The sequence below is a fragment of the Sus scrofa genome, chromosome 13 (genome assembly GCF_000003025.6).
Source record: "Sus scrofa isolate TJ Tabasco breed Duroc chromosome 13, Sscrofa11.1, whole genome shotgun sequence".
Taxonomy (NCBI): domain Eukaryota; kingdom Metazoa; phylum Chordata; class Mammalia; order Artiodactyla; family Suidae; genus Sus; species Sus scrofa.
This window is the reverse complement of record NC_010455.5, coordinates 147,324,341-147,460,693: the sequence shown is the minus strand read 5'-3', so window position 1 is coordinate 147,460,693 and position 136,353 is coordinate 147,324,341. Positions and strand designations below refer to the sequence as shown.

At 39.3% G+C, this 136,353-nt stretch overlaps 1 protein-coding gene, 1 long non-coding RNA gene and 1 pseudogene across 2 annotated transcripts; all 3 read right to left on the bottom strand.

Moving 5' to 3' along the window:
* LOC102163705 lies at nucleotides 17,106-42,808 on the bottom strand. The gene is made up of 3 exons (XR_307178.3): nucleotides 42,686-42,808; nucleotides 26,460-26,755; nucleotides 17,106-19,959 (listed from the first exon to the last, which is right to left on the bottom strand). It is a non-coding gene; the product is annotated as an uncharacterized LOC102163705 (long non-coding RNA).
* On the bottom strand, nucleotides 70,707-82,378 carry LOC100736570 (annotated as a pseudogene).
* On the bottom strand, nucleotides 83,953-112,053 carry BTLA (B and T lymphocyte associated). Its single transcript, XM_021069825.1, is given in 9 exon segments — nucleotides 83,953-85,916; nucleotides 85,919-85,952; nucleotides 85,955-85,997; nucleotides 85,999-86,102; nucleotides 89,126-89,172; nucleotides 92,260-92,295; nucleotides 98,774-99,025; nucleotides 108,703-108,826; nucleotides 111,985-112,053. Coding segments are annotated over 9 exon segments (822 nt in total). The 3' UTR covers nucleotides 83,953-85,803.

Below are 136,353 nucleotides of genomic sequence, written 5' to 3'. Positions count from 1 at the left end.
AAAAAAAAAAAAAAGGGAGTTGTGTTTTTCTGGAAGTAACTTTCACTTTCTAGTCCAACAGCAGAAAGTCACTGAAGCCCAGCCACTCAGATAATGCACTTCAGGTACCAAATGGTGCTGGATCTGGTGTTGCTGTTTAGGTTTGTGTCCAGTAATTCCCTTGACTTGTATTGTATGCACATTGGTTCTCTTCTTATAAATCAAAGGCAATACTGTAAATATCTCACGTAAAAATAAGTCAGATGGTGCCTTTAATTACATGCTCTTAAGTACTGTGTTGATTAATAATACACCAGGTGTTTCTTAGTTCAGAAATATCAGGGAGCACTAAAATTTCAGCAACAGTGCCCAGTCAGATGAAAATACACTGTTACCTTCAGGGGCAGGTAGCACTCACTGGGCTAGACCAGTGTGTGTGTGAAATATAGCCTAAAAATAGCTTAGAATTTTATTCCCCCTTTTTACTTGTCCCTGTGTGTGTCCGAGAGATGAAGCCAATTCTGCAGTTGCCTGTGCATGGCTGGAACCACGTGGAGAAAGGAAATGCTTCTCTCTACTTGACCATAGAGCTAATTTTAATTTACAAATACCTTGGAAAGAGTGTATTCCTTGAGGGAACTCTAGGCCTACCAGGCTGTATTGCTTTGACTGGGTCCTATCTCCAAAATGTCATCAGAAGTCATCACCTTGTATAAAAAAGGTGACTGAACTTATGCCCCTGGGTAAACTGATACTTCCTGATGTATATCAAGAGGCATGGGAAAGAGACTAAGTATTAGAAGAAATTTCAGAGATAAGGAAACAGGCCTCAGAAAGCCAAGTGACTCATTCAAATCACACAGACCTCACAGCTTTACCAGGTCACACAACCGAGAACCAGGCAGCAGGAATTCCCAGCATAGCTACACACAAAACACTCTTATTTACCCTGATGGAATCTGGTTAGCAATACTGGCTCAGCCAAGAAAAACCATTTCCTAACTTTAAATATAGTTGCAGACCCACAGAGCTTACTGGAACCCAAAACTTTCCTGAACGGCTGGCACCTCCCTCTGAGTAAGATTCCAAGCTGTTTCCATCACTGGTTTTTGATGTACCTCCAGCTTCTTTGACAGTGAACAGGTTAACATCTAGTTTGATAGATAATATGTCGTTTGGAACTGATGCTTAAAATCTGGAAAATTCTTTCCCTTGGTTAGAAGAGTTTTGTTTTTTTTTTCAGCAAAGGTATATTTTTGAGGGGAATTCTGACGAGAGAAAGAGAGAGAGAGAAAGCAAACAAGTACTTTCTTGGATAGAGAAGGGAAAGTTTCCTGATATATCAGGTTAAAAATGAAAACAAAAAGACTCAAGAACCACTTTTTGAACTAACTTTTCTAAAGCCAGACTTAAATGAATTTCTGCTAATTCTCATCAAGTTCTAAAAGAAAAGCAGATCAGAGAGAACTTTTCAAAAGTGATAAAAAGATGAAAAAAAACAAACAAACAAGTGATTTCACATGTTTGGGGCTCATGTTTGTCTTGTTTTTTTGAACAAAGAGATGATATCATTAGATGAAGTTTGTGATAATTGGCTTTAAGACCAATTAAGTATGTAATAATTTTCTGGCCATACAGTTGTTAGAGACTCTGCATGTATCTTTACTATTTTACACAAGTGTATCTGCTACTTGTGTTTGATGATTAGAATAGCAGCATGAATCTTACAATGGGTAGCATTTATCAAGCACCTTTTCAACCACCCAACTGTACTGGGTCCTGAAAGATAGTTGCAGAGGGAGCCATGGAAAAAATTCTTCCTCCGGAGAAATTTAGCACTTAAAGACAGACAAAATAAATCTACCTGCATGTATTTAAAAACAACTTGTGGGAGTTCCCTTCATGGCGCAGTGGTTAACGAATCTGACTAGGAACCATGAGGTTGCAGGTTCAATCCCTGGCCTTGCTCAGTGGGTTAAGGATCCGGCGTTGCCATGAGCTGTGGTGTAGGTTGCAGATGGGGCTCAGATCCTGCATTGCTGTGGCTCTGGCATAGGCCGGCGGCTACAGCTCCGATTAGACCCCTAGCCTGGGAACCTCCATATGCCACGGGAGAGGCCCTAGAAAAGGAAAAAAGGCAAAAAAAAATAAAAATTAAAAAAAAAAATAAAACAACTTGTGAAAATTCATGTAGTAATGTCATGAATGGGAAATAAAATTTACAAATGGGTTTATTATAATTCAGTTTGTACTTTGATTCCACATCATTACGTATGTAAGGATATGATATGTTGGTTGTGGATGATGGGGAATAAGATTGGCCATATATTGATACTGCTGAAATCGAGATTCTTTATACTCTTCTCTTTATTTTTTCATTTGTTTGAAAAGCTTATAAATCAAAGTTTAAAAAAAGAACTGTTCCAACTTTGCTACTAATAGGCTACTTGACTTTCCTCTGAGTAAAACCACTATTATCTCCTTTGTTTTCACAATCTTCATCAGATTTCAAAAAAAAAAGAAAGAAAAATCTTCATTTGATTTCCAGATAAAATCTTTCCCCGATCAACAACCTTGGATTCCATTACTGCAGACCTTTATCAATGGAAATATCATCCCAAATGCTCTGCGTTCAATCTTGCATCAAAGCCCAGGCATTGAAATGATTTATATAATCACTCTTGACCAAGGTCATAGTAGGAAAGGATTGGCAGAAAGATCAGGCACTGACAGTTTGGGTAATCAGCCAGGATTTACTTTTAAATTTAAAAGAAAATCATCTTGATCAAGATACATGGCAGGGAGTTCCTGCTGCAACACAGTGGGATTGGTAGTGTTTTGGGGGTGCTGGGACATAGGTTTGATCCCCAGCCTGGCATGATGGGTTAAGGATCTGGCATTGTAGCAGCTTCAGCTTAGGTCAAAACTTCAGCTCTGATCTGATCTCTGGCCCAGAAACTCCATATGCAGCAGAGGTGGCCAAAAATGAAAAAAAAAAAAAAAAAAAAAAGATATATGGCAGGGAGTTTTGCAATAGTTTCTTTGACAAATTTAGATGATTGTCCTGGCCTCCAGTGCTTTTTATCAAAGGGCATACTTATTGTTGCACGTGATAGAGTTGGAGTGATACTGACTTCACATCTTCTGGTCCTGTTTGGGTCTTCCTCTATGATTAGAGTGTTCCTGTTCTTAGTTTAAAGTAGATACAAGCTAGAGGCCACCCCCCTAGGCCAAGTATCTCTTCATTTCTGGATTTATACTATACACAGTATTATTAGAAAATTTTAACACATGTTTATCATCCTCAGATATTCCAAGCTGTTATAACTAGCTCTGGGCACATTTCTTTTTTTTTTTTCTTTTTTCTTTTTTACAGCTGCACCTGTGGCATATGGAAGTTCCCGAGCTGGGGTGGAACTGGAGCTGCAGCTGCCGGCCTACACCACAGCCATAGCAACTTGGGTTCTGAGCTGCATTTACAACCTACACCACAGCTTGCAGAAATGCTGGATCCTTAATCCACTGAGGGAAGTCAGGGATCTAACCTCATGGATACTAGTCTGGTTCTTTACCACTGAGCCACAATGGGAACTCCCCACACTTTCAAAATTGGTGCTGAGGAACCAGACCCAGGAGTGATGCCTTTCTACTCACCCTTGGGCTCACTTCAAAGTGATCTTTAGGAGTAATTGGCTAAGGACGACATAACCTTAGTCCCTCACATATTCACATACACCTTCTGCTCTTTTTGATTCATGTTGCAAGAAGCACCTGTGGGCATTGTTAATGTATTTTCTGAGAAGTAATGCTGAGTTCAAAGTACATTATACTGATTAGCACTCTAAGTAAAAAAAAACAATACTAGAAAAACCTATTTCCCAAAGGAATTGACACACTCCCTCCTTTCTGATTTTAATACATAGGTGACTTATTTTCTCTCTTGCCATGACTATCAGGAAGGCAAAGTCCAATGAAGAAATTTCTTTCTGGAGCTTTATATAAAAAAACACTCAAAAAACAATAAAAAATTGGCATAAGATCTAAATAGATGTTTCTCCACAGAGGACAGACAGTCAAAAAACACATGAAAAGATGCTCAACATCACTAGTAGAGAAATGCAAGTCAAAACTACAATGAGGTATCACCTCATACCAGTCAGGATGACCATTATCAACAAGTCTACAAACAATAAATGTTGGAGAGGGTGTGGAGAAAAGGGAACCCTCCCGCACTGTTGGAATGAAAACTGGTGCAACCACTATGGAGAACAGTATGAAGATTCCTTTAAAAACTAAATATAGAAGTATAATACGACCCAGCAATCCCACTCCTGGGCATATGACCAGAGAAAACCATAATCTGAAAAGATACATGAACCCTAATGTTCATTACAGCACCATTTACAACAGCTAAGACATGGAATTTACCTAAATGTCCACCGACAGAGGAATGGATAAAGAAGATGTACAACATATATACAATGGAATATTTTTCAGCCTTAAAAAGAATGAAGTAATGCCATTTTTAGCAACATGTATGGATTTAGAGATTATCATACTAAGTGAAGCAAGCCAAACAGAGAGAGATAAATAGCATATGATACCACTTATATGTGGAATCTAATAAAAATGATGCAAAAGAACTTGTTTATAAAACAGAAACAAACTCACAAATTTCAAAACCAATCTTATGGATACAACAGGTGAAACTGTTGGGGAGAGGGAGGAATACGTACACCCACTACTGTATAATAGATGATTAATGAGAACCTACTCTATAGCAAAGGAAAATCTACTCAGTAGTTTGTAATAACCTATATAGGAAAAAAGAATGGATATAGTTACATGTATGACTGATTCACTTTGCAAAATACCTGAAACTAATACAACATCGTTGTCAACTATACTCCAGTAAAATTAAATTTAAAAAATAAGAAGTTTCTGATTATGAAAATAAATACATGTTCATTATAGAAAAATTATAAAGCACAGAAGAGTAAGAACAGGGGAAGGAGAGAGATTAAAAAATTAACCCATTATTACACCATCCAGAAGAGCCAGAGCCCCTGTTAACATTTTAGGAGCCAAATATGACATTCAATCAATGGAACTGCATTTACTATTATGGTTGATATGAATACTCTATTTCACTTGGTTGATTTTCCCAATTTACAACTTATATACATATATATATATATATATACACACACATATACTGCTTCAAGTCACTTTAAGGAAGACAGGGGGGCAAATAAAAATTAAACCTTAAACTAATATTGTGGTTATATCTTGCCAAGTCTAGGTTTCCTAACATAATACTTACCCAACTATGGGATTATAAATATTAAATCAGATGAGCCACAGGTAACACATTAAAAACTTCAAAGTAGGAGTTCCCGTCCTGGCTCAGTAGTTAACAAATCCAACTAGGAACCATGAGGTTGCAGGTTCGCTCCCTGGCCCCACTTAGTGGGTTAAGGATCTGGCATTGCCGTGAGCTGTGGTGTAGGTCGCAGATGCGGCTCAGATCTGGCGTTGCTATGGCTATGGCTTAGGCTAGCAGCTACAGCTCCAATTAGACGGCTAGCCTGGGAACCTCCATATGCCGTGGGTGTCGCCCTAGAATAGACAAAAAGACAAAAAAAAAGTAATATAAAATAATAATAATAGCAATATAAAAATATAATATAAAAAAGTAATATAAAATAATAATAATAGCAATAACAACAACTGACATTTATTAATTTGATATTTTGATATTATTTGATATTTTGCAAGGCATAGTGCTAATTGCTGTTCTTACACTATGTCATTTAATATTCACAACAACTCTATGAAAGGATACCTTTATTCTATTTGACAACAACAACAACAAAACAACAAGGACTTCAACTACATCAAAAATCTTGGAGGCTTGGGAAGGCTAAGTAATTTTGCCAGTTATAAACTGGAACAACTACATATGACTAGGTGAAAAGAATTTTGATGTGATATCAATTTTTGAAGTGGTTTTGATACAAACTTCTTAGAGAATTTCTCCAGGAATGAATACTTAAAACCCAGCCTTTGGTGTTATTAAACAGTCCACTTCAGTTTTCTGAAAGATAATGGGGTCTACGTCTTAGATCGTAGAAGCTGATAATGTAGTCTTATTTGGCAAATAGGTCTGTGCAGGTATAATTTAACATAAGGACCTTGAGATGAGGTCACCCCAGATTATTTTGGCATACCCTAAACCTGATGAAAAGTGTCTTTATAAGGGACATAGAGGGGAGGAGAAAGCAGTGTGATCATGGAAGCAGAGATCAGAGTAACGTGGCAATAAGCCAAGGAGCCTGGAGCCCCTCAAAGCTAGAATAGGCAAAGAGCAGACTGCCCACAAAGCCTCTGGAAGGAGTGTAGCCGTGTGGGCAATGCTGATTTTGCTCCTCTAGCCTCCAGAACTGTGAGAGAATACATTTCTCTTGTTTTAAGCCAACAAATGTGTGGTTATTTGTTATGACAGCTCCAGGAAAATAATACAAAGATCCAGAGAACAGAACTAGAACCACGGGGAGAAAATAAAAGGATGAACTTTCTAACTACTGGAATTGCTCAAGAGTATGAAGGACAGAATTATTCAATTTTTGGCTTCTGACCACTGGAGTAGTAGTTCAGTGGTTGAAAGGTTGGGAGCGGGAGAATTCACTGGAATTGACAGTCGGATCTGCATATCTGACTACAGTTTTCTGGTATCTTGTCTCAGGAATCCCCAGCTTTTATCTAGATCATTGTCCATTATCTCTATTTCAGTTAAGAATAATACGGTTAAATCCAAACAGGAAGATTAGTTTCCAGGGCAGGAGGAAGCCGATGTCGACCATGCCTAGAAAACAGATTGGGAATACCCGGCAGAGCTGCATTTTTGTGCAACCACTTCCCTGAAGTTGATTCATCTGACACCTTCTACACTTGTAGAGAAACAGACCTTCTTACAGGCAAATATGCCTTCATTATATTATTGCAATCTCTTTCTTTGAGCCACTAGCCTACCTGGGGACACAAAACTCACATAATTGCAGTTGAATTTAAAGGTAACTAAATAATTGTCCCTGTCTCTGAGATAGTAAAGAATTAATACTTTAGGGAGCTCACTAGTAGCTTAGAGGGTTAAGGATCTGGAATTGTCGCTGCTCTGACTCTGGTCACTGCTGTGCTACAGGTTCAATCCCTGGCCCAAAAAATTTCACATTCTGCTGATGTGACCAAAAAAAAAAAAAAAAAAAGAATTAATACTTTAAATCCAATTAGGTTATCTGATTAGATAGTTTTTAGGAAGCCACAGATAGGAGTTCTTAACCTGGGCTCCAGGGGTATGTGATGGTATTACTCTTTCATCCTCTTAAAATTTTAAGCAAATTTTTGCTTTCTGGAAGGACTTTAGCAATCTCCATATCACTAAGTTCAATGAATATTTTTTTACCTCTTCTTAAGCATCTCACACTAGACTCCCTTCTTTAAACTCCCATTATCATCTGTGATACTATGTGCTCTTGATTTTCTTTTTATCTTTCTCCTGTACCTAACCTTTACATTTTGCCATACTTGAAAGCTTAGATATAGAACCTCTCATTTTCTCACTCTGTACTATTTCCCTGTATGATGTTATCCATGTCCATGGCTTCAACTATGATCCATGCACCCACAACTCCAAAAGTACTGCTTTTAATCCAAACCTCCCCTCCGAGCATTATATACGTGTGTGTAACTGTCTACCAAAACATCTCTACTTTATAAGAAAATCGAATTGAACAGGTCCACAGCTGAACTCTAGTCTTTTGCAGTCCTAGAGCTCATCCTCCTCCAGATTTTCCTATCACAACAGATAGTATCATCCATCCAGGCATATCGACCATGATCTGACAGGCATACCTGACACTTCTCTCTTCACTTGCCCTCATATCCATTTACTCAAAGTCCAACTACTGTTACATCATGAAAGTTAAATATACATCTCTGAATCCCACTACTACTACCTTTATTCTAGACATCATCATCACTTGTCTGAAATATTGCTAATCCATTCTCTGAAAATGGACCCAAGTAATCTTTCTAGATTCTGATTATGACAGCCCCTGATTTATATATCCTAATGGCTTTCCATTGCTGTTAGAATACAATTTGAGGCCTATAATATGATTGGCACTCTGGTCCTTAGGTACATTACCAGCTTCATATTGTAATGTTTTCATTGACTCTATGCATAGTGGCCAAATTAGCTGTACCAGATATCTAATGCCATGACTGTGTTGCAAACCACCATCAAATGGCAGGGGCCTGTGACCATCATATATCACTCATGGACTCATTGTGGTTGGCTAGACAGTTCTACAGATCTTGGCTAACCTGGTTCACAGGGGTTAATTAGCAGTCACTCAGGAACACTTGGTTTCACTCCCTATGTCTCCCATCCTCCAGCAGGCAATCCTGGGCATGTTCCTGTAGCAATTAGAGAAGGTATAAAAGAAAGCAAATGGAAGCACACAGGCCTAGGTTTGGAACTGATACATGTCACTTCCACCACATTCTATTAATCAAAGCAGATTCAAAGAGTGTTGAAATCGATGGTATATTTTTTTTTAGTAAAAGGAACTTCAAACCTATAAAGCAGAGGAGGAGATAAAGGGTAAAGACTCAGGACCGTCATCATGATCTTTCATTTCTTTTTTTTTTCTTTTTGGTCATGCCCATGGCATGTGGAAGGGATCAAACCTGCTCCACGGCCGTAACCAAGCCACAACAGTGACAATGCCAGATCCTTAATCCACTGAGCTGCAACAGAACTCATCTTTCATTTCTTGAATATGTTTTTTTTTTCTGTTTTGTCTCAGGGTCTTGATATATGATCTTTGATCTGCCTGCCAACTTTTCCCTACCTTAACATCAACACTCCAATTGACTGGCTAAATTCTACTGCAACTTGGAGTTCCTATTGTGGCTCAGTAGGTTAAGAACCCAACATATTGGCTGTAAGGATGTGGGTTTGATCCCTGGCCTCACTCCTTGTGCTAAGGATCTAGCATGGCTGCAAGCTGAGGTGTAGGTTGCAGATACAGCTCAGATCTGGTGTTGCTGTGGCTGTAGCTTCGGCCTCAGCTGCAGCTCAGATTCAGCCCCTAGCCCAGGAACTTTCATATGCTGCAGGTGGGGCCATGACAAATAAAAAATAAATTCTACTGCAACTTTAGCTATCAGCTGATAAAATTTCCTAACAAAACCTTCCAGAACTGCCCCCTCCAAACTAGTTCAGATAGCCACACCTCTTCACTGTGCCTCATATGTCTTCTCCTTGAACCAGTATCTCAACAAAAATGAATAATTAATTGTATAACTTGCTATTGAATGTCTGACTACCCTTCTAGAACATAAGCTCCATGGGAGAAAGAAAGGATATCTGCCCTGTTTAACCTTATGCCTCCAGCAACAAACATAGTGCCCTGCACAGACTGAGTGCCTTGTAAATATTTTTCAAATATGCGATTGAATGCTGACATCTGAGAAGAAATTCCTTGGGTTTTATTAGAATCTCAGTCTGGAAGTGAAGTGGTCCTGTTATTGATGGCTTTGGTCTCCAGGCGCTTTAGTAGGAAGTGCAGCCTAGCAGCCGTTTCAAGGAAGGAACAGAAAGGCAGGGAGTAAAAATTAGTTGAGCACAGTGTTATCTGATTTGGGGTTCATAGCAACCCTGTGAGGTTACGGGGCGGGGGGGTAGTCACTTAAAATAAAAAGAACCTCAAACGGGTTTGTGATCCTCTAGAAAGTGAAGAACCACTATTGAAGATGATGTGATAAAGAGTATGAACAGAGATATTTGGGGCATGGAGGCTGAGGGCATGGGGAAGATAGGGCCTGAGTTGAGTGCTCTGCTGACACTCAGAGACCAGCATATGGAGTGTGAATATCTAGGGTCTTCTGGAGACTTTGGGAGTGAAGTGTTGGTCATAAAAAGGAAACTTCCTCTACTTCATGTTTTTGCTTCCCTCCTGGTCCCTCTTTGAGCCACTTTGACAGAATTATTCTGAGATTAATTTCTTTGGAGTTGCCACCACCATGAAGAGATTATACAAATTACAGAAGATAATGCAAAATATAACAGGTATTATTTGAGGGGGGTGAGTGTTTCATTCTATATTTGCCTACAGGGTTCAAAGACTTTATCCCTTTATAAAAACATTATTTCTTTCTAAGATACCTAAAGTCATTTTCCTTGTACCACTGGACTAGACTCTGGTGTGGGGAGGTTGTTTTTATTTCCTTGTTCCCACCTCTAGGCCATTTTCCTTTCTGATTCCATGAAAAGTCCTCTTGTTAAGTCTCAAATCATCAGATAACTTATTATTAACCTCTCTGCTTTTTTATAGTCATTACATTTCCCAATTCACTACCCTTCATTCCTTGAAGATTTTTTTTTTTTCTTTTTACAGCCACACCTGCAGCATATGGAAGTTCCCGGGCCAGGGGCCAAATAAGTGCTATAGCAAGCAGCCTATGCCACAGCCACAGCAACAATGGATCCGAGCCACATCTGCAACCTATGCTGCAGCCTGTGGCAATGCTGGGTCCTTAACCCTCTGAGCGAGGCCAAGAATCAAGCCCACATCCTCCTGGACACTATGTTGGGTTCTTAACTCATTGAGCCACAATGGGAGCTCCATTATTCCTTGAAGATTTTAGTTCTTGGCTGTCCCTAGTTTCTAAAACTACTTCTATGCTCAACATCGCTGATTATAAGAGAAATGCAAATCAAAACTACCATGAGATACCACCTCACACCAGTCAGAATGGCCATCATTAATAAATCCACAAATAACAAGTGCTGGAGGGGCTGTGGAGAAAAGGGAACCCTCCTGCACTGTTGGTGGGAATGTAAACTGGTACAGCCACTATGGAGAACAGTTTGGAGATACCTTAGAAATCTATACATAGAACTTCCATATGACCCTGCAATCCCACTCTTGGGCATCTATCCGGACAAAGCTCTACTTAAAAGAGACACATGCACCCGCATGTTCATTGCAGCACTATTCACAATAGCCAGGACATGGAAACAATCCAAATGTCCATCGACAGAGGATTGGATTCGGAAGATGTGGTATATATACACGATGGAATACTACTCAGCCATAAAAAAGGATGACATCATGCCATTTGCAGCAACATGGATGGAACTAGAGAATCTCATACTGAGTGAAATGAGCCAGAAAGACAAAGACAAATACCATATGACATCACTTATAACTGGAATCTAATATCCAGCACAAATGAACATCTCCTCAGAAAAGAAAATCAATCATGGACTTGGAGAAGAGACTTGTGGTTGCCTGATGGGAGGGGGAGGGAGTGGGAGGGATCGGGAGCTTGGGCTTATCAGTCACAACGTAGAATAGATTTACAAGGAGATCCCGCTGAATAGCATTGAGAACTATGTCTAGATACTCATGTTGCAACAGAAGAAATGGTGGGGGAAAAACTGTAATTGTAATGTATACATGTAAGGATAACCTGACCCCCTTGCTGTACAGTGGGAAAATAAAATTAAAAAAAAAAAAAAAAAAAAAAAAAAAAAAAAGGTGGGGGAGAAGAAATTGAATGCGTGATCCAAACAAGGGAGTTATTTGCCCGGCTGTAAGGCTTCTCTGCGGACAGAACCACTATCTGATTCAGGCCTTAGCCAAGTAGTGTTCAGTCTGGAAAAGGAACAAATAAATCTATCTTCCTTCCTAAAAAAAAAAAAAAAAAAAAAAAAAAAAAAAAAAAAAAAAAAAAAAATAAAACTACTTCTGTCATAGTCATTGGTTATTTCAGTATGTACACAGATGATTCTTTCATTCCCTGGCCTCTTACCTTCCACTAGCCTAGCTCCCACCCTACTTCAGGCACTCACTCCTCTGACCATATCCTAATCTTTGTTATTACAAAACTACTACCCTTCATCATCTCCTCCTTACATGTCACACTTCCTGCTGCCATAAGACAACCTCTTATTTTTCCTGTTTTCTTCCTCAGGTACTCCAACTCCAGCTATCCTTTATCCGTAGTTTTCTTTATCCTTTACCTGTAGTTCTCAACAGAGAACTATTTTGAGCCTCTAATTTAATATGACTCATGACCTTATAAAAAGAATACCATGTGAAGAGACAGAGACACAGGAAGAACACCTTGTGGAGACGAAGGACCAGAGGGATGCGTCTGTAAGTGATGGAATGCCAAAGATAGCTAGCAAACCACCAGAAGCTAGGAAGAGAAAAGGCAAGAAAAGATTCTTCCCTACAGGTATCAGTGAGAGCATGGCCTTGCTGACACCTTGATTTTGGACTTCTAGCCTCCAGAACTGTGACAGAATAAGCATTTGTTTTGTGGCTTCTTGTTACAGCAGTTGTAGGAAGCTAGTACGCATTGTTTCATTGAACTTCATTCCATTCCATGCATTTGTTTGTTTTTATTGGCCAAACCTGTGGCATATGGAAATTCCCAAGCTAGGGATTAAACTGGAATTGCAGTTGCCAGCCTACACCACAGCCATAGCAGCACCAGATCCAAGTGGCCTCTGCTGTAACTGGCAGCAATGCTGGATCCTTAACCCACTGATCAAGGCCAGGGATTGAACATGAATTCTCATGGACACTATGTTGTGTTCTTAACCCATGGGGCTACAACAGGAACTCCTGACATAGCGGTACTCTTAAAAAGTGGCTTTCCCTGTAAACCTGAGCTGAATCTTCTTGGGAAGTGCTTTGTTTTAGTTTACTTCTTCCAAGTTTTAATTCCTGGACCAATGACTAATAACCAGAAATCTACAGCGTTGGTATCAAATCTCTGACTGAGGACTCTGAGCAAATAATGTTTAGCTACTACCGTGGGCCTGAAATAATGATTCTATTCTACTTAGTTAAGTAAATGACTTTGCAAACCTGAGACTGTACAAAAAATAAACACATAGATGATGAAAAACTAAATATGATACTATAAATTTTGCAAAAATTTCTTTTAATGCAAACATATCAAATTTAAAAATATCACTTTAGGAAGTCCCCAGTGTGGTCAGCAGTAAAGAGCTGGACTAGTATCCATGAGGATTCAGGTTCAATCCCTGGCCTTGCTCAGGTGGTCAAGGATCTGGCATTGCCATGAGCTGTGGTGTAGGTCACAGACATGGCTCAGATCTGGCATGACTGTGGCTGTGGTGTAGGCCAGCAGCCATAGCTCCCATTCGACCCCTAAGTCTGGGAACTTCTATATGCCACAGGTGTGGCCCTGAAAAGCAAAAAATAAAAACATCATTTTACTGCTTTGTATATGCTTTATATTAAAGATGTTTAAGAGATGCTAACATAGTAGACAAATGATTTTTACTGAAACATTTAGGGGATTTTACCCATTTATGTTTGCAGTCAATTTTCAATACTTAAGATAATCTGACTTATTAATTTATGAGTTTAGGTTTTAAGATGTTGAAATTCTCATGAGAATCATATGTAAATGTACAGCCTCCCTTGAACAATGCGGGAGTTAGGGGCGCTGACCCCCAAGCCCACCACTTTTTATCTGCCATTCTGTATCCATGAATTCAACCATACATAGTACTGTAGTATGTATTTACTGAAAAAAATCCATATGTAAGTGGATCTGTGCAGTTCAAGTATGGGTTGTTCAAGGATCAACTGTTTATGTTTTTATTATTATTTGATTTATAGTTGTATATGTGTTTAGAAAGGTTTTGTTTATGGGGTTTGTATGTCTTCTTTTTTAGCTGCTTATGATTCTTAAGGAAATCCATCATTTGACATGAGACTATGGTGGAAATATTTACAGGACTGTAAGTCACCAGGTCTGTAAAATGTCTTCAAATATATAGCAATGTCAAATTATTGGATTTATACATCCATTTGTTGAATTATATATGCTTAAAGTATAAAGTGTTGTTTACATGTAGTGTCTGAAGAACTATGCACGTTTTTTTGTAAATGAAAAGTGTACTAAGCTAACCTAACGTTAAAGCACACTTTGCTTAATTCTAACCTAAAAATTCTTAATTTACTAGATTTTTGCAATTGTACTTAATAGTTTAGGAAAAGCAAGTTTTTCAGTTTATAACTGTAGTAGATGGAACGTTAGTGGTAACACAGGCTACTGTAAGTATTGTTTTCTGCACACAAAGCCTCTATGAGAATTAAAAAAAAAAAAAAAAAAAAAAAAAAAAAGAAAGAAGGCCTGACTGATGTCAGCCTAGGATGGATCAAAAAAAAAGATCTTTTTGGATGAAAGTGACTCTGAGGCCAAACATAAGGAATCTAGAAGAGAGACAAACTAGAAGGAGCCTGAGCAGGAGAGAGAAAGGACAGTGTGCAGTAGAACATCAGAAAGAATGAATTAGGAATCCCTAGGAAGGTAGATGTCAAAAGCCCTTAAATGGAAAACTATGGAAAAGGCAGCTTAAAAAAAAAAAAAAAAAAACCCTCTTCCAAGTGCCTCCCACTTCCAAAGCACACACACATACTTGGTATAGTAAAAATGAATCTGAACAGCTTCTTCCAGAACTCTTTACCCTGAAGAGGTTTTGGTGGGCAGTGCCAGCTGGGAACAAGGCTTTGATTTGTTCTCTCTTCCCTCAGCAGAGCCTGTTGCCAACTTTGTGACTCAGGAAACAGAGGTCAATTGTTTCTTCCTCCCCTTCCCTCTCTCTTTCACCTAAATACACTTTCCTGGCAGGCAGCTTCCACGTCAGACTTCCCCACCCCTTGTAGTCAAAGGATCTCTGCGCTGAGATCAAAACCTGGGTGTGAATGGGAGGAAGCGGAAAGGAAAGCAAATCAGGAGAAAACAAGTTTGGATGGAATAAAATGTAAACCAGGTAGACCTCCACCCTGCTGCTGGCACTTCCCCAAACTCCTCCTGCCCTCCTCCTCTCCTACAGCGCGCCTTCGGCAGATTCACCAGGATTAAACCGGACAGAGCCTGGCTGCTGGCAGGCATCCGCTGGTTTTCAGATCAGGGTTTTTGTCTGTATTAGGTCTTTCCTTTATCTTAAATACATACGTTGTCTGTCTTGTCCACACCTATATTTCCAGTGTCCAGAAAAGTATCTTCACAGAAGAACCACTCTAAGAGCACGTGAGGACAACCTGAATGGAAAACAGGAAGTATGAGAATGACCTTTCAATGACTTCGTCAGCAATTTCCGCTTTAGTTCACCAAGGGGCAGAGGATCCCCTTGAGGTCTTGCTTTCAGTCTTCCATACAAATAAAGTCTTGCTATTGTTCTTAGGGGCTCAAAAGAGAGAAACAGGTAGGTTTCTGGAAAACTCATAAAGCAAAGACTTTCAGAGGCACACGTATGTTCGGTCCTTTTTTTCTCATACTGGTATCCTAGATCCTGCCCAACTCCACAGAATGAGAGACCAGAATATGAGTGTGCCAGGCTGGTATGCAAGGGCTTTGGATCGATGCTGTCTTTTCTGTTTACTAGCTCCGTGACCTCGAGCAACTCATTGATCTCTATATCTTTTTCCTTATAAGAAAAGGAATTAAAGATAATTCGTGACTCATAAGGTTGTGGTGAGGAACAACAAAGGTAATGTTTGCAAAGATTTAGTAAAGTTCCTCAGGAAGTCTGTTCTCAAATCTATGTTTACTGTGGTTTTTAACAATGATATTATTAGTTATCAAATGAAGGATGGTCTCGGCAGGTTTCCAGCCGCGTTTCCGATGACTGAAAGTTTCTATAAGCCGTTTCAGGCTCTACAAATGTTTAATGTTATTTTTTTAGTAGATTTGACTTTTTAGTTATTGTTTTTTTAATTTTTTTGATAGACTTTAGTTTTAGGTTCACTATAATATTGAGCAGAATGTATGAGTTTTCCCATGTACTCCTTGCCCGCCCCCCAGATACAGCCTCCCCAACTATCAACATCCTGCACCAGAGTGGAACACTCATAACCAAAGAACCCACACTGAAATATCATTATCACCCAAAATCTATACTATGCATTATGGTTCACTCTTGGTATTGTACATTCTATGGGTTTCAACAAATGTATAATGATATGTATCCACTATCATAGTATCATATAGAATAGTTTCACAACCTAAAATCATATGTACTCTGTCAGTTCATTCTTTCTCTCGCCCCAGCCACTGGAAATCACTGGTTCTTTATTCTCTTCATAGATTTTCTTTTTCTGGAATGTCATATTGTTGGAATCATACAGTATGTTGCTTTTGCATATTGATTTCTTTTACTTGGTAACATACATTTAAGTTTCTTCTGTCTTTTCATGGCTTGTAGCTCATTTCTTTCTAGCATTATATAATATTCCATTGTCTGGGTGGACTACAGTTTGTCTGGGTGGACCAGGGATCGAACCTGCGCCACAGCAGTGACCCAAACTGCTGCAGTGACAACGCCAGATCCTTAACGTACTGTGCCTCAAGAGAATTCCAAGAATATGCTTAGTTTTGCAAGGAACTGCCTGTCTTCCAAGAGTTTGCATCATGATGCAGCAGAAATGAACCTGACTAGGAACCACAGAGTTACAGGTTCAATCCCTGGCCTTGCTCAGTGGGTTAAGGATCTGGTGTTGCCATGAGCTGTGGTGTAGGTGGCAGACATGGCTTGGATTCTGCATGGCTATGGCTGTGGTGTAGGCAGGCAGCTGTAGCTCTGATTAGACCCCTAGCCTGGTAACATCCATATGCCACAGGTGTGGCCCTAAAAAAAAAGAGAAAGAAACTGCCTGTCTTCCAAAGTGGCTGTAGCATTTTATATTCGCATCAGAAGTGAATGAGAGTTCCTTGCTCTGTGTCCTTGCTGGCATTTTTTATTGCTGGGAGTGTTTAGATTCTGGCCATTTTAATAAGTGTATAGTGGTATCTCATTTTTTATACAGGTTCTTATTTGCCACCTGTGTATTTTTTCTTTGGTGAGTTGTCTGTCCAGGTCTTTGACCATTTAAAAAACAGGGTTGTTTAGAGCCTGTTGAGTTTTTAAGAGTTCTGTTTATATTTTGGGTAGCAATCCTTTAGCAGATACGCATTTGCAAATATTTTTATCAGTCTGCAGCTTATCTTCTCATTCTCTTGACTCTGTCCTAGGAGGCATAAGTTTTGTTTTTTTTTTTATTAAATGAAGACCAATTATTTCTTGGTGTATTATGTCTTTGGTGTTATATCTAAAAATCATCAGGTTTCCTCCAGGTTGCTGACATTTTTTGCCTATTTTGTCTTCCTGGGCTTTCATAGTTTTGCATTTTGTATTTAGGTTCAAGATCCATTTTGAGCTTAATTCTCTGAGGAGATAAAGTCTGTCTCTATTCTTTGCTCTATTGCATTGTCTTTGCTCTTTGTTGAAGATAAAGTTGACTATATTTATGGGGGTCTATTTTGGGGATCTCTATACTGTTCCATTGATATGTTTGTCTGTTCTTTCACCAATACCCCCCCTGTATTGAATACTGCAGCTTTATAGTAAGTCAGTCTTGAAGTTGGGTAGTGTTGGTCTTCTGATTTTGTTCTTCTCCTTCTCTATTGTCTTGGATATTCTGGGTCTTTTGCCAATGCATATATAAACTTCAGCATCTGTTTCATGATATCCACAAAATAACAATGGAATTTTGATTGGGATTGTGTTGAATCTATAGATCAAGTTGAGAAGCACTCACATTTTGACAATAATGGGTCTATCCATGCACATGGAATATCTCTCCATTTATTTAGCTTTTTGATTTCTTTCCTCAGAGTTTTGTAGTTTTCCTCATATATATCTTGTTAGATTTATATCTAAGTATCCATCTTGTGGAGCAGTAATATAAACGGCCTTGTCTTTTTCATTTCAAATTCCACTGTTCTTTGCTGCTACGTAAGAAAGTGATTGACTTCTGTATATTAATCTTGACTCCTGCAACTTTGTTATAATCACTTCTTATTTCCAATATTTTTGTTAATTCTAGCAAACTGGACACATATGTCATCTACTAACAAAGACAATTTTATTTCTTCCCTCTTAGTCTATATTTCTTTTCTTTCTTTCTCTCGCTCTTTCTTTCTTCGTCAGCAATTTCCGCTTTAGTTCACCAAGGGGCAGAGGATCCCCTTGAGGTCTTGCCAAAATGTTCCCTCTCACCTCTCTTTTTCAAGATTTTACTGGAAATCCTAGCTAATGAAATAAAAGAAAGAGGGAAGAAAGAAAGAAAGAAAGAAGAAAGAAAGAAAGAAAGAAAGAAAGAAAGAAAGAAAGAAAGAAAGAAGAAATCCCAGTACTGAATTCAGTGGCAGATATGAGTCAGCTTAAAGTGGCTTCCACATTCACTTCCACAGAGTCATTTTAGTGTCTTGGGTCCTAAGGGGCATTATGTGTATATATATATAAAATATGTATTTTATCATATGCTCAGACTTCTTTACAAAATTTTATTATGAACAAAAAAACAGAGAAATGAGCTGCTTAGTAAAATCCTATCAAATGCCAGCAGAATAGGCTCCATGACCAGTTTAACTTCAGCTTAAATTCCTCCCCAAACTTACAGATTGGCAGGGGACGGGATAATGAGTTTTGTTTTTTTTAACTCATAAAATTTGTCTCTCTTTATTTTAAACTACAATTTATTAAGAAAGGGCTTTATAAGGAATAAAGGTTAATATAATAAACATATAATGCACCCCCACAAAGTTTAAGGAATAGATCATTGTTAATTACCAATAGTGTTTAAAGTCTTAGGAGGGCATTTATTTATTTCTATGCATTTATTTACATATTTATTTTTCTATATTATTAGAGTTCTGTTTTTTCTTGACACTTTTTGGAAATAAAATTCAATGTGGGAACCAGATGCTTATTTTTAGGGTGTGTGCCATCAAATGTTGTACTTACTGCCAAACCAGAACACTTGTAATATGTGCAGTAATGGTTTTGATTCCTTTACTCATCTATTCAATAAATATTTATTGAGCTTCTGTTATATGAGGGGTGTTTGTGTTTTACTTGACATTTAATTATGGTGTTCTTAGTTTTAAGTGAAATGATTCCAGTAGCTTATTCCTTGTGCCATATTGTCTGTCTTGGGTTTCTTTCAACCTCATCTTTGATGGAAGTTTGGTGCAACTCTGTTCTTCTCTGAGGTAGATGGAGCCTCCTTGTTTTTGCCTAAACCTTCGTATCTTTTATGCTTACTGTCTTCTCTGGATTTTCTTTTATTTTCTTTCTTTTCTTTTTTTTTAGTTTTTTTTTTAGGGGTGCACCTGTGGCATATGGAAGTTCCCAGGCTAGAGGTCCAATCAGAGCTGCAGCTGCTGGCCTATGCTGCAGCCACAGCAACACTAGATGTGAACCATGTCTCTGACCTACACCACAGCTCATGGAAATGCCAGGTCCTTAGCCCACTGAGCCGGGGGCAGAATCAAACCCACGCCCTCATGGATACTAGCTGGGTTCCTTACTGCTGAGCCACAATGGGAACTTCTGCTCAGGATTTTCAAGGGCAGTTCTGTGTTCAAGTTTTTGTCTTAATTTTTGGCTCATAAAGTTAGGTGTAAATAGCTTCTTTGCACTTGTCTTTGTTGAGAACATATACTATATATTTATCACATGAGGGAAAATATTCTATAAATATGTGTTGATTGATAAATATGTTTTAAATGGAGACAGAATTTATCAGAGGGGAAAATATATTGCACTTATTTTCAGCTATATTGGAGAATTTTTAAAGGGAAAATAAGACCCTTATCACATCAGACTTTTACTTCTGCCCATCTTCGACTCAGAAGTCTCTGTTACAGTCTTTCACATTGCTGTATTTGTGCTTATACACACACTTTTATGACTAAGGCAAACTGTCTTTCCACTTCTACTCCACTTATGTAAATCCTTCCCACCCCTCAAAGGCAATTCTCCAAGGAAATTTCCATAGGACCAGTCTTGATGCTTTCCTTGACTAGACATGGAAAGACCTGGGAATAAAAAGAGAAAAATTTAGACTGTTTTTTTCTGGACTTTTGTTCCTATTGCTTCCCAACCTCTTCAAAAGAAAAATGAGGGGATCAGGGCAAGGGGACCACTTTCTCCCATAGTCTTTCAATAAGACAAGTGTATCTCTTATACTAAATATAACAGACTGAAATGTTTAAATAAGCAACCCTAAGTATTGCATAATAGAATTTAGAATTTTGTGCCCCCAAACAATGTGATTTTACATTTTCCAAAGTCATATATAAAAGGAAAAGTAAAAGGTTCTGTGTGTATACATATACATATACATATATATATATATAAAATCAATCATTTCTAACCTCACTTTCCTAACTTAGCTGCACATTTGGAAATTAATCAAATACTGCCCCATGAGATAATTTATATCATGTAAGTTAATGTCTGTAGAGTTGTTCAATAGTTTATTGGTTTAGAAACTTCATAAGGGTTCCAAGAACCAAGAAGATTCTCCAGAAAACTTGGAAGGAGGAGAGGAATTATTTGAGGGTTACTTGAGGTATAAAGGCACTGGAATTGAGATTCCTAAGTGAAAAAGAAAGGAGTAGGAGCAAAGTTTATTGATGCCTCTACAGTGAGAGTATAACCTCAGATGCCTGCAGGAGTCAGAGGAGATAAGTGAAAATACTAGTTTAACAAGAGCGGGGAGTTGTAAGGTCTGTGTAAAACTTGAACTCAAGCACTAGATAGTAGGAAATAGAATGGCTGGGAAGGGAGGGAAGTGCCTCTGTGGCAATAAGATAATAGTTTGTGATTGATTGAAAATTATTATTTTTTTTTAAGTGAAGCCCTGATGTATTGTTTAAATGTCCCAAAATGTCCTTTGAGCCCAGGGTAATTTTTCCCCAAGTTCCTCACTGAGTATTCAACCTGACTTAGACCTGACTTGAAACCTCCATTCCTTCCATCTCACTTGGAATCAGGATCTCAACTGAAGAGGAAAGGAATTAGAACAAAAGTCATGTCCCTGGACTATGTTAAAGTAATCTAATCCCTATTCTGGGTGCTTTGATAAAATGCCTCATGCTCTGTCTTTGTAGGCCCAACCAAGCTAGCCGTTGCTTTTCTCCTCACCATGGTCTTGGCCTCTTGACCTTGCATCTGATTTTTCTCCCATGACAAACACTCACCCTTTTAATGAATTCTTTGTTTGGACTACTAGACTTAAAACTTCACTTTCCCCAAGATTCTGTTTTGCTTTCCCTTTGCCCTACAATGTTTTCCTTTGTGAAGCTTCATGTTCTTAGCAAACTCCATGCCAGCCTTCAGAAACCCAGGCAAGAACAAAGCACTCACGTCCCTACATGCTAAGGAAAAGAACTCAAATGTGGATAATGTTGTAAGAAAACTAAAGAAAAAGAGAGAAAAGTTAACCCAAGAAGAACAAGAGCTCTCTCCATAGGAGTAGCAAGTGAGACCAATAGCTTTCCCCATTTTGGCAATGATGAATGCCAGTGGGACTGGTTTTTGCAAGAGTTAGGCTCAGCTGCTTTCCAGTTAGCGACAAAGTTCCTATACCCCCACTGCAAATGGTACTTGAACTTCTCACTGAATGAGGCCATGCGGAAGGAAAGAGGATAAGCATATCTCTAGGACAAGAAAGCTCAAATGCCTGCCACTGCGGAACATAAAGACTCTAGCTCTTCGCTGAAAAATAGAAAGGAAATGGGGGAGGGGCAACTCCTGAAATCGTTAGTGGAGGGAAACCACTGTTAAGAATTACTGAGGTCTTTGTTGTCCTTCCTCTAATGGTCTGCCCCATGGGGCAGAAAAGTTACAGATGTTGCCTCAACAAAACCCTCTGAACGGAAAAGAGTAATGCAGCTCTTCTAGACTTGGAGCCAGAAGACCCAAATTCACATTCAGTGACAATTGTCATGTGCTATCTCCCACAAGTCAGTTAGTTAGCCCTCTAAATCTTGGTTTCCCCATTAAAAGAGAGAGAGAGAGATTCATCTCATATTATTGTTGAGAGAAATATGAGGTATTATATAAAAAGGAATTATTAAACACTAAAGTGCCCTATTACTTTAAAGTTGCATCATGTCTTTTAATATTTTCGGACTTATGGTGTTCATAGTATTTGTGATTTAAATGATACAGGCTAAAAAGAAAATTTGGATTTTTAGTCCAAAAAAGTGTGAGTATTAAAAAAAGATCTCCAGCAGGATAGAGACAATAGTATGATAATATGATGAATTTTGGAGTCAAACCTCAGTGAAAATCCAGGGTCTGCAATGTATTAACTACATAATCATAATTTGTCACTTTTCATGCCCATATCTCCTCACCTGTGAATAATTCTTGACATTGTTTTCAGGATTAAATGAGAGCACAGCAGAACATAAGATTAGATTTCTTTCTCTTTACATAGATGAGAAGCAATAATGGAGAAGTTCTGACTGCCCGGGCATGAAGAAAAGGGGAGCTGAGGACACAGAAACTGCTTGGTCATGTATAATAATATTTCTGGCATTAAAAAAAAAAAAGAATGAAATTGGGCAAAGACTGGAAGTAAATTCTCAAATGATCTCTCCTAAAGTGCTAATCAATCAAATTTTTGGACAAGATAGAGAGGACAGGAGTTCCCATTGTGGCCCAATAGGATGGGCATTATCTCTGGAATGTTGGGATGCAGCTTCAGTCCCCAGCCTGGCACAGTGGGTTAAGGATCTGGCATTGCCACAATGCAACCGTGACCCACATCTGATGGTGGCAAAAAAGAAAAAAAAATGATTGAGAGGACACACAAAAGGAGAAAAACAAAACTATGAGTTTTAATGACAAAGGTGGAAGAATATCTCACTTTATGTAAACTTTTCCCCTTTTCTCATCTCTGCACATATGTTTTACTTATTTACATATGTGCAATGAAACAATTCTAATCAATAATGATGACATCAGTAAATAATGAAGAATGATTTCTCTTACCCAAGAGAGAATATCTGCCTTAAATTTTGTTCCTTTGTTCTGATTGGTCACTCACTCTCACCTGGTATGTTAATACATACTTATTGCAAGAGAACAACAGCAGGGACTGTATATAAATAACCTCTATTCTTTAGTGATACCTCAACCTGGACTTAAAAGCGACAGACACCTGTTAGAGTCTGGTAAAGTTAAATGAATAGATATTTTCAAGAGAAACTCTAGATAAGATTAGGCAAAATAAGTCTGGGTCTTTAGTGGTCTATCGTAAACAAATTTCAGCAGGTATGTTTTACAGCAATCACCCTTGTTATTCAGAATTCCATCTACTTCAGCTTACTTCCTCTTTCAGGATAACAGCCCAGAGAGATCATTATTTCTGAAATAATGCAAGACCCAAAAGACAATAATTCTTTCCCACATGATTAATGATATTTTTATATCTAACCACTTTCATAAATTTTATTATGTTTATTGCCATTTTACATATTAGGAAACTGAGGTTCAGAGATGTGATAGAATGAACTCAAAGTCTCATGGCTAGTTAGTGACAAAGCCATGACTCAAATTCCCTTCTCCCAACGCCCAAATGGTACCCTTTCCAGTGTTTCTTATCTGAAGGAATGTCAGATAAGTGAAAAAAATTAAATCACATTTTTCTTTCCCTTGAGTATGGGGGAGACATCCTGACTCATTGGCTGAGTTGATAGAATAGAAAGTGACTTTAGTCCAAGACAAATGACCAACCCAGGGGCCCAAACAGAAAAGACCTTCATCCTAGACTTCTTTCTATTGCTTTATCCTTGCTCATTTATTTGTCATTTATTTCAAAGATTAATAAATGGTAAGAAACTATAATAGAAAGTTCATATAGGAAAATATTTATAAAACATGTGCCAAATATGATCAAAGAAGAGTAGACTATAGTTCTGTCTCTTACTTCATTTATTTAATGTTTTAAACTTTTGTCAAATTTACTTGACACTTGAAAACAAATAGTTGAGAGTCTTATTTATCTCACTTGTATATAGTTTACTAGAAATTATGCCCTCAAATATAGACATGAGCTGTTTTTCATTCTGTAAACCACCAACACTTAGAACAGAGCCTGGCACACACGGGATTCCTAATAACTATTTACTGAATGAATGAAATTACAAACTGTGCAGTGGTGATGGGAGGCTGAGAAGGAGTAATGAAAGAAAAGAGGAAAAGACTGCCTATCATGGATATGACCTTCTTTCTTTTATCTGCCTGGATGTTGGCAACAAAAAATTACCCAGTTTTGGCAACGATAGAAACCTGATTAGGAAATTTTCTGTTATTTCAAAAATAGAACGCTTCATTTCCAAAGAAAGCAGAGAAAAAGTTTACCGTAGTTTCCTGGTGTATTCGAATGCTATTATAATGGAACTCATGAAGACGTTTCTGCCGTACAGCAAAACAAAAACAGCAAGGAAATGATCTACTTCACACTGTTCTTGAGTTATTCCAGTGCTTCTCAAACTCTTATGTGTGTATGAATTACCGGGAGAACTCACGAAAACATAGTGCTTATAGATTTAATGCAATGAGTCTGCAGCTGGCCTGAGATTCTGTGTGGCTAACAGCTCCCACATATTGCCAAAACTGCTCATCCCTAAGTCACAGTCTGAGTAGTGTGTGTTTTGTTTACTTTGGTGGGGGGATTCCCATATTTTCTTTCTTCTTCACTAAAAGCTTATCATCTCAATATTAATATATACTCAACATTAAACATAAAGGTCTGTGATATCCTTTAGGTGAAACTGGATTGATCCTTCCTCTTTCTTGTATCACTGGTTGTACTTAGGTTACCACCTCTTATTAGTCAATCTAATTATTACGAGTTTTTCATCATTAAGAAATTCAAATTAATCAGGTTAGGAAATCTCTGACATCCCACCTGAGTATGACTGATCGCCCTGTTATAAGTACATTATTGTTAACAGGCTGTGCAGCCATCAGAAATTTGCCTTTAAAAAAATTCCCTTTCAGTTTGTTATTATTACCTGAGGCTATGCACTGGGCCACACCTCCCTGAAACTTAAAACTAAGCAACTGTTTTCAATCATGGTCTCTGTAGATTATGAAGTGTTTCAAAAACAATTTTTACAGTGAATTTGAATATCATAAAGTAGTGACATTGGTAAAAAAATTTACGTTATTTGAAAATTACAGTCCAACTGAGCTGTCAGTAGTTCTCAGACTTGAGAAACATGCAAAATTATCTGGAAGACTTCTTACACCATAGATACGGGCCCTCACCCTTAGTTTCTACTTCATTAAGTCTGGGTGGGGACTTGTTTAGCAGGATTCCCCACCTCTTCCCACTAAATGCCAGTAGCAACCCCACTTCCTGCTGTTGCAACAATCAGACCTGTCTCCAGACATTAACAAATGCTCCCTGAAGACAAATCCACCTTGGCTGAGAACCAGTGTTCTGTGCCATGTCATTCCCGTTAATTTGTGCTTTAATATATGTTAATGTAATATTTATGTTTATTTTTATTTTATTTATTTATTTATTTTTGTCTTTTTGTATTTTCTAGGGCCGCACCTGTAGCATATGGAGGTTCCCAGGCTAGGGGTCTAATTGGAACTATAGCCGCCAGCCTACGCCAGAGCCACAACAACGCAGGATCTGAGCCACGTCTGCAACCTACACCACAGCTCCAGCAACGCCAGATCCTTAACCCACTGAGCAAGGCCAGGGATTGAACCTGCAACCTCATGGTTCCTAGTTGGATTTGTTAACCACTGAGCCACGACGGGAACTCCTAATTTGTGTTTTTATTAAGTGAAAGACTAAGGATGTGCCAACTCTGGTGTAATGGCATGGCTGGTGGGAAATGTTCCCACGGGTGTTTCAAGGGGCAACTGGTTGACAACTGTTGTGCTAAAGGAACAAAAGAAACTGGATAATTGAAAAGGCAATCAGGAGTTCCTGTTGTGGCTCAGCAGGTTAAGAACCCCACTAGTACCCATGAGGATGTAGGTTTGATCCCTGGCCTTGATCAGTGGGTTAAGGATCTGGCATTGCCATGATCTGAGGCGTAGGTCAGAGATGTGACTCTCATCTGGTACTGTTGTGACTGTGTTGTAAGCTGGTGGCTATAGGTCTGATTCAACCCCTTAGCCTGGGAACCTCCATATCCCATATCCCACAGGCATGGCCCTAAAAAGGAAAAAAAAAAAAAAAAAAAGAAGAAAAAGAAAGAAAGAAAGAAGGAAAAAAGAAAAAGCAATCAAAGACTAAAATTGTTGGAGTTCTCTTGTGGCTCAGTGGGTTACAGACCCAGTGTTTTCATTACAGGGGCTCAGGGAAGCTGCCTTGGTGCTGGATTCAATCCCAGGCTTGGGAACTTCTGCAAGCCCCGAGTGCAGCCAAACAAAACAAAACTAAAACTATCTTTGTGGACTTATCCCTCAACAGGCAAAAAAATCCCAAAACCTCCCAAAATTTTGTCTCCTCAAGTCTTTCTTTAGCCATACTCTGTTCTTGTAGAAGCCTCACCTTTTTCTAGCTCCTTTCCCATTCTCACTCCAAAGACTGTCCCAGCCATGAAGTCACCACCCAGAGATTTTCCCTGCTACTGGTATTATAGACCATGAGGAACTTGATCCCTTTCCTGAATGCAGAGGTGTGTTCCCGGAATCTGATACTGTGAACTTGAGTACATTTCTGTTCAGTGTCACAGTCCTGTTGACAGGCAAATCACTGCTGTTGCAGAACTTCAGGCATAGTGAAGGTTAAATTGGTTATTATCAATGCTTGAGGACATTATTGTCCTACTAACATTGCTCCAAGACCTAAAAAAAAAAAAAAAAAAAACGCAAAATGGACATTTGGAACACAATCCATTCTTGGGGCAGAGGCTATCTCTAGATATCAAGTAGGTTTTCTAGGAAAAACACATACATGTAATTTATACAAGATCACATCTTCTCTTCCTTTCCTCTTTCTCTGTCTCTCTCCCTCTCTCTCTCTGAACTGCAGTTTTTCTCTGTGTTTGGACAATGTTGGGTTTTTTTTTTTTCTAAATTTTCCTTTGGATCCTACATTGAAAGTCTATTTTTGTATCCAACACATATTATGCAATCTTTGTGATTTAATTAGAATTGTGTGTTTTTTTCCATTTAATTCATTGAGTTAATCTTCTGAGGAAAAATAGGATAAGAGACTCATGGAAAATCCAATGAATAATGATGCTATTGATGTTAACAAAGGGCAATTGCTTCCTGTTAAAATTCAAATCTCATATTGACCCGGAATTCTTACTAAGAGAAATTTCTCAATACTTATTTTTGTTCATTTACTGAAAGAAGTCCATCAACATTGAATTCAGATTTACCCTGAAACAGGAAAAATCATTTTGATTTAGAAACTGATTCAGAGACATAAACCGAATTCCAGAAGTCTCGAATACTGAAGACTAATAGAGGGCTGAAGAAGAGAAGAGGGTGGATTATCTTCAGGCAAATCCTCTACTCCCTTCTTTCCATCCCCATCCCTACTGCCCTCACTGCAAACCCTGCCAGGTCCTCTTGAGTATGCAGTCCCCTAGCCCTCTCTTCCATCTTTCTTTTGATCTGCCTGCCCCATCTCCCCTAAAGAAAAATGACTGAATATGGCCCAGGTAAGATGCCATATGAAGTGGGGGGAATCTCTCCTCTAAGCAAGGGGTGGGTTTAGAACACAGGCAGGACAAGGCTGAAAGGAAGAGAAGTAAAAATTCCTGCAGTACAGGGCCAAAGCTGAGGAGAGCACAGGATGGTAATACTGATGCTTGGAGGGACCAGCTCCATGAGAGGCAAATCTCAGAAGATGCTGACAGCTATTATATGCAAAAAAAAAAAAAAAGGGGGGGGATCTACGATTCGTTGACGACACTGTAAGACATCTGCAGAAAACATCTGCAGAGGGACAGGTAATAAATTAATTCCTTTTGTCCATATTTGAATTGCTTGATAAACCCTTGCCTGAAGCTCACATTATCACTGTAATTTTTTATTATGAGAGCCAGTGATTTTTTTTTATGACTTAGCCCATTTGAAATGTTTCCTGTCCTCTCCCAGCCTCTATAGTCTCCTCTTACCCTCTGAATGAGATTTCTGGGCACATGGGCTTATTTCAGCAACTTGACCACATCTAGGTCTACCAGAGATCTTCCTACGTATTGTTCATTATGCTTGAAACATTCTTAACCCCTGTGCCATTATCAGTTTATTGCCTCTCAGCTCCAAATTCACCTCATTGCCGGATATGTAAAAAAGGATCTGGGCTGCCCCTTCAACTATTTGCCTTTTGGCAGCCGACCCAATGTTAAGCCTTATCAGTTGAGGGCATTAGAGAGATACTGTAAGAACAAAGGGTTTCCTTCCTTGTTACAGTGGCTCTTTTGTCAGGCTCCTGCAGAGCATGATATTTTTTCTTCAGTGCTTGGCCCATATAGTTTTCACCAGTCCTAGGTGTCTGCATGGCACAGCTTTCTCCAGCATTTAGCCACATGTTTTCTTCCGTTCTTGACTAGAGCGGTGGCTCAGATAATGTGGGCCTCTTTTTCAGCTCAGGTCACTGTTCTCTGTGCTCTCTCTCAATCGCATGTTACACATGCTGGCCCCGAGGTGCCCTATCCTGAGCTGGCCATGGGAATCTAGTGGATTCATGTAGAGGGAATCCTCTCCACTTCACTGGTACCCCCACTCCTCCTGTGCATCCCATCCTTTCCCCACAGCTTCCTACAAGTTGGCCTGCCCACCTCCTGCCAAGATGGGCCAGACCCAGGCAATCTGGCAATCTGGCAAACTTCCCCACCCTCCAGCGTACCACAACCACATTGCCTTCAACCATCTCTTTCAACGAGAGCTGAGCCTTCCTTGTCGGTTTGTCCTTCATTAGGTATGCTACCCAGCCCTGAGTTTCTTTTTAGGGTTCTCTTTCCATTTATGTAGTTATCTTAGCTTGATAACTTTTATATTAAAGTTCCCCTGTTTCAGTTACTCTCTCCTGGTGGGACTCAGATGACACACCCCCTATTCCTTGTGCTGCTCATATTCCAGATCTCATTTTCTCTAGCCAACGTCCTCTAACCTCCAGACTAGGTTAGATCCCCACAATAACTAGTTCTCACTACATATCATACTTTCTCTTTTGTTTGTAATGTCTATGACCACAGTTAGAGATTGTATGGTTATTTGCATAATAGCTTTATTACTATCATGGAAGGTCAATAAAGACAGAAAAAATATCTTTCTTGTATTTCTAGCATCTAACGCAATGCCTGGGACAACATAGCAGGCTTTCAGAATACTGATTTTTATTTATTTACTTATTTATTTAGTCTTTTTAGGGCCACATCTGTGGAATATGGAAGTTCCCGGGCTAGGCATCGAATCAGAGCTGTAGCTGCCAGCCTATGCCACAGCAACAGCAACATGGGATCCAAGCTGCATCTGTGACCTACACCATAGCTCACAGGAATGCTGGATCCTTAACCCACTGAACAAGGCCAGGTCACCTGCATCCTCATAGATGTTAGTCAGATTCGTTTCTGCAGAGCCAAGACAGGAACCCTGATTTTTTTAAAAATATATATATATATCATATGTGTATGTGAATTTTATTAATGAAAAAATCAGTAGCTATGAATGGGATAGACAGAGAATATAAATTTAAGCACATATCACTCTTTTTTAGAGAAGTTCATCTTGTAGGGCTAAAAATGTTTTAGGTGTTTGATAAACACTTTATTAGCTGATGGGAGGAAAATATGTTTCCTCCTACATTTGGACAGCACTCCCTTGTACCATGACAGAAAAGTGCTTCAGAAAGTGATTTACATTCTATCAACCTCCTTGGGCTAATGAGTAAAGAGGGTCTCTTCTTTCCTGTCAGACTTTTGGGAAAGTGGAACATAGCCAGATTACATGAATCTGGGAAAACTTTTGGAGAGGGCTTAGAGTTCAGAGTTAACAAGTTCAAAATGCATAATTTTAATTGATCACTTGCTCACCCCCAGGTATTGCAATTCACAATGCTAACAACTGTAAAATTAAATAAATTCTGTTGCTACTTAGTCAAGAGATAGCTCGCTTAAGAGGCAGCCCAGTCATGGATCAATACAGGAAAGCATTTACTTTTATGGGATTTTTATTTCGGGCTCATACTGGAAGCCAGGGTTTTCTTTATCTGTTAATGGCTTTTTAATATGAGTGGTCTTTCCTGATCAGCAGTTTATGGGCATCTTTTCAAACATCAATTTGATGTTTCCTGAAGAATGACTGCTTCTTTCTATGAATCTCCCAAAGTAAGTTTGGGACTATACTGAGACCATACTGTATAGCAGGACATCCATAATAGGCATTTGTTGGTCTTGCCACCCAAAGTCAAAGTCAAAGTCACAGGATCCTGATTTGATTCGGGGAGTCACCCTTTCCCATATGCTTCCGTCCATATGTGTGGAGTGAAGTTGACTTCACAATTGGCTCTGGGAATGCCCTTGTGGCCAAGTTCTAATTCAGACAATACATTTATGTATCACAGTTGGGTCTGGTCACAATTTGATTCACAAATGTGCATAGGGTCTAAGTCTGAACAAATGCAGTTCTGAGGCTTCTCTCTGAGCTTCCTGAGACATGGACTTTGTCTTTCCTGTTGCACTTGGAATTTCAAGCATATACATTCTGGAGCTGCTGCAGATAGAGCCTGACTGGGGATTGATCCAAAATAGAGGTGAGTAGAACCAGAAGATAGGCAAAGACAATCAAGTTCTGACAGTTTTAATATTAGCTTCTCATCAAGTTTCTCCAAAATTGAGATATTCTGGACTTTGCAGTTATGGGGGCTAATAAATTCACTTATTGATTAATCAATTAACCATGTTAAATGTATCCTTCAATCTTGGTGAAGATCTGTCCGGCTCTTTTCAGATGAAAACTGATGAGCATGAATAGATGAGAGACAGAAAATAAATTTTAGTCACATAGAATGAAAAATAAATAGTGATCTGGTATTAAGATATGCTTATAGCAATCATTTTTTAGTACTTAAAATAGGTTTTGCAAGATTTGAGAGACAGTAGAGATATCAAAATATAGGATGTCCATAAAGTCTTCAAGTAGGTGAATATAATAGATTGTTCATTGATATTACAACACAACAGGGCAATTATGGACACATTTATTTGACCCATGCCACTCTTAAAATCTACCCTGTTTCTTTAAGACTAATCAACAGACAATAGTATTGAATAATACACGTGTCTTAGTCCTTTTGTAATGTTACAACAAAAATACTATAGAGTGGGCGACTTAAACAACATTTGTTTTGTACTGTTATGAAGACTGGAAGTCCAAGTTTAAAGTACTTGCAGATTTGGTGTCTGGCTTCCTGGTTCACACATGGCTGTCTTCTTGCTATGTCTTCACATGTCTTCATGTAGTGGAAGGGATAAGGGGGATATCTTTAGTCTCTTTTATAAGGGTGCTCATCCCATTTCATGAGTGTTTCACCTTCAAGACCTAAGCACCTTTCAAAGGTCACACTTCTTAAGACCATCACATTGGGAATTAGGTTTCAACATATGAGTTTGAGGAGGAACAAACATTCAGCCTACAGCATCATGGATATGTGTCTGTCAAGAAAATGATGTATAAAATATTGTTTAGGTGAATTAAAAAGTAGGAGACAGAAAGAAAAAGAGAAATAGAGGGCTAGAGATAGAGAAAGAGAAGGAAAGTGGGAAGGAACAAGGAAGGAAGGAAGGGAGGAAGGAAGGAAGAAAAGAAAATTTAATTTACTCCTCAAATACTTTCTGAGTACCTATTTGTACCAATGTCCTGGGAACATGAAGTCAAAAAACACAATCAAAAACAAACAGCAATTTCTACCTTTGAGAAGCAGAGTGTGGTTTAAAATACAAGCATAAAAACAAGAAGAAGACAAAAAATAATCTATATATAGTAGGTTAAGTTAGTAAAATACAGAAGTGAAGCCTGTCTAGAAAAGACTTCATAGAGGTGGTGACTTTCAAGCTGGAATTAATCATCGAGTAGGAGTTTCCGAGGCAGAAAATGTACCAGTCCACTCACCAGCACAGGGACACAGCTGTAGGGCCCCATGCAGGGCAGACAGAGGAGGCTTCTAACGAAGCAGAAAACAGACCTAATGTCTCTAGGGGATGGAAGACAACAAGATGTTCCAGAAGAGGTAGAGCCAGCCAAGTCCCATCCCTTTCTCAAACTCACAAATCAGATCTGATATATCTCCATGAGAAGGAGCAGAGGCCAGAACACTTAAAACATGAGTAATGGTTTTAGTTCTCTTCAAACTTAATAATTAAGCCTATGGGCAACCAGGGGTATTTCCTTTCTTGGGGAAGAAAATCAGAAATTTATAAGGATGATCTTGTTTCTTCCTTCATGATATTGCTTTCCCCAAATACTAGCCACACTTTAAAATGACGGAAAATAGAAGTTCCTGTTGTGGCACAGCAGAAATGAATCCGACTAGTAACTATGAGGTTGCAGGTTCGATTGCTGGCCTTGCTCAGTGGTTTAAAATCCGGCATTGCCTTGAGCTGTTGTGTAGCTCGCAGACATGGCTTGGATCCAGCGTTGCTGTGGCTGTGGTGTAGGCTGGCAGCTGTAGCTCCGATTCAACCCCTAGCCCAGGTACTTCCATATGCCGCAGGTGCTGCCCTAAAAAGCAAAAAAAAAAAAAAAAAAAAAAAAAAAAAAAGAAGAAGAAAAAAAATAAGAGGAAAAATGAAGAAGTAGTTAACTTAGATATTGAATATTATTGAGGTCTTGATGGCCATGCTCACTACTGGGCAATAATCCAAGAATTTATCAATGACAAAACAAATGTTTTTGTTCTTATTTATCCAAATTTGTCTATCTCTCTATTGAATCCAGACTTGGGAGCTGAAAACGGGGAGCAGTTTATTATCTCCCTAAAATCTCAATAAGAGGATTTTAAAGAGGGAATTGACATAAGATAGTTTACATTTTTTTTTATTTTTTGTGGGTTTTTAAAATTTTATTTCTTTATTTATTTTTAGGGCCACACCCACAGCATACGGAAGTTCCCAGGCCAGGGGTCAAATAGGAGCTGTTGCTGCTAGTCTACACCACAGCCCCAGCAACTCGGGATTCAAGCCACATCTATGACCTATGCCACAGCTCATAGCAATGCCCGATCCTTAACCCACTGAGGGAGGCCAGGGATTGAACCCACATCCTCATGGACACTAGTTTGACATTTCTGCTGAGCCATGACAAGAACTCCATGTTATGTTTTTGAAAAGATAATTCTGGCTGCTGAGTGAAAAATGTATCTTAGGTAGTCAAGGGGGGAAGGTAGGAGGGATGGGAAAGTGCTTACCACAACAGGAAGAAATTATAGTGGGTTTGATGGGGCTGGTAGTAAAAGATATGGTGATGAATGGGAAGAATAAGGATACATTTTAGAGAAAGCACTAGCTGATGGGTTGAAGGAATAGAAAGAATGAGAGATTCATGGGCGATTCTTTGGTTTTTGACACACCTAAATGGATAGGGTGTCATTTGCTTAAAACAAAAAGCAAAAGCAGGCTTCAAAGAAGAAGGAAATTAAGAGTTTTGTGTTACACATGTCAAGCTTAAGATTTATAGTAGATACCTAAGTGAAGTTATCAGTTACAAAGTTCGACCTGTGAACCTGAAGTTTAGATAAGGACTAGAAATAGAAGCTGGGGGATATTTCTATTGGCCTGTGAATTATTGACATATGGAGGGTATGCCTTTAGGATAATTCATAAACTATAAATATAATTCTTAAAATGTAGGAATAATGTACACATACCATACTTGAAGTCATTTCATGTGAATTCAAATGAAAAGATATTTTAGGAGTTTCAGTCATGGCTCAGTGGAAACAAATCTGCCTAGGATCCATGAGAACACAAGTTTGATCCCTGGCCTCACTCATTGGGTCAGGGATCTGGCATTGCTGTGCATTGCTGTGAGCTATGGTGTAGACTGGCAGCTACAACTCCAATTTGACCCCTAGCCTGGGAACCTCCATATGCAGTAGGTGTAGCCCTAAAAAGGAAAAAAAAAAGATATTTTAGACATTGATTCTTTAGAACAAGTTATCTCTCAACCGGCTATTTAGGGCATTTTGGACAATATAATGACAACATGAGAAGTACTTGATCACTGCAATTTAGGATGAAATTAAAGGCAAGGTATATTGATAATTTTGACAGAAGGAAACACATACACATACATGTATGATATGAACATTAGTCTTGGCTTCACTTTCAGTGATACTCATCTGTCCCTAGCCCAGAGAGTCCACATGTCCCCAGGGCTCCAGCTGAGACAGCATCTTTTCCTGGAAAGGAACCATCCTCACCTCTTACTCTTGAGATGAGCTGTGCTATCTGTATTCCTGTTTCTAATTTAGCACTTAAACCACTATCACTAAAGGCTAAAACTACTAAGGGTGATTTCTATTGTTGACCTAAAACAAATAGACTGCTAGTTATTTTCACAGCAAGAATGGGTTTAATGGGGATCAGCAAAGAACTGTAATTCAGGATCTACAACCACAGCAAGTCAAGTGCAAGTTCCTACACAGCAAGGGAAGAGCTCTTTCATAGGGAAAAAAAGGAATTGGGGAGGGCTGAAATAAACAGAGTCCATGGCTTTTCATTGGTTGAGTTATTGCCAAGAAAGAACTTGTGAGGGCTTCTACTTCCTATTTCTTTTATATAATTGGGATTTCTGTTATTCAGTTTTTATACTATTTAAGAATAAATAAAAACGACTTGCCAAAATCCATGTTGTCTATATGTCTTCAAATCTCATGAGCCTGTGGGTATAAATAATGTAATATTAACATTGATGATCCAAATTTTGCCAGCTTGTCTCCTAACCAACTCAGGACCTTGGTCAGGACCTGCCTCCTTGTGTCTCCATCAAAATATCTCCTGAAGCATCTCTAGGAATTTTCTCAGATGTGCTCAGGAGCACTTGTCCTTTGAGACTGATATTTGATGCCCAAGACTCACTTGTGAGAGGTATACTTCCCATGACCATTTTTGCCAACCCCCAATGTGAGAACAGCACCTGCCTTCCTTGAATGCTATTACCCTAATCCTAACCCTAACCCTGAAAAGCTTTGGTTTATTAAACTAATTCCTGCACCTTTCAGTTTGTCTGCAATGCCTGAGGTGCTTGTAGAAACAGGTAAATATTTCAAACATTTCTGACTAGAACTTCCAAAAATATAATGATTTCATGGCTTGGGATCTAACTATAGAGGCTTCTATATGTCTTGCAGCACAGTGGCATTTTTCTCTGACACTATCATTCACACAGAGGAATGCAAAATAGGGCATTTATGTTCATGATACAGAAAAATATCATAATAGAAACACTCATACATAGATTCAGTCTTCCATTTTTCTCTTATCCCTCTTCTACCCTCTCTTCTTTCCCTCATGACTCAAAGGATGCCCCTCCTCCTTTTGTAGTTCACTCCTACTTTCCATTACCCAGGACTTCACACCACTCACTATTTCTTCTTCTGGGTTTTACACCAGTCTCTCTAATGGCTTCTTTTCAACTTCTAGACATGTTTAAGTCTGCCTATAAAACTATAAATGTGAGTGATGTCAGCATCATCATGGCATAAGATATTTTCTTTTCATTTTCCTTCTAAATAACTAATTAGGCATCCATCCACAAACAAAAGTACCTCTGTGGAAGTTGTGGATCCAGCATCACAAGCCAAGATTTTCTACCACTTATGCATTTGGTAATAAGCAGACAGACTTCAGTACAGTCTATGCAACTACCAGAAGCCAGCAAAACTTCCCCAACCCCTCTTGGCCCTAAGCAGGGAAAACCTGGAGAGTACTGACATGGCAGATACCCACAGACAAGAAAGAGTTTGTAGAAATCCAGTCTTCCCAAGGGGAAATTACGGCATATGACTGGAGCAAAATTAGAATATGTTTGGAGGTATTGGATGGGTAAGAGCAACATTGCCGGTGCCATTCCTCCTCCTACAGAGCATAAGAATAAACTAGCTTGTGATGACTTCCCAAAGAGAGAAAAGAAGGGTGGTGAGTGAGTATCCCAGCTGTGTAGGACACTGCTGGAGGAGCCCATTTCTCTCCAGCAGCACAAAAGTGTTGAGATGGGACATCTATAACTGGGGGCAGGGGGTAGTTGAATAAAGAGGCAGATAAGAATATCAAAGGGCATTAAAGAGTTATGGTTCCTGCTGACTGTGCTCAGAACTTCAGCAGGAAATTCACCCATGAGCCTTTGGAAGAACTTCACCCAAGAATCCTCCCCCCTCACCCCAACACACACACACAGGCCTGTGGACACTGCAAATGCCCCAAGTTCCAAATCCATACTTCCTCTATTCTGTAGCCAGTTCTTCTGCATACTACTGAGTGTGGCACAAAACAAGTCTTAGCAAATTTAATAAGACTAAAATACTACCAAGGGAGTTCAAACCATGGCTCAGCAGAAATGGATCCTACAAGTAATGAGGATGCAGATTCTATCCCTGGTCTCCTCAGTGGTTTAAGGATCCAGAGTTGCAGTAAGCTGTGGTGTAGGTCACAGATGCAGCTTGGATCTATTATTGCTGTGGTATAGGCTGGCGGCTATGGTTCCAATGCAACCCTTAGCCTGGGAACCTCCATATGCTGCAGATGTGGCCCTAAAAAAGACCAAAAAAAAAAAAAAAAGAGAGAGAGAAAGAGAAATAAAAAATAAAATAAGAAATAAAAAAATCATGAAACATATGTAAATGGAAACGCAACATACCAAAACCTATGGAATGCAACAGAAGCAGTTCTGAGAGGGAAGTTTATAGCAATAAATGCATATAATAAGAAAATTAAAAGATCTCAATAGCTCTGATTCGACCTCTAGCCTGAGAACTTCCATATGCTGCATGTGTGGACCTAGAAAAAAAAAAAAAAAAAGAAAGAAAAATTCTCAATAAACAACCTAATTTTACACCTCCTGGAACCAGAAAATGAAGAACAAACTAAGCTCAAGTTAGCAGAAGAATGAAATAACAAAGATCAGAGTAGAAATGAATAAAACAGAGACCAGAAAACCAAAAGAAATGACCAATGAAAATAAGAAATGGTTTTTTTGAAGGTAAACGTAATTGAAAAACATTTGTCTAGACTAGGAAAATAAATTTCAAGTCAATAAAATTATAAATGAAAGAGGATACATTACAATTGACATTACACAAATACATAGGATCCTAAGAGATTACCATGAATGATTTTTTGCCAATGAATTGGACAACTTAGAAAAAATGCATAAAGATCTAAATATATAAAGCCTACCAAGATTAAATCATGTGGAAATAGAATAATTGAAGAGATAAATTATTAGTAAGGAGATTGAAGTAGAAATCAAAAACTTCTAAACACAGAAAAGCCCAGGACTGGATGTCTTCTCTGATAAATTCTACTAAATATTTAAAGAAGAATGATGCCAATCCTCCTCAAACTTTTCCAGAAACTTAAAGAGATGGTACTTTTCTATGAAGCTAGTATTACCCTCATAGCAAAGCTAAATTAAGGACACTAAAAATAAAGAAAACTATAGACCAATATTCCTGATGAATATAGATATAAAAATTCTCAACAAAATATTAGCAAACTGGGAGTTCCCTTATGGTGAAAAGGGTTAAGGATCCAGCATTGTCACTGCAGTGGCTCAGGTAACTGCTGTGGCGTGGGTTTGATTCCTGGTTGAGGAAATTCTATGTGCCATGGGCATTGCCAAAAAATTAGCAAACTGAATTCAACAACACATTAAAAGGATCATACATCAGGACCAAGTGGTATTTATCCCTGAGATGCAAGGATGCTTCAAATACATAGATCAATAAGTGTGATATAAAACATCAAGAGATTGAAAGATTAAAAAAAATCATATGATCATTTCAACAGATATAGAAAAATATTTGACAAAATATAGCAACCTTTCATTATAAAAACCCTTGACAAATTGGGTGTAGAGAGAATATACGTTAAAAATATAAGGGTCATATACTACAATCCATAGCTAATATCATATTCAAGAGACTGAAAGCTTTTCCTTTAAGATCAAGAACAACACAAAGGTGCCCATTGTCAACATAGTTCTAGGAGACCTAGCTAGAGCAATGGGATAAGACAAAGAAATAAAAGCCATCCAAATTGGAAAGGAAGAAGTAAAGCTATCATTATTTGCAGATGATATGATCTTAGGAATAGAAAACCCTAAAGATTCAAACAAGAAATGCTGGAACTATTCAACAAATTCAGTAAAGTTGCAGGATATAAACTCGACATACAGAAATCAGTTTTTTTCTATATACTAACAACAAAATATCTGAAAAAGAAATAAAACTGTCCCACTCAATATAGCATCAAAAAGAATAAAATATTTAAGAATAACATTTACCACATGACTGAAAGATCTGTATAATTAAAATAATTTATTTGACAAAAGGAGTTGAAGAAGACATAAACAAATGAAAAGATATCTCATGTTTGTGGATCAGAAGGATGAGTATTGTTAAATGTCTACCCAAAGCCATCCGTAAAGTAAATGCATTTCCTTTCAAAATTCCAATGGATTTTTCTCAGAAATAGAAAAAAATCCAAAAATTTACATGGAACCACAAAAGACCCTGCATAACCAAAGCAATACTAAGAAAGAAAGAAAAAGCTGGAAGCATCATGTTTCTTGATTTCAAACTATATTATAGCTCTTCCTTTACTTACAATGAGGTTATATTCTGACAAAAAAATCATAAGTTGAAAATATTTTAAAAATGTATTCAATACACTTAACCTACCCACCATTATTCCTCAACCTACCTCAATGTTATACCATACATCACAGCCTACCTTAAAACACTAAGAACACTTACTTTAGCTTACAGGTGGGCAAAATCATCTAACAACACAGAGCTTATTTTATAATAAAGTCTTGAATATCTCATGTAATTTATTGAATACTATTCTAAAATGAAAAACAAAATGAAAAATCTGTGGAGGTTCCTCAAAAAGTTAAAATAGAACCACCATATTATTCAGCAAACCCATTTCTGGGTGTATATCTAAAGGAAATGAAAACAGGATATTGAAAAGATATCTATACGCCCATGTTAATTGCAACATTATTTACAGTAGCCAAGGCATGGAAATAACCTAAGTGTCCGTCAACAGGTAAATGGATAAAGAAGGTGTGATATATATAACTCATGTATACATATATGATTATATAGTGTATAACGGAATATTATACAGCCATGAGAAAGAAGGAAATCCTGCTATCTACTACAATATGGATGAACCATGAGGGCGTTATGCTTAGTGAGGTGAGTCAGATTAAGACAAACACTGTATTATATCACTTATAAGTGGAATTTAAAAAGTTGAACTCTTCATGTCGCAACAGAAGAAAGGGTGGGGGAAAAAACTGTAATTGCAATGTATACATCTAAGGATAACCTGACCCCCTTGCTGTACAGTGGGAAAATAAAAAAAAAAAAAAAAAAAAAAAAGTTGAACTCATAGAAACAGTAGAATTGTAGTTACCAGGCAGTGAGAGGTTAGGGAACTTGGAAGATGTTAAAAGGTACAAATTTGCAACTAGAAGATGAATAAGTTTTAGAGATCTAATGTATAGCGTAATGATTAGAGTCAATAATACTGTATTATATACTTAGATTGCTAAAAGACTGGATCTTAAATGTTTTAACTACAAAAAAGAAATAATTATGTGATGTGACAGAAGCATTAGCAAAGCAAAAGTGGACATTGTTTTGCAATATATAAATGTATCAAATCAATACATTCATATATAATATGTAAATTTTATCTCAATTTTAAAAACTATAAATGCTGGCATTCCCATCGTGGCGCAGCGCAAACGAATCCAACTAGGAATCATGAGGCTGTGGATTCAATCCCTGGCCTCTCTCAGTGGGTTAAGGATCCGCATTACCCTGACCTATAGTATAGGTTGCAGATGGGGCTCAGATCTGGCATTGCTGTGGCTGTGGTGTAGGCTGGCAGCTGTAGCTCTGACTTGACCCATAGCCTGGGAACTTCCATATACCACCTGTGTGGCCCTCAAAAGACAAAAAATAATAATAATAAATAAATGAATAGAAACTATAAATGTTAAATATATTTAATTCTATCTAAATTAATACCAGATAAAATTTAATAAAACGATTATTTGAAACACTAAAACTACATTAAATAAATTTAACTTTATTATGAAAACATAATACTTAAATATTTGATCATCTACAAAAAGAGTTGATCCCATGACAATGAATCTCATGTCAGCCACATGGAGTGATTTTTTTTTTTTTTTTGGTAAAAAAAATTTTCCAACTGTTAGAAAACTTTTTCTGCTTCTATACTACTTGTAATAAATAACAAAGAGATATTTATAAGCTGATCTTAAATATTTTTCTCAGACTCATTCATCTTTAAATTATTCCATCCAAGTTTGAGGTTTTGGAAAGCTTTTATTTCTTTTAGTTATTGCATTGAGGGCAAGCTATATAGTGTTGCTGTTACTCTTGTTTTCAGAGAGTGTGTGTAGGCTCAGATATAATTAATTAAATACAGTTTTTAAAATACAGTTTTCTTGGTATTAGTACCACCTCCAGCTTTTTCTTCTTCAGGATTGCCTCAGCCACACCTAAGCCTTTGCATTTCCATATAAAATTTAGGTTCAGCTTGTCAGTTTCTGCAAAAAGCAAGCAAACAACCTGCCAGCATTAGATTGAGATTGGTTTGATAGTTTAAATTAGGAACATGGAAAAAAATTTTGTGATCATTAAAATTACACATATAAAAAATTTAGAAAAATGTAATTGTAATGTACACATGTAAGGATAACCTGACCCCCTTGCTGTACAGTGGGAAAATTAAAAAAAAAATGTAGGAAAAAAATTTAGGAAAACTCGAGAAAAACTCGCTTTATAATATTAATAGCAACTCATATTGTGATAATATCTTACTTCAACAAATTGTCATGATAATATATCAGATATGTAAATTCACCCTTACTATCTGATCTCTGAGGAAATGAAAGCTCAGAGATATGATTTAAATTATGCATAGTTGCACAGTGAGTGGAAAATTGGAAAACACACTACAAGTCTGCAGTGCTATGAAAAAAAGTCAAAATTTCAGTTACCTACATTTTAAAAACATCAAAATTTTGGAACAGAAATCTTTCTAAAAATGAATCAAACTTATTTTGCCCTCTTCTCAACCTACAGAACACAATTTTACATTTTAATTTTAATTTATCATCAGACTAATGAGTATTAGTGATTGCCTTAAACTGTAATATAGTGTTATCCTAGTGCTCTACCTAAGATCATTTTCTGTATCATTAAATGGTCTGAAAATAACACACCTTTTCTTTTTGTAGCTGCTTTTTTGGGCATTTCTGACTTAAGTATGTTAACTTGACCCAACTCTTTCTCCTTGCTTCTGTTTTAAGTTTGAATTCATAAACCATGTAATTCCAGCATTTTAATCTAGTCTGCAAGCCTCTCTGGTCTGAGATAGCCTCCCTGGAAGTATAATTAGAGGCTCTCATCCCCTGAAGGTAATTTCTTACATAATAGCAAGGAAAGGGATGAAAAGAAGAGAGTCTCTGATGACACAGTTGGGGAGGGGAACCAATTTGCAGATTCACAATGCCAAACAGTATAGAAGAAAATCTTTATATTGATAAATCACATATTCAATGAAACATTTATATCATGGTGATAAAGTCATGCTTTTTAAAATAGTATATATTAAGCAGGTGTCTCTAAACATGATACTTTGCCCCTCTTTTGAAGTCATCAATATCCATGTACATGTGCATTATCCATGTACAATTTTTTTTGGTCTTTTTGCCATTTCTTGGGCCACTCCTGCAGCATATGGAGGTTCCCAGGCTAGGGGTTGAATCGGAGCTGTAGCCACCGGCCTACGCCAGAGCCACAGCAAGGGCAGGATCTGAGCCACGTCTGCGACCTACACCACAGCTCACAGCAACGCTGGATCCTTAAACCACTGAGCAAGGCCAGGGATAGAACCCGCAACCTCATGGTTCTAAGTCGGATTCGTTAACCACTGAGCCACAACAGGAACTCCTCCGTGTACAATCGTATTGATATTTTCCCAAGTGTTACGGTTTCAGAGAAACTTAATTACAGACTTCTACATCAACACAAAAGACTTTCCACACATGCTTATCTCTTCTGCCCCCTGAAAATCCCACAGAAATGATAACAAAATAGCTCAAAACATTATAGATATGCAACCAAAAGAAGGAGAAAGGGTGAGCTTGTGTTAAAAGCCAGGATGTTTTAACAAAATTATGAAAGATGAAAAATGAATGTAGGAGCAAAAAACAATGCAGGATGGAGAAAGTGTGTCAGAAGAGAGATGCTCCTGAAGAGAGGAGTGCAATGAATCCTGAGGCAGAACTCTGGACAGACTTGCAGTCCAGACACAGAAGTTGTCTAATTGAAACTCTAAATCCAGGCTAATTACCTCATACTACGTTCTCTAATTTTGCCAACCACATGCAGACTTCATGAGCAGCCAGTCATTTGCACCCTAGGTGACAGAAAAGAAACACACACACACAAGGAATACTTCCACAAGGAAATAATAAATTTTCTGAGATTACCTAAGGCAGAGTATTTGGACATCAGTTCCTCCAGAGCAAAGACCTCTCCGTGGGGCACTGAGCGTCCAGAAACATCATTGGCCTGCTTTCTTTTTGTTTCCACAACACAGACTCAGTTGATAAGCTCCACCTACATTCCCAGAGCAGCCAAGAGTCCTGAATTTCTGCCAACTATTTCAGGAAGTTGGAACATGAAAGAAAAATCAAGATAAAAACAAAGGTAAACAAACTCTAATAGTTTAACTTAGAAAGAAGAGAAATGATTTAGGGAACAAAGGAAATTTAAAATCAGGCAAAAGTTGAGTTAGTGTATGTAGAGATATTTGAGACATTATTATTTACATAAAAGAAGCATAGGGAGACCGTGAAAAAAGAAAAACCAATTATCCTGAAAGACCTCTTGGAAATTAAAAGTATGATTAGCCAGCAAAACAAAAAGTCAATGAAAAGATTGGAGATCTCTGAAGAGAAGAAAAAAGGAGGTGAAAAGTCTTAGGGAAACAGGAAAAAAAAAAGAATAAATTCTGGAGATCCAACAGCAGTCTAAAGGAGATTTAAAAATGATGAATTAAGAGAAAGAAATTATCAAGAGGAAATCAACAAAAAATACAGGAGATAATCTCTCACACATGAAAGATGACACAGAAAGGTACCACTGAATGCCATGGAAAATGAATGGATTAAAAACCCATCCATATTCCCATAGAAGTTCAAAATACCAGAGGGAGAAGGGGAGAAAAATAATACAAGATTACCTAGCAATGATTAAGAATCAGAGAGCATCACCTTCCTCATGGATCTCCAGGAAGTTCCCAAGATAGTGCTGGCTTTCAGAATATAATGCAGGTAGAGCTGAGGAAAACAAGAAATAAATGAATAAAATTCAGAAATAAACCATCCGAGACTTCCATGAAGTCAATGACAGTAATTTCTAAATTTATTATAGTCGACTAAAATATAGATAACACACTTTTTATTCCTTTTTTAATATTTTCAGATGCTCCTAAGTTGGCCTCTTATAACCTCTGACAAACCCACTGGTTAGAGGAGTTCTCTTGTGGTGCAGCAGGTTAAGGACCCAGTGTTTTCACTATAGTGGCTTGGGTTGCTCCTGTGGCTTGGGTTCATTCCCTGGCCTGAGAATTTCTATATGCTGCAGGCTCAGCCAAAACAAAACCAAATAACCCTCTAGTAGAGAAAAACAGCTAAGATTACCTTTTTCTTTCTTTCTTTTTTCTTCTTTTTTTTTTTTTTTAGGGCTGCACCTGCAGAATATGGAGGTTCCCAGGCTAGGGGTAAAACTGGAGTTGGAGCTTCCAGTCTACTCCACAGCCACAGCAATGCAGGATCCTGAACCCACTGAGTGAGGCGAGGGATCAAACCCTCATCCTCATGGATATTAGTCGGGTTCATTACTGCTGAGCCATCATGGGAACTCCCAAGATTACTTTTTCAGGAGTTCCCTTGTGGCACAGCAGGTTAAGGATCCAGTGTGGTCACTCTGGCAGCATGGGTCACTGCTGTAATGCAGGTTCAACCCCTTGTCCAGGAATTTCCACATGCCTTGGGTGTGGCCCCCCAAAAAAGATTAACTTTTTCACTAAATCTCATAATTTAAGCATCTATAAAAAAAGATGAGATAGTGTTAGGGGAACTACTACACAATTTTAAGCTTTTGAGATCTTTCATTAGTTTGAAAAAGAATAGATTTATTTTCCTAGTATCAATTTTTCATCCTTCCCCTTCTCTATACTTTTTCTTTTCATTCCTTCCACAACTTTGCAAGAGTCATTCAAATTCTTATCCACATTAATGAATTATGCTGGTAAGAACAACATAGTAAATGATAGAAGTATTTATTTCTGCGATGGCCATGGTATCTCTCAACCCTTGCTGGCCTCAGCCAGTAAAAATTCTTCTCAGTTCAATTGAGTTTCCATGGACATCCTACTTATGTGAGTTAGGGTTTTAACTCCTGTAGAAAGGATATACTAAGTATGTTGGAGCCACATGGTTTCCATGCATTTTGCAGGTGGTCCTTGTGTGCGGAGGACAAAAGACAGATGCTTGGACAGTTAAGGGAAAATTACTTGGATTAAACCTGGAAACTTCCATGAGAACATTCTTTCTTTCTTTCTTTCTTTTCTTTCTTTCTTTCTTTCTTTCTTTCTTTCTTTCTTTCTTTCTTTCTTTCTTTCTTTCTTTCTTTCTTTCTTTTTCTTTCTTCCTTCCTTCCTTCCTTCCTTCCTTTCTTTCTTTCTTTCTTTCTTTCTTTCTTTCTTTCTTTCTTTCTTTCTCTCTTTCTTTTCTTTCTCTCTTTCTTTTCTTTCTTTTTTTTTTGTCTTTTTAGGGACACAACCATGACATATGGACGTTCCCAGGCTAGCGGTCAAATTGGAGCTGCAGCTGCAGGCCTACACCACAGCCACAGCAATGCCAGATCCAAACTGAGTCTGCAACCTACACCACAGCTCACAGCAATGTCATATCCTTAACCCACTGAGCAAAGCCAGGGATCAAACCTACATCCTCATGGATACTAGTCAGGTTTTTTACCACTGCACCACCACGGGAACTCTGAGAACACTTTTCTTATAAATGGCCCGATGTCCCATAACAAAGAATAACTGAGCCACCCAAATATACCTAATACAAATCTACAACCACTTTTGGCAGGGGGTGGGGCGGGGGGAGCAGGGATTGGGCCATGCCCACAGCAAGTGGAAATTCCTGGGCCAGGGATCAAACCTGAGCCACAGCAGCAAACTATGACAATGCCAGATCCTTAACCTGCTGCACTACAAGAGAACTTTACAATCACCTTTTGAGAATCCACTGTGGTAGAAAGTAGAAATAGTGAGATGAAAGAGATGTGGTTACTGCCCCCAAAAGACCCTCTGTCATGAATCTCCTTGGTGCTCTGTATTCATTTGCTTTACTCCTGCAAAAATATTTGTTGAATTTATTGAGTTGGCAGGGCCTATGCTAAGTACTATGACAACAAAGAACAGGGTACTCTTTATCCTTCACAATCTTGTGGTATATACCAAAACCATCCAAAGCAAACCAAACCAAATCAAATACTTTCTCAGCCCCTTCCTCTATTAGGAGGAATAGAGGCCTAAATTCCACCAGCCCCTTGTTCTTCAGTAGCTTTCAATTGGGCTTGCAGATCAACCAATTATTTAAAGACTTTTAAAAAATATATTCATATATGTGTGTCTATGTACACACATATGCATATACTACGTTCAGACTTGCTATCACCACTTTTTTTCTAAAAGCAAAACAAACCAACTGTTTACAAAATTATTTAAGGACATTGCCAAAGATCCACACTAAGCAGCAGAGCTTTCATGTGTGCATTGGGTCCTTGCCCTTTTCAAGATAAATTGTTTTTCTCCTACTTTCTTTTCCCCTGCCAAAAGAATGAGCCTTTCTTTCCACTCCTTGCATGATTTACTGTATATTAATTAGCCTAAGCTACTCCTGAGGATTCTTAGAATTCTGAACTTTCACAATATGCATTATTTTAAGATGATTGAAGAAAAACATGGTCTGATTTAGCAGTTTTATACACCTTTCAAGTAGTGTCAGTTGATGTTGGCAGTTGTGTTTTACATGGTGTTTGTGGCCTTGGCTGACAGTGAAACTGTTCTGTGAGGTTTGCTTATCAATTAACTGACTTAGTGATCAAACTGTGCAGTACTTTGTGCATTCTGGATTTTAAAGGTTTTTTATTATGCATTATATCAAATTTACCTATTATTTAATATGGAGTAGGTTGATACCTCTGGGATAAAAACTATCACCTATGGAAATCTTTTTTTTAATTTTTTTTTTTTTTTGTTTTTTTTTTTTCTTTTTTTGTCTTTCTGTCTTTTGTTGTTGTTGTTGTTGCTATTTCCTGGGCCGCTCCCGCGGCATATGGAGGCTCCCAGGCTAGGGGTCGAATCGGAGCTGTAGCCACCGGCCTACACCAGAGCCACAGCAACGCGGGATCCGAGCCGCGTCTGCAACCTACACCACAGCTCACGGCAATGCCGGATCGTCAACCCACTGAGCAAGGGCAGGGACCGAACCCGCAACCTCATGGTTCCTAGTCGGATTCGTTAACCACTGCGCCACGATGGGAACTCCTTTTAATTTTATTTTACATTATTATTATTATTTTTATTTGTCTTTTGGGGCTGCACCCATGGCATATGGAAGTTCCCAGGCTAGGGGTTGAATTGGAGCTGCAGCTGCAGGCCTACGCCACAGCCACAGCATTGCCACATCCGAGCCACATCTGCAACCTACACCACAGCTCACAGCAATGCCAGATCCTTAACCCACTGAGTGAGACCATGGATTGAACCCACAACCTCATGGGTACTAGTCAGGTTCGTTACCATGAAGCCAAAATGGAAACACCCTGGAAATCTTTTTAAATGTTCAGACAAATGTATGTATAAATCTATATCTGTATGAACCATGTAATTTGTAGAATATATACATGCATACACATATATATGTTATCCTTCTGTGCAGAAAGAGAGTTAGGAGCAAATGTGAATAGATAGCCTAAAAATGGCTCCCAAAGGTATCAGGTACTAATCTCCAGACCCTGTAAATACTACTTTATTTAGAAAAAAGGAGTTCCCATTGTGGCTCAGTGGTTAACGAACCCAACAAATATCCATGAGGTCTCGGGTTTGATCCCTGGCCTTGCTCAGTGGGTTAAGGATCCAGCGTTGCCATGAGCTGTTGTGTAGGTTGCAGATGCAGCTCGGATCGTGCATTACTGTGGCTGTGGTGCAGGCTTGCAGCTACAGCTCCAATTCAACCCCTATCATGGGAACCTCCGTATGTCACAAGTGTGGCCCTAAAAAGACAAAAAAAAAAAAAAAAAAAAAGGGAAAAGGATCTTTATATGTGTGATAAGGTTAAGGGTCTTGAGATGGGGATATTATTCTGGGTGATCTAGGTGGACCCTAAATGCAATCCCATGTATCCTTATAAGAAGGAGGTAGAAGGAGATCTGACATAGACAGAAGAGGAAGGGGCCATGTAAATCATGGAAGCAGAGATTAAAGTGATGTAGCCGCAAGCCAAGGGTTGCCAGGAGCCAACAAAATCTGGAAGAGGCGAGAACCAGATTGCTCCTAGAGCTTCCAGAGGAAGCACAGCTTTTCTCATACCTTGATACTGACCCACTAAAGTTGATTTCAGACTCATGACTTCCAAAACTGTAAGAAAAGACATTCCTATCTCTTTAAGCTACCAAGTTGTGGTCATTTGTTACAACAACAATGGCAAAAATATAAATACCCATCAAAAAAAAAAAAAACATATAGTATGTGTTTAAGTATGTGCACCATCACTGAACTTGAAAAGAAGACAAAGGAACCATCTCTAAGAGAAAAATAACTGGGAGGATTCACTAAAAGACAAAAATTATATAGATTGAACTGATTAAAAGCCACAACCTCAAACATGCTTAAATAAGCTACTGAAAATATGGAATGGATACCAGGAAACTCCATACCCAGAGAATGATGTGTGTCAAAGGCAGTAAATGAGGTGGCCCTTAGAAGCAGGAGAGCTGATCAACTCTGCCCTGCTGACTCATTCCTTTTAAGGAGTGACTGCTTAAAAGGGAAGGCACGGGAATGATTCAGTTAGAGAGGACCAACAATAAACAATGTCCATGGAACTTCGGTGCCTGGGAGAAATGCTGAGCACCTACACTCAGAAAGCATAGACACTGAGGTACCATTCTGTTAGTATTCCATGCTTTCCCCGAACTTTCTGCATAACAGTGTCTTGACAGGGTGCTTAAACATGTACCACCAGATAATCAAAAATAAAATTCCACTACAAGAAGAATAAACAATCTGGAATAACAAGATATTTGAGGAAGCCAAAACATAAGACAGAGTAAGGTCAGTGGATGAAAGAACAAACGATGGAAAATTAGAGCTAATAGAGCAAGCTAAATAGAGCTCTTTAAAAAAAAAAAAAAAGCATAATTAGTATGCTTAAAAGAAGAAAATCTAACACAGTTATAAAAATGATCAACCTCCCTCATAGAATCCAGGCCTGCCCCACCACCAGGAGCAGGAGAGTAGATTAGAATGAGCCTGTCCACAGCCAGGCAGATCCAAAGTGAGAACCAATTCAGAAGTAAAAATTCATTTTTCCTTTTTCAAAAACAGAAGAATCAGATATTAGGTTCCCATTAGACAATCAATCTGTCCAGGAGTTCCCTTGTGCTCAGCAGTTAATGAACCCGACTAGCATCCATAAGGACATGGATTCAATCCATGGCCTCGCTCACTGGGTTAAGGATCTGGCATTGCAGTGAGCTGTAGCATAGGTCTCAGATATGGCTCAGATCTTGTGTCGCTGTGGCTGTGATATAGGCCAGCGGCTACATCGTCGATTGGACCCCTAGCCTGGGAACCTCCATATGCTGAGGGTGTGGCCCTAAAAAGACAAAAACAAACAAACAAAACAAAACAAAACAAAACAAAGCCAGTCTGTTCAGAATAATCTCTTGCAATGGTGTGTATGCAAATGATGTTTTACAACTTACAAAAAAAAAAAAAAAAAAGAATTTTTTTCCAAAATTATCTCATTTGACTCCTATAGGATTTTTCTGGGATGTAGTAAGTTGGAGGCTCAAAACAGGAATTTCATAAGTGAATGTGAGCCTTGAAATTCTAAGATCTGCCCATAGCTTCTTTCCATGGCACAACAGTTATAAAATTTGGAATTAAATAAATGTCACAGTTGTCATATTTCAGAGACATTTTAGTTTAGGACAAGAGAGTCCAAAATTAAAAGAGGCATAAAAAGCAGACGATGCAAAATATGTGGAATTAGACAGACACAAAAAAACCAAATCAATCATCTCCATACTTGAAATTCTTCTCTTCCTCTAGCATCAATACTCACCCTGGCCAGATCCTGAAAGTAATTTCTCCCTCTTCCTAATTTCTCCCATCTAGTGACCATGTCATACCTCCATTTTATCTTGCGTATATTACCTCCTCCTTGGTGCCTGACCCATAGGTTTGGTTTCAACCTTCATCCCCTTTCCTCTCCCTAAAGCCTACTAACTAATTTCCCTTGCTCTAGAACCCTACCTTTTTTTGCCCAGATTCCACTCTATAGATATAACAACGATTCAAAAATAGAAATCTGGGAGTTCCCATCATGGCTCAGTGGTAACGAACCCGACTAGTATCCACGAGGACTTGGGTTCAATCCCTGGCCTCTCTCAGTGGGTTAAGGATCCAACATTGCTATGAGCTGTGGTGTAGGCCAGTAACTATAGCTCTGATTCAACCTCTAGCCTGGGAACTTCCATATGCTGCGGGTGCAGCCCTAAAAAGCAAAATAAATAAATAAATAAATAAATAAATAAATAAAATAAAATAAAATAAAATAAAATAAAATCCGACCTTCACTCTGTTCACCCCCAGTGGAAGATGCTGCTGATGAGGTAAACCCAGAGCCATCTTCAACTCCCATTTCCCTCAACACTCCCAATTGAAGAGGCAGTTGTGTTCCCCCAGGTCTTTCACACTAAGTAATAGCCACAGTGCTTATTTGTGCCACCAGCTATGAGGAACTCTGCTGAGTGGCTTCCAGGAAAGTTTTACTTAATAAAAGAGATCTATGCATTATATCCTCCCAACACCAGCCAGTGCTGGCTCTGAGAGATATAGTTAAGAGTATTATTTTCTTGCTCTGAAATGCGCTAATGGAAATAGCACGACTGCATGATTTCCTGGTATCTACACATTTGACTGCCTTCACTCATTTCCTCAACCCTATCCCCTTCCACCTGGCAGCCACCAATCTGTTCTTGGTTTCTATGAGTTCACTTTTTTGTTTGTTTGCTTGTTTGTTTTTAGGTTCCACATGTAAGTGAGATCATATAGCAGTTATCTTTCTTTGTCTGACTTATTTTACTTAACACGGTGCCCTAAAGTTTCATCCATGTTGTTGCAAATGGCAATATTTCCATCTTTTATGGCTGAAGAATATCCCATCATATAGGCATACCACACTTTTGTCCATTCATCCAATGGTGGAAACTTAGGTTGTTTTGCGTCTTGCTATTGTAAATAATGCTTCAATGAACATGGAGTCAGAGGTAATCTCTTCAAAATACCTATTTGATTTCTGGTTTAGTGCCAGACCAAGGGAGGGGAGATGTGGTCAGAGTGTAACCACTTCTCTTACCCTTGTAATGTGGCCCTTCTAGGTCTCTGTGATTTAGGGGGGTGGGTTTGTTTATTTGTTTTTTGTTATTGTTTTTTTTTTTTCCATATGCACGGCATATGGAATTCCCCAGGCCAGGGATCGAACCTGCACCACCATAGAGACAACGCTGGATCCTTAACCCACTGTGCCTCAGCAGGAACTCCTCTTGGTGTCTTGTGTATAGAGAACTGCTCTTGGTTTTCTTATAAGGAAGAATGAAGTTGGGAAAAACTTATGTCACCAATTTTTTAACATCTGTTCCCAACATCATGGTATTTAAAAGGTAAAGAAATATAAGACTAGTCCTGCTGCTTGGAAATGAAATCATATTTATAGTTAGCCCAAATTTTGTTATGTAGGATGAAGTTATAATCTACCCAAAAGTACCTTGGGGAATACACACTGTCAAAATTAATAGCATTGACATTGTGTCTTATTTATTGATATCACCTTTCTTGGGAACATGTACACTTAAACCCAGGCCTGATATCACCAGATAAGCGAAATAGAAAAATTCTGTGAGATGGGAAATTTTTTTCCCATATTCCGTTGATTGCAAAAGAAAATCACATGGTCAAGTCCAACGTCAATGGATTAAATGTCCTCCTTCCGTATAAGTTAGGGGAAGGCATGAATATTTGCTGAACAATATAATCTACCACATCAAGCAAAACTATTATTGAAGTGTGATTTATAAAATGTTATAATTACATTCTCCCGTACTCATCACTTCCATCTCCAGATCTTAGAAATAGTGCCAGTGGAGCCCTTACTTTACATCCCCTCATATTCATTCATTTGAATAATCCAACAGGGACAAGGGTTTCAAATTCCATTCCAATTTTGCAATGAAACCACTGCTCTAAGAATGAAAAGAAATATCATATAGCCATGAAATATTATTTTTCTTTGTTCATTTCTGTACATTGGTAGAAGAAATATATGTAACTTAATCAAAAGAAATGTATCCAGCCGAGCCAAATCTATGGATAATTTCCTCTTATAGACCTTTAATTTTCTCCAAAGTTGCTTCTATTACAAGATAAGCAAACCCATTGCAGTATAGTCTCAATCCCATTTGAAACCCAGTTGTAGCTCCCTGGATCTACCAGCAATGATAGAATGCAATCCATTTTCCAGCTATGCACACACCCTTAACCTCAAGCAATCTTACCTGAGCCATTTCAAAGAATTTCTTTTTTGGACAAAGTTTCTAACCACTTGAGTCAGCAAGTACAAAAGTACTCTGTAAACCCATCATCACATGACCTGAGCTCCTTTATGACCATTCATTTCAGGGTAACTTCTAGCTAGTGATGTGATTAAGGCAACCATTTTAGTCTCCCAGTGCCCTTCTGAGCAAGCAACTGGGGTTTTTCAATTACCATAGTGACTCACTTTATTTTTTTCCTCTAAATTTCTAGAGGGAATTCAAAAATTAATTTCCTCACACAGGGATTTTCCTTATGTTCATTCATGTAGGTCTTATATACCTTGACAATAGAGCAAGGCCACTATCTTCAGCCAGAGTTTGTAATTATCCAACAATTGCCTAGGATTGGAGCTTTACTCCACTTCTAATGTTTGATAGACAACCCCCGGCTCTGTCCATTGTGCAGATTTGTGTTGCCTTCTTCCCTCGGGGGTTACCCTCTTCACATTTCTGCTGATTTCCACAGCAACATGGCTCCCAACCCAGGAATGCCAATCAATGTGCAGTGAACAAGGCCAGTGAACAAGACTTTGCCTCAACTAGGAGAAAAATCCTAAGGTTCAGACAAGTATGGGGCTGGGGAGGTCCTCAGAGCCCCTATCGTTGTTCCTATAAGCAATAATAAACACCCTCTTCTATGAGCTGAACACTCCCAGACACTCCCTCTCAGCATGCTCTTAAGTATATCACTTCCACTTTATGATTCAGGCTGCTGGGTTTGTTCCCTCCTGGTCAGTCTCTCCACATCATCCATGATATGATCCAAATTATTGGCCTCAAATGAGTTGATGACTGTCTATGGTAAAGACAGTTTTAAAAAAGGCCAAGTAATAAGCTATCATTTGTTTTTCAAAAGGCCAGTTTTTGAATCTAAAACTTGAGAGGTATCCATTAAGTAGTGCATTTGATTTCTGCCAAAAGCTCTAACTGTGTATAAATTGTGGTTATAAAGGTCTCCAATATCATCTGAAAGGTTCATAAGTATTGCTTCATAAGAATTGAATGAGGCTCTCTATGCTGCTGCCCTCTGTAAAATTTTAAACACCTGTTTTCTGTTCAGAAACTCAGGAAATTCAGATTTCTTTTGGTGATTTGTTAATTAGGTCTAATAAGTTTTCTAGCTGAGGAATATGATTTTTGCCCAAACCTGAGTAGCCATTCCTTCTTGCCTCTGATATTCTTGCTTATGAATGTTGTCTCTGAGTGACAATTTATTTCTCACAGTTTGAAGAATAGTTGCTAGTTGCTCCAGGCCACATAATTCTCATTGGACTGAGCTTTGAATTTTAGCATCAGCTATCAACCACAATTTAGTTGTTATAAAGGTGACCATAGACTGTAGGGCCTCCTGAGCATCCTCTAAGGAGGCAATTCTCACAATTTCAGGAGGATGGTGGCCTAAATTGCCAATGATTACCAAGTCTAATCTCATTTTATTAGATTATGACGATATGTAAGCACATTCAAGTATTTCTATGCCAAACCGAAAACACATACTGGGTTTCACATGCATGAGAATGCCATGGTGTTTGGTTGAATCTGAAATTGAGATTGAAAAGAAATCATTAGCAAGACCTAAAATGGCAAACCAATCTCCTTTAGCCTTTCTACAGAGTCGTTACCATATATCAGATATTGCTAAAGCTATCAGACAATCTGGCTTTTTAAAATCCTCCACAGCCTACAATTAACCCCCAGGAATAACCTGCCTCATTCACTGGAGCTAGAGAAGACTGTTATTGGAGCTAGTAGAAATCAAAACTCCCTCCTCCATCATTTTCTTTATCAGAGACATTATCTCTTAATGCTTTCTGGAATTCTGTGTTGCTTAATGCTTACTAGGAATGAGTAATTGCAGGTTCACATGCAGCAAGACCAACTAAAACTGGGCAAATTTGAGGGCATCATGAGGGTACCACTTTTCATAATGTCCGAGTCAAATACTCAGGTTATGGTGATAACTACCGAATAATCTCTCTAGTCATGCTTTTCCAATAAGTAAATTTCCCCGTATATTAGTTTCCTCTCTCTATGTATCTTTCCACCCTTCCAGTTTTGCCTTCAGGCCTTTTGCTGCACCTTTTCTGTCTCCTGCGATTTTCAGGGAATTAGTGCTGCCTACCATCTTCTTTCTTAAGGGTCCACCAGTAAAAAGAGAATATGGATTTATATGTCTACTTCCTTCCTAAACTACAATCATGAGTTGTTCTTCCCCTTCATCCTGCTCCTCTATAAAAATAAATAAAACACATAGCCATCAATTATGACATTAACCGGGTTAGGCTGGATCTTCTAGGAATAGAGCCTAAGAAAAGAACTCTTTTTTTTTTTTTTTTTTTTTTTTTTTTTTTTTTTTTTTAAGAGCAGCACCCATGGCATATGGAAATTCCCAGGCTAGGGGTCGAATCAGAATTACAGCTGCTCACCTATGCCACAGCTATAGCAGCATGGGATCTAAGCCATGTCTTTGACCTACATCACAGCTCACGGCAACATTGGATCCTTAACACAACGAGTGAGACCAGGGATCAAACCCACATCCTCATCGATCCTAGTCGGGTTTGTTAACCACTGAGACACGAAGGGAACTACAAGAAAGGGATTCTTATCACAAGATTTATTGAGGAAGTACTCTTCAGAATGAATTTCTAAGAGGAGTGTGGAGCAGAAGAGGGAAGTAGAAAGGGGTAAACAGGACTTCAGGTGGCTGAATCTCCGGAGTTGATGGTGCACAGAACATAAACTGCACCACAGAGTTGTTCCCTTTTGAAGTAAGGGGCTATTCTATCAGACCTGGTATCAACTAGCCAGTCATTGAATGCAGGCTGTGGTGGAGGCGTTGGTAATCTCCCCAACAGGTGATAAAGCCTTGTATAAGCCCCTGCGTCCCTGTGTGTTGAAGTAAAAGACTTTTCCTTTCGCCTCCTAGGCCTCCCCTCAGTCTCAAAAGGCTGACTCAAGAGTTAATGATTAGGAAATTTTGTTACAGCTACAAAATAAAACTAGTGAAAAGAGTCTCCATTATGTTATGCCCCGCCTTGGCCCACTAACTTAACTAATATTTACTTTCTAGTTAGAGTTATATTGCACCTAGCACTTTCTTTTGTAATTGGAACACTCCCTAACACCCCTTCCTTCTAAGCAATTTTCCTTCCTGAAAAAATGTCAAGGAATAATAACCTCGAAAACCACCAGAAACCATTGCTGACATTGGACTTGGTGACTCTGAAATGATCTACACAGCGAAAATAATGTAGACACCTTAATCAATAACCCTGTCTTGGAGTTCCCTTCATGGCTCAGCACTTAATGAACCCAAATAGGATCCATGAGGATGCCGGTTCAATCCCTCAGTGGGTTAAGGAACTGGCATTGCCTTGAGCTGTGGTGTAGGTTGTAGACTCAGCTTGGATCTGTAGCGTAGGCCTGCAGCTGTAACTCAGATTTGACCCCTGGCCTGGGAACTTCCATAAGCCATGGGTGCGGCCCTAAAAAGTGAATAAATAAACAAATAACCCTGTCTTTCGAGCTAAACCTATAAAACCCCTTGCTATCCCTTCTCAAATCAGGACAGAGTTTTGAGGCATAGCCTGATGTGGCCTCCTTTGCCTGGCAAAGCAATAAAGAGGGTAATTCTCCAAGCAAGTGGCTGGGTAGGTAGGCAGCTGTGAGCCATTAACTGTCCACACCCATAACAGCCTGTACTGTAACTGCTGGGAAAGGCAACTTGGGTGGGGCAGCAATAGCATCTCTATTCCATCTATTTCTCAAACACATAATTGGCTTGAGAACTCTAAAAAAGCGTTAAAGAGGAAACTGAAAATAATTTATAAATATTGTTGATGAAGTGACGAGTGTATAACATGGGAGAAGTTGGATTCACACAGATTTAGTAAGGGCAAGTGTGGGAGCTCACCAGTTAAAGCAGAATTTTTAAAGTTCTGGCAGCAAAACAAGAGTTCCCATCGTGGCGCAGCAGGAAGGAATCTGACTTGGAACCATGAGTTTGCAGGTTTGATCTCTGGCCTCACTCAGTGGTTTAAGGATCTGGCATTTCTGTGAGCTGTGGTATAGGTCATAGATGTGGCTCGATCCCACATTGCTATGGCTGTGGTGTAGGCCAGCAGCTGTAGCTGTGATTCGACCCCTGGCCCGGAAACCTCCATATGCCATGGATGCAGCACTAAAAAGCAAAAAAAAAAAAAAAAAAAAAAAAGTTCTGGTGGAAAAAAAAAAAAAAAGTCGCAAGAAACTTGTATTGTTTGAGTGTTTTAGCAGCCATTCCTTTTGAACAATTGTTCCAAAGCCCTAATCAGAGATAACCTTGGAATAAAACCTTTGGCGGCATTTCTTTATTTCCACATTAAGATGAAAGAATTCATCTCCAATAAATACATTTGCTATATATTATGAGTGCTTCCATCACTCTACCTCTAGCACTATAATGCTAATTTGTCACCATATCTCTCCTCCTCTCTTGGAATCTAACCTCCTTAAAACTAGGTGGCCCATCTTAACATCGTCCAAGTTTAAAGTCGGTATTATTTTGTTGCATAAATGAAGAGATGAATAGTGGAGATGTTTGAAGGATCCTAGTTCCATTGGCAAAGAGTCATCATTACTTTGGGGATGTGTGGGATCCCAGGACATGCTTAGTTTTCTCAGAGAGTGATTTCTTCTCTTCCAGAAACTATCCATCATAATTCATGGAGGCAGTTTCTGTTTTCAAGTTTATTTGGCTTATGTCATTTTCCACTCCCTCAAGATTATCAGAGCAAGGTTGAGTTCTAACTATAGCTTAATTCTCAAATGAAAAGGGAAATATGTAAAGCCAGGAAATAAGTCAATGGGACTTAGCCCAGGCAAAAATAAATTCTTTGGACATATAAAAATATTTAATTTTTTCCTTCATGAAAAAAAATAGGAAATGAAAATAAGATTATTTATATAATTATGATAGACTAGCATTATAGTTGAATAGGCCTAAAAAATCAAGGATTTTAAACTTCCAGCTTAAGATATTAAAAAGCAATATTGAGTGGGGTTTGCTTTTTGGTTTTTTTTTTTTTTAGGGCTGCACCAGAGGCATATGGAGGTTCCCAGGCTAGGGGTCGAATCAGAACTTCAGCTGCTGGCCTACGCCACAGTCACAGAAACTTGGGATCCGAGCCACATCTACAACCTACAGCACAGCTCAGAGCAATGCCAGATCCTTAACCCAATGAGCAAGGCCAGGGATCAAACCCAAAACGTCATGGTTCCTAGTCTGATTCGTTTCTGCTGCGCCATGACAGCAACTCTTTGTTGTTGTTGTTGTTTTAAAACAACCAACTATATTTTTCCTCAAGTGAAGCAGAAACTTAATTAAAGGGGAAAAGTAATTTATTTTTGGAAATTTGCCTGTATTAGTCAGGGATCTCTAGAGAAACAGACCTATATGAGGAATACATAGATATATATCTCCTATTGGTTCTGTTAGAGAGAGACACACACACACACAGAATTGGCTCACACAGTTGGGGAGGCTGACAAGTCCAAAATCTCCAGAATTGGCTCACACAGTTGGGGAGGCTGACAAGTCCAAAATCTCCAGGGTGAGCTGCCAACCTAGGGAAGAGTTGGCATTGCAGTTTTGTCCAAAGCCATCTGGTATTGGAATCCCTCTTCTGGGGAGGTCAGTCTTTTTTTATTAGGGTCTTCAACTGAATGAATGAGGCCCACTCTCACATTATGGAGGGCAATCTAATTAACTCAAAGTCTACTGATTAAATATTAATCTTATCTAGAAAAGACCTTCACAGAAACTTTTTTTTTCTTTTTATGGCTGTACCTGAGGCATATGGAAGTTCCCTGGCCAGGGGTCAAATCAGAGCTATAGCTGCTGGCCTATGCCACAACAACAGCAATGCCAGATCCAAGCTGCATCTTTGACCTACATTGCAGCTTGTGGCAATGCCAAATCCTTAAGGCACTGAGGCCAGGGTTTCAACCTCCATCCTCACAGAGACAATTTGTCCTTAACCTGCTGAGCCACAATAGGAACTCTAGAAAGTTTTAAATTAATATTTGATCAAACACCTGAGTATCATTGCCTAGACAAATTGATATATGAGATTAAAATTAATCATTATATTGCCCCAATCCTTTACCAACCTGTCACTTATGGGTTGGTTTTTTTTTTTTTGCATTTTATATTTCACTGTATAATTTCTTCTAATTTGAGTCACTCTCCTAGCATCTAGACTTACTAATTCTCAGGTTCTTTTTGTCTCAGTGCAAAGGAATTCAGTAAGAGGAAAAGTGATAGGCAAGAAATAGATTTTTTTAAGATAGGACACTAGTGGCTAAGGGGGGAGGAAAGGGGAAATATCAAGATATAAGTCATGGAGTTCCCGTCTTGGCGCAGTGGTTAATGAATCCAACTAGGAACCATGACGTTGCAGGTTTGATCCCTGGCCTCGCTTAGTGGGTTAAGGATCCAGCACTGCCACGAGCTGTGGTGTACCTTGCAGAAGTGGCTCGGTTCCTGCATTGCTGCGGCTGTGGTGTAGGCTGGTGACTACAGCTCTGATTAGACCCCTAGCCTGGGAATCTCCATATGCCATGAGAGCAGCCCTAGAATGAGTTTAATTAGAGAAGTGAGAAAATGCAAAAGCAAAGAAAAACAGTCAACAAGAAAAAATAATAATAGTTTTGAAACTGAGCAGGACCCTGTAGGACTCCTGGCCACAAGGCTTTCAGTGTCTCCCATTTCTTGTTTTTAGTGAATAAACTTCAGCCTCCAGGACCTTCCCTGAGTTCCAAAGGGCAGGTTCAAAAAGTTGAGGGGAGATGCAGAGATCAGGGAGGAACAGACAAGAAGCAATAGTGCAGCCTTGGCACAGGGTCAAGTTTCCTCTTCAAGGAATATATAACAATATCTTTGAGTTTTTCTGAAAAACTAAAACTCCCAACAAATGAAAACCAGAGAGGGGGACCACTAGAACCACTCCTGGGGCCACTAAACTCCAAATTTGATGAATGAAAGCTTACATCTACCCTGATCCTTACCTGTGGCCCTATTTTCTACTCCAAACCTGTAAAACCATTTCCTATTCTCTCCTGAAGGAAGGGCACAGTCTTTAGGGCATTAGCTTGCTGTGGCCTCCTTTGCCTGACAAAGCAATAAAGCTATTTTTTTTCTTTCCCTCCAAACTCTTTCTTCACATATCTATTCAGCACTGGTGTGGACAGAGGCCAAGTTTTGACAACAAATTTGGCCATTAAACAAAGTCAAGACTTTCAGTTCCCCCTCAAGACCTATAGATAATATTCTGAGCTATAGATAATATCTTTTGTGTTCTGTGCATGCAGGTGAGAAAAAGACTTTCCCACCATAACAAGGTGAAGAGAAAGAAAAGTTTATTGAGATGAGATGCTGCTAGTACAGCAGGATGACTTCATGATGATCGGGGAGAGCTGGCCCAAGGCAGAGAGAGGAGTTTAAGATGAGAGCTGCTGATGGCACAGCAGATAACTTCCTGATGATCTAGGAGAGCCAACCCAGGTGCATGGTTGTGTCTGTTTTTTTAGCCCAGGGAGAAGAGGCACCTTGATACACCTGCTGACCTGTTGATTGGTTGGGGAAGAGGAGTCTTACTGTTTTGTTGGAAGCATATAAGGCCCCTCTAGGTGCAGGATGAGGAGTGGGATACATACCTTTCCTAGTAGGGGTAGGAAGGAGTAGGATATCTTACTCAAGGTGGGAGAGGGAACTTTACACAGGAGATGGGTGGGGTGATGATAAGGGTCTGGTAATTCTTGTCATGGCCAGAGGCTTTGAGTTCTATCTCCTCAAAGAGACCTTGAAGTCCCACAATATCCTTGAGCTGTATTTATGATACCAAAACCCCTATAGGTGGAATAAGTTAACTTAGATCCTAGACCAGTTGGAACCAGGCAGTTGATGATGTTAACTCCTGATGACCTCATCAGAAGAATGTCCACATACCCTCATAACCATCTCCATCACCCTGTCGATAAAATCCTTTCCTGAAAGCCATCTGAGAGTTCAGGCCTTTTCAACATTGACCACTCATGCTTCTTGCTTGGCCTTGTAATAAACACTGAACTTTCCTTCACCGCAACCAGTGTCAGTAGATAGGTTTTATTGCATGTGGGTTGAGAGGACCTAAGTTTGGTTTGGTAATAAATCCACATTAAATTCATACTGTAAAGATGATGCTGTTAAAGATAAATAAGGCCAGACACTAGTTAAAGTGGTGAAGATAGATTTTATTCAATAACTACTGTGATAGGGAAGAGGATTCAGCATCAACTAAACTTCACTGAAACAAAGGGCTGGAGACAAGTTTAAGGTATGAGGAAAGGCTCTGAAGGATATTAAGTGAGGTTGGTCCTTGCAACCTGGCCCTCTGGGTCTGTTAATTGGTGCTTACACAAAGGAGAAACAAACTTCTATCTTTGAGACAAGAGGCAGAGGTTAAAGGCAGGGCCAGGTCACCATCAAAATCAGACACTAGACAGGGACTGAGAATAAGAGTGAGTTCTCTACTTGAATGTTTGCATTTCAAATAGATGGTTCTCAGGTCTTTGACAAAAATAGTTTTAAAGATAAATTAACATATATAAAGGTCAGAGAAAGAATTTAGAATTTCAAGTTTTCTAAAGCAATTGCTCTGAGAAGAGGTTCAGAGGCATATCTACTTACCACCAAGGTTAGCGTGGCACACAGAGTAAATTCTGGCAGCATTGAGCTTTTTCAGGGTGGCTGGTGTGAGGCTAAGGACATGGCCTTAAGATGCAGGAGCCATGCTACAGTTTGACCAATCTCTTAGATCAGAGGCTTGGGCAGAGTTGCTGTATGCCCAAAGTTCTGCAGTTCTCAGTTAAGACAAAAGGAAGAGTCAAAATTATGTTCATAGTGAGAGCAGCTTCTCAGAAAGATATTTTGCTCTATGATGAAAATGTCCACTAAAGCTGTTTTTATTACTGTAACTAGTAAGATTACTCTTCTTTCCATGTATGCATGATTCAAAGTATAAAAGTTTATCCAACAATTTAACAATGACAAACAGCCAAAATACAGTGATGTCTTGTGAGTGTGACAGTCAGCTGTTTTTAATGCCTGGGAAAATAAAGTTGGGGTTACTGATAACAATACCTTCCCCAAACTTTATTGAGGCATAATTGACAAACAAATTTTTTTCTTTTTCTTTTTAGGGCTGCACCTGTGGCATATGGAGGGTCCCAGGCTAGGGGTCGAATTGGAGCTGTAGCTTCCAACCTACACCACAGCCATAGCAACACCAGATCCAAGCTGCACCCGCAATCTTCACCACAGTTCACAGCAATGCCAGATCCTTAACCCACTGAGCAAGATCAGGGATCAAACCTTCATCCTCATAGATGCTAGACAGAGTTGTTTCCACTGAGCCATGATACGAACTCCTGAAAAACAAAATTGTATGAATTTAAGGGATATAATGTGTTAATTTGGCATATGTATAATTTATGAAAGAATTATCACAATCAAGTTAATTAAAACAACCGTTATCTTGTGTGGATACTGTGTGCGTGTGTGATCAGAACACTTGGAATTTATTCTCTCAGCAAATTTCAAGTATACAATGCAGTATTATTAACTCTAGTTATAAAACTAAACAGGGCCCTGTGGTGCTCCTGGGCACAACAATACTTTCTCTGTCCCCCATTTCTTGTTTTTAGCAAATAGGTCTCATTCAGCCTCCTTGACCTTCCCTGAGTTCCAAAGGGCAAGTTCAAACAGCTGCTGATCAGGGAAAGGAGGGGATGCAGAGACAAGTGAAGAAAAGTCCAGAAACAGTAGTGCAGCCTTAGGGCAGAGTCCTGGTTCCTCCTCAAGAGATACACATAGCAACATCTCTGACCCCCAACAAATGAAAGATGTTAACTACTTGATAAAGCATTCTTTATTCCAGAAAGGAAGACCACCAGAACCAGTTCCAGGGCCACTCAACACCAACTCTGAGGAAGAATGAAAACTTGCATCTACTCTGATCCTTATCTGTGACCCCATTTTCCACTTCAAAGCTGTAAGATCACCTCCTATTCTCTCAAAGGATGGCACAGTCTATAGGGCATTAGCTTTGCCTGGCAAAGCAATAAAGCTTTTTTTCCCCTTTCATCCAGAACTGTCTCTGCTTTTCTATTTGGCACTGTGGACAGAGGCTGAGTTTCAGCAACAGTCACCATTCTGTACCTCAGAGTCCCAGAACTTATTCATCTTATAAGTGAAATTTTGTATCCTTTCATCAATAGCTCTCCAGGTCCCCCCCCCTCACCCTTTGCCCCTAGCAACTACCATGCTACTCTCTGTTTCTAAGAGTTCTACTTTTTAGATTCCTCATAAAAGTGATTTCACACTGTACTTGTCTTTCTCTATCTGGCTTCTTTCACTTAGCATAATGCCTTCTAGGCTCACTCATGTTGTTTGGTATATTTTATACATATAATGTTTTCTTTATCTATTCACCTATTTATGTACACTTAAATTGTTTCTATCTCTTGGTTATTATGGATAATACTGTAGTGAATGTGGGAGTGCAGTTATCTATTTGAGACACTGACTTTGTTTCCTTCAATTATGTACCCAGAAGTGGACTTACTGAATCATTATCTCTCTTTGATTGCACCTGGACAAATATTTGAAAGTTAGTAGACATATTACAATGAGGATAATGATCAAAATGCACCCTTATAATACTGCCCAAAAGAGTCCTCCTATTTTTTTTTTTCCTTGTCTGTACCAGAGGCACATGGAAATTCTCAGGCCAGGGATTGAATCCTGGCCTCAGCTGCTACCTGTGTGATGGCTGTGGCAATCCCACTGATCTAGGGATTGAACCCACACCTCTGCAGCAATCCAAGCCACTGCAGTTGATCCTTTGATCAACTGCACCACAGCAGGAACTCCAAGTCCTCCTATTTTAGATAGCAACCAGGAAAATAAGTTTGGGAGTGTACATAATCCAGTAACAAAATAGCCTTTTGAATTATTCTGTATTTTGATTTTAACTCTTCCAGAAATATTAATAACAAGAGCTATACATATGCCTTCTCTCCCTCTCTCCATCTGTCTCTCTGTCTCTCTCTCTGTTAAAATTTTATTTAAAGTAATTTATCTCTCTTTCTTTTTTAGGTCTACATCTGCAGCATATGGAAATTCCCAGGCTAGGGGTTGAGAATCAGAGCTGCAGCTGCCAGCCTATGCCACAGCCACAGCAATGTCAATCAGAGCCGCATCTGTGACCTACACTGCAGCTGCGGCCACACTGGATCCTTAAACCACTGAGCAAGGTCGGGGATCTAACTCGCATCCTCATGGACACAGGGTTTCTCAACCCTCTGATCCACAGCAGGAAATCCTAAAGTAATTTTATTGTCTAGTATAGTGTGAGCTGTCTCATCTGCAGCTACTATTCCTAAAGTCAGAAAAGATTTCATATTTACAAGAGGAAAACTTGAAGCCATGAGGTTGTAGTTGGCAGCTGCTATCAGATACTGTTTGGGAATGGCTGTTGATGTCATTAAGTCTGATATGGATTAGAAAATCCAAGATTTTAGTAATACAAAAGTATATCTAAAACAATGTTTACAATGGCCACCTAGCTCTATTTTAGATATTTGAACAATAGTTACTCCATTCTGTTTTTAAATGTATTTTTTCATTTAATGGTTAGAGCAGCTGTACAATGTATGTTTAATGGGCCAAAAATAGGCTGCTTTAGTTAGCCTAAAGTATAAGCCAGAATGATTTCCCCATACCTCAATATGTGAAAATTTCCTACATTGTTTTCTCCCTTTGATTACAAATCTTTGATTGCATAAAGCATAATCAATATATTTGCCATCATTGCTAAATTCAGACTAACTTGTTTCCAAAATAAGCCTGGTTAATTGACCACATAGGCTCTTTTAACTTGGCTATGCTGGAACTTTTCAAAGGACTCTCAGACTGAACTTTTAGAAGGCCTCTCAAGACCAGGAAAGTCATGCCAAGCACATGTCACAGATTCCATATGCAACATCTATAGATTTGGGTGAATTCCTCTCTTCTCGAGGTCCCCAAATAACTTGAAATTCTTGCATCGATCAGGAGGGGACCTTCTTTATTTACCTGAAAATACTGCTGAAAACATAAGAGTTTTCATTTTTTGGAGGGGTCAGAGAGAAAAGATAAATATTTCAATTCTACTTACAAAAGTATAATTTACCAAGTTGTTATAAATCATAATCAGCTTAAGGGGAAAGGTTTCCTTATATCTGGAAAATACAGATTTAAATCCAGTAATATGTTATGGAAAGTGCATAAAATTATAACCATATTTATCATTTCACTCAGTCCCGTGTAATCTTTTTTGTTAACAGTTTTATGAAACCATCAGTGTTTCCACTGGAATTTTTAAATTTCTTACCCAGTTCAGCTGTCTGATCTGAAAGTTATCGGAAACCTGTACTTGTTGAAAAGTCCTTTTTATGCCTCTTCTGGAAGATGAAGCCTTTGTTGCAAAAGCATCAGAGCGAAACGCTAACAGTCTCTGAATGACAGAGCACTTCTAAAGGCACAGCTACAGATATGATTACAACGTATGTCATAAATGAACTTAACCAGGTTACTGTGACAAATAACATTTCAAGATAATAACTAGAAATATAACTAATTACATAGTACCAGGAAATATTCAAGCTTCAGGAACCTATGTAATTTTTAGAACATTTATACTAATGGTGTTTACCTATACAGTATAACCTAAGAATGTTTACAATTATTATTTGATAATACTTTCTATGTAATTTAACCTACCAAATAATCCTAGTTAGTTGAACATTTTTTCTGAAATGCCCCAGGGGCTCTCTGAAACATCCCAAATTTAGCTGGATGTCAAAAGAATTTTAATTAGAATTTGATAATTGGGAAGCTAGTCAAAAATATCAAAAAGTGGTCACAGTGAAACAACACTTATTCACTTAACCAAAGTGATAAAAGATTTCAAAAACAAATACAGATTACTTAAAGGCAAAGAAACTCACACAACCTGTTGTCAGAAGCAACATCCCAAGAAAACTTTATTCTCTTAACAGAGAGAGAAAACCAAACTCGGTCTTGTACCAGATTATGGTTAGTAAAAAAATTCAATTAATTAAATTCAATCTAATCTTAGTCAATCTTGCCCAAACACAAAATTCTTTTCTTAAATTTCCTTTTCTACAAATCACCCATCACTTTCTGAATCCATCTTAGTTTGTCCCATTTATTTCCTCATCCAGAAACAACCCACTCTAGGACAAAATTACTCTCTTTCTTTTCCCCTTAAACAAATATATTTCCATTCTTTATACTTTCTATCATTGACAACATATATCCTACTTTCTTTACACACTGAAATGCTTTCCTTATTATTTTCATAGCTTTAAATATATATATTATAATTTTTAACCCTTAAAAATCTTAATCTCCAGCATAAGAACCAAGTAATTGATGGTTTGTTATACCAGTATTTCCTGATTAATAAACTTAATAACATATTCCATAACTTCTAAAAACATACATTTTCTCAGAGCATAATTTCTCTTTTTAATGTGGTACAGGACATGTGTCTAATAAACCCAAACGTTTTTAATTTTTGTTTCATAAGAAGGAAAAAGAAAGTAGACTTGTCTAGCAGCAAATGTTTTAGCATTTTATTTTCAAAATGATTCAGACATACATGAATTCTTATCATTTATCCTAATTTAAACTCTAAATTTTCAAGTTACCAAAATCTGGAAAAAGCTATTTTTAAGTCAATATTTCTAAAACATAATTATTCCTAAAAAGTTCATTCAAAAGGTTTTATCCCATTTATCTTGTGAACTGAAGATTGGCACTTGCCATCAGCCTCTACGTGGAGTAAACCATGAGCTGCCCCTGCTACGGACCCCACAGCACCCCCTGAGTGGAGCTCAGGTGGAGACCAGGAGAGAGGCACTCTGTGCTCTGGGAAAACTGGAAGAACAGGTCTTCAGATAGTCAGATACTTTTAGAAGAATATTTTATGAGCCCATTTCTTGCATCTCCTCATATCTAGAAAAACACTAAAATCTGTCAATGTTGACTAATATCTGTGACTAGTGGTGACCTTCATGAGACCAGCAGCAAACCTCTGAAAAATATGTGCATGGCTGCAGACACATCCCCCTTCATCTTTATGACTTTTCTTTCTTTCTTTTTTTTTTTTTTTTTGGTCTTTTTATCTTTTTAGGGCTGCACCAGTATCATATGGAGGTTTCCAGGCTGGGGATTCAATCGAAGCTGTAGCCACCAGTCTAAGCAAGAGCCACAGCAATGTGGGATCTGAGCCTCATCTGTGACCTACACCATAGCTCACTGCAATGCCTGATCCTTCACCCACTGAGAGAGGCCAGGGATTGAACCCCGACCTCATAGATGCTAGTTAGGTTCACTAACCACTGAGCCACGATGGGAACTCCTATGACTTATATCTTGGTATTCCCTCTTTCCTCCCCTCTTAGTTCTGAAATACTGCCTCCTGGGCTGTAGTTAATGGGCAAGACGACTTTAAGAACAGCCAATCTCAAGAGCGGCCAGTGAGCCCTCAGGGAAGTCAGGGAAGAAACAAAGAAAACCAGCCCACGGCTGGGGTGCATATAAAAGGAATAATTCCAGTAAGCCCAGACCTTTACTTCTTCCCATAGAAACAGGTTTTCTGTAAAACCTATTATCTGTAAATCTTTTGTTCCTACTACCTTCCCTTTGTTGCAAAAATTCATATATCCTAGCATCCTCCCTTGCCCCTCAGAGGGGTTTCTCAGGGCTACCTGAGATGCTGCCTCCCAGGTTTAAGTCCTAATTTCACCCTAAATAAAACTTAACTCTCAACTTTCAGGTTGTATTTTTTTAATTAATTTATTTATTTATTTTATGTCTTTTTAGGGCATATGGAGTTTTCCAGGCCAGGGATCAAATCAGAGTTGTGGTCATTGTTCTACACTACAGCCACAACACCACCAAATCTGAGCAGCATCTGCAACCTACACCACAGCTCACAGCCAACACCGGATCCTTAATCCATTGAGCAAGGCCAGGTATTGAACCCTCAACTTCATGGTTCCTAGTTGGATTCGTTTCTGCTGCACCACTACGGGAACTCCATCTCTCTTTTCAATTAGAAACAACATGCAAACGGAAAGATAGAGAATCTTTACTAGTCCTGGCAATTTACCCAGCAAATGCGAAACCAAAAATAACAGTTGGAATAAGTTAAATTTACTTATTTCACTTAAGTTAAAAAAAAAAAAAAGCTTCTCCCCCCTTTTCTACTTTTGGTTTAAAGTTCTGCTAATTAACTGAAGGTCATGGTCTCAGGCAATGTCGGCTGTGTTTGCATTTCAAGGACATGATAGGAGTTCCTGTTGTGGCACAGCGGAAATGAACCTGACTAGTATCTAAAAGGATGCGGTTCCATCCTTGGCCTCCCACAGTGGGTCAGGGATCCAGAGTTGCCCATGAGCTGTGGCATAGGCTGACAGCTGTAGCTCTGATTAGACTCTAGGCTGGAAACTTCCACATGCTGGGGGTGCAGCCCTAAAAAAAGCAAAATAAATAAATACATTTTTTTTTAAAGGGACATGATAAAGAGTTGTAACTTCCAATTTTTTTTCTAGGAATATTTTTGTTGTCTCAGGGTCAGAATTCTGAAAAAAAAATTTATTAAGCCAGCTGTCTCTAACTGCATATGCAAAAAAAAAAAAAAAAATTGGAATTTCAAGAGTTTCATCTGAGCCAATTTACTGTGGGGTCTAAAGAATATTGTGGCCACACAGTGCTAAAAAAATAATTTTTTGGAATTTCTGCTGTGGCACAGTAGGTTAAGAATCTGGCTGCAGCACCCTGGGTTACTGCAGAGGTGTGATTTTGACCCCCAGCCCAGCACAGTAGGCTAAAGTATCTGGTGTAGGTCACAGATCTGGCTTGGACTCAATCTCTGGCCCAGGAACTTGCACATGCCACAGGTGCAGCCATTCAAACAAACAAACAAACAAACTTTTTTTAATCTTTTTTTTTTCCTCAGTCATAGGCTCATAGCTATAATGAGAACATTTTTTTCAGAATGTGCCCCAGAGGGCATGTTTTCTATCCTTTAAAAACAAAAAGGACAAAATACAAATGGCACCCACAAAAGTGAATGCTAGCATCCTAGAAACAAAGAACTTGTTAATAAATAGGATAAAAACCCAACAACTATTCCTGTCTCCAACAGGGTACCCCACACCAATGCTAAACAAATGGGCTTATTCTGGGGAGGAAAAGCCGAGGGTGGAGAGAGTCTTTTGTTGTTCATACCAAAGCAATTTACGTTCCTCCACTGAGACTGTCAACTCCCAAATATCTGTTGTGTTCATGAGCAGAGACAGACAAAAACCAGAGCCTTGTTTCCTTCACAGAATTGAAAGCACCATGGTCCAGCTACACCTGGTCAGTGGCCAGTCCTCTGGGCTGTCCCTGAGGCGTAGGTGCCCAGGCAGCTGCTGTATTGGATCCAAGAGCCACCACTGGCCAGAAGCTGGTATGCCATCCTATTTGGAGTGACAAAATCATTACTGAACTAAACTTGGGTCTGCTCCCTGTGTGCAGCAAAGCCAATCTGCTGACAACAGGTTGTGGTGGAGGAAAGTACAGCATTTACTGCAGGACACCAAGCAAGGACTTCAAGCAGCTAGTGCTTAAAAGACCTAAACTTCCCAACACCTTTCAGGGAAAGGTTTTTTTGTTTGGTAGGTTGATTTTTTTTTTTTTTTTTTCCTCACCCAGGGCATATGGAATTTCCCAGTCCAGTGATTTAATCCAAACCTATGCCAAACAGCTGCAACCTATGCCAGATCCTTAACCTACTGTGCTGGGCCAGGGATTGAACCTGTGAGCAGTTTGTACAAAATTCTTGAATTGGTTGGCATCAAGATGAAATTTCAAGAATCACCAATCATCTGGTTTCAATTGATCTGGGGTCTACATGATTGCAGCCAGCAGTTTTCATCTTGTGGGGGTCTACTTCCTATAAAAGCAACTTAGGAAGGTGTAAAAGGCTTTATCTATAACTTTCAGGTAACTGGGAGTTCGGTGAGTCTGTTATGTATCGTGTTTATAGTCTAAATTGTCACCAGTTTCTCACCCTGTTAGCTATTCTTTGTTTCTATATCTTCACATTTCCTTCACCTTCCCATTTGAGCCAGACTTTTTAAGTCTCAGGGGAGGCCTGGGAGACCAGAGGACTGGGTCACCATGCTGTACAGTAGAAAACGGACAGAACACTGTAAACCAGCTATAATGGAAAAAAGTAAAAATCATTATATATATAAAAAAAAGAAAGAAAAATTTGGATCAATGCTATTTGAAATTCAGAATTTCAAGGACACCAAAATAATTTCTGCAATTATCTACTGAAGAAAAAAAAAAACAAATACACAAATTACCCAAAATGAAAGAAAATTGTATTTAAACAGATTTGTTTCTGTAATGCTCAATATCAGAATAAAATTTAAAAAGTAGCTATATGCTCACTTTGGCAGCACATGTACTAAAAAAGGAGCTCTGCCACTTTGAAAAAAATATCAAGAATTTTGTATTCAGTGAAGTTATATGTAACGGTAGGATAAATACACTCTCAGTTATGGATGGACTAAAAAATATATGAACTTACCTTACTGGAATAAAATACTTAAAGAAATATTCCAGATGCCTAAGAAATAAAATTAAATCAACATCCAAGAACAGGGAGACATCATGTAGAAGAGAAAACAGCTCTTAACTTTAAACATATACCCAGAAATTAAAAGTTAGGAGTTTTAAGTTTTATTTGGGGCAAAATGAGGACTTAAGCTGGGGCGGCAGCATCTCAAGTAACCTTGAGAAAAATGCTCCAAGGATGTGATGGGGGAGCTAGGATATATTGTTGTTTACCAACAAAAGGCAGTTAGTAGGCATAAAATATTAGCGTTAATAACAGAAAACTAGGTATCTCAAGTTAAGGAAGTTGATGCTTTTCTGTTTCTGATTCCCTTACTGGAATCGTTCCTGATAAGCACCCCAGCTATTTGGGGCCAGTATCCTGTGTTTTCACATCCTGAGTTTCCTATGGGTGCAGCTTGGGGAGTGGCTGCTGTCTGATGGCTGCTAGATGGCAGGTATTCTTTGTTTCCTTCCTGAGTTCCCTCAGGGCTCACTGGCTTAGAGAAGGCTGCAATGCTGATAACGGTGACATCCTTAGTTTACAGATATGGCAGGCAATATTTTGTTTCTCACAACAAGCCACTAACACAGCATCGAGTATTTTACTTTTAATATGGTTATGAATCACTCAGAGATGGTAACATTAAGCATGGAACAATATAGTATTTTCTCTGACAGAATTTCTGCGTGCTAGGCTTTCAACTAAACCTTTAGTAGCATAAATTGTAGATTATGCTACACATTCAGAGTGAGAAATCTACTAGATTGAGAATGAATCTTTGCTACTGTTGGAGTTGTGAGCCAGGAATAGACGTAAGACCCTGGTACCACCTCTTGCCTGACTGCTCCGAAGTCTCTAGCTTATCTGGAAGCAAACCACATATCATGTAAACAGCGGGGTCCTTGCAGGAACCTCCAGACTGACAGGAAACCACACATTTTGCAGTAAGTGCCCTGGAAGTAAAGAAAGGTGGAAAAGGGCATGAATCTCCAGCCTCTGAATTTAACCTGTTGCTCATTATGCCCTTATTACAATAAAATTAGCCATGCAGATGAGAAGTACCCATCATGCATGGAGGCCATGACACTTCCAATCAAAGTTAAATAATGACAAAAATCCCTCCTCCCTTTGGAAATGTGGAGCTGAAATGAAAATCAGGGAATAGGAGACCCGAATCTCTCCTTCCCAGTGAATATTCCACCACCTCATTTGAATGCCCCTCATAATAGGCCTGCCAAAGAAACAGGGCAGCTGCTCGCCTCTCTGCCCACTTCTCTTTAAAAGGTATATTTTTCACTTACATAAATCTTCACTTTACTTTCTCAATTTCCATCTCGTTTCTGCATTCGTTCTGCGAGGAAACAAGAACATTCCCTTCAGGAATATTCCCAACCAAAGTGCATGTTCCTTCAAGGCAGAAATCACAAATTACCCATCTTTTATGTCCTTTCTCAGGCTTGTTATAGAATCAAAGACTTGGAATGCAAGCTTTAGGAGAAAAGTAAATGAACATCCAGCCCTGCTATGGCATATAGCTTTTGTCTTGACGACAAACTCTTATCAACAGAACTGGCTTCTTAGAATGTCACATAGATTACAAATGATTGTCATGGGCGCAATAAGAAGGGTAGCTCTATAAATCATTTTTTGTATATCTTGATATTCATTTTTCATCTGAAAAGTTGGTACTCAGAAAGGTTAAGGTAAATTCCTTGTTCACAAAACATCAATGGTTTCCCTAATGTCTATTAAATATATTCCAAACTGGTAGCATGGCAGTTAAGACCCACCATAGCTTTTATAGTGCTAGAGATATAGGAGGTCCAATAATACCTTAGTTTTTATTTTTAGCAGTAAGGATTTCATTTATTCTCTTAATTTTTTTTTCCAGAGTCCTTTCTAGGCACCTCATTACTCTGTCAGCCAGAGGCATAGCCCTAACATGTTGAATCAGCTTTTTCCCAACACATACCTAGATGGATAGGTTAACCTGGAGATAGGTTTGTAGGGATATAAGTCTGGAGTGTGAAACAGGACTAAGACATTAAGGGAAGACAAGACTTAGGACAGAGAGTTCCCTTCGTGGCTCAGCGGTTAATGAACCCGACTAGCATCCATGAGGATTCGGATTTGATCCCTGGCCTTCCTCAGTGGGTTAAGAATCCAGCAGTGCCGTGAGCTGTAGTGTAGGTTGCAGACATGGCTTGGATCTGATGTTGCTGTGGTTGTAGTGTAGGATGGCAGCTACAGCTCTGATTCTGATTCAGCCCCTAGCCTGGGAACCTTCATATGCCAAGGGTACAGCCCTAAAAAGACAAAAAAAAAAATAAAATAAAAAAAATAAGAGAAAGAGAGAGAGAGAGAAAGCTCAAAAGCCCAATGATCTGAGAGAAACATGAAGGTTTAATGAAAAACTTTGACAAAATAGATTCCTATACATAACAACATTTATTTAGTGAGAACATCTATTAAGAACCTAGAAGAACCTATTTACCAACCAGGGCAGAGAAGATAGCCATGGCAAAGTTACTGAGAATCTTCAGTCAAATCCAGATCATTACAAAACAAACACTTCTTGTCTCGCTAGATATATTTACCCATACAGTGTGCTATGTGGGCAAGAAGAGTAGAGCTGTGGCTTTGGATATGCAAATCAGAGAGACTGAAGCTATCAGGCAGGGCAAGATAAAATAGCCATCTCCTTAACCAAGGACAAATGGCAGAGCCAATGGGATTCTAAAACCCAACTGAAAGTAGGAAAAACTCTCCCATTCTGATTGCTGTTCATGGGCAGTGTGTGAATTATCAGAGTGAGATAGTGAGATCTCAGTGGAATTTTTTTTTTTTTTTTTTTTTTTTTTGGTCTTTTTGCGGCCATACCCACAGCATATGGATTTTCCCACACTAGGGGTCTAATCGGAGCTTTAGCTGCCGGTCTACACCACAGACACAGCAACGCCAGATCCAAGCCACATCTGCGACCTATACCACAGCTCATGGCCAATGCCAGATCCTTAACCCACTGAGCAAGGCCAGGGATCGAACCCTCAACCTCATTGTTCGTAGTTAGATTCGTTTCCACTGTGCCATGACGGGAACCCCGATCTCATTGGAAATGTCCGTCTGAACTGAAAGCCATTGTCCTCAGATATCATTTAAATTGGAGAATAGAACCTAATGGCGAAGAGTCTAAAAATCTACAAATTTCTGGGACTTGAGTATAAATCTTCTGGAGATGCACATCTTTACTATGTCCTCAAAACTCAGTTTCCCTCAAGGCTTCTCTCATCTTTTGCTTCAAATATGCAAATGTGTACTCATTCTAATTCAGTTTTTCTCCACTTCCATTGGCAAACAGAAGGTTCAAGTTTTGGTGAAATTTATCTATTCTAATTTTATGATTAGTGCTATCTGTGTCCAATCTAAGATATCTTTGCCTACCAAAGGTCATAAAGAAGTTTTATTTTATAACCTTTTTAGTTTTATCTTCTACTTCTAGGTTTTGACCCATCTAGAATTCCTTCTTTTATGTGGGGTGGAGTAAGAATTGAGATTTATTTTATTCGTTATGCACATCCACTTATCTAGCACCATTTATTAAAAAAATATATTCTTTTCTCCTTTGAATAGTTTTGGCATCTTTGTAAAACATTTATTTTCATAAATGTATGTTTTACATATGGGCTCTCTCCTGTTCCATTGATCGATTATCTATTCCAAAGTTTCTCAACTGGGGTTTAAATTGTGGCTTTGTCTAATTACTCCCCATATGTATTTCTCAGTTTTTCTTTCATGTATTTTGAAGCACTTTTATTAATCCATTCACATTTAGAATTGTCATTTTTTTCTTGAGTTCTTGACTCTCATATTACTATGAAATATCCTTTAACTCTGATAAACTCCTTGAGTTCTACCCTCAATGATACTAATATACTTCTTCAGCTTTTTTTTTTTTTTTTAACTGGCGCAGATGGCATAATTCAAGCTGACATTTTTTATTTAAGAGACTCTGAAATACCACACTCTAGCTTTGATTCAAACAGCACAGGAATGACAATGGTTTGAGTTTTACAAAACTACATTCAGCAGCAGTATTGTGTTCCAGAAGTTGTTTCATAAAATTAAAGACTGGGGCTTGGATGAATAAGAAAAACCCATCTAGAAAACAAAAGATGGCCCAGACTACAGTCATCAGTCGTTACTCTCTGAGAATTGTGCTTTCTGGTTTTTGAAGACCTTGCTACTCTACTAACAATTGAGGATTGCAAAGTCCTGGCTTAAAAATACGGTGGGGAGGGGAAGCTGTAAATGTGCCTAAAAAGTACTTACTCCCTGGGAACAGGAAGCTCAGAGCCAGGCCTTGTTGAAACTGTGAGCCTCAACTGGCTTGGAAGAACTCTCATTTTTGGGGAACTATGAGAATCACTGGTCTTTGATGAGCAGTCACCACAATGAGGACTATGGTGGCAGAGGAATCCCATCATTCAGTTTCCATCAGTGCAGAGCCCAGGGGGAGAAGCAAGAAGTCCCACCTCTCGAGGAGGATGTCAGAAAGGCCCAAGGCCCTGATTTTGTAGGTTGACCAGTAATTTTCAGGGTCAACACCACAGGGGTGGCCAATGACACAACTCTCATCAGCCACAATGTGTGTTTGGAAGATTAACTTGAGCCAGTTCCTGAAGTACCCTGGAATGCTTATTCCAGAGTAGAGACCAATGTTTACTGAGTGGGGTGGAAACTAGGGGCAGAAGCCATGGTGACCCCAGAGAAGCAGAGATGACTACTCGTTGGAGTGTGTATGGAGTTGGCAAGTTTCTATTGAAATGGATGACAAAGGGGATTCTCTCTGACTTTGGTGATGATAGGCATCAGTAACCAAGTTTTGTTTTTGTTTCGGCCATGCCCACGGCATGTGGAGTTCCTGGGGCTAGGGATGAAACTGTGCCACAACAGCGATCCTTCGGCTTCTGACACAGCTCCCCCTGAGGGGGACAATAACACCTGGAAGTCCAGATTTGGTTCTTGACTAAGATTACGTCCAAAGCCTCCGATGGGCATCAGCCCCACGAACTCCAGGTTGGGGCACTTGACTTTTACGTGTTCCACCATGGCCATTGTCTCTGAAGGGAGCAGGCCACCTTTGCTTTCTGCTCCACTGGTGTTACCTGGACCGTGACTTCTGACCTTTCAGGAGAACCTCTTTTCTGCCACCAGCTGTTCACTTTGTCAGCCAGCTTCTTAGGACCAACCATTTCCAGCATGAAAAGATTGAGGACAACTATCAATTTGTTGACATTTTGTTTCTGTAGGTGGCCAATGAAGTGCCATTTGATCTCAGGACATGAAGACAGAATTTTAGGGTTTGAGGCTTTATTGAGCAGTTCCTGAAAGTAGTTCTCCCTGTAAGTGCACTGGCCATGACTGTGGACCTCCATCACCATGTCTGCAGGCTTGGTCCCGCTGACCGCTACGAGCCCTGGCTGGATGGCCAGGAGTTCGGCAACCGCTGCTCCACCGCCTGCTGCACCGGCTCATTCACTGACCGCAGGGCACATCTGATTCCCGGCCAGCTCCATAGACATGCTGCCAGCCCTCCACAGTCCACATGATTCTCTTCAGCTTTCTTATGGTTGATGTTTGTGTGATTTATCATTCTCTACCCTTTTACTTTTAATCTGTGTACTTATGTCTAAACAACATAAGAGTCTTGAGTCTTGCTTTTGTTCTTCAACCTGATGATTTTTAGGAATTGAAATTTATAGTTCATTTGTTTTTAATGAAATTACTTATATGATCGAGCTTAAGATAACTTTAATATTTTTAATTTGGCTTATGGGTTTTCCATCCTATTTTCCCTCTTTCCTGATTTCTACTGTGTGTTTATTTTAACGTTCTATTTTTATCTTTTTATTGGCTCTTTAGCTATAATCCTTTTAAATAAAAATTTAGTATTTGCTCCAGGGATTTCAATTTGCATCCTTAACTTACACCGTCTACCACACTTTCGTTTACTATTCTCCCATTCTCTGGGATATTATTGCCATGTATTTTACTTCTGCATATTCCTTTTTTTTTTTTTTTTTTTTTTTTTTTTGTCTTTTCGCCTTATCTAGGGCCGCTCCTGCAGCATATGGAGGTTCCCAGGCAAGGGGTCGAATCGGAGCTGAAGCCACCAGCCTACGCCAGAACCACAGCAATGCAGGATCTGAGCCATGTCTGCAACCTACACCACAGCTCACAGCAATGCCAGATCCTTAACCCACTGAGCAAGGCCAGGGATCAAACCGAAACCTCATGGTTCCTAGTTGGATTTGTTAACCACTGAGCCACGACGGGAACTCCTACTTCTACATATTCTATAAAGTCCTTAATACATTATTATTTTTTTTCTGTAAACAGTCAATTATCTTTTAGAGAAATTAAAACTAGGATTTTAAATGTGTTTTATATTTATCCACATATTTTCTATTTTTGACACTTTTCATTCTATTGTGAGAAATCAAGTTTCCATCTGGTACCATTTTCCTTTAGTCTGAATGTTTTCTAACATTTCAGTGATGCCTTTCCTTTGGTGACAAGTTCTTTTGGCTCTTGCTTATCTGAATCTTTTTTTTTTTTTTTTTTGTCTTTTGTCTTTTTAGGGCCACACCCGAGGCAACAGGTTCCCAGGATAGCGGTCTAATCGGAGCTGTTGCTGCTGGCCCAAGCCAGAGCCACAGAAATGCCAAATCCAAGCTTCGTCTGTGACCTGCACCACAGCTCACTGAAACACCGATCCTTAACCCACTGATCAAGGCCAGGGATCGAACCCACAACCTCATGGTTCCTAGCTGGATTCGTTTCTGCTGTGCCACAATGGGAACTCCTTAATATAGAACTGTGAGTTGAGTTTTTTTTTTTCTTCCAGTACTTCAAAAACTACATTCCATCATTTTTGGTCAATAGTCAATGGTCATTTTTATTGACTCCTTGATTATAACATGACTTTTTTTTTTTTTTTTTTTTTGGCCTCCGCACAGCTCATGGGGTTCCTCAACCAGGGATCAGATCCAAGTCACAGCTGCAACCTATGCCACAGCTTTGGCAACACCAGATCCTTTAACCCATCTGGCTGTGCCAAACCTGTGTCCTCGCACTGCAGAGATGCCACAGATCTTGTTTTGCTACAGCAGGATCAACTAACATGGCTTTTTTTTCCTGACTGCTTCCAGCTCACATGATTTTTACCTTTATATTTGGTTTTCAGCAATTTGGCCATGATGTGCCTAAGCGTAGTTTTTTTGTTTATTTGTTTGTCTTGCTTGGGGTTTGAGAGATTATTAGACATAAGTGTTAATGTATTTCATCAAATTTAGAAAAAACTGATGATTATTCAAATATATCTTTTCTGTCTCAGTCTCACTGAGACTATAAATGGAGACTAAATTCTCCATTTACTCACTGTAAGTGCTCATTTTTTTCCCTTAAATCCTTAAGTATATTATAACATAACCTCTATCTCTCTCTCACACACACATATACACAGAGAGAGAGAGAGAGTTTTAAAGGCCTTAGCAGCTAAATCCAGCTAAAGAGAGCTCTGTATCTATTTCTACTGTGACTTTTTTTTCCTTTTTGGTTGTTGTTCCCATTTTCTTGCTTCTTTACATGTTAGTAATTATTTATCATACGTATAATGTTGTCAATATTACCTTGTTGAGTTTCAAATTTGTTTTGGCTTCCTTGAAAAAATGTTTAAGTTTGTTCTTAGCAGGGAGTTAGTTTACTGGCTGATCAGCTCGACACTTTGGGGCTGGCTTTAAAGTGTTATTGGTGTGGAACTAGGATAGCCCTTACTCTAGGTTTAAATTTTTGGCCGGATCTCATTTGAATTCTGGGGCTATTCAGCAAGCTATTTCTATTTGGTGGGTCAGAATTATTATGTTTCAAAAATGCATGATTTCCACCCAAAACTCTCCAGGATTTGTCCTTGGCATGACCTTATGGAGCCTCATACTTAATATTCAACCATAGAGCTGAGGAAAACTTTTTTGGATTTCTGGAGCTTGTTTTCTACACAACTCTTTCCTCTTCCAAACCTTGCCTCACAATTCCCAGCCTCTACAGATGTCCCAAACATCAATCTCTGCTGCCTTAAATCAGTGAAACCGCCATGCTCAGACTGGGTTACACCACCCTGTGTTACAGACTGAAAACTACCTTAAGATCAGAAAATCATAAGGCTCAATTCTTGCTTTTTCTGTCTTTTTGGGATTCATAGCTTTTTATTCTATTGACCAATATCTGCTCAGTTATAATTTTTTACTATGTAAGAGCTAGTCTAGTACAGGTTTCTCTATTGGTGCTCAAGGCAGAAGTCCTTAGTAGAATTTTTAAGGTTGTTTGTTTTTTTGTGGAGTTTTTTGATTCTTGCTACATATTTCTTAATACATATGTGCCTAAGGCACGTTACTTATATATTAAATACTAAAAGGTGGATCTGTATTACTTTTTTTTTTTTTTCCCCTTTTAGGACCACACCAGTGGCATATGAAGGTTCACAGCTAAGGGTCAAATTGGAGCTGTAGCCACCAGCCACAGCAACGCAGGATCCGAGCTGAGTCTGTGACCTACACCACAGCTCAGTGCAATGCTGGATCCTTGACCCACTGAGCAAGGCCAGGGATTGAACCCGCATCCTCACGGATACTAGTCAGATTCATTAACCACTGAGCCATGACAGGAACTCCTAGGCCCTGGCTTTAAAGAACAGTTTCCCTGGAGTTCCCGTCATGGTTAACGAATCCAACCAGGAACCATGAGGTTGCGGGTTTGATCCCTGGCTTTGCTCAGTGGATTAAGGATCCGGCATTGCCGTGAGCTGTGGTGTAGGTTGCAGATGCGGCTCGGATCCTGCATTGCTGTGGCTCTGGCGTAGGCCAGCGGCTACAGCTCCGATTCAACCCTGAGCCTGGGAACCTCCATATGCCACAGGAGCAGCCCAAGAAATGGCAAAAAGACAAATAAATAAATAAATAAATAAATAAAAATACATACATAAAGAAAGAAAGAACAGTTTCCCAAACTTGCTTTTGAACCTATAACTTGATTTTTAGGCACAGAATTTTTTAGTTCCTGTGCTCTCAAGTTCATCACAAATGTATTAGGGTAGAGTTTTCTTTCTCACTTGCTATTTTTAATTTCTGAGCTGGGTGGAGATGTCTTTCTGTTTAGGTCTGAAAGAGAATTTTTCAAATAAGAGTCTGTCTTAAGAATGTGATTTGACTTCTTGCTATTCTTGGCTGCTGGTAGGGAGATGTGGGTTCATAAAAGCTAAGTGATCGCAAGCTTCATAAACCACCTGAGTGATTTTTATTTAGTAGATTCTTATTTAGTAGGTTAAGCTTGAGATTCTTCATTTCTAATGACTCCCAAGAGGTGCCTATCTTGCTGATTTGAAGGCCACCTTTTGAATAGCAAAGGAATAGCTGACACTTCAAAGACACAATCATTCATTCCTTAAACATTCTACCATGTACCAGACACTCAGCTAAGAAACTAAAAAAGAATGAGGCATAATTCTCATCCATAAGACAGCAAACATATTAAATATAAATGCTATAAATGATATGACCTTTAACAGAATGAGAAGACAATCCACAGACTGGGAGAAAATATTTGGAAAAGCCATATTTGTTAAGAAATTGTTATCCAAGCTAAACAAAAAACTCTTAAAACTCAGCAATAAGAAACAAGACAACTCAATTAAAAAATGGGCCAAAGACCTTAGAAGATACATTACCTAGGAAGACACACAGAGAGCAAATGAGCAGGTGAAAAGATGATCAACATCATGTCGTCAGGAAACTGCAAATTAAGACAATGAGATGCCACTGCTGACGTATTAGAATGGAGAAAATCCAGAACACTGAAGATACCAATTGCTGGCAAGGATGTAGAGCAATAGGAATTCCCATTCACTGCTGATGGGAAAACAGCCATCTTCAAAGACAGTTAGGCAGTTTCTTATAAAACTAAACATACTCTTACGGTACAATCCAGCAATCACATTCTTTGGTATTTGCTCAACAGAGTTGAAAACTGATTTCTGCACAGAAACCTGCACACAGATGACTAGAGCAACCTTATTCATAATCGCCAACATTTGGAAATAACTAAGAAGTCCTCCAGTAGGTGACTAGGTAAACAAACTGTGGCACATCTAGATAACACAATGTTATTCAGTGCTAAAAGGAAATGAGCTATCAAGACACACACACACACACACACACAACTTTAAATGCTTGTTATTAGGAGTATCCATTGTGGCTCAGTGGTAACAAACCCGACTAGTAACATGAGGATGTGGGTTCAATCCTGGGCCTCAATGAGTGGGTTAAGGATTCGACGTCACTGTGAGCTGTGGTATAAGTTGGTGGCTACAGCTCCAATTTGACCCCTAGTCCGGGAACTTCCACATGCCTCAGGTGTGGCCCTAAAAAGCAAAAAAAAAAAAAAAAAGCTTGTTATTAAGTGAAAGAAGCCAGTCTGAAAAGGCTACACGCGCTCTGTGCTTCCAACTATATGACATTCTGGAAAAGGCAAAATTATGGAAACAGTGACAGTGTCAGCGGTTGCCAGGAATTTGGGGGGAGAGAAGGACAAAGAGGAAGAACACAGGAGATTTTTAGGACAGTGAAACTATTTTGTATATTATAGTAAATGATACATGTCACTATACCTTTGTCAGACACATAGAATTATGACACCAAGAACATAACCTAAAGTAAACTGTAAATTTTGGTTGTATAAAAGTTAGTTTGTTTATAACAAACACACTGCTCTGGTGCAGGATGTTGATGTGGGAGGCTCTGCCTGCATGGGGCAGTGGGGATATGGGAGTTTTCTGCACTTTCCTCTCAACTTTGCTGAACCTAAAACTACTCTTTTTAAAAGATTATGTATAAGCTTATACATACATATTTTAAACAGAAAATCAGGCCAGAGAATCAATTCTGGGGCCTAGAAAGTCTTGACTGGTAGGAAAAACTGATCAAATTAACTACATATAACAAACTAACTTCTACACTGGGAAACTCACATCAAAATTACCTGGAATACTTTTTAATGGTGAAGAAGATAGAACCATAACCTGGATCTCCTGAATCAGAACTTTTCTTTTCTTTTCTTTCTCTCTCTCTCTCTCTTTTTTTGTCTTTTTTTAGGGCCCTACCCACCACATACAGAGGTTCTCAGACTAGGGGTCGAATCGGAGTTGTAGCCTCCAGCCTACACCACATTCACAGCAATGTGGAATCCCAGCCACATCTGCAAACTACACCACAGCTCACAGAAACACCGGATCTTTAACCCACTGAGCAAGGCCAGGGATTGAACCCGTGCCCTCATGGATGCTAGTCAGGTTCGTTAACTGCTGAGCCATGATGGGAACTCCCTGAATCAGAATTTCTTAGTGCTGGTAGTTAGTAATTTGCAGTTTAGAAAGTTCAAGTTATTTTTATGTTCCATAAGATTTGAGAAATAACTCTTCTGTTTCCTGTCCATACATTTTTGGTACAAAAGCCAATACTAAATGGTTTCCAAATTAATTTTAATAACTTTGTAATAGGGGCAGGGTGGGTGCATAGCTGTGGGTGTATGGGTGGCGGTTAGTGCAAGATCATTAGCACATTATAGTGACTGCATTAGTGTGGTACTTTTAGAGGTCACACTTGACCAACAGTGGGTCAGGCAGTGTCCTTGTGGCAGAGTGCAGTGAGAAGCAGGGAGCCTCCCCACCCTCTAGCCTCAGGTCAGTAGGTGAGGTAGGGGGCCCAGGAACAGGTTGAGGTCAGTGTCCTGCTGAGCTCCAGAGCACTGGCCACAGCCACCCACTGGCTGGGCCCAGGCTGCACCTCTGTGCCCTAATGGCAGTGGCAGTCTCCCTGCATCCCAGTCCGTGAGACCCAGCTGTGGTTTGCTTGGCCTAAGGAGCCTAAGAGCTGGCAGGGTCCTGGCACCTTGCTCCCTCGGTGATGACAGCTGGGTAGGGTCTGGGGACCTGGCCTAGAGAGCACCCCTCATTGAGATATCTCTTCGGCTGGGCCTGGGAATTGGTGGGAGGACCCAGACTGGGTGCTGGATGATCACTTCTGGGCAGGGCAACCAGCTTGCACCTTGGACAAGTAAGATGAAGGGTTAATGATACTGCTTACCTCAGAACAGAGAATAACATTTGTTTTGAAGGAGTTTTATAGGAACCTTTTGACCTGACTATGACTTGACCTACATGGACACCTGAAAGAAAAAAGATCCTACGCCAAGAAGTTTGCAACAGCTAAGGCCCCTCCCTCACCTTTTATATAAAAGGGCCTTGCTGAAAGCCTTTGAAGAGTTGGGGGTTTTAAGGCATGAATCACATGTCTTCTTGAATGGTGCTGTAACAACGCCTATCCTTGCTCCAAACTCCAACATTTTGGTATTGTTTGGCCTCACTGTGCATCAGGCACATGGACTTGCAATCTGTAACAACTTTACCTTTTATTAGGAATAATCAACGAGCTTACTAGTTGCGGAAAATTATTATTTACATTTTTTCCATACTTTATGAATGAAATGAGCCATGTGGATAATACTGAAATAGATTCATTTGATATATACATATATTACACTCCCTTCATTAAGGTGGAATAAAAACATAAGTGATTTGTGACATTGGCAGCACAGTGCAAATACAGTATAAATAAATTACACAGTTGAAGTCATTATCTTTACTGTAAGACATGCCAAAAATATTCTCAACAGTTTATTTTATTTGAATTCCAGAAAACCATGAAGTAACTGTTCGGCTTTGTGTGTTCATTTGATAAGACAACTAAATGTATCCTCCCCCTACTTCCTGTTTCTTTAAAAATAGCACAGTGGTGAGAGGATGTGGAAAAAAGGGAACCATCCTACATTATCAGTGGGCATGTAAATTTGTAGGTGGAGTTTCCTCAGAAAACTAAATATAGAATGACCATATGCTCCAGCAATCCCACTCCTGGGCATACATCCAGACAAAACTATAATTCAAAAAGATACATGCACCCCTGTGTTCATTACAGCAATATTCACAATAGCCAAGACATGGAAACAACATAAATGTCCATCTTCAGAGGAATGGATAAAGAAGATGTGGTACAAATTTACCATGGAATAATACTCAGCCATAAAAAAGACAATCTAATGCCATTTTCAGCAACATGAATGGAACTAGAGATTCTCATACTAAGTGAAGTAAGTCAGAAAGAAAAATACAAATACCATATGATATCATTTATCTATGGAATCTAAAATATGGCACAGGCGATCCTATCTACAAAAAGAAACAAAGAGGAGAAGTGGGATGGACTGGGAGTTTGGGGTCAGTAGATGCAAACTTTACATTGAGAATGGATAAGTAATGAGGTCCTATTGTATAGCAACAGGGAACTATATCCAATCTCTTGTGATAGACGTGGTGGAAAGGGTTTTCACTGTGGCTCGGCAGGTTAAGAATAGCACAGCAGTGAGTTCCCATGTGGTGCAGCAGGTTAAGGATCTGGCATTGTCAGTGCAGTAGCTCCGGTCACTGCTGTGGCTCAGGTTCCATCCCTGGCCTGGAAATTTCTGCATGCTGCAGGGAAGGCCAAAGAAAAAAAAAAAGAAAGAAAAAATAGAACAGCTATTCTAATATATTTTTTGTATGTTAGTTGCCCATAAATTCATCTTGGCTGAAAGAGCCTAACTAGAATTGCTCAAAATTCTAGGTGCAATATATTGTACTGGCTGGATGACAGGGACTCTAAAATAACTCCTGCAACCCCAATACAATGGGGTCAAAAGTCCTTTTTTTTTTTTTTTTTTTTTTGTGTGTGTGTGTGTGTTTTCTAGGGCCACACCTGCGGCATATGGAGGTTCCCAGGCTAGGGGTCTAATCAGAGCTCTAGCTGCCGGCCTACACCAGTCTGCGACCTATATCAGAGCTCATGGCAATGCAGGATCCTTAACCCACTGAGCGAGACCAGGGATCGAACCCGCAACCTCATGGTTCCTAGTCGGATTCGTTAACAACTGCGCCACGACAGGAACTCCCCAGTGGGGTCAAAATCTTAATGCCCGTGCTAAGTAAGAAAAACTCTGCCACTAAATCTCAGTTTTGTCTTTTTGTAACAAAAACTTTTATGGACTACCATACTCCCATCCCCATTACTTAATACATTATTTTCATACATTTCCTCTCATGACCTATTTACTCTAATATTTTGAGTTTCTTTAGCAAATTAAAATGGAATGTCAGTTTTTTCGGCTTCTCTTTTTAACATTTCTGTAAGTCAACTATCCTTCCTTCTGCACACTATTTTTCTTTCTCTGTCTTTTCATCTTTCTCTCCCTCTCTCCCTCTCACACCCACCGACCCACCCATATACATACCTCACATTCATTTGTGCAGCAGCTCACATATTTGCTCAAATGGATCCTAAGCTTTGCTATCCACTTTGTTATGAGGAATATTGAATTATTTAGTACAAGCCCCTGAGAATCCTAATAGTCTCAAGCTGTAGAATAATGTTATAGACTATTTTTGAAATGATTAGATTCATGCATTTTGAAATTCAGAAAATATGAAAGCATCTCTTCTTGCTGTACTCTTAAAGTGGCTGCAATCTCATTATTTTAAAATAAATTATCAAACTGCACTACTAAACTATGTATTATTTTTTTCCCTGCTCTCTAGAAGAAGAGCAAGCTACAGATACAGTGAATGAAAGGTATGTTGACCCATACTGGCCAGCTAAATATTCTGGAATTTCCTCCATTCATTATGCTTTTAATTTGTCGTGTCAACAATGAATCAGTTTAAGCCATTAATCTGCATTTGCTTGATGATACCTATTGTCATTGATTTTTACATTTATTCAGATACCTACAGGTATATTACTGCAGGAGCATTATGTCACATTCATGTGTTAGTCTATGTTGCCCAAACACTGTTGCCACTTTGTTTATAAATGTACCATACCTTAATTGCTCTATTACTTACTACCTCTATTTGCTTATCAGTCTAACAGAGTAGATATAAGCATTTTTTTGTCAGTCCTGGAGAACATTGATCTTTTATCCAGTTGGTATATTCCACATACTTTTTGCATGATTTATTCTTTCCATTCTTTTTTTATATCATCAAGTATAAAATTATTTCTCCCTTACATTTAAGAAGCTCCAATATTATATTGATAAAGACAAATTTCTTATTATCAAGATTATTTGGAAATAAACACACTACCATTACTGTATTTATGGTTCATTAGTTGAATGGGACATTATTTTTCAAAAGTATGTAGTTAATTGACCAGATAATCCAAACCCCTCTTCCTTATGTGTCTGAGAGCCGCAGAGAAAATACTGAGTTTGTGTATTAGAAAAAAATGTAGCTGAGTCTAAATGTTTTACAATTCTGCTATTCATGACATCATTTTGTTTTGGAGAGAAGATTTTGTTGTTCAAGGATATAATATAAAATATTCCAAATGGAGTTCTCCCTGTGGCATAGTGGGTTAAAGATCCAGCGTTGTCATAGCTGTACTGTAGGTCACAGGTGTAGCCTAACTCAATCCCTGACCCAGGAACTTTCAGATGCCTATACTGAAGGTATAGCAATTAAAAATAAATAAATAAATAAAAAGCTCCTGAAGAAGTTTTTGAGAGGAATTTTAGTCATTTGTCCTATGGACCCTAAAGACCCAATTATTAACCAGACCCTCCTTGAAGTGAAACTTCTCAGGTCAAGGAATAGTGTGTGACATTTCGTTAGGCTCAGATAATGGTGCTGATTGGCAGATGATTCATTGATCACTGGTGGAAGATCAGGACTGGATTTAACTCTTCAAGCACAGAACTGCATACTCCAAAGGTGCTTCTTACATATTTCTTTCCTGTCTTGGGTTCATTGCAATGATGGAATGGCTCAAGGAAGCATAAACAATGCCCTGTTTTTGTCCAGACATGGGTTAGAATAAACCCATGGAACTCAGGGTCTCTCTGGACCCTAAACCAGGGCCTATTATCATATTCCAGTTTCTGATGGCAGTGTTTGGGAATTTTGCCTGGTAGCGACTTCAATTTGCTCACTCCTAAAAGGCTGCGGAACATCAACCTTAAAGAGAAAAAAAGATTGCTTTAATTACCACTTAAGGATAATAAGGATAAATAAGGATAATAAGGATTTAATTAGCACTTAAGGATAGTGCATATCCATTTGCAAACTACGACTTAAACTAAATTGACTCATTATATTTGGAGAAACAGATATGCTATTTACATCTACTTCTGTTTTTTAAGCCGATTCACACTTCCTTAAAAAGTGAAAGACTCTTTAATAAAGACCATTTTATTTGGGACAGCTATGTCCTTCCCAAAGGGTTACCTTGTGCTTTATTATTGGTCATTTTTGAGGTTAAAGGACATTTCGCGATCCCTGTTCAAGATGAAAACCTCAGCCCAAATTAATGACAAAAAGCATAAAATATCCCTTGGAGTTTCTTTTGTGACTTACCAGTAATGAAACCAATTAGTATCCATGAGGATGTGGGTTCAATCTCAGTGGGTTAAGAATCCAGCATTGCTGTGAGCTGTGGTGTAGGTCGCAGACATGGCTCAGATCTGGCATTGCTGTGGCTGCGGCATAGGCTGGCAGCTGTAGCTCCAGTTCGACCCCTAGCCTGGGAACTTCCATATGCTGCTGCAGGTGTGGCCCTAAAAGGCAAACAAACAAACAAACAAACAAACAAACAAAAAACCATGAAATATCCCATAAGAACTTCAGGAGACATGTAATGTAATGGATAGCATTAACACAGTTTAGAAAAAAGCAATTAAATATAAAGCAGAACAGAAACCCTCTAAAGGAACAGAAAGAATAAATATTATGAATTATCCAGCATATATTATCATTGATACCAAGCCCAAGTTTTCTCTTCTCACCACAAGACAGGCCAATAAAGGAGGAGATGACTTGTTGGGGCAAGAAATAGTGACTTTAACTGGAAAGCTAGAAGACCAAGAAGATGGCAGACTAGTGTCTCAAAGAACCATCTTGCCTCAGTCTGAATTGAGGCTCATTATATACAGAGGAAGGGAAGTCGGTTTATACAGAGGAAGGGGAGTCGGAGGGGCCAATGGTCCCTCACTAACTGTCACTTACTTGGGGGAAGGGCCCACTGCAATGCTGACCAGTGGCTGAGCAGGACCACTAAAGAGTGCTCCCTAAATTGAAGAAACAAAACCTTAGTACCCAATACAATGATGACTACTAGTGCTTACTAAAAATTTAATATAAGTTTATCGAGTTGAATATATTCGGTTTGATTTAAAATTAGGCAACATGGGAGTTCCCCTCATGGCTCAGTGGTTAAAGAATCTGACTAGCATCCATGAGGACGCAGGTTCAACACCTCTCTCACTCAGTGGGTTAAGGATCCGGCATTGATGTGAGCTATGGTGTAGACTGCAGACATGGCTGGGATCTGAGGTCGCTGTGGCTGTGGCGTAGGCCAGCGGCTACAGCTCCAATTCAATTCCTAGCCTGGGAACCTTCATATGCTGCCGGTGCAGCCCTAAAAAGCAAAAAATAAATAAGTAAATAAATAAAATTAGGCAACCTGGTAGAGAATGTTGAGTGCCATTAATATTGCATGTAGAACTATTGGCTATTTCTGCCTCCGGCATTTCTGGAAATTTCAAGAAGTTTACTACATCTTTATTTCTACTCTTCTGAATGGAAGAACATACACACGAGTTCTTTTGCAATACATTATTGATGACTATTTTTTTGGCCAGGCCTATGGCATGTAGAAGTTCCTGGGCCAGGGATCGAACCTGTGCCATAGTAGTGACAAGGCCAGATCCTTAACCTGCTGCACAAGAGAACTCCTATGACTATTTGTTTTTAATTGGAGCTTCCTAAAAATTTTATCTGAGAAATATATCGCCTCAGCTTGCACTCTGCTTTGAGTTCCAATATTTGTAGAACAATGAACCCAAAGAAAGGCCTAGGTTTGTATTCTAAGAACTTCTGTAAAAGCTTTTCACTGCCTCCAAAATACCTCTGCTTTGTCCGGGAGGTCTCTTCCTTGATGAGCCCACACACATTATGAAGGACTTTTGCATAGTAACTAGACCGGTGCTCATGCTTCTTTATCTGCTGGTCCGATTTATGAAGAAATCACACTCATTTTATGATGTTTATTTATGATTCATTCTTCTATTTTTTTTTTATTTTTATTTTTTTCCTTTTTAGGGCCATACCTGCGGCATATGGAGGTTCCCAGGCTAGGGGTCTAATCGGAGCTACAGCTGCTGGCCTACGCCAGAGCCACAGCAACACCAGATCCGAGCCACATCTCTGACCTACAACCACAGCTTATGGCAATGCCGGATCCTTAACCCACTGATCGAGGCCAGGGATCGAACCCTCAACCTCATGGTTCCTAGTCGAATTTGTTTCCACTGCGCCATGACAGAACTCCTGATTCACTCTTTTATTAACTCCCAACTCTCTTCTGGACAGACTTTAAGGCATTTTTGTGAGAATAGGTGAACAGCTTGAAGTCACATACCAGGCCAAGAACAGAGCCAAGGTTATACAGTTCAGCATCTCACTTTTCTGCTTAGGCTCTGCACTGCCATCCATGCCCTTCCAAAGAACTACTTAATATGTGATTTGTTAATCCTGAAGACTCGTTACTTCAGATCAAGATAAAGGTTAGAAAAAAAACCCATATTTCAAAAGTAAGTCAATACATACAGCGTTTAGAACAGTGCAGGGCACATGGTAAGTGTTACATAGACTCATTAAATTTTTAAAAATACATGAATATTGGAGTTCCCATCATGGCTCAGTGGAAATGAATCTGACTAGCATCTGTGAGGATGGATTAATGATCCTCAATGAGTTAATGATACAGCGTTGCCATGAGCTGGGGTATAGGTCACAGATGGAGCTCAGATCTAAGGTTGCTGTGGCTATGGTGTAGGCCAATGGCTACCTCTCCAATTTGACCCTAGCCTGGGAACCTCCATATGCCATGGTACGGCCCTAAAAAGACAAAAACAAAACAAAACAAAACAAAAAAAAACCACATGAATATTAGCAAGTTGTAACATAGATTGCATTAGTTTTAACAGGTACATTGAACATACCAGGTAAATTTCACTTCCTGTTGTATCAGAAGGCTTCAATTGTTCCCCTGGAATTCAAAAAGAAAAATAAGAATCTAAAAAGTGTAAAGGACAGCACAAAATAGAATTCTTCATCAATCCCCTGTAAATTAGTGCTCTGTCAGAACAGGGGCTCTGAAATCAGATTGTTAGGTTGAAATTCAGTCACTAGAGCAGAGGTGGGATGCCTCCCTACTCATACTCACCTACTTGCATGCCATTGACAGAGTTATTGTCTGGGCTTATGTATTTGCTGTGATTAGCATGGTACACACAGTTGTATTTATGGAAATTAGAGCCGCCAATTTTGTTCATTGTTTTTTCACATCTCACTCCAGAAAGGCCACCAAGAGGCCTATCCAAGAGGAAGGAGCAGGAACTAGTACATCACTTAAAAAGCCTGGATATCCTTGTTCTGGGGACATTCTATACTTAATGCCACACACACTGCTGTCTCATCACCTGCATAAGCAAGATCTCTTACTGCCTAGATCACTTGGGATGTGGTAAATCAAAGGATTTATCCTTACCTTTTTTTTGTGAAGTTCCAGCTGCCTCAAGAAAAGTGGTGAAAACAGGAGGGCGACTGTGGAAAGAGACTTGGAGTTACATGGGCTTCTCTCAGTATCCTGGGAAGGTTCTGGAATCTAGAAGTCCTCACCACAAAACACTGGAAGCACTTTTGCTTGGACAAACTTCCCCTTAGGGTAGAAATAAGGATTGCTCTGTCCAGCTTAGTTTCTATAGCTACACTGGCTACTATTGTAGGAAAGGGGATTAGATGAGATGGCAGAAGGGGAAAAGGAAAGAGAATTGAGATGGTTTGGGGTCAAGCTAGACCAGAATTCACCCTACATCTCTCTCTTACCATGTTTAAGTGTTCACTAGTGACATCGAGCAATTTCTTACAAAAGCGGAAAGAAATTGTTCTGAAAATATCACGCCTCTCCTCTATAGCCAAAGCCACATTTTTCAAATGCATTATTATTGGCAAGGGTTCAGTTCAAGCATGTATTTATCATGATGACAGAAAGTATATACATATGAATTTCCTCTGAGGATATTTCGTGTTCATTTAGACAGGGGTATGGCTGACTGGCCAATGTGAAATGACTATGAAAAACAGAACAAGACAAATCAAATCAGACATGTTGATCCAAGGGATGATCTCAACCTCCCTTTCAAAACGCTTAAAGTTTAGAAGTGATCTTCCTAAGTTTGACACAAGTCCTAGCAACACGCCTTCCTCATCACAACCCTTGGTTGGAGCACTGTGCTGTAGTGAAAATGACTCAACACAATAACAGATAAATCCATGTGGTTTTCGGTGGAAAGATGAGTTGTCCCCTAGGAAATCACTGTTTACGCTTTTTTGCAGAGTATGGCAGAAAAACACCCAACTAAAAGTCTATCAGCCCTCGTAACTGAACATCAAGTGTGTGGCACAGAGCTGTGGAGAGAAGATGAAACCCATCTTAGTGCCATCTAAGGCAGCAGGATAGGTAGAAACAGGTAATGAGTAGTGGCAAACTCCCCTGCCAACACACAAAGGAAATAAACTGTAAAGGATCTGTTATCTGCCTGCTGAGGCTTTCTTTATGTCTGAAATGTTAGTCAATAATAAAGACAATCAGAAATAGGAGATATAGTAAGCAACACACTCTGAATTTTCAGAACTTGAATGGAGCACCAGCTGATGCCTCTATTTCCCTTTCAAGAGACTTTCCCCTGAGAAGCCCAGGTCTCAGTACTCCCACCCACCTCTCGCTTTATTTTTGCTTTTTGGTGACTTGAGTGGCCCAAGCCTCGGCAGTGGCAATGCCAGATCCTTAATCCACTGAGCCACCAGAGAACTCCCACCACTTACTTTATTACTAAGCATATGTGGGGAACTCTAGGTTATCTTTTTTTTTTTTTTTTTCGTCTTTTTGCCTTTTTTCTTGAGCCGCTCCCTCGGCATAAGGAGGTTCCCAGGCTAGGGGTCTAATCGGAGCTGTAGCCACTGGCCTATGCCAGAGCCACAGCAACATGGGATCCAAGCCACATCTGCGACCCACACCACAGCTCATAGCAACACCAGATCCTTAACCCACTGAGCAAGGCCAGGGATTGAACCCACAACCTCATGGTTCCTAATCAGATTCGTTAACCACTGCGCCACGACAGGAACTCCATAGGTTATCATTTATCTTTTGAAAGAGTGTTTTATTCTCCTAGGGTTAATCCCCTGTGAAGCAGTATCCATAACAGTTCTCAGAAAGCACTTCACACAAGCCCTTTCATTGATATTGCCTCCTTTAACTTTCATATTCATCACTTGAGAAAAGTAAGGAATATTTTTTATCTAGTACCAGTCCTTTGAGAAGCATAATTATCCCAAGACTTGCCCAAGGTCAGATAGCTAGTGAGTAGGCGTCGGGACTCAAGCCAATATCTTTCTGAAACTGAACTGAAGTTCCTCTAACACAATGTCTTTTTGTCGTCCCTTAGTAACCCTGATATCTCTACATACTAAATATCTTTAGTATCTCCAGATATTTTTCTCTGGGCATTCGGCTGGTGCTCATTATTACTGATCAATGTTGATGTGTACCAAGGCCCTAATTGTTCTTGGTAGGTTGCAACTTACTAGTGAGTTATGAAACAGTTTAATAGATAACAAACAGCATCCAAAAAATGAACCGTAACAGAATAGAAAATATTAGAACTCATCACATTTCTTTTAATTGTGTATTTGTGTTAAATTTTTTGTGCAGGAAAGCTTTATTTCTAAATATAATAACCTGGTTACATATTCCTTCCCCGTATACTTGGTTTTGGACAAAAGGTAGTCAGGAGCTGCTGGAACTGGGCATAAAGTGGTTTGGTAATTCAGAGTCATAACAAATGCTGTATTGTTCATGACGCAGCTGCTGTCTAAGTTGGGTGACCAGCCAAGTCATTGCTAAGAGTGATAGACTCAGCCGTCTGGGGGAGGAGATTAGGGATGAAGGTTCCCACAACAGATGACCTAATACAAACAAATCCACTCAGTTAAGAAGGTGCAACGTGTATTATTTCTCCAACCACCTAACAATCCAGTTTGCTTAATTTTACTTGACAAGCTTGATACTTACTTACAAGAGGGTGCTCTGAATTATTTTGAGTCCGTTCTGAAATAGAAAAACAAGATAAAGAATCAAAATTGGTTGTGAAAATAGTGAGGGTTATACTCAGGTATGTCCACAATCGAGCTGGTCTCTGACAGGACTCCTACATTTACATACCAACAGAAAATCTAATAATCCAGCTCAAAGACACTTTTGGAAATTTGTAGATCATCACCTAAAGATCATAGACACAAAATAAATCCCTGGGTTTATTCTGAGTCCCAAAGAAAGACTGCATAAATACAACAAAACCTTCCTGTCTACTTTGATGCCCTCCTCCCCATTCCTTAAGTATAAGGACACAGTTCAGTCTGTGTGACATGCTTTGAAACTTGTAATAACAAGCTGCACATTCAACAGGTGCTCCAAGTGAGTGTGGAAGGCCGTAAGGCCATCACGCTTTGATGACACGGTGAGAACTGATTCTGAAACATAGATTGTGCTTCTCCCTTCCTGCCTCCTCGTAAACCCCCACTTTCCTGCTGGAATGCTCACTACCAGCCTTTGCAAAGCTCCTACTCAAGGACTGACCAAAGGCAGCTTGGAGAGGACAGAGTTGCAGAACAGTATGTTTCAGTGACAGTTCTATCGACTTTCTCCTGGGACTTTGCTCTGCAAAGTATGTTTCTTCCTTCTGAGAGGTCATTACTTTCCCACTCTGTCACATCCTTGTTTTCACACTGCCCAATTCTTTTTTCTTTTTCTTTTTTCTTTCTTTCTTTTTTGTTTTTTGTTTTTTTGTTTTGTTTTGTTTTGTTTTTTTTGCCTCTTTGGGCCTCACCAGCAGCATATGGAGGTTCCCAGGCTAGGGGTAGAATCGGAGTTGTAGCTGCTGGTCTACACCACAGCCGCAGCAACGAGGGATTCAAGCCATGTCTGCAACCTACACCACAGCTCACGGCAATGCCGGATCCTTAACCCAGTGAGCAAGGCCAGGGATGGAAACTGTATCCCCATGAATGCTAGTCAGATTCATTTCTGCTGAGCCATGATGGGAATTTCCACATTGCCCAATTCTTAACTTGACTGTGAAAAGCAAAGCAAAGTCAGATACAAAACCAAACAACAACAACGACAAACATGAAAATCCCCACAACCCCCTAAGAAAGATATTTCAAGGGGAGAAAATGAGAGATTTTCTATCATACCTCCAAAATTTATTTACCAAAAGTATGGTTCTTAAATATCACTTCAGAGTATTTTTTCTCCTCACCACATACTCAGCTCATTGAGTACTCCCCAGTACAGACATGACACTTGCTGTGTTATGTTTGTTTCCCTCACTTCACAAAAGGAAAATCCACACCCTGTTCAAAGGCAATTTCTAAATAATTCATTTGACTATTGAGAAGGAAGCAGGGATCATCCAAAGGAATATGACACACTTCCTGCTTGCCAGGATATCACTATTGTTTATGAGATAAATGAAATTTCCCCACATTTCTATAGTAAAAGAAATTTGTGCTAAGTGAGAGGCAAAGACCTTTCAATTACTAGAAAAGAGTGATCACGTCCTCTAGGGGAAAAATAGAAAGCTTCATTAAGAATTAGGAAATGAGCTGGGCTTGACAAGAGTCACTGAATTTTGGTAGGTGAAGGCAGATGAATGGATGCCCAAAGGACCATGGTGAAGACATGGCAATGGCAAAGAGGGCTGGGAGGCGGGGAGTTGAGAGGTTCTGTGTGGATTCCAGAAACAATGCAGAAAGGTAGATAGGGATGCTCTGTGGAAAGCTTTGCATGCTGGTCAACAAATGTGAGCCCAATAGTGTAAGCAGTGGGGATGCTCTGTAGGGGCCTCGATAAAAAGTGGCATTATGAAAGAAGTTTATTAGGCAAATTAAGTATATTAGGAAGATTTGGGACCAAAATGAACCAAAAGTGGGGAAACATTAAATACAAGGAGTCCATACAATTAGCTGGAATATTTACAAGGAAGATAATGAGGATCCAAGATGATCATGTAGCTCTAGTAGGCAACCAATCGCAATATGGAAAGCTGTTGACAGACAAGAATAGAAGGCAAAGCAAAGTCCTAGGGCACTCCTAATGGGATCAGGAGCATTAATAAAAATGTGATAAGAAAGGAGTGATAAGACTGTGTGAGAATAGGAAATCAAGAAGTAGAAATCCTCAGAAAGAACTTAAAGTACCTTTAGGTCTTCATCTCCTTTTTTTTTGGGGGGGGTCTTTGGTCTTTTTATGGATGCACGCATGGCATGTGGAAGTTCCCATTGTAGCCACTACTGCTCGCCTATGCCACAGTCACAACAACTTGGGATCCAAGCCTTGTCTGTGACCTACACCACAGCTATGGCAATGCTGGATCGTTAACCCACTGAGCAAAGCCAGGGATCAAACCTGCATCTTCATGATTGTTAGTCAGATTTGTTTCTGCTGAGCCGCAAAGGGAATTCCCAGACATTCAAGTCTTCTACACCACGCTTAGACTTCCCCTCTCATTAGTTCATTCTTCACACTCTTTGTTCCAGTCTAATTCTAATAAGCACACCCCCTCAGGTGCAGAGTTTAGGAGGGAACACTGCCTCCCTTCCCTCTGACGTTAGGTCCTCTCTTCCTCAAGGAGGAAGATTGTAGATCCTAATTTCAACTCCAACTTGAGTTAAGACTTATCTTTCTCAAACTATTCCAAAACATTGCAGAAAAAGGAAAGGTTTTGGTGAAAGAAACTGAAGATGATACAAACAGACAGAAAGTTATACTATGCTCTTGGATTGGAAGAATTATTCTTATTAAAATGAACATACTACCCAAGGCAGTCTACAGATTCAAAGCAATCCCTAACAAAATACCAAAGGCATTTTTCACAGAACTAGAACAAATAATTTTAAAACTTGGGTGGAAACACAAAAGACCCTGAGTAGTCAAAACAATCTTAAGAAAGTAGAACAGAGCTGGATAATCATGCTCCCCAACTTCAAACTAGACCACAAAGCTACAGTAATCAAAATAGCATGATGGTGGCACAAAAACAGACATAGATCAATGAAACAGAATAGACAGCCCAGAAGTAAACTCATGAATTTATGATTCATTAATCAATGACAAAGAAGGTAAAATAATACAGTGGATAGTCTCTTCAATAAGTGATGCTGGGAAAACTGGACAGCTATATGTAAAAAAATGAAATTAGAACATTCCCTAACACCATATACAAAAATAAATTCAAAATGGATTAAAGACCTAAATGCGAAACCAGATACCATAAAACTCCTAGAGGAAAACATAGGCAGAGTGCTCTTTGACATAATCATAGCAATATTTTTTTTTTTGGATCTGTGTCCTAAGGCAGAGAAAACAAAAGCAAAAATAAACAAATGGAAATTAATGAAACTTCATGAAACTTCAAATCTTTTGCACAGCAAAGGAAACCATTGGCAAAATGAAAACACCTACTGAATGGGAGAAAATATTTGTAAATGATATGACTGATAAGGGGTTAATATCCAAAATATATAAATAACCCATGCAACTCAACATCAAAAACCCCAAACAGTCCAATTTAAAAATGGGCAGAAGACCTGAATAGACATTTTCCCAAAGAAAACAAAAAAGATGGCCAAAAGGCACATGAAAAGATATTCAATGTTGCTAACCACTGGGGATATTAAAATCAAAACCACAATGAGTTAACACCTCATATCTATCAGAATGGCTGTCATCAATGAGACCATAGTAACAAATGTTTGAGAAGATGTGAAAAAAGGAGAACCTTTGTACACTGTTGGTGGAATGTAAATTTGTACAGATACTATGGAAACTAGCATGTAGGTTCCTCAAAAATGTAAAAAGAGAACTGTGGCTGTGGCATAGGCTGGCAGCTGTAGCTCTGATTTGACCCCCTAGCCTGGGAACCTCCATATGCTGTGGGTGTGGCCCTACAAAGCAAATAAATAAATAAATACATACATACATAACTACCATATGCTCCAGCAATTCCACCTCTGGGTACATATCAGAAGAAAATTAAAACACCAATTTGTAAAGTTACATGCATCCCAATGTCCATAGCAGTATTATTTTACAATAGACAAGATATGGACACAACCTAGTGTTCACCAAGAGATGAATGCATATACACAGAATACTACTCAGCTATTAAAAAAATGAAATTTTGCTATTTGCAGCAACATGGATATTATATTTAGTGAAATAAGTCATACAGAGACAAATACTGTATGTTATCACTTAAACGTGGAATCGAAAAAATAAAGCAAATGAGTGAATATAACAAAACAGTATTAGATGCATAGATAATAGAAAACAAACTGGTAGTTACCAGTGAGAATGGGGAAGGGGTGAGGGGAAAATAAGATAGGAGAGTAAGAGATACAAAATACTACATATGAAATAAATAAGCTACAAGGATATATTGTACATCGCAGATAATATAGCCAACATTTTGTAACTATAAATGCTGTAAATTTTGAATCACTCTGTTGAACACCTGAGACCAATATTATAAATCAACTATACCTTAGTTTAAAATTACAACCATCACCACCATGTAGTTTCAGAATATTTTTATCACCGCAAAAGGAAACCCCATACCCATTAGGTAATCACTCTCCATTCTCCCTTTTTCTCAGCTCCTGTCAACCATTAATCACTTTCTGTCTCTATGTATGTTTATATTCTGCGTATTTTCTATAAACAGAATCATACATTTGTGTCTGGCTTCTTTTACTTAACATAATGTTTTTGAGGTTCATTATGTTGTGCCCTGTACTAGTATTCATTCCTTTTTATGGATGAATAATATTCCATTTTATGGATATACCACATTTCCTTTGTCTATTTTTTAGTTAATAGACATTTTGGTTGTTTCTCCTTTTAGGCTGCTGTGATTAGTGCTGCTATGAACATTCATGTACACGTTTTTGTGTGGATATATATTTTTACTCCTTTGCCAATTTTCTCATTGGGTTGCTTATTTGTTTTTGTTATTACTACTGTTCAGCAGGAATTCTTCATATATGCTGGATATTAGTTCCCTGTCAGATATATGATTTTCAAATATTTTTTCACATTCTGTGAATTGTGTCTCTTCACTTTATGACAATATCCTTTTTTTTTTTTTTTTTTTTTTTTTTTTTGCTTTTTAGGGCCACACCTGTGGCATATGGAGGTTCCCAAGCTAGGGGTCAAATCAGAGATACAGCTGCCAGCCTACACCACAGCCACAGCAATGCAGGATCTAAGCCACATCTGCAACCTACACCACAGCTCACAGGCAACGCCAGATTCTTAACCCACTGAGCAAGGTCAGGGATCGAACCCACAACCTCATGGTTACTAGTAGGATTCATTTCCACTGCACCACAGCAGGAACTCCTATGATAATATCCGTTCGTGCACAAAAGTTTTTAATTTTTATGAAGTACAACTCATCTATTTATTCTTTTGTTGCTAATGCTTTTTGATTTGTACCAAAAAATCTATTGACCGATCAAGATCATGAAGATTCACTTCTATGTTTTCTTGTAGTTTTACATAAACATAGATTTTATTATTTTAGTTTTTATATTTAAATATCTGATCTACTGTAACTTATTTTGTGTATATTGTGTGAGGTAGAGTTCCAAATTCATTCTTTTCCATGCAGATATCCAATTATTCCAGCTCCATTTATTAAAGAAAGAATACTTTTCCCATTGAATGGTCTTGGCACTCATTAAAAATCAATAGGATTCATGCACCTCATTTTCATTGCAGCAGTATTTAAAATAGTCAAGACATGGAAGCAACCTAAATGTCCATTAACAGAGGAATGAATAAAGAAGATGTGGTACATATACACAATGGAGTATTAGCCATAAAAAAAAGAACAAAATAATGCCATTTGCAGCAACATGGGTGGACCTAGAGATTATCATGCTAAGTGAAGCAAGTCAAACAGAGAGAAACAAATATTACATGATATCACTTATATATGGTATCTAATAAAAATGATACAAAAGAACTTATTTACAAAACAGAAATAGACTCGAAGATTTTGAAATTAAACACTGACCAAAAGGGAAAGGTTGGGGGAAGGAGGATAAATTTGGAGTTTGGGATTAACATATACACACTACTATATGTGAAATAGATAATCAGCAAGGACCTACTGTATAACACAGGGAAATTACTCAGTATTCTGTAATAACCTATATGAGAAAATAATCTGAAAAAGAATGGAACAATAATTTTTATTATATTTTTATCTACTTGTCTCTGCCTCATTCACCACAAAACACACATGTATGTGACTACACATGACAATCTGTGAGGTATGGCAGCCTTCTGATGTTTTACATGAGTCCAATGTCTAACATAATCACTTGAGAATCTGAGTCCTCTTTTTCTTAAAATATGAAAAAAAAAAAAATTAGGTAGTCTTGGTGTCGAGAACTCACCTGTCGCATTAACAGTAACTGAGGGGCTTTCCATGAGTCCAGACAAAGAATTCATAGAAGAGTGTATGACCCGTTGTCACCAACAAGCACTTGATTAAAATGCAGAAGAAGAACTGAAATACTTTCTTTTCTGCCCAACGCTTGACCTTAAAATCTATCCCCAAGATTTAAACAGCTGTTTTTTTCAAGCTTGCACCAGGTCACAATAGGTCTGTTAGCATAGTATTTCACAGGGCCTTCCAGTTCAAATAGATCCTCTGCTGACACAGCATATATGGACTGTCTCTTAATGTATGAATCACATGATTTGTTCCCTGGAAGACAAAAGAAAAATTAAAATCATATCTATTTTGGAAGGACCAGATATTTGCCACTTCAGCAGTTTCTGCCAAATATTTCCCCAGGATGATTCTATAATTTTCCCAAATAATATTTTCCAGTATATTAACCCTGACTAGCAGAGTGTCTGCTAGTGACACATAGCTGGCACATAGTAAATATTTGTTGAAAATTTTGAGTAAATAAATTCCTCAATTGTAGAATAATTTCCTCAATTTCTGAAATGTTAACCACTCAGGTTTATCTGAGCTAAAAGAAAGTCTCAGGGGAAATTGTATGCTCATTATTATGGAGAATTGGAATAAACAAGGCAAGATACCTCCCTTGAAGAGGCTTGCCTTCTAATGGGAAATAGAGAGGCTTGACAAATAGGAGAATGAAACAACACTCTAGGGTGCAGACCTTGCTTGGGTGTGCAGACGATTGACTTGAACTGGGACTATAGGGCCAAGGCTGAATGGAAATTTATATTTGATCTGTACTTGGTGAGTGAGTAGCTCTTTGATAATCAGAGCAATGAATGGGACAGGGGAGGTATTTCAATACTGGGGAAATTGAAAGGCAAAGGCAATGTACGTGTTTGTGTGTTTGTCTTGCAACACACAAGTGTTGACTGACACTATAAAAACCACTTCTAAGTCTCTCTTTGTATTACAATATGTTACCTTTCCATTTAGCCACTGGGCTGTCACCCAGTGCTACTGAATATTCCTGCCAGTTCCAGCTTTCCGGGACTATATGCTTGGGAGGCCTGCACAAAGCGGATTAGGGGTAGAGACCACATCACTGCTGGTCCTGACCACATCACTGACTTGCAGTGGGATAATAGCAACATCACTATGGTTCTTGCATTTTCTTTTCAGCAGGATGAGGATCATTGGCTGTTACACTGACTAACATAGGCTAGGGGTCAAATCGGAGCTACAGCTATTGGCCTACACCACAACTCAGAGCAACGCCAGATCCTCAACTCACTGAGTGAGGCCAGGGATCAAACCCGCAACCTCATGGTTCCTAGTTGGATTCGTTTCCACTGCACCACGATGGGAAATCCTAGGAATTTTTCTCGAATGGAGAAAAGAGCAGATGGAAGCTTGCCGACAGGCATTAAAAAGTCGTCAAGAGTACTCCCTCCTTTGTACAAAGAAGGCATTAACACTACCTATCTCCCAGACACTAAAACTGATGTTTGCAGTGCAGGAATGGGGCACTGAGTTCTGCTTTCTACCTGACAAGCATGTTGACACTTTTGCTGAACTCCTGAATTATGTATCATCATCTTAGGACACCCGGGACAATCAGAGCTCTCCCCAGGGAGTTTGTTTTGTCAAGCGAACATTTTCTGAAGAGCGATGAAGGTCATAGTTGCTTATGGCTGGGATTTATCAGTCAACATTTGTTACTGCTGTTCCCATTTTACCCAGACATTTATATCTAATGGTAGAGAATTTTCAATGCTTAAAATAATTAAATACGTGCAGTGAAAGATGAACTCTACTATCCTCAAGCTCTCATATGATGAAATATCTCTTTTTAAATCGCTAGAAGTTTAGGAAGCCTCTCCTTTAAAAAATTCTTAACCATTACTGCATAATTACCATATGTATATTCCATGACTAGGGTATACCTAGTACAGTTGATGCCCAAAGTGCATCTATTTTTAACAACTCTTTTAACAACTCCTTTTTTTTTTTGCCCCTGCACTCCTTCCCTTCCCACCTGCCACCACATATAGAAGATCCGAGGCCAGGGATCAAACTCTTGCCACAGCTGCAATCCAAGCCAAAGCAGTGACAATGCCAGATCCTTAACCCACTGCACCACCAAGAGAATGTCCAAAAACTCTTTTCTATATGGAAAAATATCCATAAATAATTATTAAATGAAACAATAAAACAGCCAGAAGAGAATCATAGCCAGTGAATATTTTCTTTCATTAAACTTCATATATAAAATGATGCAAGTTAAAAATACTTGAAAATTAATAATGGAATACAAAATAGGAAAAATACATAGCAGCTATTTATGTAATAATTTTATATCTACCTAAACAGTGAGAACTTTGATCTTTTTTTTTTTTTTAATCTTTTGTCTTTTTAGAGCACACCCATGGCATATGGAGGTTTCCAGGCTAGGGACCAAATCAGAGCTGTAGCTGCTGGCCTGCGCCATAGCCATGCAACAGCAACGCCAGATCCGTGCTGTGTCTGTAACCTATACCACAGCTCACAGCAACACTGGATCCTTAACCCAATGAGCAAGGCCAGGGATCGAACCTATGTTGTCATGGATACTAGTCAGATTCATTAACCACTGAGCATGATGGGGACTCCAGAACTTTGATCCTTTAGTTACAGCCTGATATCATAGTTTACATAATTTTCCAGTAATTAAAAATTGAAATTAAAAACTGAAATTCTATAAAAGATACAATTTAGACAATTACTAAATTTTACCAGTAATGTAAAGTTTTATTTTCTTGATTCATTCTTTAATTTTATTTATTTTATTTATTTTTGCTTTTGAGGGCCACACCCATGGCATATGGAAGTTCCCAGGCTAGGGGTCTAATTGGAACTACAGCCACTGGCCTATGCCACAGCCACAGCAACGGGAGTTCTGAGCCAAGTCTGAAACTTAAACCATAGCTCACAGTAATGCTGGATCCTTAATCCAATGAACAAGGCCAGGGATCAAACCCTCAATCTCATGGATCCTAGTCAGGTTCATTAACTGCTGAGCCACAAAGGGAACTTGCTATCTTTTAATTTTAAAACAATATTTTAAAGAGAAAATACTTTTCAGTTGTAAATGTATTAATCAATAAAACATTTCTGGTATAAATTTAGTTCATATGTGAAAAAAATTGCACCCCAAAGTCTGTACTCTGTTTTATTGTTTCAAATTTTAAACAAATAAATATTCAAATGGTTGCAGAGAAAGAAAGAAATGAAAAATCTTATACTGTTTCTTTGTCTCTCTAATCACTGTCATTGTTGTTTGTTTAAAATCTGCCTAAACATAGGAATACGTATACCACGAGGGCTGGAGAAAACTCAAGTGATTTTGAATATTATGAATTTACTCTTTGTGTTTTTGGCTGAGCCTGTGGCATGCAAAATTTCCTGGGCCAGGGATTGAACCAGAGCCACAACAATACCCCAGATCCTTAACCACTAGGCCACCAGGAAAGTCCATAGATTTACCCTTAAAGTGAACATATGTAGCTGAATTTGTATGCCTCCAGAAGCAACTCTCTCCCTGGGAAATTCTCTGAGTTAACTTTCATGTGGACACAATGTTATCACAGGGGAAGTACTGAAAATGTGCTAATTTGAAACTTATGTGTTACTAAAATTCAGGAGTAATTGAAGTAATTATTTAGAACTTACACCAAAATATTTGCAAGTGGGGAGGATATTTTATCACCTACATTGTTCAGAAGTGCTGGTACCTGGCAGTCATTAAAAGTACATCAACTTCAGAGTTCCCACTGTGGCTCATCCATAAGGAACCCAACTAGTGTCCATGAGGGTATGGGTTAGATCTCCCGCCTTGCTCAGTGGGTTAAGGATCCGGAGTTTCTGTGAGCTATGGTGTAGGTTACAGATGAGATTCCAATTCCATGTTGCTGTGGCTGTGGTGTAGGCCAGCAGCTACAGCTCCGATTCGACCCCTAACCTGGGAATCTCCATGTGACTTGGTTGCTGCCCTAAAAAGCAAAAAAAAAAAAAAAAAGATATACCAAAGTGGAATTCCCATTGTGGCGCAGCGGAAAGGAGCCTGACTAGTAACCATGAGGATGCGGTTTCAATCCTTGGCCTTGCTCAGTAGATCCAGGATCTGGCATTGCTGTGAGCTGTGGTGTAGGTCGTAGACACGGCTCAGATCCCAAGTTGCTATGACTGTGGCGTAGGCCACAGCTGCAGCTCTGATTCGTCTCCTAGTCTGGGAACTTCCATATGCCTCAGGTGTGGGCCTAAAAATTAAAAAAAAAAAACAAAAACAAAAACAAAAAACAAAGTAGACCAACTTTTGTTTTAAAACTCTGTACAATGTACCCCTTATCACCCACACTCAGGGTGTGGACATCCCACTCTTCACAACTATTTATTAATGGGACAGTTTCTAGTGCAAAGGGCATGCAGAAAGACTCACTTGGCTCTGCAATTTCCCAAAGGATTTTTTTTTTTTTAATCTTGAACAAGATGCAATCTCTGAGTTAACAAATCTCCGAGAGGGAGAGGGCCCTTCTGGCTGGGTAATCAGGAAAGGCTTCAGTGAGGAGGTTGAATCCCCTCCTGGCCAATTACCCCCCCAACCAGGTCAAATCTGATCCTCCTCCCATTACCCCAGTATAGTATCATCATTTACCTAACCACATGGGCCAGAATCTGGATACCGTTTTTGTCTCTTACCCCATTCCATCAGTCACCAGGTTAATTCAGCATCCAAAATATCTTTCAAATTTGTTTTCATGCTGCTGCCTTAATTTGGGTCTCATTCTGCTTCATGAGGATTATTGTCACAGCTTACCAATTAGTCTTCTGTGTTCCAAAGTTAGGCTTTTTCCTCTCCCAACCCCCCAATTCACTCTCCACAAACTGTCACAGTTCACTTTTTTTTTTTTTAATCCCCCAAGCTCATGACATATAGAAGTACCCAAGCCAGGGATTGAATCCAAGTCACAGCTGCAACCTATGCCACAGCTGTAGCAATGCCAGATAGTTAAGCCACTGCTCCAGGCCTATAATGAAATCCATGCCTCTGTAGTGACCTGAGCTGCTGCAGAGACCACACCACATCCTTAACCGGCTACGCCGCAGTAGGAACTCCACAGTTTACATTCTTAAAGCAAAAATCCAATTGCGAGTATTTTTGCCTAAAATCCTTTAGTCTTCAATGCCTGCAGGACAGACTTCATCAAATGACATTTAGCCTCTGCCTCTTTATGCAAAACTTACCCCCTCCATACACTCCAACAACCCACATCCACTTGATGTTTTCCCCCGCAAATGTCCTATGTTATTTTGTGTGACATGCATCACTCTCTTATAATTAAATATGCGTTTATGCATCTGTCTTCCTATCTGGTCTACAACCTTCTTGATAGCATGGCAAAAGGAGAGAGCCTTAGAAAATGTATGAACGTGAAAGGCATGATGACTGAGCAGAGAGAGCTTCAGGAAGTAAAAAAATCTCTTATTAAACTCTAATACTCCCTGTGCACTAAGGACACAGAGCAGACATGGCCGAGCCCTTAGAGAGGTGAACTAAAGGCGCTGAGGTAAAGGGTGTATGCCTCTCAACTTATCCTTTTGTGGTTAAGTTGTAACCACAAAAGAAAAACCAAACCTTACAAGTAAGCAGTGTGGAAAGGCCTGGTTTATGTCCATTTGGGGGTGATATACAAGATATTTAAAAAGTAACACTCCATGGTCATCCAGATACCCAGATCAGCCAATCACAAAGGCTTGCCAGCCACAAAATAACTGCCTTGTCCAGTATCTTCCAGCTGAGCAAGTGTAGCTGCTGGTTAAATACCATCAGAGCTAAAGAGGGTGAGTGATTTGTGAAACTTACTAGCTACTTTTAAAAAGAAGAAGAAGGAGAAGGAGAAGAAGGAGAAGGAGGAGGAGAAGGAGAAGAAGAAAAGAAGAAGAAGAAAAGAAGAAAAGAAGAAGTTCATGGTTGTGAATCTTAAGTGAAACACAATTATTTCTTATTTTCAAAGACTACATGCCTTGATTATAATTATTTCCATGAGGTAAACCCCAACTGAGTTTTCACTCTTCAGTGAAAAATTCTTACGTATATAGGAAAAGTTCAAAATAGTTACATTCACTGAAAGAAACGAATGGTTCTAATGAATGTACATTGCTTTAATTTGACCTAAGACAGCATTAGAGTTAAACATGAATATGTTAAAAATAATTTTTGAGAAACTAAAGTGATTATGAAAGGCATAATATACAAATAATTTTCTGTGCTTGTATCAGGATTTTAGCTTCTATCAGAAGACACTATGATAGACAAACCACACACAAAAACTTCAGGCACATGATGGGAGAACTCAGAAAGAGATAAGTCTTCTGACTCAGGAGGAAAGAGGCCTTCAGAGGATGCTGGCAGCTTTAGAGTGCTGGAGGGGTAGAGGGCAGGGAAGCAATAATTGCTCACAAGGAAAGGAAACGGTACATTTTCTCTTTCAAGACTGGTGGTGTTGCGGAAACCGCAAAAACTGTGGCAACGGAAGGAGACAAACAGCACTCGGAGATATGGAAAAGCAAAGTTTATTCAGCAGCGGTGCGGGCTCAGAGGAGTCACCTCCAGAGTCTGAGCACCAGGTCTTTGTTCTCAGTAACTTTTATACACTACAAGGTCTTGATTTTCCCATGTAAGCATCCCCGACCTCCCCCATCCCCAAGCAGACAGTGTTCCTCCCTAAGAAACTGAGCAAGCAAGGTTACAGAAGCAGAACTGATAAGCAATGCTGGGTACCTAATTAGCAGGGCTGCTGGCTTGGACAGAGAGCACACAGTTGTTACATTATTACAAGAAGGGTGGCATAGTGATTAGCACAGCTGGAAAGGCTTGTAGCTGCCTTCTTAGCCAAGGGGGGGTTGTTCTTTAGTTAAAACTCCATTTCAGTGTGGCTTAGGAGTCTCATGAGGCAGTAGCTTGAACGTAGGCAAGGCCAATCCACACAGAGTAATAGCAGCCATCTAATTACACATCAAAGATCTTGGAAGGACACCTGACAGCCTTAGAGAGTCTCATGTACAGCATCAGAAAGCCCACATGGCATACTTCTCATCACAAGCTAGCTGGCATAGACTCAAAGTCATAATGTGGTGACATGAGATAAGGCTGGGGGAATTCCGTTGCATACAAAGACCACTAATTCGATGTTGTATTAGGTAACGTGGATTAAATTTATTTTAACTCTGCGGTAAACTCAGTAAGTTAAATATTCCCAGAAGTGCTAGGAATATCTGGGGAAATTTGAATAAGAATGATGCACACATATGTTGTTTATGATCAGAAACTTTTTTTTTTTTTTTTCGCTTTAGTCTTTTTAGGGCTGTATCTGCGGCATATGGAGGTTCCCATGCTAGGGGTTGAATTGGATCTGTAGCTGCCAGCCTACACCACAGCCACAGCAATGCAGAATCCAAGCTGCATCTGAAACCTACACTACATCTCATGGGCCAGATCCTTAACTCACTGAGTGAGGCCAAGGATCAAACCTGAGTCCTCATGGATATTAGTCGGGTTCCTTAAGCCATGATGGGAACTCCCAGAACTTCTATTTTAAAAGATGACCTTTATTAAAGAAAAAACCCTGTGGGAGTTCCCGTTGTGGCACAGCAGAAATGAGTCTGACTAGGAACCATGAGATTGCAGGTTCAATCCCTGGCCTCGCTCAGTGGGTTAAGGATCTGGCATTGCCATGAGCTGTGGCGTAGTTTGCAGATGCAGCTCAGATCTGGTGCTGCTGTGGCTCTGGCATAGGCTGGCAGCTACAGCTCCAATTAGACTCTTAGCGTGGGAACTTCCATGTGCCATGGGTGCGGCCCTAAAACGAAAAAAGAAAAACCCTGTAGCTTTATTTCGGGTACACAATGAAAACTGACTGTAATTCAGTCCTTATTGTGAGACAAAAGGTTCACATGCTTCTTTGTGACAAACAAGATGTAATGTAATGTAGATCACAGACACAGAAATATTAAGAAATAATGGCTTAAGGTTTTTTTTTTCCCTTCTCTGTGGATATTGTCTGACACTGGTCTTTGGACAGAGATAGGCAACTCCTCTTTGTCTAAACACACACCACAAACACACATAAACACACACAACATGGGCTGGGGGAGAGAGATAATACAAACTTCTTTTAGCAAAAATGGAACTGGAAAGAATGAACCTCACACCAAAAAAAATATATATTTATGGTATGAATCCATATTTACTCCCTTTACTTAAAAAACAAAGACCACGAAATGAATAGAAAAAATTTTCACAGTCACCTTCTACTACTATTTTCCCTTTCAAATCTTCTAAAAATGGTATGCGAAGGCTTTCTTTAAGCTTTTTTCATATACACTTATATAGCATACTTGGAAAATTTTCTTCTAGAAATTCTAGGGCTAGAGTGTCTCGTGGTAGGATATGATTATTTTAGAGGAAAGTTTGAAGATTATCCCATCAATCCATTAATATTGAGCAGTCTAAGACCTTATCTATTGGTTTTACTTAGTTTGGGATAATTCTGAAATTATTTTGTCATGAAATAGTCATTCTGATATTTGCCATAGCTTTGTCTAACAGTAAAGCATCCATAGTACCTGTGCCATTTCCTTTCCTTAAGATATCAAAGAACAAGCCAAGCAGAGAGCGTCACTGATCATTGGGTCAGAAAGTTGGTCACATATGGAAGATCACCTCCAGAATCACTGCTTCATATTCATTGCCACTTTCCCACAGTTGTGTCATTTCTCACATTATCAAAGTACCATAGACCCATCCTAGGTGCTCCTGACAGGAAAAAAATTGAGATCTGACTAATAGTTTTTGAGTTCTTATTACGTGCTATGCACTTTTGCCTATCATACCTATATTGTTTCATCTGATCCTCCCAGCAATTTTACGGGGTAGTTACTATTATTTATCTTTAAGTAGGAGAAACCAATATCAGAGAAGCTAAGACACTTACTCAGGATCACCAGCTGGCAGGAGGCAGACCAGAACCAGGCCTGGCTAACTCCAAAGCACAAGCTCTGATCCAATAGGGTAGTTGTGAAAGGGTATGAGAACATGTAGGAAGAGCTGTCAGCACTGTGCTTGGTTCACAATAAATAATAATAAATGCTAGGTATGACTATTTTTTGGATGCGATGAATTCAGGGAGTTGGTATAGCAGTTCAGTAATCGCAGTAATCGTCCAAGGCCACAAGGCCTTTGGGTGGCAGAGACAAGACAGAAACACAGAAGCTCTGCCCCACTGCCCCTGCTCTGCAGTTACTTCCAACTGCTTTCAGAAATCAGCAGTGACACATAATGACTGATATATTCCCCAGAAAAATGAATACAGTACATATAGAAAAGCTGTTATGTCCCATAGGAAAATGTCCTTTCATATGAGACATGAAGTTCTTCAGAATTATACTAACCAGGAAGACCGCCCAGGGTCAAAACTGGGAAGTAAAAAGCCTTTATCTCTGGGTACTTTCTCAAGCTTTCACTCAGTATTTCTTCATTACATTTCTACAGAGTGCCAAAGTCTGCCTGTGGTTCTACACTACTGGTCCTGCCTTTGTCTCCCCAGGCTAGAGGATTCACTCCAGTCCTTGAGTTCTGCCTGTCCTGTGAAACAAAGAAGAATAATTGGTGGAGAGTTCATTGGCCAATGTGTAATTATTCTCTGGAATAGCAAAAGTTCAATGAACCCTAAAGAAAAAGGACACATGTTGACAATTTAGAGAATAATTGTGGGCGGGGAAGACTGGCAGAGGTGGGCCCGTCCTTCAGAGATGCTGGGCCCTCCACCTGATCAGGAAAAGCCTAGATCATACCTTAGAAACTATGGATAGCAGCATTCAAGAGGGCCTTTGGCATTTTATGAGAAACCAACATGAACATTTCTAAACATCACCTTCAGTGAGAGAGCGCTTGCACGCGATGCTCAGAGTAACCGTGGGCTGTGTGCCTTTGGAAGGACACAGGGAAAGTCCATCTCTACTTCTCTCCCAGATAATTCCTCTCGCCCCTAATATGTTCTATTACAGAGATCACACTGAGATTCACTGGCACTTTCAAAGCCCTAGAAGATACCTAACATTATCTATGTGGGCAGAAACAGCCAACTATCCCCCAATATGAATTCTCCTCTTCTAATAGCACAGAAGAAAAAGAAATGGGGCCAAAACCACCCAGCCAGAAACGAAATGTCTCAGACTTCGTTACAGCCACTGCTAGACAGTGGATTGTTTGTGATATATGCAAGTTCCAGGTTCTGTTCCTAAGATAAATGTAACTATTAGGAAGGAGAACAAGAGGGGCTCGAGAGCTCCAACAGCTAAACTTAATGTTTCCGTATGATTGCCTAGGTGGTCCCACTATCACTCTCCTGGACTGTGTTCAAAGTGAACCTTAAATCATACATATTCCGATCCTGAGCATACTAACATGATACCCGTGCAGATATGTGCACACAAGTAATTTCTTCCACAGAGATACGCATGAAAATCAGAGTCTGTAACCATGACACGTTACCAGAAAGGTGGAAAATATTGAGCTTGTTTCAGGTAAGGGAATGAAGAAAATTAGAAAAGCTTCTGATTACAACAATTAACTGACACAGTGGAACCCAAGTCTCATGACTCCCAGACTGTATTCTCATTTCTTGGGGATGAGGGATGATAGGAAATAATGACATCAAGAATTATTCACTGTGGAGTTCCTGTCGTGGCTCAACAGTAACAAACCCGACCAGTATCTTTGAGGACACAGGTCCGATCCCTGGCCTCCCTCGTCGGGTTGAGGATCCGGTGTTGCTGTGAACTGCTCTAGGACATGGCTCGGATGTGGCGTTGTTGTGGCTGTGGTGTAGGCCGACAGCTGTGGCTCTAATTTGACCCTAGCCTGGCAACTTCCATACGCCTCGGGTGTGGCCCTAAAAGACAAATAATAATAATTGTTTATTTTATAGACAACTTTTGTCAGCCAATGAGATGATCTCCCAATACTACTTTAAGGAAATTCTCAAGCTAATTAAATTTTGGAGTGAAAGGAAAAAAAAAATTATTAGCTAATCTTACACAGCACTTATGCTGCGTCTGTTCTAAGAATTTTCCAGCATTACTTCACTTAATACTCAGAACAACTCTATAAGGTCAATATCACTATTGTCCCCATGGTTTAGATGAGAAAAAAGAACCAGAGAGGTTATAGCCACAGAACCAGTAAATGACAGAGATGGGGGCATAATCTAGTAATGGAGAGTCCCTTATCTTACACACCCCACCACCGCCTCTCCAAGGAACTTCATTTTTAGACCTGACTACAAATGCCTGTACATGTTTTTTTCTTTCAATATTTCTGAACTCTAAGTAAAAGTGAATCTCACGAATAATGGAAATTAAATAGGAAAGTCCCAGTGAAGCAAGATAAACTGTTTGACTTCAACATTACAATAGAGGAAATTTTAATAGCGAGACAGAGGAAGCAATAGTTAATTAAATAGCTATGTGTTAGGAAAGTCAGTTCGAGTTATGATTAACATGGAGGTTAGTCTTCGTAACTTAATCCAGGAAATCCTGTAGCTGCAGAATGTATTCTAGACATTTATGTGGAAGGTAGTCATAGATAATGGCAGGCATTTTTGTAATAACAATACCCAGGTACTTGGCAGAAGGTAGGGCTCTATCTCTTGCATACAATGTGCATATTCCAATAGAAACAAGTAGATACAGAGAAATGAGCCTGATAAAGACATTGTGTTACAAAACCACAAGTGAGAGACAGATTGAGAGCACATTTGTACCAATGTTTGTGCTCTGACCCAAGGATATATGACCTATTCATGGCAGAGAAACACAATCTGGGAGGAATGTAGCATATGGAGCCACAGACCACACTGAACTGTCGCAATAAAGGAGAAAGAGGACACAGGCAAGACCCAAATGGACACTTGGCTCCAACCACTGTGTCCTCAAAGAACCAAACTATAAGTGTCCTCTGGTACTAGACCAGATTAAGATGATTTTTATGTATTTATTTATTATGTTTTTTATTTATTTTTTTTGTCTTTTTGCAGGGAGCCGAGAAGATACAAGAAGCCGAGGAAGGGAGCTTGCCTGAACGGTACAGTTCCGAGGGCAGTCTCCTAATCAGAAAAAGAGGCCTGCCTGAATAGTGCAGTTCTGAGGACAAGCTCCTAATCAAGAAAAGGGGCCTGTCTGAACAGTACAATTCCGAGGGCAGGTTCCTAAACAAGTGGATGCCTGCCTGTACGGCACAATTCAGAGGACAGGCCCAAAAGACAATAAGGCTCACCTGCTGACATATGTGGAAAACTAAAATTTCCAGGAAATCATTTCCATTTTGTGTTGCTGAGTGGGGATTGTTCCATGGATAACTTAGTCTTTTCTGTTATTCACTTTCTATTCAGTTTTCCTCAGTCTTTCCTGGTTATTTACTTATTATTCTTATTTCCCATTCTTATTTTCCTGTGGTGATTTGTGATTTAACAAAATTACAACAATAATATAATAAGAATTTCATCCTGAAGGACTTTCCCCTATTTAAATCCAACTTAGTTAAAACATAGTGTTTATCTATTAATTAGTTATACAGTAAACTTTAGAGTTAGTACTTTAATGAGGTTTATAGAAGTTAAACATATATTATTCTTGACCAAAAGACACCTAGCTATGAGTTATAGAAGCTTTTAAGTGATACCTAGTTAAGTCGGTTTATATTTTCTTACACTGTCTCCCTGCCATAACGCTTTAAAGATAAGCACCAGTCTAAAAACAAGATTTGTGAATGCCAAATTCTTGTGTCTGTGAACTCTTCCAACTGTAAAGACTGGCTGGCTATGGGATGATTTGTACTGTCTCCTCCTTTCCATGATGTATTGTACCTAATTGCCCTTAAATTGTACTCACTAAGTTTAGTTAAGATAGAGATCTTAAAACATGATGTATTGTACCTAATTGCCCCTAAATTGTACCCACTAAGTTTAGTTAAAACAAAGATCTTAAAACATGATGTATAGCTGCTATACCATGTAATAGTTGACCAATGTACTTTTAACACTGTGATGTAATCTGTAGCAAAAAGCTGTCTATATAATCAACCACTTATGCCAATAAAATTTGAGCAGTCCAGCACCCTGAAAGAAGGGACAAAGAGGCTGTCTCCGTAATTGTACATTCGCCGACATGCGTCCCTCTCCGATCGGGATATATACTCCCTGGCTGCCGGAGCTGGCCTCCGGCATCTTTTGTCCTTTTAGGGCCGCACCTGCAGCATATGGAGGTTCCCAGGCTAGGGGTCTAATCGGAGCTGTTGCTGCAGGCCTACGCCAGAGCCACAGCAATGCTAGATCTGAGCCGCATCTGAGACCTACACCACAGCTCACAGCAACGCCAGGTCCTTAAGCACTGAGCAAGGCCAGGTATAGAGCCCACAACCTCATGGTTCCTAGTCAGATTGATTTCCACTGCACCATGACGGAAACTCCCAGGGTGATTTTTATTTTTATTTATTTAATTAATTAATTTATTTTTTGTCTTTTTGCCTTTTCTAGGGCCACTCCCATGGCATATGGAGGTTCCCAGGCTAGGGGTATAATCAGAGCTGTAGTCATCGGCCTACACCACAGCCACAGTAATGCCAGATTCGAGCCTCGTCTGCGACCTACACCATGGCTCATGGCAATGCCGGATCCTTAACCCACTGAGGGAGGCCAGGGATCGAACCCGCAACCTCACAGTTCCTAGTCGGATTCGTTAACCACTGAGCCATGATGGGAACTCCTGATTTTTAAATTACAATATTTAGCGATCCATCAAAGATTTTCTCCTGCCTTTGTTCAGGATCGTATATAGTCCAAACTGTAGCCAGACATTAAATACAGTGCCCCTGGCTGCTTGAAGGTGGAATCCTTGCTTGATGCTCAACTGAACAAGTGGTCCAGGGCCTCACAGCTGGAGCCACTCACTGGTGATAGGGCAGGTGATTGACAGGAGCATCTCCACCTGCAGCCTAGCTCGTGGTAGCATAATCTATCCATCTGTCCAGGTTTAAGTGCTGACACATTTATTACTTTCATCCAGGCAGAAACCACATGCTAGATACAAAGGGACAGAGTTCCTCCCAATTTTTTTTTTTTTTTGAGAAACTCAAAAAGCAAACAAGGATGATTTCATTATAAAGAAGGACCTTAGACAGGAAGTCTACAGAGAACATTACCTTTTTGTCACCTTATTATTGAGGCAACCTCATTCCCGGGAAGAGATATACAGACCTCACACTGCTTTGAAGTGGACAGGAAAATCTTGAAAAATTATGTTTAAATACTTTGAAACTGTGCCAGTGTAAAGAATTCAGTAATTAAGTAAATCATAGGAAATCCCTAAGATATAAATGTGAAAATTAATGAGGTTTTAAGGAATAGAGCCATCAGCTTTGTCTGGGAGTACAAACCTCACCAAATATTCTTTATCTCAAACTGCATCCTTAATTTAATTCAAGTGATGCTGCCATCTATTAACTGCTGTATGAGAAACCTGGCCACTACTTTGTCCAAGCCCTTCCACTTCATTTCTCAAATAATTTTTTTTTTTTTTTTTTTTTTTTTGCTTTTTTGAGCCACACCTGTGGCATAAGGAGGTTCCCAGACTAGGGGTAGAATCAGAGCTGTAGCTGCTGGTCTATGCCACAGCCACAGCAACACAGAATGGGAGCTGCCTCTGTGACTTACACCACAGCTCACAGCAACACCAGATCCTTAACACACTGAGCAAGGCCAGGGATCGAACCAGCATTCTCATGGATACTAGTCAGATTCCTTAACCACTGAACCATGATGGGAACTCCTTCCCAAACAATTTGAGTCACTATATTTTAGCTCAAAATATCATACAATATATTTCATCTATTCATTTTATTTTAGCTTCAAAAACTCAACTATTTAAATGACAATGTCAAAACTTGCTTCACATTTTAAAAAATGTTTTATTATAGTTGATTTACAATGTTCTGTCAATTTCTGCTGAACAGCAAAGTGACCCAGTGATACATATATATACATTCTTTTTCTCATATTGTTTTCTATCATGTTCTATCACAAATGACTGGATATAGTTCACTGAGTCATACAGCAGGACCCCATTGCTTATCCATTCCATGTTTTTTTTTGCTTTTTTTTTTTTTTTTTTTTAGGGCTGCATCCGAGGCTATGGAGATTCCCAAGCTAAGGATCAAATGGGAGCTACAGCTGCCGGCCACAGCCACAGCCACAGCCATGCTAGATCCAAGCTGCCTCTGTGACCTACACACAGCTCATGGCAACACTGGATCCTTAACACACTGAGTAAGGCCAGGGATTGAACCCTCAACCTCATTGTTCCTAGTTGGATTCATTTCTCTGCACCACAATGGGAACTCCTGCTTATCCATTCCAAATGTAATTGTTTGCATCTACTAACCCCCAACTCCCAGTCCATACCATTCCCCCCCACTCTTGGCAACCACAAGTCTGTTCTCCATGTCTGTGAATCTCTCTCTGTTCTGCAGATAGGTTCATTGTGTCATATTTTAGATTCCATATATGTGATACCATATGGTATTTGTCTTTCTCTTTCTGACTTACTTCATTTAGTATGAGAATCTCTAGTTGTTTCCACGTTGCGGCAAATGGCATTGTTTTGTTCTTTTTATGACTGAGTAGTATTCCACTGTGTATATGTACCACATCTTTTTTTTTTTTTTCGTCTTTTTTGTCTTTTGAGGGCCGCACCCATGGCACATGAAGGTTCCCAGGCTCCCTAGTTGGAGCTGTTGCTGCCGGCCTACACCAGAGCCACAGCGACACAGGATCTGAGCCTTGTCTGCAACCTACACCACAGCTCATGGCAAGCCAGATCCCTAACCCACTGAGTGAGGCCAGGGATCGAACTCGCAACCTCATGGTTCCCAGTCAGCTTTGTTTCCACTGCGCCATGATGGGAACTCTTATATGTACCACATCTTAATCCATTCATCTGTCAATGGACATTTAGGTTGCTTTCATGTCTTGGCTATTGTGAATAGTGCTGCAATGAACATAGGGGTTGAATTTTGTGGGGGGTGCTTGATGTAAAGAATATTAGCAAAGATACCGTTAGAAAAGGGAGACCTCCTACATTGTCAGTGGGCATGCAAATTGGTACAATCACTATGGTGAACAATATGAAGCTTCCTTAAAAAACTTAAAAATAGAACTACTATATTCAATTCCTAGACATTTAGCTAAAGAAAACAATAATTCAAAAAAATATACACATCCCGATATTCATTGCAGCACTATTTACAATAGCCATGATGTGGAAGCAACCTAGGTGTCCATTGATAGAGGAATGAATAAAGAAGATGTGGTACATATATACAGTGGAATATTACTTGGCCATAAAAAGGAATGAAATAATGCCATTTGCAGCAACACAGATGGACCTAGAGATTATCATATTAAGTGAAGTAAGTCAGACAAAGACAAATATCATATGCTATCACTTATACGTGGAATCTAAAAAAGTGATACAAGTGAACTTATTTACAAAACAGAGACTCAGGGACTTCAAAAAAAAGAAAAAAAACCTATGGTCACCAAAGGGGAAACTGTAGTAGGGAGGGATAAATTAGGAGTTTGAGATAAACATATACACACTGCTATATATATAGTAGATGATCAACAAGGACTTACTGTACAGCACAGGTAACTCTATGCAATATATTCTGTAGCAAAATTTATGGGAAAAGAATCTGAAAAAGAATTGACATATGTGTATGTATAGCTGAATCATTTTGCTGTACACCTGAAAATAATGCAACATTGTAATCAACTATACTACAATAAATTTAGAAAATAAAAATAAATAAAAATTTAAATTTAAAAATACCATTAATATTTATCAAGATTTTGTTAATTTACTTACTATGCCAGGCACTTTAACTACTGTATTTACAGTCTTCAAAATAGATGCATAATTTAAGTACAATTATTATTAAGTACAATTATAATAATTAATTATTATGCCTTTTTTACAAATGAGGAAACCAAGTATAAGAAAGGATAAGGAGTTCCCCATCATGGCTCAGCGGAAGTGAATCTGACTAGGATCCATGAGGATGCAAGTTTGATCCCTGGCCTTGTTCAGTGGGTTAAGGATCTGGCATTGCCCGTGAGCTGTGGTGTAGGGTGAAGACACGGCTCCTATTCCATGCTGCTGTGGCTGTGGTGTAGGCCGGCAGCTGTAGCTCCATTTGACGCCTAACCTGGGAACTTCCATATTCTACGGGGATGGCCCTAAAAAGACAAAAAAAGAAAGAGAGGATAAGAAACTTAGCCTAGGTCACACATTAAGTGGCAGAGCCGGTCAATGAACCCAATTCTAACACCAAGTCCGTTTTCTTAAGTACATTGAGAGGAGGAACAGAAGTTGTACTGTTCTCCCAGTGATACATCACTGAACAATCTTTAACTTCATTTCACAGAGTATAGTTTATATACCCTTCAAACTGGCATTATTTCTGTTCCACAATATTTGACTCCAGTTGTAGCTGTATGATTGTAGGCACCTCATAGAAAATGAAAAGTCCAGTCAGCCATCTAAGCACCCCATCACCGTAACACTAAATACTTACAAAAATAAAAATGCTTAGATGATGGAAAGGGATTTTTATTTTGCACATGGTTGTATAACATCTTGAAAGCATGAAAACAAATTCCAAACCACTCAGTTCCAGAACTGAAGAAGAGATGACATCCTATAGAATTTATATATATGTGTTTATGGGGACAATAAGGCAAGATATTTGAAACCAAGAGATTAGAAACTTGTGCTAGGTTTGTTTTTTTGTTTGTTTGTTTTGTTTTGTTTTTTTGCTTTTTAGGATTGCACCTGCGGCATATGGAGGTTTTCAGACTAGGGGTCCAATCAGAGCTACAACTGCCAGCCTACACCACAGCCACAGCTACATCAAATCTGAGCCTCATCTTCAACGTATATCACATCTCATGGCAACACTGGATCCTTAACCCATGGAGCAAGGCCAGGGATTGAACCCGCAACCTTAGTGTTCCTAGTCAGATTCGTTTCTGCTGTGCCACAATGGGAACGCCTATGCTAGCTTTTTAGAGCTCTTCTTTCTTTATAAGATGTAGGTAATTATGACAATGTGAGGATGCACGCGAACTCATTATCTTTTTGCTTGCATAAAATCCTTCCAGAAGTGGTCCAACACCATCTATGCAGAATCCAAGCTGTTGTCCATCTCAAATGACATCCAAGTAGGAAAAAATTTTCTTTCAACGTAATAGAAACAGAGCTGGAATGCGCTGATCTGTTTCTCAGCATTGTCTCATTCAGTATTCTCAAGGCATACATACACCCACTGAAGCAAAGTAGCGAGAATTTATTTAGCGGCATTATTCAAGAGTAACCATGGAGTCAGATATAACCACAGTTTTTCAACACCTTACCTACCCAGCTGAGCATCTTAACACTCCTCTAGTCTCACTTTGGAAAGAACAAGCTATTTATTCACCATCAGTATGGCATCTGGCAAACTTTTGTTAGTAGTAGTGATAAATTTGTACTGAACTATCTATATCGTCTTCCCAGTTCTCTTTTCCTATCAGCAGAACATGCTTTTAAGAAAAACAGCCAAGCTATGATGTAAATACCATGTTCTAGTTTGGTTTAGGTTCTATAATATCTTTAGTGAGCAAATCTAACTACTTGATCTACCACTATCCATTTGACATAAATACCACATCCTACGAAGATCAACAAGGGAAAACATCACCTGTAATATGCCCCGAGAAATATAAGTATGTGCCTTACCATTGTTACTTGAGATGCCTAGATGTGGGATTAGGAAGAGGAACTAAAATAGTTTCCCAGTTCCAAGCATGGCAAGTGACATCTTCATTTCCTGCTCCTATCAGGGATGTTCATGCAGAAGGCATCGGGGCTGGCTCAGGTTACCTACTTCAATGACATTTATAAGCTAGAGAAGAGAGGAGGTGAGAGAAGGCAGTAAGAAGAACCTGAAAGTTTGTGAATAAAAACGAACAGGAAGACTACGTGGTACTTCTGTGGTTATTGCTTCTTGTCAAATTGGCTGTTCACTTTCAAATGCTCTGACCTGTAAAGCAACTCAGTCTTCAACTTCTCCTTCCATACCACCCGTTTAACCCCCAAATGAGGTTTGGGTTTTTTTTCTTATTCAAAGTTCCATGAAACGAACAACTGAACTCTAAAGGAATCTGCACTATTGCAATCTTTAGTTTGAGATTTTAATCAAATCAAGGTCAGGAAACTTATGGTAAAAAATATCTGTCGGGATGTATACACTTTCCTCCTTTCCACAGCTTGTGATTATGAAACTACTTTTATATAAGAGATTTGGGATTTTTTTCTTTCCCAAACATCATGTCATAAGAAGATGAGAATGCTTATTGTCATTAAACCAGTGGAGATTTACCTGAGGTTGTGGAGAAAATGAGTGACAGGAAGCTCTTCCTCAACAGATGAGGGAAGGGCAACTGTCTTTAATCTGCAGATAAGTATCAATGGAACAAGATCTTTGTTAGTAGTAGCTACTTTTTCTCTCTAAATGATAAAGTTCCGAGCTGAATTACACCTTGAATATCAACTAAAGGAAACTTCCATTTTCAACATTCTTCATGCGGTTATCGTCTGAGTGAAACAGAATAGAAAAAATAAAGGAAGAAATGGAAAAACTCAAGATCACATTGGATCAATGGAGGACTATTTTCTCCAAGACCACTTGTAATAATTAGCTTAGCTTTTAATCATAGAAACAAATTAAATTCACCCATTTGAGTTTCCAAAGGAAAAATCTAGATTTGTGACATCTGTGGTCACTGACAGACATCGATTTTATAAGCCTTTCTCTAAGAGGCTGGTGATTTTTTTCCAAGGCCAAATTTTAATGGTTTTAAGTACCTAAGGTTAAAAATCAGTTATCATATACTCGTTGATTCAAATAGACACTGTGCAGTGGTTTGAGGCACAAAGATGAAAAGTCACTATTCCATATTTTAAAGAGCTCCGTCACCAAGCACTGCAATTACCTCATGTTATCTGTCAGTGTTCAAACTTAAATATTCATGTATTTCAACTGCTACAGTGCCACACTGAGCAACTGCACATAGCTTTTCAGTACTTCTGTTCTGGAGTAAATATCCTGCAAAAATTTTATATAATATTTATACAACTTTATTCCCCATGCTCATGATGGAATGCAAACAACATGTAGCAACTGAGCTAAGCCTCCTTTTCCCTTTAAAATGGTTCTAGAAGTCAAAATTCATATACCACAAGGCCAAGATCTCCAGGGTATTATCCCAAACCAGATAGAAGTTGTATGTATTTTGTTTATCACAGCATAAAACCTTCATGACTCACTATTCTAAAGATTTGTTCATATAGAAAGCCCATGCTAATTAGATAAAATTTGGTAAACAAAAACATATAACATCTAATATATTTTTTAAGGATGTCTATTTTGTTGACTTTTAAAAGCATGACTGGACCTTTGTCACACCAAAGCTGTAGTCCTTAGAGTTGCACTGTAAACAGAACCCTTCTTTAGAATCCTACTGCTCTCTTCATTACGGTAGAGAATTGAAAGAAGCCTGGCTCAGAAGTTTGTTAGCTCAAGCCAATTTGGCTTTAAATCTATAATTCATCTAGTAATTAAGCTTCTGTCTTGACCATGCCCCATTAAAATCATGTGCTATTTGATTAGAGAATTATATATATTTTTTAGTTAAATTTGCGAATTTAAAGAATTTACTACATCTTAAGAAGTAATTGCACTATATCTTAGAAAATGTTTAAAACATGAATCTATCTCCATTTTTATGTTGAAAGAAGCAAAATAGAATTTGGAATCTTCAAATTCATTCTGCGAACATCTTTGGAGCTCCTCAGGGGGCCAAATTCTTCAGTTTGCTTACAGATGCAGTTACTTTCATGAATCATGACGCTTTACTTTCTCCAATATTTTAACCCAGGGCAATCAAAGAAACAGCATTTGCAGAATAAGACTCAGGGACCTAGAGTGGTCTTACCATTGACTTTAGATAACATCAATCCAGAAGGATGAATCTTTGATTCTAAATTTTCTTAACACTCCAAACCTCATGGCATAGCTTCTACCAGAATTGTAGCCTGGTGTTCAAAACAATTTCCATCCTCCTACTTGACATGTGCTCCTCATCAATGATAGCAAAAGTTGCTATATATTACTGTATTTTAGAGCCAGCCTGGGCATTTTTTTAAATCAAGTGGAATTCTTGGATCCCATCCATGTATGTTGAATAAGAATTTCACAGGATTGAGGCCAAATATTCATATTTTGAAGAATACACCCCCACCTTTTTTTTTTTTTTTTTTTTGCTTTTTAGGGCCGTACTCGTGGCATATGGAGGCTCCCAGGCCAGGGGTCTAATCAGAGCTACAGATGCCAGCTTACACCACAGCCACAGCAACACTGGATCCTTAACCCACTGAGCGAGGCCAGGAATCAAACCCACAACCTCATGGTTACTAGTCAGATTTGTTTCCACTGCACCATGACAGGAACTCCTAAAGAATCTCTATTTTTAAAGGTGATTCTAATATAGCTACTTTGGATGAAGATTTGGAAATCAGTTATATGAATTTGGGGGAGGTCACGGGCTTTTGAGTCACAAAAGACTTCATGTTAGATCTTTGCCTCTTACTAGCCATAGATTCTTTCATGTATTTCCTAGATTATTAGAGTCTGTAGTAGATGCAGATGCCCCTTCAAGGACAGATTGCTCTTAGCTGTAGGGAATGCAGTCAGCAGATAGCACCCGGATGTATATTCCTTCAGGGTCTGCTCAGGTGAGGCTCATGTCCAAGGTCATGTTTTCGCATGACAGCTTGTATGCAGTGATGGAACAAGGGAAGTGTATAAAGGGCTGACCGTCTTTACTTCACAGGAGATGCTGGTGGGCAATACCTCACCCAAAGCTCCCAATCTGGCTCCTTGAGTCTGCCAAGATTATGTCAGGCTTATATCCTACTTTGACTTCCTTCTCAGCCCAGTCTTCCTTCTGCTCCCCCTCCCTTTCATTTTCCGCAATCTATTTCAGTGTCTGTTTCCAGAGAACCAAATCTGTTCCATGTCTCAAACTTCCTGTTCTGTAGAACACAGATAGTAATAATGTCTGTCTTTTATGAGGTAATATATGCAAAGTGACCAGTAGATTGCATCTGTAATTGTTTCTGAACCACAGATGGGCTTTCATTTGGACATAGTGGAGAGCAGGAAATCCTGTATTAATAAGCCAAAAGATAAGATTGTGGACCAAGTTGAAAATGTTTATTTGCTGGTGGTGATCATCGTTGCATAGAGATTGGGACTCAAAAGTGTCGTAACAAAGTTTTGATCAGCAGAGAAATGGCATAGATTAAAGGAAGTCTGAAATCCAAGAAATTTCACAGGTATAAATCAACTTCACAGAGAGACCTCAGAAGTAAAGGATAGAGAGAATTCAAGGCCTGAGAACAAGAGATCTAAAAAAGGGTCTAGCCATTGGGCCTGTCCCTCGGGGAAAAGGCTGTAACCCTCCAAAAGACTGGAAGTAGTCAAAGAAGTCCTGTAGCTGCAGCAAGACTGGAGGGCTGGATAGGTAACCAAGGCAGGGACCGCTTACTAAAACTGGGGTACAGAAAAGGATCACAATCTTGGATACCACCTAAGATGGTGAGGATGCTGGCTTGATATTGAGTTCCTTCCCCTGGCTCTTTATTTTATTATTATTATTTTTTGGCTCCACCCATGGCATGCAGAAGTTCCCAGGCCAGGGACTGAACCCACCCCACAAGCAGTGACCAGAGCCACAGCAGTGACAATGCCAGATCCTTAATTCACTGAGCCACCAGGAAACTCCCCTTGGTTCTTTAATATGTCCATTTTGGTGAGAGGATCAGTTTCATACTATGAGGGGGATAGGGTTGATCCTAAAAGAGGGTGTAAAATATCCTTGCTATGAAAGTTAGGAGATTGAAGATGCTTTGAGGAAAAATATTCTTTCCATAAAAAAATAGTATATGTAGACAACACCAGAACACCCTTCTCCCCTTACTTCCCTATGGAGAGACTTGAAATGTATTCTGGTTCTGTCATTTACTAGATGTGTGTCCTTAAACCAGTTATTTAACTTCGAATCCCATTATTTCTTCTGTAAAGCAAGAATAATCACACTTACCTAAAAGCTTGTTATGAGTTTTCAATAAGAGACAAAAACAGTAACATATGGGTTTTTTTTGGTTTGTTTGTTTTGTTTTTTTGTCTTTTCTAGGGCTGCTCCCACAGCAGGTGGAGATTCCCAGTCTAGGGGTCAAATCGGAGCTGTAGCTGCCAGCCTACTCCATAGCCACATCAACGCCAGATCCAAGCCGTGTCTTTGACCTACACCACAGCTCACGGCAGCACCAGATCCTTAACCCACTGAGGCAGGCCAGCGATCAAACCCACCACCTCATGGTTCCTGGTTGGATTCGTTAACCACTGAGCCACGACAGGAACTCCAATAACGTATGTTTTAAATTAACAAAGAGGAAACCACTAACAACAGTGCCTGGCACAAAATTAGGATTCTGATAAATGCATATCCTTTCTTTCCTCCCACTCAGACAGAAAAGAATAGAGAAATTATGTCTAGTTTATTTGTATCTTTGAAGCATGGGCAGGGAGAGGGCTGACTTTCCTTATACCCTGGGCACCTGTGTGTACTATATTTGTATATGCTTATCCTTTTGTGCCATTGTGTGGGTTTATCTCATTGCTTTCCTCGTGAAGCCAATTTACAGATGTATCTTTGCTCTGCAAATTGTTTTATCTTTTACCTTTGTGGATGTGTCCATGCTTCGATGCTCCTGCAGCTTCAGATCTCAAAAAAATGTTAAGGTCTTAAGCCATGAGTTTGTTCTTCTAGGAGGGACTTGGGAGTTACATGGAAAAAAAAGGTGGTATATCTTGTAGCTTTACAACTGCAAAGGCTATAATGGTCCCAAAGCTCCAGGTTCTACATACACTCTGAAACTTATCACTCTATTTGTGCCATGAGACTATGCTTCCTAGCCAATGACTGAGCACAACAGAAATACCAAGGCTGGTCCATTTCTGAGAGACACAGCACTCTTCTAATGATCTACTTTAGCTTAAGGACTCCCTTAGAGCTTCACTAAACCTTCCCTGCAGTACACAGCCCTACCCACATCCTGCTGTCGCTCTGGATCACATTTGCTTTGTGGTCTGATAGTTCTTCCCGGCATTTTTTTTCTGTAGGCATTTCCCCTAATCTAATCGTTGCATTTTCATCCTGCTTTGGAGTTGGCTTTTGGAAAAACCCAGTCTAACACATTAATTTTGCATAGTTATGACAATGTCAAATATACAACTTTTTATTTTGTTTTCCCATACCCTTTGTTCAATGGGTAATAGTCTCCATAGGGGGACTCTATTTTGTAGAAGATGGGAAGACATGAAAGTTAGTTAGTAGAAATTGCAGTGTTAAATTACTGTTTGGAAGAAACTGTGAAGGTCAGCCAATCAATGGGAAAAATAGTAAAAAAAAAAAAAAAAAAAAAAGCGTAGAAAGTAGGCAGAAACCTGGAAAATTCGCATTCTTTTAACTATAAAAGTGAAAGTGGCTAAGCGCACAGTGGCAATCAGACCAAATAAAATGAAGGGCTTTTTCAGAGCTGCCCTACACATGTTCCACTCATACTTGTCTTAGCAGTAGAACCCTCTCCTTGTTTACATGGCTTTAGGAGAAAAAGAACATGCAAATGAAGTAAGCAGTAATTCAAAGCAAAACAAAATAGAGTTAGCTTTATTTTGGAATAAGATCGAAGAAAGAATTTGGGTGAAGTTTGTCATGAAATACACACACACACACATCCAGCAGCATGTGTATGTATATATACAGCGTGTGTATGTATATATATGTATATGGATATAAGTTTATATATATATGTGTGTATATATATACATGTGTGTATACACACACAGACACACACATACGCATACATATATCCAGCAGCTTCCTGGAGACCACTTTGTGCAGGTCATTTCAGTGGCTCAATAATGAAGGAGTTCTCTTAGTGGCTCAGCAGTTAACAAACCCAACTAGGATCTATGAGGATGTGGGTTCGATCCCTGGCTCCGCTCAGTGGGTTGAGGATCCAGTGTTGCCATGCGATGTGGCATAGTTTGCAGAGGCGGCTTGGATCCCAGTTGCTGTAGCTGTGGTGTAGGAGAGCAGCTATAGCTCCAATTCAACCCCTAGCCTGGGAACTTCCATATGCTGTGGGTGTGGTCCTAAAAAAGCAAAAAAAGAAAAAATAATAATGAAGAGAACCTCAGGTGAGAGAAGGGCCCAGGAGGCCAGGGGAGCAGGGAGTACTTACTCAAGGGCACAGGGCATAAACTATTTGCCATTTACCAACTGGTTCAGAAGTGCAGGATTTCATACCTAATGTCTGGTAGAGCCATGGCAATGGTAACTGACTGAATTTGGATCCCCTTTATCCCTTTAATGCTGACTGGAGTCAGTGTTAATACACTCAAATAACTACATATCTAATTTTCTTAATTCAAATAACTACGGGGGAGTTCCCGTCGTGGTGCAGTGGTTAACGAATCCGACTAGGAACCATGAGGTTGCGGGTTCGGTCCCTGCCCTTGCTCAGTGGGTTAACGATCCGGCGTTGCCGTGAGCTGTGGTGTAGGTTGCAGACGCGGCTCGGATCCCGCATTGCTGTGGCTCTGGCGTAGGCCGGTGGCTACAGCTCCGACTAGACCCCTAGCCTGGGAACCTCCATATGCCGCAGGAGCGGCCCAAGAAATAGCAACAACAACAACAACAACAAAAGACAAAAGACAAAAAAAAAAAAAAACAAAAAACTACGTATCTAAATAATGATTTGAAAGGAAACTCAGAGACAAGGTCCCTGGGAGGCATGTTCTCCTGACCTTTGAGCATATTTTTAGTCGCTGCTCAACTGCCTTATAGGATCTCTCTCCCTACCTGTACCATGGATATTTCTCCAAGTGATTTAGGAAAAAAATACTCTCCAGTAGGATATGTTTAAATAGGTAACGAATATTTAAATTCCAGCACTACTTTTTTTTTTTTTTTTTTTGTCTTTTGTCTTTTTAGGTTTTTTCAGTTTTTCACATAAAAATAAACATTTTTTTCTCTGCTGCATTTTGGATGATTTCTCAGAGTGTTATTACCGAATTGAATATATGAGCATTTTTAGCATTCTTGATACTAAGCGCTACATAACTTTCAAGAAAGATCAATGTACATTTCTAGGGGCAAATTATGAAAGCAAGCAGATTTGGTTAACTGCACCCTTACATTAGTGATTTTTTGTTATGATCATAATTTTATTTGTTTATTTTTTAATTTTTTGGCCATGTCCATGGCATGTGGAAGTTCTGTGGCCAGGGATCAAACCTGTGCCTCAACAGAGACCCAAGACACAGAAGTGACAATACTGGATTCTTAATCCACTGAGCCACCAGGGAACTCCATCATCATCATTTTAAAAGTAAGATTTCATTAATTTGCATTTTTATGCTTAATGAGGGTGAACAGATTTGGGGGATGTTTTTTCACTTGTGAATTGTTATTCTTGCACACAATTAACTATTTATCAAGATATTGGAGTCAGTGATTTTCTCACTAGTTTAAAAAATTTTATAATGCATATATCGAATATAGAAAGCTCTTGTCACCTTGCCTGTTATATTTTCAGTAAATAGTGTGTTTTTGCCTTTAAATATTTTAAAAGTAATTTTTGATTAATGGAAGATGCCCTTTTTCAGGCATGCATATCTAACAGAAACCATATGTAACAATTTCTGTTGCTTTTATTTATTTATTTATAGTTGATTTACAGTGTTGTGTCAATTTCTGCCATACCACATAGAGACCCACTCATACATATATATTTTTTTCTTATACTATCCTTCTGTTGCTTTTAAATTAGGAAAAAAATCTTTCCTGGATGACTTTTAAACAAGATCTTGAGATTAGCGAGGTAGGCTGAATACCAGCCTCCCAAATGTATCCACATCCTAAACCATGAAACTCTGTAACCCCTGCTACCTTGCATGGCAAAGCTAATTGGCAGATCTGATTAAATTAGGAGGAAGTGGAGGGAGAGAGGAAGGAGAAGAGGCAGCAGCACCTTGAAGTTCTCTAGCTTAATTCATCTCCTGTGACGCTTAGTGTACCTGAGATCTGATAACTATGGAGGCCACGGGACAGCACATCCCTAGCCTTCCCTAGGAGGGATGATGACAGGTCAAAGGGCTATTTCAGGATAACATCACTTGATTTCTACATCAGTTTGGATTGAGTTCAGATTGTATATAGTGGAAAAGTCCAAAATAATGATGGCTTTAATAAAGCAGAACAGAGCTGTGGTGTATGTCGCAGACATGGCTCAGATCTGACGTTGCTGTGGCTGTGGTGTAGGCTGGCAGCTACAGCTCCGATTCGACCCCTAGCCTGGGAACCTCCATGTACCTGGAGTGCGGCCCTAAAAAGCAAAAAAAAAAAAAAAAAAAAAAAAAAAGGAGAGAACAGTGTTTCTTTTACAGGCAAAGTAGTTGAGAGGTAGGCAAGGCAGGGCTGATGTTACGGCTCTTCATTCAGCAACCCTGTACACTGGGTTTTTTTGCTTCACTATCTTAACTCTGACATCCATCCTCTGAGTCCATGGTCCAAGGTGAATGGTCTCAGCTCCAGTCATCATGTCTGCATTATGGGCTCAAAGAGAGAGGCAGAGGGCAGCCCTTGGGGATGACCGAGATTTTCTAGTTTCACTTATAGCAGAGTGAACATGACTTGATTGTATGGCCACATTTTCCTACAAGGAAGATTTGGAAATAAAGTCTTCTATTCCAGGCAGGAAAAAGTACACAACTAGATTTCTAGATTCACTATTAAGAAAGAAGGGCCAAAGCTTTCTCTACCATGTCCACCACTTTGCTCACCTAAATATTTATGTTTTTGTTTTTTGGTCTTTTTAGGGCCATCCCTGCAGCATAGTTCCCAGGCTAGAGGTTGAATCAGAGCTGCAGCTGCTGGCCTATACCACAGCCACAGTAACGTCAGATCCAAACCGCCTCTGTGACCTACACCACAGTTCAGGCAACACCGGATACTTAACCCATTGAGTAGGGGCCAGGGATCAAAACCATGTCCTCGTGGATACTAGTTGGGTTCATTACTGCTAAGCCACAAGGGGAACTCTGCCTAAACATTTTTGAAGAGAACACATCCCTCTCCAAAGGGACAACATCATATCTCCCCTTGGTAGCTTGTCCAAAGTCAAGATATTTGGATGACACAAAATTTCCCCATTAAGTTTCTATGTAGCTTCTCACAACTCCATGTCCTATGAACTAAAGGTAAGTCATAGGCTCCCAATATTTCCATGAGAGGGTTCTCTTAAAAATTTCATAAGCATTTTTGGAGTTCCTGCTGTGGTACAATGAGATCGCTGGTGTCTCTGGAGTGCTGGGATGCAGATTTGATTCCCAGCCTACCACAGTGGGTTAAGGATCTGATGGTGCTGCAGCTGCAGCATATGTCACAGGGGGTGGCTCAGATTAAATCCCTGGCTTGGGAACTCTATATGCCATGGGGAAGCCAAAAAAAGAAAAAAAATTCATAAGCATTTAGGATTGTTGAGTGAAATGTTCCTTGAACTAATAAAACATAACATAAAGGAGAGCCACTTTTAGAGCAACTGGTCTCCTCAAATGAAGAGAGAATAGAGCATTCATAGTTTAAATTATTATATGACAACAATCAATTCTAGCTAGATAACATTTGGTCCATTTTGATAAAAATAATGTTTCTACATATATTTCATAGACCATGGTGCATCAATGCTCCATATTATATAGAAGGCTACTTCAAGCCAGAGCAGAATTGTTCATATGATTTCTTCTCAGCTTTTAGGAAAAGGGTGGACACACAGAGACACATTTCTATACAGAAAAGTGTATAAAGGAAATACGGGTAGCTGCTGATAAGAGTGAGGATGTCCAGCAACAGTGGACAATTTCCTAAATTTGTGCTTCTGGTTGTCCCAACCTTTGCTCTTCCTATATTTTTGAAGATTAATTTCCTTAAGAAGCAGACTCTGAGACTGAGATGAGCAAGCAGGAAATTTATTAAAGAATGCTCTAGGGATCATTGAATGTAGGGGCAGAGAAGAGAGCAGAATTAAGCAGAGCGAGGCACCAGGTTGTGATACAGTGTCAGCAAAGGCTTCGGCCAACAATGGGAATGGCCCCTTCGAGTAGGCTTTCTTTAGGAAAAGCAGGGTGTCCCTTGGTGAGGTACTTCTCTTCAGCAACTTCCCAGGTAAGACTGAGAGCTGAAAACACTCCCAGCAGCAGAAGAATTAGGTCCTTCAGTAGTAAAGGGGATCTGGAGAGTGCATCAGTCTTGACTACATTTGTCCTTTTTCCTTTACGGCCACAGCTGGCCCAGGGGGGTAACTGGAAAGGATGACTTTGGGAATACACAGCTTCATCCTTTTACTTCCTGTTTGCTCAAGTTGGGGTCCAGGTAGAGTGCTGGTATCCAGTAGTCACAGGTTATTATAAGCTAGTCTTGGAGTTCCCGCAAACATCTAGTAGGATTTCTATTATTAAAATTCCACCTCTGATTCATAGTCACTGGTGACCATGGAGGCCCTAGGGGGTCACTTCTGGAGACTCACAACACAAAGTCTCACTCTAAGTACTAAAAAACCACACAATAAGCACATCCAAAAAAGGCGGGGGTCGGGGCGGGGGGAAGGCAGGGACCATGTTTTGTCACCCCCTGAGTTTCAGGCTTCCACCTACTTTCCAAGGCCCCTATATCCCTGCACCATGGAAATAATAAAAATGTATGGCATATGAAAAACTTCCTTCTTCAATCCAAACTTGAAGAATTTAAACAAGTACCAACATCAGTCTCTCATCAAGGCCATCTCAAGTTCTGTTTTAGATTGGCTTTTCCCAGAAGCAAATCCCAATTCAAAACTTGAACGTAAGCAGTTTGTTTGGAGGAGTTTCCGACAAAGTATGAGAGCCAAAAACTTAGGAATGGGAAGGAAGCAAATACAAGGTTTGTTTTCTAGAAGGTCACCACGGCGGACAAGGCTCTTGATCCCCACCTCTAAAAACTCTGAGAGCCAATTCAAAACATATGTCTCAGCATCATCCCACTCAAGGACTGAGGAAGCTGCTGCATTTAACCATTTTATTAATTTCCTATTGCTCCAGTAATAAATTGTCACAAATGCAGTGGCTTAACACAATTTATTGTCTTACACTTCAGGAGGTCGATAGTTCAAAATAAGTTACACTGGGCTAAAATCAAGGTGATGGCAGGGCATCTGAAAGCTCGAGGGGAAAATCCATTTCCTTGCCTTTTCAGCTTCTAGAGGCCACTGGCATTCCTTGGCTTGGTATCCCCTTCCTCCACCTTCAAAGCTAGCAGAATGGTATCTTCAAATTTCCCTGCTCACTTAAATAATCCAGAACCATCTTCCATCTCAAGATCATTAATTTAGTCTCATTCACAGAATAACTTCTGCTATGTTAGGTAACATATTCATAGGTTTGGGGATTAGGATGTGGACCTCTTTGAGTGGGCCATTTTTTTGTCTATCATATACATTGACTCTCATCAGTCATTACATGAGGGCTTCTCTCAAGAGGGGAACTGGCACTTCTAGCCTGCTGCTCAGGTAAATGAAGCAGGTTCTGGTGTCCAGGGAAAGCCTTTAAGCAAAGAAGTACAAATACCAGCAACAGGATGTTGGGCAGATGCACCAAGGTGGTGAGAATGGAAAGTACTGGTGGGCCTTGGATACCATGTGTGGCAGCTTCTTTTGAATATAAGTCAATAACGGAAAACACAGGCAGTCCTTTCCTTAGTTTTGCTTTTGTTTAAGAGAGGAAGGAAGGGAGGGCATGAGAAGGGATAGAAATCACAGGCTAGCTTTGTAAAGATATTGTTTATATGTAAGGAAACATCCATATAAACGTAGAGGAGGGATATGGAGTTCAAAGATCAAGCCACAATATTTTTGAACTCTATAAAATTGAAAAAACAAAAACCAGTTAATAGAGCCCTTTGCAATTAGAAAAGCCTCCCTGAATCATTCCTCCTTCTTAAAAATTTGGAAGAACTAATTAAGAAAACAGGAAAGTATTGAGGTCAAATCCCACACAAAGTTATCATAAGAAAAGAGAATATCTTCCCTACCAGCAACAAAAGCCAGAAAGACATGTTCATGGGACAGATTTAAAAAGAGATAAAAGAAAGTAAATTAACACAAGACATGAAAGAACAGCATAATTTAGATCAGAAAAACTCAAAATGAGGTGACAATTCAGAAAAGAATTAGAAATAAAAGACACTTATTCTAGAAACAAAGACTAAACAAGGAAGACCACAGGGGTGAATGAGCATGACAGAGAGTGTCTTATTAAAATAGGTGAAAATTAGTCAAGTTTTTATTTATTGATTTGCTGTTTTTGTTTGGTTGGTTTTTTGCTGCACCTGTAGCATATGGAAGTTCCTAGGCTAGGCGTTGAATCAGAGCTATAGTTGCTGGCCTATGCCATAGCCACAGCAACTTCGGATACTTAACCCACTGAGGGAGGCCAGGAATAGAACCTGCATCCTCATGGAAATGAGTTGGGTTCATAACCTGCTGAGCCACAATGGGAAATCCCTACACAAGCTTTTTTTTTGTTTTTTGTTTTTTTGTCTTTTTAGGGCCGCACCCGTGGCATACAGAGGTTCGCAGACTAGGGGTTGAATCAGAGCTGTAGCTGCTGGCCAAATACCAGATCCAAGCTGCAACCTACCGGGCTGGATCACAGCAGTGCTGGATCCTTAACCCACTGAGCAAGGCCAGGGATTGAACCTGTGTCCTCCTGGATACTAGTCAGATTTGTTTCCACTCAGTCATGACGGGAACTCCTAGACAAGTTTTTAAATTCAAAAGAAATGAATAGGTAAAAAGGATTTGAGAGAAACTAACAGTATTGAAAGTAGGCCAAAAAAAAGATCCACTAAACTATACAGTTAATATAAATCTCTGAAGAAAAATCAAAGCAAAAGAAAAAAAGCCTAAAAAACAATTTGAAAATTTTCCTGAAATAAAAAATATTGTTATTCTAAGACTACTGAGGCAGAAAAATAATTCAGATAGTTAGTGTAAGAACACAGGCTTCAATATTTTCTTTGATATGGTCATTAATTAATGTCTGTGACTTAAGGGTTCCAGGGAATAACATCCCCACTGGCCTTGTTTACTGCAGGGAGTAAATCTGTTTTATATCCACATGGATGTTAATCTCTAACTCATTCCTCAACTGAAAAAAGGAATGAGAGGAATGGCAACTCCCAGCAACTCCCAGTCTAGAGAAAAAAGAACAAAGAAACCATAGAACTTATGGGGCATATCCACCTCTAAGACCCCTTTTGGACAAGGACTGATATAGGTAAACTGGGCAAGGTCAATAGGAAAAAGAACTAATAGCAGGATCCCATGTTGCTACTCCTGTTTTTAAGGAAAAAACCTCTATAGAACAATAGAAAGGGGAACTCTTCCTCCCCTGCCCAGTGTCTTGCTGGGAGCTATTTGCTTTCCTATAATAAAGACTTTTTGCTTGCTTGTTGCCTGTGTGTATTTGCAAAGTTCATTCTTCGTCTCCATGAACAAGAACCCAGATTCTGGTAACATCTTTCCTGTAACACTACTCTATGTGTAACATGGGATTAAGTAAATAAGTATAGGATAATCTAATTCTTCCAATTCCTATATATCTGAGAACATGAGTCTCTGTGACAAGAAGGAAATACAGGTGCAATACAGAAGTATAAGACCCTGTAGCATTTCCAATTTTTCTTCTTCTGAGGGCCACACCTGCAGCATATGGAAGTTCCCAGGCCAGGGGTCTAACAGCAGCTGCATCTACTAACCTAAGCAACAGCCACAGCCAGGCTGAATCCTAGCTGCATCTGTGACCTACGCAGCAGCCTGTGGCAATGCTGGATACTTAACCCACCAAATGAGGCCAGGGATTGAACCTGCATCCTCATGGACATCATGACAGGTTCTTAACCTACTGAGTCACAACAGGAACTCCTCCAATTTTAATTGGAGGTATTTTATCCTACACACACACACACACACACACACACACACACACACAAGCACAGAGCTAGGAGATAGATAGGGAAAGAAAGAAAGAAAGAAAGAAAGAAAGAAAGAAAGAAAGAAAGAAAGAAAGAAAGAAAGAAAGAAAGAAAGAAAGAAAGAAAGAAGGAAGGAAGGAAGGAAGGAAGGAAGGAAGGAAAGAAAGAAAGAAAGAAAGAAAGAAAGAAAGAAAGAAAGAAAGAAAGAAAGAAAGAAGAGAGAAAGAAGAAAGAAAGAAAGAAAGAGAGAGAGAGAGAGAGAGAGAAAGAAAGAAAAAGAAAGAAAGAAAGAAAGAAAGAAAGAAAGAAAGAAAGAAAGAAAGAAAGAGAGAAAGAAGGGAAGGAAGGAGGGAGGATGGGAAGGACAATGGAAGAAGGAAGAAAGAGAGGGAGGGAGGGAGGGAAGGAGGCATTACTAGGCTCTATCCACTGAAAAGGCCTGAAAACAATTACCAACTCAGTGGCCATGAGCATTTCCAACACCCGAATCGTGGCATTGACATAACATTTCCCACTAAAAAAACAAAACAAAACCAGCAACCAAAAACAAGGGCGTCTTGGAGAAACAGTTGACTCAGGATCTGGGCAGGAAATGTACAAAATAAACCTGAAACATTTTGTCTGAAAAAGAGCAAGAAAGCTTTGAAAAATTACTAGAGTTATACAAAAGGATTCAGAGTCAACTTGAAGTGGGCTCCTATTGGACAAAGATGGGGATAAATAAGCATGGATATTTGCAATTGACAAAAATTAATCAAATGTGAGGAGAGGGGTTAGCAGGAAGGGACTAGAGAGTGTACCCATCCCAGCAATGCCAAGAGAGAAAGCCTAATGTCAATTCTAAGGTTTTGTCTTCCTCTTTAGATTGAGCAGAGTGATTACCGAATTATGAATTATGACTGTGTTTTCAGAAATGATTCCAAGACAATTCTAGAAAAATCAGAACAGCCATGGCCAAACCTTTACCCAAACTAAGGGTAGATTATTGGTACTCAATAAAGTTTGAAAGATAGAAACAAAGTTATTTGTTTTCCCTTTTTATGGCCGCACCTGCTATATACAGAAGTTCCCAGGCCAGGGGTTGAATCAGAGCTGCAGCTGCAGGCCTATACCACAGCCACAGCAACACCCAATTCTTAACCCACTGAGCATGGCCAGGGATCAAACTGGCAACCTCATGGACACTATGTTGAGTTCTTAACCCACTGAGCCACAATGGTAACTCCAAAAACAAAGTTATGTTTTGGTTATAACCCACGTGCCATGTTTACTCAACATATGAGTTATATGCATAAAATATGATGAACCCTGTCCCTATGGAGTAGAGGATCTAGCAAAGATTTTACATGTGTACAAATAACTATAATGCAAAATAGTGTGACATAAGAGCCAAAATGGAGGCAAAAATCAAACTTATATAGTTCAGGGGGCAGAAACATCATGTCTGACAATGCTAAGAGAGAAGAGTAAGATCTAAGCTGGACTTTAAACAGTTAAGTGGCATTTAGTGGGCAGAGATAAGGGAGAACATACTATCCTGAGGAAATAACTTGAACAAAGTGTAGAGAATGTCTTAAAATGCAATAGAAATTCCACCTGTCTGGAAACTCAAGGTATGTAACAGAGGAGTGAGAGGCAAGCCTGGAAGGATGGATCGGGACCAGGGAACTGGATGGGCCTTTATCATGAGTAAAGGTTTGGAATGTGTCTTACAATAGAGAGTCACAGGTTTTTAAATGGGAGGACATTCTACCAACTAAAAGAGCATTTTAGGGTGCCTGAGGGATATGTTAAAAGGAAGGACATGTGGAAGCAGAGGCCAGTGAGGAGGCCATGGCAATCATTAAAGAATGGAACTGCCATGGTGACAGAGGAGGTGAAAAGAGAGAGGTGCCAGAAATATTTTCAAGGAAAAACTAAAATGGACTTTTGAGGAATGATGATGAAAGATTAGGCAGGGCATTGAGAAACTGGAAGGGGGCAGGGATAACAGAGGGTCTGAGCCTGAATGATTGGAAAGAGCTTTGATTGGGTTGGGAAGGAGAGAGTTCTGTGCTTTATAAACTTAAAGGAAGTTGACTGGAAGGAGCAGGGCAATGGAAATGAGACTGGAGAGTTTGGGGAGGCAGGTCTATATATGCAACTCTGAGAGGGTAAATGAGAACTCAGGGCAGTGTAGAGAAAGAAAAGAAGAGCATCAATGATGGGCCCTCGGAGAGATTGACATGTTGTGTGAGCAGGAGGAATGGATGGAGAGAGGATGGAGCAGGGCAGAGATGGTGCCACTCTCTTGGTGCTTAGGCTGCCCCCAGACAGTCAGTCAACCCAACCACTCCACCAGGCACTGTTTGAGAGAGAGCACATTTTAGAGCAGGGCTTTACAACTTCACTGGGGCAAAAGATCAGTTTTCTTCTTTCCAAATTGTTGTCATCAATACTTTGGTAAAGTCAAATAGAATTACTAAAAAAAAGGATCAAGTGCTTGGATGCTGTGGCAATGTCAGATTGCTGTAAACTTTTCTGCACACTTACCCTCAGTTTTGGTACTTACATTGTGATAAATATAAACACCAACACACCTGAGTGGCACTAAGAGAAACTGACATGGAGACGGGGTACTAGTCCAGGCTCTGTCATTAGCCCTCTGTGTAGGCAAGCCTTTGAATTTCACTGCAGTTACCTCCCCTTGTTTGTAAAGTAAGGGAATTAAATTTGCCTAAAGTCTGTATTATATGGTGTTAAAATATTAGTTGACACTGAAAGGGCCTGACTAAATTATCTTTCTGCCCACCTACTTCCTTGCCTGAGTGAGAAAGGTTTTCCTCTCCTGGGAGCCCTTTTCGCCACCTTTCTAATATTTTGCGGTATATTGTGGTGTGTTGAGGCTGGAAGGCTAGTCAGGGAAAAGCAGACCTCTGGGGAACCAGATTTTCTGCAAAACTATTCTGAGCTAATCTCTAATTATCTCTAATTACACCACATAGAAACCATAGGAAATCCAAAACAAAACATTACCCTGAGCCACAGACCCCAGTTTACACAACAGGATCCATGACTCACCAGCTCAGGATTCTAGCACCTACCAGCACAGACCTGTGTATATGCATTTCCACATCTGCCAGCTGACCTGAGGTGGTAAATTGCATTTATCATAGCCTGTTCATCTTATATGCTCCACGTGCCAAACACAGTGCCAGGCATACAGTAGAAGTCCAATATTTCCTTCTCAAATAAATAAATGAATGAAGATTCATTCCAGGCTGACATTACTAAGTTTTTCTTTCTTCAGTGTCCCTCTAACACTATGAAGAAATCACTGCATTCGTTGCAGCACATAGGAATTGTGATTCATATCTCTGGAAAATGTCGTTTGGACTGAATTATGTCCCCATACTCCCTTGCCTTCCAAATTCATGTGTTAAAGCCCTAACATCCTGTGTGACTATGTTTAGAGATGGGACCTAGAAGGAGGCAATAAAGGTTAAGTGAAGGTATAAGAAGGAGGCCTTAGTCTGATAGGGCTAGTGTCCTTATAAGAAGAGGAAGAAGTTTCTCTCTCTCTCCCCTTTTCTGCACACCACAGAGGAAAGGCCTTGCGGGACACAGTGAGTAGGCGGCCATCTGCAAGTCAAAAAGAGTGTTTACCAGAGACAGAATTTGCCAGCATCTTGATCATAGGCTGTGGAAATTTCAGTTTCTGTTGTTTAAGCCACCCACTCTGTGATATTTTTGTTACGGCAGCCCAAGCAGATAACAAAAGCCCTTTCCATATTTTTCCCTTGCAAACATCAGAAAAAAGTTACTGGGGACTGTATACTTGAAACTAACACAACATTGTAAATTAACTATACTTTAAGAGAAAAAAAAAAAAGCAATTCCACAAGTTCAAATATTGTGAAAAAAATAACCGTTCCTATGAATCTATTTCAAGATTAATTAAAGTTCAAGTAAGACGGTTAAAAAAGTGATTGAGGGTCCCCCACATAGAGAACCTCCAACTTCCCTTTACCACAAGCTGAGGGATCAGGGGATCATGCTTTGGGTCTTTATATTTCATGCCTAGAATCATTATTAACACAGGCATAATCCACCTCTTAGGGACAAAGCTATTCTTCTATACCGTGAGGCAATCACTAACATGAATTAAATTTTTTTAAATCTTTTTTTCTTTTCTTTTTGCTTTTTTAGGGCCACACCCATGGCATATGGAGGTTCCCAGGCTAGGGATCGAAT